Source organism: Tamandua tetradactyla, chromosome 7, assembly GCF_023851605.1.
Source record: "Tamandua tetradactyla isolate mTamTet1 chromosome 7, mTamTet1.pri, whole genome shotgun sequence".
Lineage (NCBI taxonomy): Eukaryota > Metazoa > Chordata > Mammalia > Pilosa > Myrmecophagidae > Tamandua > Tamandua tetradactyla.
The window spans coordinates 46,115,808-46,259,227 of record NC_135333.1 but is presented as its reverse complement, the minus strand read 5'-3'; the positions used below and the strand labels follow the sequence as shown (position 1 = coordinate 46,259,227).

The 143,420-nt window shown below is 43.5% G+C and overlaps 4 protein-coding genes, 1 long non-coding RNA gene and 4 pseudogenes across 11 annotated transcripts; 4 read left to right on the top strand and 5 right to left on the bottom strand.

The window, feature by feature from the left end:
• Positions 1-22,578: 22,578 nt before the first annotated feature.
• On the bottom strand, positions 22,579-23,567 carry LOC143691186 (uncharacterized). 2 transcript variants are annotated; one of them, XR_013179388.1, is made up of 2 exons: positions 23,268-23,567; positions 22,579-23,092 (listed from the first exon to the last, which is right to left on the bottom strand). It is a non-coding gene; the product is annotated as an uncharacterized LOC143691186 (long non-coding RNA). The 2 variants fall into 2 exon arrangements; XR_013179389.1 differs by having other exon boundaries at positions 23,396-23,463.
• A 125-nt stretch (positions 23,568-23,692) lies between these two features.
• Positions 23,693-34,224, top strand: CHKB (choline kinase beta). 2 transcript variants are annotated; one of them, XM_077169308.1, is made up of 11 exons: positions 23,693-24,039; positions 24,256-24,364; positions 24,511-24,624; positions 24,756-24,889; positions 25,163-25,258; positions 25,367-25,425; positions 31,848-31,929; positions 32,046-32,154; positions 32,297-32,400; positions 32,666-32,747; positions 34,184-34,224. In XM_077169308.1, the coding sequence occupies exons 1-11, from the start codon at positions 23,816-23,818 to the stop codon at positions 34,199-34,201; spliced, it is 1,131 nt and encodes a 376-aa protein (XP_077025423.1). In that variant the 5' UTR covers positions 23,693-23,815; the 3' UTR covers positions 34,202-34,224. The 2 variants fall into 2 exon arrangements, with proteins under 2 accessions (XP_077025423.1, XP_077025422.1); XM_077169307.1 differs by lacking the exon at positions 34,184-34,224 and adding an exon at positions 32,938-33,191 and having other exon boundaries at positions 23,696-24,039.
• Positions 34,062-40,737, top strand: CPT1B (carnitine palmitoyltransferase 1B). Of its 5 annotated transcripts, none has more exons than XM_077169302.1 (18): positions 34,062-34,343; positions 34,654-34,793; positions 34,882-35,077; positions 35,267-35,368; positions 35,564-35,701; positions 35,797-35,874; positions 36,442-36,549; positions 36,623-36,707; positions 37,054-37,249; positions 37,431-37,616; positions 37,748-37,853; positions 37,930-38,046; positions 38,545-38,709; positions 38,785-38,919; positions 39,017-39,169; positions 39,600-39,713; positions 40,207-40,299; positions 40,403-40,737. In XM_077169302.1, exons 1-18 carry the CDS (start codon positions 34,203-34,205, stop codon positions 40,484-40,486), a joined length of 2,337 nt encoding a protein of 778 aa, XP_077025417.1. In that variant the 5' UTR covers positions 34,062-34,202; the 3' UTR covers positions 40,487-40,737. The 5 variants fall into 5 exon arrangements, with proteins under 5 accessions (XP_077025417.1, XP_077025418.1, XP_077025420.1 ...); XM_077169303.1 differs by having other exon boundaries at positions 34,203-34,343; positions 34,900-35,077; XM_077169305.1 differs by lacking the exon at positions 40,403-40,737 and adding an exon at positions 39,968-40,038 and having other exon boundaries at positions 34,203-34,343.
• Positions 40,738-51,637: 10,900 nt separating this feature from the next.
• On the bottom strand, positions 51,638-52,189 carry LOC143691182 (small integral membrane protein 14 pseudogene; annotated as a pseudogene).
• Positions 52,190-54,802: 2,613 nt separating this feature from the next.
• SYCE3 (synaptonemal complex central element protein 3) lies at positions 54,803-124,293 on the top strand. Its single transcript, XM_077169301.1, has 3 exons — positions 54,803-54,927; positions 80,227-80,335; positions 123,980-124,293. The coding sequence occupies exons 2-3, from the start codon at positions 80,227-80,229 to the stop codon at positions 124,132-124,134; spliced, it is 264 nt and encodes an 87-aa protein (XP_077025416.1). The 5' UTR covers positions 54,803-54,927; the 3' UTR covers positions 124,135-124,293.
• Positions 61,175-62,153, top strand: LOC143689639 (serine/threonine-protein phosphatase PP1-gamma catalytic subunit B pseudogene; annotated as a pseudogene).
• Positions 65,659-66,089, bottom strand: LOC143690436 (large ribosomal subunit protein uL14 pseudogene; annotated as a pseudogene).
• LOC143689630 (synaptosomal-associated protein 23 pseudogene) lies at positions 117,878-123,873 on the bottom strand (annotated as a pseudogene).
• A 1,408-nt stretch (positions 124,294-125,701) lies between the features above and the next one.
• On the bottom strand, positions 125,702-129,391 carry KLHDC7B (kelch domain containing 7B). Its single transcript, XM_077168195.1, has one exon. The coding sequence runs from the start codon at positions 129,389-129,391 to the stop codon at positions 125,702-125,704; it is 3,690 nt and encodes a 1,229-aa protein (XP_077024310.1).
• Positions 129,392-143,420: the final 14,029 nt, after the last annotated feature.

Below are 143,420 nucleotides of genomic sequence, written 5' to 3'. Positions count from 1 at the left end.
CATGTATGAGTTTTTTCTTTTTTATTTCTTTTTCTGGAGTGATGCAGAAAGATGATCATGGTGATGAATACACAACTATGTGATGATATTGTGATCATGTATGGAATGTTTATGTCAAGAATGTTTGTAAGTTTGTTTATTAAGGTTGATAATAAAAAATTTAAAAAAATAGAAGGGCATGCAGGCGCTCTCTCAAGAGAAGAGAGGTAGGAGGCTTGCAACGTAGGACAATCTGTTAATAGATTGTTAATCTACGTTAACAACCTGCTTTTATTGCTAGCTTCACTTAGTCCCCCTACCCCCTCCTCATTCAGGGCTCTTCCTCTTATTTTGGGCAGGTGGGTGGCCTCAGGCAGGTGTCTGTCCAGGACAGGCCCTCCTGACCTTGATTAACTGTCCTTGTTCAAGGGCTTCTTCACATATCCCTCTTCCCTCTCAGATCCCTGCTGTAGCCTCAGCAGCACTCTCCTGAGCGACAGGGACTAAGGCCGGCCCCTTCACCCTCTGGTGCAGACAGCCTGTCCCATCAAGTGCTGGGAAAGACCCGCCCTTTCCACACACGTAGGTGGACCCACTCTCTTGGCCTGAGTAGGTCTATTCATTTCAGATTTTGAAGTTGTGCCCTTGAAGTCATCTTCCTTCTTCTCACTCCTTCTCTGTCTCTTTCAATCCATGCTGGCAGTGGTTCTGCTCTTAAATTTTGCAAAAACCTTATTTGCTGTGCATTCAGTTCACAGGGTTTCAGACCATCAGACAGGAGGATTTTCTACAGATCCTTCCGTGACAGCTATATTTCTGATCCTGATTTCCAGTGAAGTGGCTGACTGGATGCATATTCAGCTGTGCCTTTTTAGGCAAAGGGCTGTTCAGTTAAACCTCACACGTGTCCTGTCCTCTCAGGACTCACCTTCCAAAAGCTCAGTGAGGTCCCTGATAAAACCACCTCTGGATCTGTCCCAGAACACAACACCCAGGTGGCTGAGAATTTCCTAACCATCAATTTCTGGTTTCTTTGTGCTTATAAATTCAGTTCGCAGCTTATTTCTTTCCACTCATGTTTTACTATAAGCTGCAAGGAGAAGCAAGGCTGCATCTTTCATACTTAACTTGCAAGTCTTAGATAAATATCCAAGTTCATATCAATTAAAAATTCCCCTTTTAATCCAACATCAGAACACAGTGTTGCCAAGTGCTCAGCCACTTTAATTAAGGCTCACCTTTCCTCCAGTTTCCAATAGCACATTCATTATTTCCTTCAATGCCCATATTGCTATCAACAGTCTCTTCAAACCAATCTAGACTTTTCCTAGCAAGCGCCTCACAATTCTTCCAGATTCTACTCATTACCCAATTCCAAAGCCATTTCCACATTTTTAGGTATTTGCAATAGCAACACCCCACTTTCCAGTTCCAAAAACTGTTCAGTTTCCTAGATGCTAAAAGAAATACCATATACTGTGTTGGCCTAACAACAGGAATTTATTTGGTTTTGAGGCTAAGACAAGTGCAAAGTCCAGTCATCAGAAAGGTATTCAACCTTCAACACCTTGAAGAGTGTTCTGGGAGTGGTTGCCAGCAATTCTTGAGTCTTTGCCTTTTCCCCTCACATGGCAGTGCACATGGCGACATCTCCTTTCTTGTCTGGGTTCTGTTGACTTCCTGCTTCTTTTTCATGGCTTTTTCCTTGTGGCCATCTCTGTAAGGCTTCCAAGAACTTGGTTACTATCCAGCCTGATTCCAATGGCCCTGCATCAACTAAAAATAACATCTTCAAAAGGTCTTATTTATAATGAGTTTACCCCCATAGGAATGAATTAAGATTAAAAATATGTTTTTGGGTCCAAGATGGCGGCTTAGCAAGGTGTGGAATTTAGTTCATTCTTCAGAGCAGCTAGTAAATAGCCAAGAACAGGACAGAAAACTGCTAGGGCCTCATCAGTGACCAGAAACACAGCGTACACCAGTCTGGACAAGCTGGACCAGCTGTGATCCCACCCAGACCAAGAGTCCCCCAAACTGTGGAGGCTGGTGCCCCTCCCCCACAGGCCGGTTCCCAGAGGGGAAAGGAAAGAGACTTTACTAGCAGCAAGGGGCTGAGCTCAATGAAACTCCAATTGTGGAATTAACTAACAAATTCTGACTACTAAAAATAGGCCCCCAGCTCAGCTGAACCTGGAGTCAAAGCTGAGGTTACTGATTTTTGCCCCAGTGCAGAGAGGGCAGGGCTGATGGAAAAAGAAAAATAAAAGAATAGGTTTTTTTTTTTTTTTTTTTATTGAACAGCACAAAATACTTGAAAGGGTCTGGACCCTGAAGGAAAGGAGGCAGCACATAGGACCTGGAGATACACAGAGCAATGTACCAACTTAAGCTCTTGATTGGAAAAACTGAGGAAAGAGGGTCCCACTCTGAAAAGGATTTTTTTTCTTTTCTTTTTTGTGGCTGTATTTCTGTGGCTTGATTGCCCTTTGGCTACAACTGCAAGGCTTCTCAGGCTCCAACTGCCCCAAGCAAGGGTGGAATTAAGCTTGTCTGAGAGCTTGTCTGGAGGCAATGCCTTCCCCAGGAGAGGGCTGTGGCCCAGCTCAGGTGGAATCCCTCTCTCAAGGAATTCAGACCCCAGGATCTGGAAAACTGAAGCAATTAAAGCCAGCCTACAACCTCTCCACTGTCTTAACCACATCCCCATCAGGGAGAGTCTGCTGAAGTTAAGGCACCACAACACCTTATGCTGATGGGACCTGCAGGCAGACAAGCACCACATACCGGGCAGGATAGGAAAAACACAGATTCTAGAGGCTTCATAGGAAAGTCTTTCAACATGCTGGGTCTCACCCTCAGGAAAAACTGAAGCAGGTGACTCTTTCCTCCTGACAGGAGGCCAGTTTGGTCTGGGAAAATCTGGGTGGGGTCTATAATACCTAAGTACACCCTCCTAAGAGGGGGGGAAAAGGCACCATACAGCAGGGCAAGCCAAGAAACAAGAACAGAAAAATTCTGACCCATTAAACAAAACCTATGCTAGAGGTCTAGAATAAGCTGAACTGAATGTCAAAGACAGATAGACAACAAAGTCATCCAGCAAGAAAATCCTAGGTAAAAAAAGTGAAAACAATCTCCAGAATAAATTAATTAAGGAAATTAAATGTCTAGACACCAGCAAAAAAATAACAAAGCATATGAGGAAAATTGAAGACATGGTCCAGTCAAAGAAACAAACCAACAATTCAAATGAGATACAGGAGATGAAACAATTAATTCAGGATGTTTGAACAGACATAGAAAACCTCATCAAAAATCAAATCAATGAATTGAGAGGCAATAAAAAGAAGTCAAGGGATGAACAAAAAGGAGAAATCAAAATTCTGGAAAAACAATCACAGAACTTATGGTTATGAAAGGCACAGTAGAAGATATGAAAAAAACAATGAAAACCTACAATGTTAGATTTCAAGAGGCAGAAGAGAGGATTAGTGAACTGGAGGTCAGAACATCTGAAACCCGATGAGTGAAAGAAAATATACCTAAAAGGACGGGAAAATATGAGCAGGAACTCAGGAAATTGAATGACAACATGAAGCACATGAATATACATGTTGTAGGTGTCTCAGAAGAAGAAGAGAAGGGAAAAGCAGGAGAAAAACCAATGGAGGAAATTATCACTGAAAATTTCCCAACTCGTATGGGAGACTTAAAATTATAGATCCAAGAAGGGCAGCATACCCCAAACAGAATAGATCCAAACAGATGTACTCCAAGACACTTACTAATCAGAATGTCATGTCAAAGAGAAAGAAAATTTTGAAAACAGCAAGAAAAAAGCAATCCATCACATACATGGGAGGCCCAATAAGACTATGCACAGATTTCTCAGCAGAAATCATGGAGGCAAGAAGACAGTGGTATGACATATTTAAGATTCTAAAAGAGAAAACTGCCAACAAAGAATTCTATATGCAGCAAAACTGTCCTTCAAAAATGAGGGGGAAATTAAAACATTTTCAGACAAACAATCACTGAGAGAATTTGTGATCAAAAGACCAGCTCTGCAAGAAATACTAAAGGGAGCACTAGAGACAGATAGGAGAATACAGCAGAGAGAGGTGTGGAGAAGAGTGTAGAAATGAAGACTATTAGTAAAGGTAAAAAGAAGAAAAATTAGATGTGACATATAAAATCCAAAAAGCAAAATGGTAGAAGAAAATACTGCCCTTTCAGTAATAACACTAAATATTAATGGAATAAACTCCCCTATCAAAAGACATAGATTGGCAGAATGGATTAAAAAACAGGACTCCTCGGGTGCATGGGTAGTTTAGTGGTTAGAATGCCTGTGTTTCATGCAGGATACCTGGGTTTGATTCCTGGACCATGCACCCAAAAACAAAAACAAAACAAAACAGGGCCCATCTATATGCTGTCTACAGGAGACATATTTTAGACCCAAGGATAAATGTAGTTTGAAAGTGAAAGGTTGGGAGAAAAGATATTTCATGCAAACAACAATCAGAAAAGAGCAGGAGTAGCTATATTAATATTCAAAAAATTAGACTTCAAATGTAAAACAATTAAAAGAGACAAAGAAGGACATTATGTATTAATAAAAGGAACAATTCAACAAGAAGACATAACAATCATAAATATTTATGCACCAGGCCAGAGTGCTCCAAAATACATGAGGCAAAAAACTGCAGAGAAATAGACACATCTACAATAATAGTTGGAGACTTCGATTCCCCGTGCTCATCAGTGGACAGAACATCTAGACAGAGGATCAATAAAGAAACAGAGAATTTGAATAATACAATAAATGAACTAGACTTAACAGACATTTACAGAACATTACACCCCACAACAGCAGGATACACCTTTTTCTCAAGTGCTCATGGATCATTCTCAAGGATACACCATATTCTGGGTCACAAAGCAAGTCTCAATAAATTTAAAAGGATTGAAATAATACAAAACATTTTTTCAGATCATAAAGGAATGAAGTTGGAAATCAATAATAGGCAGAGGGCCAGAAAATTCACAGATATATGGAAGCTCAACAGCACAGTGGATCAAGGAAGAAATTATAAGAGAAATCAATAAATATCTAGAGGCAAATTAAAATGAAAACAGAACATATCAAAATTTATGGGATGCAACTTATTAAAAATACTTGAAAAGAATGATCAATAAACAGGTTTTCTAGGATTTTTTAAATACTTCTGCACACATTTATTGACAAATAGGAAAGGAATTCTGTTCAAAATTGTAAAGCTCTTTAGTCACTCTATATGTAATAATGCCCAGTTTTACAAATACCTTAAATCTTAAAATGTCTGCTTTTTAACTCATTGGTTCTCCCAAATGCTTCTAAAAGAGACGTCATACAGTAAAAGTTATTCATTTGAGTTAGGGTTATTAATCTAATCACCTGCTAGTCTGACATCTTACTAGGAAAGGCCATGATTTTTTATAATAATAGATACAAACTTGTGCTGGTGTTTTGGATCTTATGATGCTGAGCATGTTCTGCACTGGTGCTAATGTCTAATATAATTTTTTTGTATTCAAATACATACCTGCTCCCCAGATTCAAGTATTAATTTAGTCCAAATGGACTATTGGCCCCCTCTTGAGATTGTAACATACTCCTAAATCAGTGTGTTTTGACTTTCAAGTATCCAAGCCACTTTTGAATATCTGGCATGTTATAAACCTCTGGAGTGCTAGCAACATATTATAGAAACACCTGCTATATAAAAACACGTCACAAGTTCTACTCACTGTTTTAGCCATTGCTGGCATTCTGTCACTAGAGAATACATAGCAATATCTGGTATGTTGTAAGCTTTCAAGAGAGCCTGAATTTTTAAAAGTTGGTCCATTAGTTGCAGATGATAAATGTAAATTTGCCTCCTAGCTCACTTTGTGTCAAAAGCTAAAACTGTGAACCTTAACTTTCTCTTGCTGGTGGGTAATAACTGAAAATAAATAAAGATTTATTTTAAAAAATTTATCGGATGCTGCAAAGGCAGTGCTAGGAGGCAAATTTATTGTCTTAAATGCCTATATCAAAAAAGAAGAAAGAGCAAAAATCAAGGAATTAACTGTTCACCTGGAAGAACTAGAGCAAGAACAGCAAACTAACCCCAAAGCAAACAAAATGAAAGAAATAATGAAGATTAGAGCCCAAATAAATGAAACTGAGAACATGAAAAAAATCAAGAAAATCAACATAACCAGAACCTGGTTCTATGAGAAAATCAATATGATTGATGGACTCTTAGCAAGGTTGACAAAAAGAAGGAAAGAGAGGATGCAAATAAATAAAATCAGAACAGAAGAGGAGACATAACCACTGACCCTGCAGAAATAAAGGAGGTTATGAGAGGATACTATGAACAACTTTATGCTAATAAACTCGACAACATAGATGAAATGCACAACTTCCTAGAAAGGCATGAACAACCAACATTGACAGGAGAAGAAATAGACGACCTCAGCAAACCAATCACAAGCAAAGAAATTGAATTAGCCATTAAGAAGTTCCCTAAAAAGAAAAGTCCAGGACCAGATGGCTTCACATGAGAATTCTACCAAATATTCAAGAAAGAATTAGTACCAATCCTGCTCAAACCCTTCAAAAAAATTGAAGAAGAGAGAAGGCTACCTAACTCATTCTATGAAGCCAACATCACCCTCACACCAAAGCCAGACAAAGATAGCACAAGAAAAGAAAATTACAGACCAATCTCTCTAATGAATATAGATGTAAAAATCCTCAACAAAATTCTTGCAAATCAAATTCAGCAGCACATTAAAAGAACTATATACCAAGACCAAGTAGGATTCATCTCAAGTATGCAAGGATGGGGTTCAACATAAGAAAATCAATTAATATAATACACCATATCAACAAATCAAAGCAGCAAAGCCACATGATCATCTCGATTGCTGCAGAAAAGCATTTGACAAATTTCAAATCCTTTCTTGTTGAAAACACTTCAAAGGATAGTAATCGAAGGGAATGTCTTCAACATGATAATGGGAATATATGAAAAACCTACAGCTAACACCATCCCCAATGGGGAAAAATGGAAAACTTTCCCCCTAAGATCACAAACAAGACAAGGATGTCCGCTATCACCATTGTTATTCAACATTGTGTTGGAAGTTCTAGCCAGAGCACTTAGACAAGAAAAAGAAATACAAGGCACCAAAAACGGAAAGGAAGAAGTATAACCCTCACTGTTTGCAGATGATATGATACAATATGTCAAAAATCCCAGAAAATCCACAGCAAAACTACTAGGGCTAATAAATGAGTACAGCAAAGTGGCAGGTTACAAGATCAACACTCAAAAATTGGTAGTGTTTCTATACACTAGTAATGAGCAATCTGAGGGGGAAATCAAGAAAAAAATTCTATTTACAATTGCAGCCAAAAGAATAAAATATTTAGGAATAAATTTAACTAAAGAGACTAAAGGCCCATACAAAGAAAACTACAAGAAATTGTTAAAAGAAATCACAGAAAACCTAAATAAATGGAAGGGTATACTGTGTTGATGGAATGGAAGACTAAATATAGTTAAGTTATCAATTCTACCTAAATTGATTTATAGATTCAATGCAATATCAATTAAAATCCCCAAAACTTACTTTTCAGAAATAGGAAAACCAATAACCAAATTTATCTGGAAGGGTGGGGAGCCCCAAATAGCTAAAAATATACTGAGAAAGAAAAATGAAGTCTGAGGTCTCACACTATCTGACTTTAAGGAGTATTATGAAGTTACCATGGTCAAAAAAGCATGGTACAGGCATAAAGATAGATATACAGACCAATGGAATCGAATAAAGTGTTCAGATATAGACCCTCTCATCTATGGACAATTGATCTCTGATAAGGCAGTCAAGCCAAGCCACCTGGGTCAGAACAGTCTCTTCAACAAATGGTGCTTGGAGAAGTGGATATCCACATGCAAAAGAATGAAAGAGAATCCATATCTCACACTCTATACAAAAATTAACTCAAAATGGGTTGTCATGGTTAGGGACAGGTGTCAACTTGGCCAAGTTGTGGTACCTGTTCATCTGATTGGGCAAGTGCTGGCCTGTCTGTTGCAATGAGGACATTTCATAGGATTAGGTCATGATCACATCAGCTACATCCACAGCTGATTCCATTTGTAATCAGCCAAAGGGGAGTGTCTTCTGCAATTAGTGATGCTAAATCCAATCATGGGAAGCCTTTTAAGGAGGACTCAGAGGAGACAGGTCCCATTCCTGCTTTGGCTGGTGAGCCTCTCCTGTGGAGTTCATCCAGGCCATCCATTGGAGTCGTCGGCTACGCAGCCTGCCCTGTGGATTTTGGACTCTGCATTCCTATGGTCACGTGAGACACTTTCATAAATTTTATATTTGCAAGTGTTCCCTGTTGATTCTGTTTCTCTAGAGAACCCTAACTAATACATCTTGGTACCGGGAGTGGTTCTTAAGGAACAGAATCTTAAAAATGGGTTTTTATGAATGGTTTTCTACTCTGACTGGGCTCAGAGACACTAAGGACTCTGATTCCCGTAATCAGAATGACACTCCCAATCCATGGACTGAGTTGGCAAAGGAGATAGTCAAAATATCATCATTTGATTCTCCTAATGCTTCGCTTGTACGAAGCCAGACTCTGGGGGATAATGTTTTTGACACCTTTACAGAGTTTTGTAGAAATAAGAGTTATAGAGATGTTGGTTGGTTGTTGTTAGATACACTGTCTACATTAAAGGGTGAAAGGGATGGGCTTAAGGCTTCAAACAAGAAGCTTAAGTGCCGTCTGAAAGATGTAGAGGTTTCTATGAGTATCCTGAAGGAAAATTTTATTTCCTGTAGCCGTAGACTTGAGATCTCTGAAAATCAGACTCAGAATCTTATTGTTAGAGTAGCAACTTTACAACGTAAACTGAAATCTCAGTCTTGCATGGTGTCTGCCGTTAAAGTGAGGGCATTGATTGGAAAGGAGTGGGACCCTGAAAAATGGGATGGTGACATATGGATTGATAATGATGTTGGGGGTGAGGTTGAAACCTAGACCATGCTGAGCCTTCTTTAGATAACCCTGTAATAGTCTGCCCTGAGGACATAGCCGCCCCACCTCCAGCCTGCCTTGAGGAATTGGCCACCCAACCTCCTCTTGAAGGGATTAGCCCTAGAGTTATTAATCCTGTTTCACCAGATGAAACTGCAAATGAAAGCCCTGAAGCAAATGGCTTGGAAGATATTTCTAATTCTTTTCATGACCCACCCCCACCACCCCTCATTTCTTCTAGACCTATAACTAGACTAAAGTCCCAACAGGCCCCTAAAGGTGAGGTACAAAGTATCACACATGAGGAGGTACGTTATACTCCAAAAGAACTGTGTGAGTTTTCCAATTTATATAGACAGAAATCAGGGGAATATGTGTGGCAATGGATTTTAAGAGTGTGGGATAATGGTGGGAGGAATATAAGGCTGGATCAGGCTGAATTTATTGATATGGGCCCACTAAGCAGAGATTCTGCATTCAATGTTATAGCTCGAGCAGTTAGAAAAGGTGTTAACAGCTTGTTTGGGTGGTTGGTTGAAACATGGATCAAAAGGTGGCCAACATTACCTGAGGTTGAAATGCCAGAACTGCCCTGGTATAATGTAGATGAGGGGATCCAGAGGCTTAGAGAGATTGGGATGTTAGAGTGGATTTATCATGCAAAGCCTGCTCTTACACCCCAGGAATGTCCAGAGGATGCACCTTTTACCAGAACAGTGAGAAATAAATTTGTGAGACTAGCACCATCATCCCTCAAGAGCTCTGTGGTTGCACTTCTCTGTAGGTCAGATATTACTGTAGGAACTGCTGTCACTGAGCTGGAATCCTTAAACACAATGGGGATGACAGGATCCCGAGTTGGCAGAAGCCAGGTGGCAGCACTTAATCACCAAAGACAGGGTAGACGTGGGTATTATAATAGACAACGAACTCAAAGGAGGCATCAAAATTATATGACACGCAGAGATTTGTGGCATTGGCTAGTAAATCATGGGGTACCTAGAAATACAATAGAAGGGCAGTCTACTAAATTCTTGTTGGAGCTGTATAAACAAAAGAGTTCTAGGTCAAGGGAACAGAAGTCTAACCTGAATTACAAAAACACAGAGTCACGGCCCCTTAACCAATTTCCAGACTTGAAACAGTTTACAGACCCTGAGCCCCTTGAATGAAGGGGAGGCCAGGTCCCTATGGGGGAGAAACCTGTTACACTGCCACAAATTTATACTGTTAACATTCCTCTAAGTCTTCCCCAAGGAGACCGACGGCCTTTTACCAGGGTAACTGTGCATTGGGGAAAAGGAAATGATCAGATATTTTGGGGATTATTAGACACTGGTTCAGAAGTGTCATTAATTCCAGGGGACCCAAAACGTCACTCTGGACCACCAGTCAGAGTGGGGGCTTATGGAGGCCAGGTGATCAATGGAGTTTTAGCTCAGGTCTGTCTCACAGTGGGTCCAGTGGGCCCCCGGACCCATCCTGTAGTTATTTCCCCAGTTCCAGAATGTATAATTGGCATAGACATACTGAGCAACTGGAAGAATCCCCACGTTGGTTCTCTAACTCATGCAGTGAGGGCTATTATGGTGGGAAAGGCCAAGTGGAAGCCACTAGAACTGCCCCTACCAAGCAAAATAGTAAATCAAAAGCAATACCGTATTCCTGGAGGGATTGCAGAGATTACTGCCACTCTTAAGGACTTGAAAGATGCAGGGGTGGTGATTCCCACCACATCCCCGTTCAACTCTCCTATTTGGCCTGTGCAGAAAACAGATGGGTCTTGGAGAATGACAGTGGATTATCGTAAACTCAACCAGGTGGTAACTCCAATTGCAGCTGCTGTTCCAGAAGTAGTATCATTGCTTGAGCAAATCAATACATCCCCTGGTACCTGGTATGCAGCTATTGATCTGGCAAATGCTTTTTTCTCAATAGCTATTAGTAAGGACCACCAGAAGCAGTTTGCTTTCAGCTGGCAAGGTCAGCAATATACTTTCACTGTCCTACCTCAGGGGTATATCAACTCTCCAGCCCTATGTCACAATCTTGTTCGCAGAGACCTTGATCGTTTCTCCCTCCCACAAGACATCACACTGGTTCATTATATTGATGATATCATGTTGATTGGACCTAGTGAGCAAGAAGTAGCAACTACTCTAGATTTACTGGTAAGGCATTTGCGTGTCAGAGGATGGGAGATAAATCCAACAAAAATACAGGGGCCTTCCACCTCAGTAAAATTTTTAAGTGTCCAGTGGTGTGGGGCATGTCGAGATATCCCTTCTAAGGTGAAGGATAAATTGCTGCATCTGGCCCCTCCCACATCCAAAAAAGAGGCACAACGCCTAGTTGGCCTTTTTGGATTTTGGCGACAACATATTCCTCATTTGGGTGTGCTACTCCGGCCCATTTATCGAGTGACCAGAAAAGCTGCTAATTTTGAGTGGGGACCTGAACAAGAGGAGGCTCTGCGACAGGTCCAGGCTGCTGTGCAAGCTGCTCTGCCACTTGGGCCATATGATCCAGCAGATCCAATGGTGCTGGAAGTGTCAGTGGCAAATAGAGATGCTGTCTGGAGCCTTTGGCAGGCCCCTATAGGAGAATCACAACGCAGACCCTTAGGATTTTGGAGCAAAGCCTTACCATCTGCTGCAGATAACTACTCTCCTTTTGAGAAACAGCTTTTGGCCTGCTACTGGGCCTTAGTAGAGACTGAACGCTTAACCATGGGCCACCATGAGTTAAGTTACCATGAGACCTGAGTTGCCTATCATGAGTTGGGTGTTGTCTGACCCACCAAGCCATAAAGTTGGGCGTGCACAGCAGCACTCTATTGTAAAGTGGAAATGGTATATACGAGATAGAGCCAGAGCAGGTCCTGAAGGCACAAGTAAGTTACATGAAGAAGTGGAACAAATGCCTATGGTTTCCACTCCTGCTGCCACATTACCTTCTCTTTCCCAGACCAGAGCTATGGCCTCTTGGGGTGTTCCTTACAGTGAATTGACTGAGGAAGAGAAAACTCGGGCCTGGTTTACAGATGGTTCAGCACGATATGCAGGTACCACCTGAAAGTGGACAGCTGCAGCATTACAACCCCTTTCTGGGGTGTCCTTGAAGGACAGTGGTGAGGGGAAATCCTCCCAGTGGGCAGAACTTCGAGCAGTGCACCTGGTTGTTCATTTTGCTTGGAAGGAAAACTGGCCAGAGGTGCGTTTGTATACTGACTCATGGGCTGTTGCTAATGGTTTGGCTGGATGGTCAGGGACTTGGAAAGACCATAATTGGAAAATTGGTGACAAAGAGGTCTGGGGAAGAAGTATGTGGATAGACCTTTCTGAGTGGGCTAAAAACATGAAGATATTTGTGTCCCATGTGAATGCACACCAGAGAGTGACTTCAGCAGAGGAAGATTTTAATAATCAAGTGGATAAAATGACCTGTTCTATGGATACCAGTCAGCCTCTTTCCCCAGCAACTCCTGTTATTGCCCAATGCGCTCATGAACAAAGTGGTCATGGTGGTAGGGATGGAGGTTATGCATGGGCTCAGCAACATGGGCTTCCACTCACCAAGGCTGACTTGGCTACAGCCTGCTGAGTGCCCAATCTGCCAGCAGCAGAGACCCACACTCAGACCCCGATATGGCACCATTCCCCGAGGTGACCAGCCAGCTACATGGTGGCAGGTTGATTACATTGGACCACTCCCTTCATGGAAAGGGCAGTGATTTGTTCTAACTGGAATAGACACATACTCTGGATATGGGTTTGCTTTCCCTGCACGCAATGCTTCTGCCAAAACTACTATCCGTGGGCTTACAGAATGCCTTATCCATCATCATGGTATTCCACATAGCATTGCTTCGGATCAAGGAACACACTTCACAGCAAATGAAGTGCGGGAATGGGCACATGCTCATGGAATTCTCTGGTCTTACCATGTTCCCCATCATCCAGAAGCAGCTGGATTGATAGAACGGTGGAATGGCCTTTTGAAAACTCAATTACGGTGCCAACTAGGTGGCAAAAACTTGAAAGGCTGGGGTAATGTTCTCCAGGAAGCTGTGTATGCTCTGAATCAGCGTCCGCTGTATGGTGCTGTTTCTCCCATAGCCAGGATCCATGGGTCCAGGAACCAAGGGGTGGAAATGGGTGTGGTGCCACTCACTATTACTCCTAGTGATCCACTAGGAAAATTTTTGCTTCCTGTCCCTGCTACCCTGAGTTCTGCTGGTCTACAGGTTTTAGTTCCAAAACAGGGTGTGCTTTCTCCAGGAGAAACAACAGTGATACCACTGAACTGGAAGTTAAGATTGCCCTCTGGCCACTTTGGGCTACTTATGCCTCTGGATCAACACACCAAGAAGGGGATTACATTATTGTCTGGGGTAATTGACCCTGACTATCAGAAGGAAGTAGGACTACAACTACATAATGGAGGTAAAGAAGAGTTTTCTTGGAATATAGGAGATCCCCTGGGGCGTCTATTAGTACTGCCATGCCCTGTGATTAAAATCAATGGAAAACTGCAACAACACAATCCAGGCAGGACCACTAATGGCTCTGAGACTTCAGGAATGAAGGTTTGGGTCACCCCACCAGGCAAAGAACCACGGCCAGCTGAAGTGCTTGCTGAGGGGAAAGGGAACATGGAATGGGTAGTGGAAGAAGGTAGTGATAAATATGAACTTCGACCACGTGATTAGTTATAGAAACGAGGACTGTAATGCTGGTTCGTTTGTGTTATACTATTTAAGTTGTAAGATATCAAGTTTAAGAATGAATGTTGCCCAAGGATTTGCACCCTATTCTGGAGAGATTTAATGTGTTTCCAGTTATATGCTGGACAGTTGAGTATTGTCAGGTAAAAGAAAAAATGTGTGCTTATTTGTTTTCATTTGGAAATTAAGTATGGTCTAAGGTGATATATATATATATATATATATATATATATATGCCAAGTTGACAAGGGGTGGACTGTCATGGTTAGGGACAGGTGTCAACTTGGCCAAGTTGTGGTACCTGTTCATCTGATTGGGCAAGCGCTGGCCTGTCTGTTGCAATGAGGACATTTCATAGGATTAGGTCATGATCACGTCAGCTACATCCACAGCTGATTCCATTTGTAATCAGCCAAAGGGGAGTGTCTTCTGCAATTAGTGATGCTAAATCCAATCATGGGAAGCCTTTTAAGGAGGACTCAGAGGAGACAGGTTGCATTCCTGCTTTGGCTGGTGAGCCTCTCCTGTGGAGTTCATCCAGGCCATCCATTGGAGTCGTCGGCTTCGCAGCCTGCCCTGTGGATTTTGGACTCTGCATTCCTACAGTCACGTGAGACACTTTCATAAATTTTATATTTGCAAGTGTTCCCTGTTGATTCTGTTTCTCTAGAGAACCCTAACTAATACATGGGTCAAAGACCTAAACATTAAATCTAAGACCATAAAACTTTTAGAAGAAAGTGTAGGGAAATATCTTATAAATCTTATAATAGGAGTCGGTTTCCTAGATCTTACACCGAAAGCAAGAGTATTGAGGAAAGAAATAGATAAGTGGGAACTCCTCAAAATTAAACACTTTTGTGCATCAAAGAACTTTGTCAAGAAAGTAAAAAGACAGCCTACATAATGGGAGACAATATTTGGAAACAATATATCAGATAAATGTCTAGTATTTGGAATATATAAAGAGATTGTTCAACTCAACAACAAATAAGACAGACAACCCAATTACAAAATGGACAAAAGAAATGAACAGACACTTCTCAGAAGAGGAAATATACATGGCTAAAAAGCACATGAGAGGATGCTCTTTCTGACTATTAGGGAAATGCAAATCAAAACCACGATGAGCTATCATCTCACACCCACCAGAATGGCCATTATCAATAAAATAGAAAACAACAAGGGCTGGACAGGATGTGGAGAAAAAGGCACACTTATCCACTGTTGGTGGGAATGTAAAATGGTACAACCACTGTGGAACACAATTTGGCGGTTCCTCAGGAAGCTAAGTTTTGCCATAGAATTGCCATATGACTCAGCAGTACCATTGCTACGTATCTACTCAGAAGACATGAGGGCAAGGACACAAACAGACATTTGCACACCAATGCTTATAGCAGCATTATTTACAATTGCCAAGAGATGGAAATAGCCAAAATGTCCATCAACAGATGAGTGGCTAAACAACCTGTGGTATATACATATGATGGAATATTATGCAGCTGTAAGACAGACTAAAGTTATGAATTATATGACAACATGGATGGACCTTGAGGACATTATGCTGAATGAGATTAGCCAGAAACAAAAGGACAAATACTGTATGGTCTCACTGATATAAACTAACATTAATGAGTGAACTTAGAGAATTTCAGTTCATAACAGAGACCATCAGGAGATAGAAATAGGGTAGATATTGGGTAATTGGAGCTGAATGGATATATATTGTACAGCAGGACTGATTGTAAAAATTCAGAAACGGATAGCATAAAACTACCTAACTGTAGTACAATAATGTTAGTACACCGAATGAAGTTGAATGTGAGAATGATAGAGGGAGGAGGGCTGGAGGCACAAATGAAATCAGAAGGAAAGATAGACGATAAAGACTAAGATGCTATAATCTAGGCATGCCTGGAGTGTACAATGACAGTGACTAAATGTACAAATTTAAAAATGTTTTTGCACAAGGAAGAACAAAGGAATTTCAATATTGCAGGGTGTTGAAAATAGATGGTCATTCATATTTTAAAACTTTTATGTGTGAGACTAAAGCAAAAAATGTTTTTTGGTACAAAATTTATATTTTGACTAGTGCATCTCCTAATATAACTTATATGGACAGTTTAATTGAATACCATAAGTACATGGAACCCTGAGTAGGGCATGAGATTTTGTAGGTTTGTCCAGAGTGATGCCCCGATAAACCCCAGAGTGATTTGAACAGTGAATAAAAATGTATTTGCAGCGGGCCACCGTGGCTCAGCAGGCAGAGTTCTCACATGCCATGACAGAGACCTGGGTTCATTTCCCGATGCCTGCCTATAAAAAAAATTTTAAAAAAGAGTATTTGCAAAGTCCCCTTGGGGGAATGGTGAGAAAGGGGGAAAATTCAACTTCCCCATTTGGAGACCTGATATTCTTGCAAGCAGTGAGGACAACAAAATCAACAGATTGACCCCTCAATTTTGGGGGTTGTTCATATGAAACTTATCCCCACAAAGGATAGGCTAAGCCTACTTAAAATTAGGCCTAGGAGTCACCCCCAGAGAGCCTCTTTTGTTGCTCAGATGTGTTCTATCTCTCAGCCTACATGGCAAGCAAACGCACTGCCCTCCCCCTCTCTATGTGGGACATGACTCCCAGGAGTATAAACCTCCCTGGCAACATGGGACAGAAATCCTAGAATAAACTGGGACTCAGCATCAAGGGATTGAGAAAATCTTCTCACCTGAAAGGGCAAAGAGAGAAATGAGACAAGATAAAGTGTCAGTGGCTGAGAGATTTCAAATAGAGTCAAGAGGTTATCCTGGAGTTTATTCTTATGCATTATATAGATATCCCCTTTTTAGTTTAAGATGTATTAGAGAGGCTAGAGGGAAGTCCCTGAAATTGTAGAGCTGTGTTCCAGAAGCCGTGTTTCTTTAAGATGATTGTATAATGATATAACTTTCGCAAAGTGACTGTGTGATTGTGAAACCTTGTGTCTGATGCTCCTTTTATCTACAGTGTGGAAAGATGAGTCAAAATTAAAAATTAAAAATTATAGGGGGAATAAATGTTAAAATAAATAGGGTAAAGGGAAATACCAGTGGTCAATGAGAGGGAGGGGTAAGGGGTATGGTATGTTTGAGTTTTTTCTTTTTTCTTTCTATTCCTTTTTCTGGAGTGATCTAAATGTCCTGAGAAATGATCATGGTGATGAATATACAATTATATGATGATATTGTGAGCCATTGATTGCACACCAAGTATGGAATGTTCATTCGTTAAGAATGTTCATGTTTTGAGCTGAGAATTAACATCAAGGGATTGAAAGAACCTTCTCGACCAAAAGGGGGAAGAGTAAAATGAGACAAAGTGTCAATGGCTGAGAGATTCCAAACAGAGTCGAGAGGTTATCCTGGAGGTTATTCTTACGCATTAAGTAGATATCACCTTGTTGTTCAAGATGTAGTGGGGAGGCTGGAGGGAATTGCCTGAAAATGTAGTGCTGTGTTCCAGTAGCCATGTTTCTTGATGATGATTGAACAATGATATAGCTTTCACAATGAGACTCTGTGAATGTGAAAACCTTGTGTCTGATGCTCCTTTTAGCTACTATAGCAACAGAAGAATAGAACATATGGAATAAAAATAAATAATAGGGGGAACAAATGTTAAAATAAATTCAGTTTGAAATAGCGGTAAATGAAAGCGAGGGGTAAGGGGTATGGTACGTATAGTTTTTTTTTCTCTATTATCATTTTATTTCTTTTTCTGTTGTCTTTTTATTTCTTTTTCTAAATCGATGCAAATGTACTAAGAAATGATGAATATGCAACTATGTGATATTAAGAATTACTGATTGTATATGTAGAATGGAATGATATTTAAATGTTTTGTTTGTTAATTTTTTTAATTAATAAAAAAAGTTGAAAAAAAGAATGTTCATGTTTGTATGTTGATTGGTTTATTAATAAAAATTTTTAAAAAAACATAAAACACACACACACAAAAGAATTTGTTTTTCTAGGGCACATAATTCCAAGCCACCACATTCTGTCACTGCCTCTTTCTTTGGTATTTTGTTGCTTTTTATTGCATACCATTTTGATTCCCTTCTCCTTTTCTTTCCTCTGTATTGTTTAGTTATTTTCTTAGTGGTTATCTTGTAATTACCATTAATATCTTAAATTGTGCCAACCTAGTTTCAGTAGTATACAAACTCTGTACTCCCATATAGCTCCATCTTGCCACCTTTATATTGTTATTGCCTCACATTTTTATAATTGTGTGCCAATTAACATAGATTTTAAATGTTATTTTACACATTTGCCTGTTAAGACACATGGGTGAAAAAAAATGAAGTTATAAACCAAAAGTACAGAAGTACAGAATTTTATATTTCCCTATGTAGTTATCTTTACCAATGTTCTCTATTTCTCTTATTGAAAGGGATCAGGAGCTCAACCGCAGCTGAGTGGAAAATCTCCCCATGCCCATGAACACCTGGTAGGGCGGGTTCTTAGCAGGTAGGGTTCTTACTTGCCATGCCGGAGACCCGGGTTCGATTCCGGTGCCTGCCCATGCAAAAAAAAGAACACCCGGTAATGGGGCCAGGATGTGGGAATTATACATCCATGTTTGTGCAAAAGCTAATAGCACTTTTTTGCTTCTGTAGATAAGCTTGCTTGCTTGCTTGCTTGCTTGCTTGCTTGCTTACAGCTGCAAAACCAGGATGTGGGTCTGTGAAACCAGCACCACTTCTCTGCTTCTGTGAATAAGCTTGCGGTTTCAGCCTTTATAAGCCCATTCTGCAAGCCCCACAGGGCTGCTCTCTGAATTTTCCTTCTTGAGGGTTTCTGAGGAAATCGCCGGCCGGCTAATAAAGACTCCAAATTGGCTTGCAGTTTTGGAATTTGTGGTCTCTCTTTCGGTGCACCCCACAACATTATGGTTTTGAATTACTGTACTTTGTAGCTCCAATTTTATAATTCCTATCTCTTTATTGCATTCAGATGCATTTCCTAATTTACTTTAGTTTTTTGTCTATGGATTACTTTAGCTCATTGAACATATTTAAGACAGTTGATTGCTAATCTTTGACTGATAGTTCCAATGTATGATCTTCCTCAGGAATGTTTTCTGGCTAGTATTTTTTCCTGTGAATGGGACATAATTTTCTGTTCCTTTTTGTGCTTTGTAATTTTTTCTTGAGAATTGGACCTACCAAGAACTATACTGTTATAACTCTGGAAATCTAGTTCTCCCACCTCTCTGGAATTGCTTGTTTTTGTTGTTATTGTGTTTGAGGGCAGGAGGCCTTGTTATGACTTTTCCAAATTAATTTTTCTCGCAAACAGTGAATGGAAAAAGAAAAGAAAGGGGGAGAAAAAGGCCCTGCCTCTTTAGGCCTCTTCTGCCACTTTTCCCTGAGGGGGCTTGGAGCAATGGCCACACTCAGAGCTGCCCCCTTCTCTCCAGTGATCTAAAGCAGCTGGTCCAAAGCAATGACTGGCCATCAGACCACTCATCCCTGGCTTCTGGAGCCCTTATGACCCACCCATGCACCAGCAAGCTATACGAGAAGCCGAGACTGAAGACCCCCCCACTGCCTGTCATGGAGTCGGGGGATTACAGTCAATACAGGAAGCACAGAATTAACTGATATTTTCTAAAATACCAGCCTCTTCCCTCAACCCTTCCCTGGATGCTGTACAGTGACTTGGACAGTTCCTGCCAATCCAGTAGTTAGATTCCTAGCACTTCCTACTTCCTCCTTCTTCCCACAGTCCTCTCCTCATTTCCATCCTTTAGCCTCCCACCCCCCACCCCACTAAATGGGGAGCACAGCAATTTATTTTCAGTTCACAGCAACACATCAAGTTGACCCATCGTGAACAAGACCAGAAGTGTGTTTTCCTCTATGTGCTAACAGAGAGGAATCAGTGCCACAAGGGAGAAGACAGGAGGTCTCAGCCACCGCTCACTGTGGCCCCTGGACAGGCATAGGGCCACTGCCATGTGAACCATTCTCATTGCATGATTGCTACAAAGCCTGCCTGACCTATTGGCTTGAAGGATCTGACAGTATTACCTCAGGACAGGAAGAGTTAGTGACATAGACACTTGATGTCTCCTACACAGGCACCTGTCTTAATCTGGCAGTATGCCAGAAACTGCTTTCAACTGGTGAGTGGTTCTCTGCTGCAGAAGGCATGGTCTTGCTCCAGAACCCCAGAAGTCTGTACCACTCTCCTGTTAGGACCTGGCAGAGGTATTGCCCATCGTCATTACGTACTACCCATAAGCCCAGCCCTAACCTACTGGTTCTCCTGGGTTATGCATGACAGAGAAGCCTGTCCCCCAATCCATATTTTCAGCAGAAAGCCCCCTTTGCTCTGGCCCCACTCAAAACTGGCCGTCTTCCAAGTCACCTGCTACAAGGGTCAGGACAGTATCCCCAGTGGCATATGCAGACTCCAAAATCTAAAGAGGCCCATCACGTGTTGAGTGATAGGGGATGCAAAATGCCATAAGTTTCCTGGCATACCCTAGAATGCTGCACCCCTACAAACATCACTGATGGGGCAGACCCCAGAACTTTTGAGGGTTTCTCTCTCACCCTCTGACATGCATTGTGCTACCAAGGCATCCAGAGCACATCACTTCCTTTTCGCCATGTCCCATTAGCATGATGTCATCAATATTCTGTGGTATGTCTGGATGATTAAGGTCCCTAATTTTCTGCAACAGAGAGATCATATTGTGACAGAGAGTGGGGGAGTTATAACAAACTTGAAGCAAGATCACGAATGTGTATGGCTGTCCTTCCCCAACTAACAAAATGCTTTTGTCCCTTTTTTCTACTGAGAATTGGAAGGAATGTCACCACGTTAAAAATTGCATTATCAAGTGCCAGAGCTGCATTAATTTGTTCCAGTAAAGACTCCAAACTGTCACAGCTGCTGTTAGTGGGGTTACTACTGGCTGTTTGCAGAGACCCCTGATCATTTTCTTTAACTCACCTGAGTTTTGCAGTGGCCATGCAAGTAAATGGAAAGAGATGTGATGGGGACACACTTTGAGGGTTTGCACAATCTCTGAATTCCAACGGAAAGGCAGTATTGTTTCTGATTCCTACTGCCTCCTCATAGGGATAGGGGGAGTGAAGAGTATTGAGCTGTCATAGTAAAGGTTGTCAATTAGGACAATAAACCAAACTGGAGGTAACCATCAAGCCTTTATTCACTCACTGCAACAGTGTAGGCAAGAGGTAAAAGACAAAGCCCCAGACTCCTCAGTGTTCTATTTTTCCCCCAAAGAACAACATCCAGTTCAGGTCAGATGACATGCAATGCAGATGCGGGACTCCACTGCAAAGAAGCCTGTTCTAGTTTGCTAGCTTCTGGAATGCAATATACCAGAAATGGAATGGCTTTTAAAAGGGGCAATTTAATGAGTTGTTAGTTTGCAGTTCTAAGGCCGAGAAAATGTTCCAATTAAAACAAGTCTATTGAAACGTCCAATCTAAGGCATTCATCCAGGGAAAGATACCTTGGTTCAAGAAGGCCAATGAAGTTCAGGGTTTCTCTCTCAAGTGGTAGGGCACATGGCAAACACAAGTCAGGGCTTCTCTCTCAGCTGGAAGGGGATGTGGTGAACACGGCATCATCTGCTAGCTTTCTCTCCTGACTTCCGGTTTCATGAAGCTCCCCAGGAGGCGTCTTCCTTCTTCATCTCCAAAGGTCACTGGCTAGTGGACTCTGCTTTGTGGTGCTGTGCATTCTCTGCTCTCTCTGAATCTCTCCTTCTCCAAAACGTTTCCTCTTTCATAGGACTCCAATAAATCAATCAAGACCCACCCAAATGGGTGAAGACATGTTGTCACCTAATCCAGTTTAACAACCACTCGACTAAATTACATCATCCAGGGAGATGATCTTATTAGTTTCAAACATATAGTATTGAATAGGGATTATTCTACCTTTATGAAATGGGATTTATATTAAAACATGGCTTTTCTAGGGGGCATACTTTCTTTCAAACCAGCACAAAGCCCAAACAAAAGGCTCTTGCCCTTCCCTGGACTGGCAGGGTGTGGTGCTGCATATGCAGTAGAGGTGTCTGGGCTGGGGGTGTAGCTATTCATGAACACGGCTGCCTGGGGCACAGCTAAACTGAGTCTCTGAATGCAACTCCCTCCAGAAGACTGCAGGGCCCCGGCCAGGCATCAGGCCTGGGGCTGGAGGGGTAAGCTTCCTTCCCTGAGGCCTGCCAGGAGAGGTCCTATAATTGCTGGCAGTCGGGCCCAGAAGACCACATAGGATTCTGGCCTGGAAACAGACTTCTCAGAGAGTTTCAGGGGCTTCCACTTCACCCTTCCTATCATAATGGTGCTTACTCCACAGGTCAGAGATCAATTATCAGTGGTAGGCTCTGCCAGCTGCCTGATGTAACCATCCCAAGTCTGCACTGGGGATCAAAAAAGGAACCATAGGACTTGGACCAGGGCTTTGTCATCTGACTTCCATAAGCCCTTGCTCTACTGCTCTACCCACAGACCCTGATATTTCAGGTACTCTGCTATGAGTGTCAGCTCAGACCCTGTATCTAACAGTCCTTGGGAGATGTGGAAATTCCTTTCCCCCCAATTTATAGTTACCTTGTTAAGTGTCTCTAGGTCCCTTTCAGTAAGGACCCGGATTTTTTGTGTATATACTTGTGGTGGCATTGTAGACTCCTTCCTCAAATAGGTCAGGCCTCCCTGTCAATCAATGGCCTCTGGATCTGAGAATTTTAAATTCAGGTTTAATTTAAATTGCGTAAAAGAGACCATGTTTTCCCACAGTAGTAACTGACAAGTCTTTTGCACACCATTTATGGACTTTTTTCTAGTTAAACAAGTCAAACAAAACCCTAGCCAGTTGTCCATCTATTTCACCCTTAAAAGCACTACATCTGATGGGCACTGCCACAGATCCCTGTGGGTCAAATCAGGCTGGTTGCCACAGCAGCTCAGGGTCGAATGCAGAAATACACAAGGCATGCATTTCGGTGGGAAGCAGTCCATGTGAAGTGAGTCTGAGCACCCACAAAACAGCAGATGTGGCAGAGGGCACTGACACAGTCCCAAGAGGCACCTTGGTGCCTCAGGCTGATCCGGTGTTTCAGCCTTCTCCTCCTGGCTTTGTGCTTGCTGGAATTTTACTCTGGTTTTAGGCGTGGAAGCACGAAGACAACTGGAAACTTCTTAACCTAAGACGGTTACCCCAACGTTTCACGCACCATTCAGAGCGGCATTTCTACGGAAAAAGGAGGCTAAGCAGTGACTCGGATTTATGGTAGCTGGAGTCAGTGGAATTTGTTCCAGGTGTATCCGTCCCATCTTAGAGTCCCAATCTTTCATACGCTCATTGGAACAAATGTTTACTGAGCCCCTTCGATGCGTCCTCACTCCCCCCCAGAAATGTCACTCACGCTTTCTCGTTCATGTGTCACACACTCAAGCCTCGGTCACACCCACTCAACCGCTCTTCTCCTGGCCCAAAAGCCCCTGAGGCCAAACTCGCCGACCCCCGACCCTGGGGAAAGTATAAGCTGCTCACTCTCCGGCGCCCACGGCCAGGCCAGCCAGTTCCGCACTGGCAGATGACGCAAACCTACCCACTTGCCTCGCCCATCTGACGCGATGCGCGCCCAACGGCTCACGAGAGTCCTGATTGGCCCACGCCGTTTGCTCAGTCCGGACCATGGTCCAAACAGCGGCCTGTTTTTCAAGCGGCCACGCCCCGGGGGAGGGGCACAGCAAAAGCGCGTGGCGCACGGCCTTTGAAAAGAGTACCCGGACTAGGGTCACGGAGAGAGCCGAGTTGTGCCGGAGAGAGCCGAAAGTGCCGAAGAGACCCGAGAATGACCCGAGAATCTCAGGGCGGCCGGAAGCAGAGCCCAGCGCTGCCGGAAGAAGCCGAGCTCTCGCGTAGAGGGGCCGAGTGCGGCTGGCGTTGGGGCCGGGCCGTTCCCGCGCAATGGCGGCGGAAGGGGCAGCTGTGGCTGGAGGTGGGGCAGTCGGAGGCCGCCCGGCCAGTGACCTCTTGGGATCGTCCAAGTGCCCGGACGCGACCTCGAACCGGCGGCGCATCTCCGGGCTGTCGCGTGACGCCGAGCGCCGAGCCTTCCAGTGGTGCCGGGAGCACCTGGGCGGGGCTTGGCGCCAAGTGCGACCTGAGGAGCTGAGGGTTAACCCCGTGAGGTGGGAGGTCAAGGGTCAGCCCCCCCCTGAGCGGGACCAGGGTCTGGGGTCAGACTTGGGCCTGACATTTATGCAGACACCGAGCGCCCAAACCAGGGTGGGTGTGGGGCTCTGGGCAGGTGGGTTTGGGACCTGGCTGTCGCGGACGCGGGGACGGGGATCCGGGGGCAGCGTCCCTCACACGGTGCCGGCTGAGCGCGCCCTGTGGGTCCGCAGCGGGGGCCTCAGTAACCTGCTCTTCCGCTGCTCGCTCCCGGAGCACCTTCCCAGCGTCGGCGAGGAGCCCCGCGAGGTGCTGCTTCGTCTGTATGGGGCCATCCTGCAGGTGAGCTAGGGGCGAGGCCGCCGCGCCCACCCTCAGGGCTGACGACTGGAAGCTGAAGTTCCGGGCTACCACCTGCTGACCAGAAGGCCCGGCGGTGGTGGAGGACAGACCAGAACCCCGCCCCTTTGCCGTCCCTCTTCCTCCAGGGCGTGGACTCCTTGGTCCTTGAAAGTGTGATGTTTGCCATCCTTGCCGAGCGGTCCCTGGGGCCCCAGCTCTACGGAATCTTCCCAGAGGGTCGGCTGGAACAGTACATCCCAGTACGAGCCCAGCCTTGTACTGCCCGAGGCACCTCCTCCCCCAGACCCTGACACCCCCACCTTCCCATCCCCCTGCCCCAGCCCCCTCCCGCCCCAGCCCCCTCACCACCCTGATAGGTTCCTGGGTGCAGAGCCGGTCCCTGAAAACTCAAGAGCTGCGTGAGCCAGGGTTGTCAGCAGCCATTGCCACGAAGATGGCCCAGTTCCACGGCATGGAGATGCCTTTCACCAAAGAGCCCCATTGGCTGTTTGGGACCATGGAACGGTGAGTCGGGGCCTCCTGAGGGCTCCTGCGTTCCTTGGGTGAGCCTCCTGCTGACCCTGCCACCCAGGGATGTGACCACATGCATCTATGATTCTGCCCAGTCTCCAGCCAAGTAGGTCAGGTACTCCATTGTCTGCCTGGGCTCCCACAGGACAGATTGCCACAGGTTGTCAGACATGTCAAACAGTGACAGAATGGTTGGAGCGGGTCTGAAGGGTCAATGGGAGGGGGTGGGTAATGGATTACAGAGTGTGTCCTTCTCTTTGGGCTCAGGTACCTCAAGCAGATCCAGGACCTGCCCCCCAGTGGCCTACCCCAGGTGAACCTGCTGGAGATGTACAGCCTAAAGGAAGAGATGGGCAACCTCAGGTGAGGGCAGGAAGGTGAGGGTGCAGCAGGGCACTGGAGAAGGCATCTGGTGCCTGGCCAGTCTGAGCCGCCTCCAGTCGCACTTGGTCAGGACCCTGTTCCCTGCAGGAAGTTGCTAGACTCTACCTCGTCACCAGTGGTCTTCTGCCACAATGACATCCAGGAAGGTAAGAGAAGGCATCTAAGTCTCCTTGACCCTGTTGGGGAGACCAGAGGCCCACCCTGACCCAGGGTGGGGGGACCATACCCCTGGAATCATTAGAGCCCCAACCTGTCCACCTGACCCAAGGCTGGGGGGAGCAGAGACCCACTCTGACCCGAGGTGGAGTGTGTTACGTCTCACTGAACCAGCAGGATTCTCTGCAAAAGAAGAAATGGGGAGACCAGAACTGCCCCACACCACCCTACATCTCCCTGTTGCGATTCCAAGGAAAGAATCCCCGAACACCAGGGCAATGAGTCCTTAGGTGTTTATTAGGGGATTGACTTACAGAGAGACAGCAGGAGGTTTGCACAAGTATGTCTGTAGATGACAGAGGGCTGGGGGACAAAGGAGGCTGAGTGCCAGAGGCTTGGTGCAAGTCTTGGGTAAACATCCAGGTATATGCTCTTTTTTTTAAATCAGTATGCCTCAGGGCAGGCAGCACTCAAGGCTATGGCAGTTACAGCTCCGCGTGCTTCTGGGGAGGTACAGGAGGGAGGCAGGAAGCGGGTGCCCTGTGTGTCATATGCTCCATCCCCATCAGCTTTTATAATTTCAACACCCCCTCTTCTGCAGGAGTCACTGGGCCATGAGCAGTGTGGGGGAATAGTTTCCAGGGCTATTTGCCCTGTTTTTAAGGAGCATTAGTGATAGAACCCATAGCAATAATGTATATAAGCACATGGAATAAATTCAGTTGCCCCAATTCCTGGAAGGTTTATTGGTGGTGTTTTCATTCAGCTACTTTACCCATCATTTGATACCACCATGAGTCATCGCTCACTTGAGTTATGATTTGTATTTGATTTTGCAAGTGAGCAAAGGACTTACTGACTTCCACCTTTTTTTATCTGGAATGTACTTAGACACAGTATTTAGGTTTTAATAAGGTGTGTGTTTTCCCTTGGGCTGTGTGAGACTTCATGGCAATGCAGTTTTGTAGCACCCCCTTGAGAACAGCCACTATTTCTTGATTTAGTGTGAAGAGTTTGTGCTCAGTAAAAACCTTTTGGAAGTTTTTTATCTTGAGCATGCCAATATTACCTCCTTGGGGCACAAAACAGAGATTAAAGAAACCCACCAAGATTTTATAGACCTTCTCCACCTCTTCTCCAGATGGCTCATCTAAGGGCACTGGGATTGCATCTGCTATCCTGGAGTGTGCCAGGGGAAGCCAAGCGTGCACATGCCCCCAGAGGCAGATTGGGATAGTAATCCTGTAGTGGGAATTAGCCAAGAGCCCATCCCACAGTTGGGTGTAGGACCCCCTCTGACAGAAGGTTGTATTCTTTGTAGTATTTCATGCCTCCTAATGGCTTCTTTTTCTGAAAGTTTGCTGGGAAATGTCAGGTTGTGTCCTAGGGTGGTTAGCTTCTCCTGCATGCATTCATGGTGTCACTGATGTCGGTGATGTCAAGCAGAGTTGACCAATTGTGTGGGCCTGCCCTGTGGAGGGCCCAGTCTAAAGACACGTTTTCAGGGTGCTCTGAGTGTTAGGAACACAGATTGGGGAGTTTCTCCCTCCACTGATGGGAAACCAGTGTTGGTTCCTCCTCCAGTGATGACCTCTGCCACAGCACAGCACACTTTGGTCCCACCATGGGTGTCTACCCCTCTGCTGACAGTGTTCACAGTAGTCCAGTGTGTGGTCCCACAGCATGCCCTTGCCACCATGTCTCTACAGGTCCTCTCTCTTCCAGGGATGTCGGGGTTGGTTCTCGCATATCGGGGGCCTCCTGCCTTAGCGTCAAGAGGATCCTGATCCATCCCCAGGCGCTGCCCATCCGAGACCCCAAGGTCTAGGTACCTGGGGTGAAGGAAGAGGAGTTGGTAGTGTTACCCCATCTCATGGCACTTAGCTCTGGGCTCCAGGCTTTCTTTGTCCATTTCCATGTTTGCATGGCTTGTTTAAAGGCCGGCGCTGCTAGGAGGCTGACTTAGTTCCCTAGGTGGGTCCTTCATTAAGGTATCTGGGGGCCTCTGGTCAGACTACTGACCATCCTTTTAAAGACATTCGCCCAGGGGGAGTTTGATCTTTCTTTTTAGTAGGCCATCTTTTCTTTATGTCAGGCCAACCCCTTTAGAGTTATAAGGCGAATGGAACTGCTATTTTATCCTTTCCCTTTGTGCCCAGCCTTGTATTGGAGTGCCAGTGATACACTAGTAGAAGTGGTGCTGGGCATGTCGTACATCATTGGTAGACACTGTAGCCCTTCAATAGCAGATATTTGGTTGGCTCGTCTGCAGGAGACCCCCATAGCATCTACACAGGTCATCTCCCAGTGACTCCATTGGCACCCCAGGAGACGCCCATAGCATCCACCTGCCAGCTGTGTGGTGCCCTAATACCCCATGTTATAAGTTACGACCCCCTGACAGATCCGAGTTGTGCTTGGCTGCAAGTGGGGTAGTCCTAGGGGGACTTTCTGGATGTCCTCTTTGGAGATGGCAGACTGGCCATTTGTGCTGGCCACCACTTTTATTCTGTGTGCACACCCGTGCCCCCCTCTCTTGTGTATCCAGTGGGCCACGTCAGTCTCATCAGTCCTTCCCACTTGGTGGGTCTTTGCTTTGATACTTGTTTCTGTGTTGCCAGGAGGGAAGTCAGCTGAGGGGCAGCCACTGGGAAGACCATAGCCTCAGTCCCTACAAGGCACACCTGTTTATTAGCCACTTATTGGCTCCCCTTTGGGCAGTCCTGGCATTAACCCTTTCATAACTGCCCATGAATAAGTGCAAATGGTGACTGGGTGTGGCTCCTTCACAGGAACTGATCAGACGGCTCTTAACTTGGCCCAAGGACCCTCCCGCCATCTCCATCTCCACCATAGGCTGCTGATCATGTGGCATGAGCCCTCTGTGCACCAAGAAGTCTATGGGAGTGATCCTTTCTCCCTTTACCCATTGGGACTTTTCTAGGGGCAGCTCTGGGGCCTCTTCTGATTTCTGTAGTATATGCTGCGGGCCTCAGAAGTACTTCTCAGTCTGGCAAGATGGGGTTAGGCTCCAAGTGTCCCCTCTGTGGATGTGTGCCCCACAGGGTGCCCTCCTGGATTGACAGCAGAAGCAGGTCTTGCTTCTGTCTGCGGCATGGGAGTTTTATTTCCACTGCCACGTACCCTGTGGTTGCCTCTGTTTGTAGAGAAGCTGGGTGCACAGCTAGGAATTGCTTCTCCAGCATGCTATAAAGTTACTCAGCTCATCTGAAGAAACGAGACCAAAAGACCAAAATCCTACGGCATCTTCCCATCCGTTTGCCATAAGGCAACTCCAGTCTGTCTCTGTGTCAGAGACATATAGTTTCAAATGGTCATCTGAAATTAGGTTTGCAGGGCTTAAACTTGGGCAGTTGCAATGTGTGTTTTGGCAAAGACCTTCTCTTCTTGCACCCCCAGTGCCATCGTGCTCCCTTTTATTAGCCTACAAAAAGGAGATATAGGCATTGTTGCAAATGAGGCATGAAGGTTCTCTAGTGGTCCACAGAACTCTGCACCTCTGTTGTTTATGGGCCGGGTAAGCTTGGATTTTATTTATTATGGTAGATGGTAAAATATGAGTCTTACCTGATCAAACCACTCTATGGGAACTTGACAGTTTCCTGATCCTTGTATTTTCTGGGGGATGATCACCCATTTTCTTTTCTGGAGGTGCTGCTAACCCTCTCCATGGCTTTCTCTAAAAGATTTGAGTCTATAGAGGTTAGCAGAATATTGTCCACAGTGTTCTATATGTCCTTCTGGAAGTAGACCCAAGGCAGCAGGTCCTCAGCTGCTAATCCATGACAGCTAAAGGGGCTCTGTAGGTGTCCTTGGGAAAGAACTGGAAGGTCCACTGCCATCCCTGCCATATGAAGGAAGACATGTTCTGTGATTATTGATTGGCATGCGTCACGGCCGCATTACAGGTCCTTGGACAGGTTGTTACTTTCTGACGTTTGGACTACATCAGATGTGGCAGCATGGATGATGGGAGTCCCCCTTAATCTGTAGTCTTTCATGTTCCATTGGCATCTACACAGCCAGATGGGCTATTGAAAGGACTGTGTGGATGGGTGATTTACACCTTTTTAAATTCCAAAACAGTTGCGGATATTTCTTTATGCTCCCCAGGCAGGCAGTATAGGTTAATAGGCACCATTCTTGGTCTCGGTGGGAGGGTGGAGTACCACCTAGCGTGCCCATGTAGCCCAGCCTTCAGGACCCTTACCCAGTTGGAATTTTCCCATGATGTGTCCAGGGCAGCCCCTAGGAAAACGTCTGCTCCAGTGTGCTTTCAGGTGGGGATAGGCACGCCCAACTGTGGGAGGCCGGAGCCCGGCCTGTTTGAGGGAGTATGGATATGCCCCCACACCCCTCGGGATGTCAGTGTCCCCAAGAACCAGTGGGGATGCCCACGCATGAGGGTGTATTCTGCCCGTGTCTACCAGGGCCATCACCTTTTATTCTGTGGGGCCAATATATAGTGGCTTTCACGTGGGTTGTGTGGCCCCTGGCGTGGCCCCTTATCTCTGAGAACCTTGGCCTTCTCATGGGAGGGGTGTGACTGGCCATTCTCACTCTGTTTCCTCCTTAGAGGGATGGGGGGCAGTTAGTTCCAGCCCTGGTCCACAAGGCCCTCTAGTGTACTGTTCTGGCCTCAGTCCCTCCAGGATTTCAGTGGAACGGTGTTGGTTTATTTTCTCCTGCTCCAGCAGGCCCTGCCACATCCAGTTACAGGAAACTCTCTTTATTCCAGATTTGGGGGAGGCAGCTTTCTTTTTCCCTGAATCTCCCTCTTCCATTTGGTGCTTGGGGACTCTGGATGTCCCAATACATGCCTCTGTCTCCCCTAAGCCAGCTTGTCCTCCATCACACACAGGGACACTGGTGAGCAGGCTTGGAAGATGGGGTGTCCCCTTCTACCAGGAGACATGCTTTTCATCATTTATTCCTCATGCCTGCTGTAAAAATGATGGTGTTGGGGTACTGCGAGAGGAGGCGTAAATGGCTGTGCACGTCCCTTACTCAGCAGAGTTTGTGCTGTTTCAGTGGTGGTGGCAGGGTCTCCTGGCATTTCCTCCTCTGATGGCCATTGCGATCCAGTCAGTTAAGCTGTGGGCATCCCATGTCAGTGTGGCAGACTAGGGTGACATTCCCTTTTCAGCCTCACTACCTGACAAGACACCCCATCAGTTCTGCTATTCCCCAGTGTCACCAGCCGTACCTATGAGTCCTCGTAGGGTTCTGGTGGAAACCACTTGCGCTGTCAATCAGCAAGGCTGGGGTATATTCCTGGGTGGAATGTTTTATCCTCTGGCATATGGGGTCCTTGAGCTCTGGCTGATCTACTGTGTTTTACTTTATTCTGTATAAGAGGACATACAGGCAGAAAATCTAACCCCTCAGTCGTCCTTCAAGCTGATTATCTCAACAGACTCAAAAGGCTCACTCTCACTTTCTAAGGGTTCCAGGTCTTTGCATCCTAGCCGGGACTCAATCACTGTAGTTTGCAACTTCGCTTTTAGGGAGCCTTGTCCCACCCATAGCAGGCCGCTGTGTTCGGCCTCAACTCCCCTCCTTCCACCTTCCCCACATATCAGTTACGAGCAGAGCTGGCAGGTGTCCGTCTCACTCCAACTGCAATGCTTCCTCCAACTTCGAACTCTGGCCTCAGCTGCTAACTATGCTTCAGTAGCTCTTCATGCTGCCTGCAGCAGGGGTCACCCTTCTCCAGTCACCAGCTGCTGGCTCTGGGCAAGTTTACTCCTTCCAGCAGGCAAGTGAGGCCTGCAGAGTTTTTGGAGCATCAGGGTACTCCCAGGGTGGCTTACAGATGTCTTAGGAACATGCTATGAGCCCCACATTGATCCCTGAGGCCAGCCCGGGATTGCCCTTGTGGGTTCCTCTTCTCAGCCAATTTCTTTGGAATCCTGCCAACTATGACAAAACCGCAAAAGAATTGGGGGAGACCAGACTGCCCGACACTGCCCCACAACAGAGCCTATTGAGATTCCAGGGAAAGAGGCCCTGAATGATGGGGTGATAAGTCCTTAAGCATGTACTGGGGGACTGACTTACAGAGAGCTGTACCTACCTTGGGATGGACAGTGAGACAGTAGGAGGTTCACTGTTTATGTCTGTGCCTGAGGCCATCACTCTAGATGATAGAGGACTGGGGGGCAAAGGAGATTGAGAGCCAGAGGCTTGCACGTAAGGCCTAGGTAAACATCTCAGTACGTGCTGTTTTCTTAAAACGACACACTCAGGGCAGGCAGCACTCAAGGTTCTGGCAGTTACAGCTTGGCATGCTTCTGGGGAAGTAGTGGAGGGATGTAGGGAGGAGGTACTCTGTGTCATACAGGAGGCCAGAGACCCTGAAGTGACCACAACCCCACCCCATCCCCCCCAGGGAACATCTTGCTGCTCTCTGAGCGAGGAAATGCTGACAGTCTCATGCTAGTTGACTTCGAGTACAGCGGTTATAACTACAGGTGAGGGTGGCCTATTCTCTTTGGACCCGTTTACAGTGCTAGAAACATGGCAGCCCCTCGTCTCAGCCTGGCAGCTTAAAAGTCTTTGGGGGCTGAATGTTTACCTTTTCCCCCAGGGGCTTTGACATTGGGAACCATTTTTGTGAGTGGGTTTATGATTATACTCATGAGGAGTGGCCTTTCTACAAGGCACGGCCAGCAGACTACCCCACCAGGGGACAGCAGGTATGTGGCTGGAGGCTGGGGAGCAGGAGGAGGTCTGTGAGGGAGAGGGAGGTTAAGTCTGGGCAGCAGTAGTGAGAAAGGGGGTTTATAGGGTCATGCTCCACAGTCTTCTCGATCCCTGACTCTTATTCATTGATCTCAGCTCCATTTTATTCGGCATTACCTGGCAGAGGTAAAGAAAAGTGAGCCTCCTTCCCAAGAGGAGCAGAGGAAGCTGGAAGAGGACTTGCTGGCAGAGGCCAATTGGTGAGGGATGAGGACCTGGGGCAAGGGAGAAAGGGCTGGGTGCAGATGGGCAGACTGAGAAAGGGGCAGTCAAACCGACTGGTAGCAGGTGAGGTGTCAGCACATGGGGACCAGGAGATTGAGGACTGCAGCCAGCAGCAGGGCTGGAGGGCCAGAAGAGAGGGGGCGGGGAGTTAGAGCTGCCGGGGCTTGGCCAGCTTGGGGGCTTCCAGGCAATGCCACCTGAGCTCCTGAACCCCTACTTTTCCTGCCCTCACCCTGCCAGGTATGCTCTGGCATCGCATTTCTTCTGGGGTCTGTGGTCCATCCTCCAGGCGTCCATGTCCACCATTGAATTTGGTTATCTGGTAAATAATCCGAAAGATGGGGGTGTTGAGGGGGGGGCACGGGGGGAGCAGCAGGGGACAGCCCTGTCCTGGGAAGTCAAAGGCAGAGGCCTTGAGTCCTTCAGAGGAACTAGTGTGGACCCTGGTGGCCAGGGGTCAGGCCTGGCCGGGTGCTGGCGCCTTTTCATGGCCATGTGGGGTCTGCTCTCAGGAGTATGCCCAGTCTCGCTTCCAGTTCTACTTCCAGCAGAAGGGGCAGCTGACACACTTCTACCCTTTGTCCTGACTCACCCCACTCCTCGGATCTCCTTGAGCCTCCAGGCTGGACCTTGGAGGGAAGGGGCAAAGAAGCCCTGGGGAGGGCTGAGCCCCCACATAAGATGAGTCTGAGGAAACTGCCTGCAGTCCATGTGGGCAGGGAGCCCCCACCTGTGTACCTGCAGACAATAAAGAGCTTCTTTCCTGCCACCTGGTCCTGACCCTGCTCCGTAGCAGCAGAAAGGCATTTCACAGACTGATACACTACCTGCTGCCCTGAGCCTCAGTTTCTTCTGGAAAGCAGGGCTGGACAGTACCTGGGCTTGAAAGTGGTTGTGATGGTCACTGCCAACTGGGGCTCTGTCCACTCTCTCCTCCCCTGTCTCCAGATTAGGGTGACACATACCACAACGACTGAAGTGGGGGTGGGGATGGGGGAGTGATGGGACAGGAGAGGGCCTGGGGGTGGGGCTGTCCAGCCTTGAGCTGGAGAACGGGACACAGCTGACACATTGCTGACCTTTTTCCTACATGTGGCTATTTTTAGCTCTAATACCACCACCCTCACGTGAAACCCTTTACTGCCTTCGCCAGGCTCCCAGGCCTTTGCAAAACCTGGCCCCTACTTCTGATTCCTGCTCCGGGGAGCAGGGGGTGCTGGTCCCGCCCCGCATCTGTTTTCCCAAACCAATTTGGGAATGGGTGTCAGGTTCCCAGTGAGGGCGGAGCAGGGGCAGCCAGACTTGAAGGACGTGGGGACACGGGCCAGAGCGGCCAGCCCCACCGACAGGAGCAAAGCGATCTCAGCCGTGAGTAGGGGGCAGCTCAGCCTTGCCCCGCTTCAAATCCCCAGCCCGGCGCGGGGCCCGAGGACAGCGATGCGGTTCCGCGTGGCATAGGCTGGGGGCGGGATCCCGCCTCGCGCCAGGCCGCTCTACTCCACGGTGGCTTCACTCCCCGCCTCGAGGTTCCCCTTCGCTTGTCTTGAGGCGCCTCGAGCTCTCAAGCCGCCCATTCCGGCCCTTCCACTCTTTTAAGGCGCCCCGGAACGCTGGGCGCGAGAGCTTAGCGGCCGTTGGCCGGACCGCGGTGGCAGAAGTTGGCTCGGGCTGGAAGAGGCGTGGGGCCCCGGCACCTGCGGGCAGGCTCGGCTGTGGCGGGGGCGGGGCTTGCTGAGCCGCCCGCACCCCCCCGCCCAGGTCCCGGCGGAGCCATAGGATGGCGGAAGCGCACCAGGCTGTGGCCTTCCAGTTCACCGTGACCCCAGACGGGGTCGACTTCCGGCTCAGTCGGGAGGCCCTGAAGCATATCTACCTGTCGGGGATCAACTCCTGGAAGAAACGCCTGATTCGCATCAAGGTGGGCACGGGCGGTTCTCCGCCCGGCCCCGGGTCCTGGCAGGTGCAGCGCGGAGCCTTGGGAAGAGGCGGCCGCCAGCGGGGCGCCCCACGCCGGGCCCCCAGCAGCCTTAGACCCTGTTCAGGGGACAGGCTCCAGCAGTACAGAAACCAGGGAGGGTTCCCAGGAGGGGGCGGGGACCCGGTAGGGCCTAGGGGCCCGTAAGTGTGAGGGTGGAGTGGGGAGCCTGCAGAGGACGCGCCAGGGGTATAGGAGCCCTGGTTGGCTCCCGCGAGGGGCCTGGGCAAGCTGGGCGTCTCTGCCCTAACAGAACGGTGTGCTGAGAGGCGTGTACCCCGGCAGCCCCACCAGCTGGCTGGTCGTCGTCATGGCAACGGTGGGGTCTTCCTACTGCAGCGTGGACCTCTCCATGGGGCTGGTCAGTTGGATCCAGAGATGCATTCCTGATAGGTAAGCCTGGAGGGGTGTGGCAGCTCCGGGGGGGCTGGCAGTGGTCACCCCAGGATGGGTGTGCCGAGGCAGTCAGGCAGCCCTGCAGCCTTCACATTCTCCCCAGGTGGGGCACCCACCAGAGCCCGCAGGCCCGGGTACTCGTCAGCATGGTGGTCTTCTCCACTGGGGTCTGGGCCGCCGGCATTTTCTTCTTCCGTCAGACCCTGAAGCTCCTGCTCTCCTACCACGGTTGGATGTTTGAGATGCATGGCAAGGCCAGCCACTCCACCAGGATCTGGGCTGTGAGCAGAACCGCACGGGCCCCCAGGCGGGCTCCCAACCCAAGGGAAGAGGGCATCCCTGGCCTGGGTGTGCATATGGCCGGGAGGAGCCAGGATGTCCTGGTTTGGGGGCCCAGCTCTCATGTGTTTGCTGTCTTGTTTCTTCTACCTCCTGGTTCCCACCCCATCCCGGCCCGCCTGCAAACCCAGATCTGTGTTCGGCTTCTGTCCAGCCGGCGGCCCATGCTCTACAGCTTTCAGACATCTCTGCCCAAGCTCCCCGTGCCCAGTGTGCCTGCCACTGTCCAGCGGGTGAGGGGCCCACGTGGGCTTCAGGGCAGGGGAGGCCAGATATAGAGGCATGCCTAAACTTAAAGGCTGAGTGCCCTGGAAGAGCTGCCTGAGTGGTGGGGTGGTCTGGGCAGAGGCGAGGAGGAGGGAAGGAGAAGGTCAGGGCAGGCGATCCTGGCTGCCTGGCTTCTGCCCTGACACTCTCCTGGGGGACAGTACCTGGAGTCAGTGCGGCCTTTGTTGGATGATGAGGAATATTACCGCATGGAGACACTTGCTAAAGAATTCCAGGACAAGACTGCCCCAAGGCTGCAGAAGTACCTGGTCCTCAAATCTTGGTGGGCAACCAACTACGTGAGTTCCCCTTTGGGACCACTCCCTCTCACGCGCTCCAGTCCCTGCACTGCACCCCCCGCTGTGCAACCCCCTGACCCTGCCTCCAACTGCAGGTGAGTGACTGGTGGGAAGAGTACGTGTACCTTCGAGGCAGGAGCCCCCTCATGGTGAACAGCAACTACTACGTCATGGTACGCTTGCTGAGGAAAAGGGGACAGGGTGGGGGGAGGGGGACTGGGACGGAACAGGAGGGCAGTTCCAAGCAGCTTAAGGCAGGTGGGGATGCAGAGGCTCTGAAGAGCACAGCAGAGCCGTACCTGTCACCCCTTCTCTGAGTCCCAGGCTCATGGCCCTGCCTCCGTGGCCCTCCCTTCTCACGCCCTCCCAGGTGGGCTCCTAATGTGCCTTTGTGGCACTCCTGGGCCCAGAAGCACAAAGTCCACACTTCTTTTCACAAGCTGAGGCTTTGAGGGTCCTGCTGGAACCCTTCTCCACACACATCCCTTCCCTAAACTCACGTACAGCTTGTCCTGGCTAGGTGTTTTCAGCTGTTTGTTTAAAGCATGCAACCCCTCTCTCAAGGCAAACTCCACTTGCAAACGTAAACCAGTGCCGTAGCTTCCAGAGAAGGGCAGCAGCTCGGGGCAGGGGTAAGCAGTGGCCATGGCCCTGCCAGGGCATGCAGGGCAGCTTGGGGAAAGGCGGCTGGCACGTCAGGCTCCTGGACGGACCGGTCCTCGGCCCTGCTCACGCTCCAGGACTTTGTGCTCGTCAAGACCACAGAGGTGCAGGCTGCCCGCTTGGGAAATATCATCCATGCCATGATCATGTATCGCCGCAAGCTGGACCGAGAGGAGATCAAGCCCGTGAGTGACTGCTAGGGTGGAGCAGGCAGGATCGGCAGGTGTGCACTCATGTCATGCTGGGCTGTCCTCACAGGTGATGGCCCTGGGCATTGTGCCCATGTGCTCTGCCCAGATGGAGCGAATGTTCAACACCACTCGGATTCCAGGCAAGGATACAGGTACCGGATCTCACGCCCTTCCTGAGCCCTCCCCCAGAGAGAGCCCCACCCCCAGGTCTGCAAGCGCAGGAAGGCCAGTTGGCACAGGAAGCGTGGTGCGTGGCCTCTGCAGGGAATTGCACTGGTGGAGGCCAAAACTGGGACTATAGGGGCAGCGCACTCTCACGCTGTATGGCCTGGGGCGTGGGGCCTGGGAGCTGGCCTTTCTTCCTTAGGAAGGCTCTGAAGTTGCCACTGGCCCTAAGAAAGGAGATGGGAGGCCTAGGCATGGGCAGTGCATCTGCTGCAGGGGACGTCCCGGACGGCTGGGCAGGATGGGCCCTCAGCCTCTGGCCTTTCGTCACAGATGTCCTGCAGCACCTTGTGGACAGCAGGCACGTGGCCGTCTACCACAGGGGCCGCTTCTTCAAGGTGTGGCTCTACGAGGGCTCCCGCCTGCTCAGGCCCCGGGACTTGGAGCTGCAGATTCAGAGGATTCTGGATGACCCCTCACCGCCACAGCCAGGGGAGGAGCGATTGGCAGCCCTCACCGCTGGTGGAAGGTACCAGGCTGCAGCCCGGGGCAGAGGACCCCACCCCTGCTGGCCCTTCCTACCTGCTGTGGGGTCCCTGACCTCCCCCAAAAGCAGGTGGCTATGGGGGGGTCGAGTTCAGGCCTGTCCTGAATGAAGTGGCCATGAGGGCTCAGAGGCCTTCTGGCCCAGCACTGTCCTACGCCCCCAGGGTGGAGTGGGCAGAGGCACGCCGGGCTTTCTTCAGCTGTGGCAAGAACAGGGCGGCGCTTGACGCCATCGAGCGGGCGGCCTTCTTCGTGGCTCTGGATGAAGAGTCGCACGGCTACGATCCTGATGACGAGGCCAGCCTCAGCCTCTATGGCAAGGCCCTGCTGCATGGCAGCTGCTACAATAGGTAGACCCTGCCGCACCCTCAGCTGGCACCCCTCCTGGCCCCACCCTGCAGCCTGGAGCCCCTGCCGCTCTACCTCCCCCAGCCCCCTACGGCCCTGCCTCTTCAGCACCTCTGCCCTTCTGCCCTTGCAGGTGGTTCGACAAGTCTTTCACGCTCATCGCCTTCAAAAACGGCCGCTTGGGCCTCAACACGGAACACGCATGGGCAGATGCTCCCATCATAGGGCACCTGTGGGAGGTGAGGCAGGAGCTGCCCCTGGGGTCAAGCTTGGGGCTGTACAGCGTCAGCCTTTCAACAAGATCCCTGTCTCCAGTTTGTGCTGGCCACCGATACCTTCCACCTGGGGTACACAGAGAACGGGCACTGCCTGGGCAGCCCAAACCTCTCATTGCCACCTCCTCAGCGACTGCAGTGGGACATCCCCACGGAGGTAGGTCAGGCAAGGAGGGCAGGTGGCACATCCCAGAGAGAAGGGTCCGGGGCACAGAAGGAAGATGGGATGATCCTGAGAGGAGGGTGATGGGCACAGGGGACAGGTAGGACGTCCCCAAGGGAAGGATCAGGGGTGCAGGGTAGGTGCATGGACCTAGCAGGGCAGGGACACAGGCATGGGAGAGTGATAGTTCCTGGAGAATTCTCCCTCCTGCTTTGTCCTCCTTCCCCTCCTCACCCCTGCCTTAGGCCGAGGGTGTGGGAGGCCTCTCACGGTGCACTGCATGGAGGGTAGAGGCCCCAAGCTCCTGGGTGTGAGGACAAGGCTCCCACAGGACACACCTGGTGCCCCTCAGATGTCCTTGGTCACCTCTTCCAAGGTGACAAGAGGCACACTGACCCTGAACCCAGCCTTTCCTTCTGTGCGTCCCTCCCAGAAACGACCCCGAGTCCGTTGGGGACACTGTGCCCACCTTCCCCTCTGGTTTCTTGGCAGTGCCAGGCAGTCATCGAGAGCTCCTACCAGGTGGCCAGGGCCCTGGCAGAGGATGTGGAGTTGTACTGCTTCCAGTTCCTGCCCTTCGGCAAAGGCCTCATCAAGAAGTGCCGGACCAGCCCTGATGCCTTCGTGCAGATTGCCCTGCAGCTGGCCCACTTCCGGGTACAGGGTCTGCCGTGGGGTGGGGTGGGCAGCCGGGCTTGGGTCCACCTGCCAGAACCACCCCTCTGCTCTCAGGACAGGGGCAGGTTCTGTCTGACCTACGAGGCCTCAATGACCAGGATGTTCCGGGAGGGGCGGACCGAGACCGTGCGGTCCTGCACCAGTGAGTCTGCAGCCTTTGTGCAGGCCATGATGAAAGCCCACTCGATGGTGAGGCTGCTTTGCCTGCCACCTGGGCCGGGGACAGGTGAATTCTCCCCACCTGCTGGTCCCAGGGCCATGGTCTCCTTCCCGCTTCTGCCCCCAGAAAGCAGACCTCCAGGAGCTCTTTCGGAAGGCATCTGAGAAGCATCAGAACATGTACCGCCTGGCCATGACTGGGGCTGGCATTGATAGGCACCTCTTCTGCCTCTACGTTGTCTCCAAGTATCTGGGTGTCTCGTCTCCTTTCCTGGCTGAGGTCAGAGTTGTGGGTGACTGGGTCCCTCCTTTCTCCTCTCCTCTCAGGCCAGGGCCCAGCTTCTCAGCTTTATTCCCGTGTAACCAGCTGTCCTATGTGGTCCTGGAGGTTCGGGGCCCACTTTCCAGCCCATGCCTCCCCTGCCTCCCAGTGCAGGTGCTGAGCAGAAACTGGGCCTCCCGAAGGAGGGCGGGCAGGGCTGGGCTCGCAGGTGGTATTGCCGTCAGCAAGCACAGAAGAGCAGAGAGACCCATGCCCCATACCCTAGCATTCCAGCAGAGATGTGGAGAATGTGAAGGAGCACCCCAGGCAGGGACCCTAGGCTTGAGGAGCGTGGGACAGGGCCCCAGGCAGGGGTCGGGCCATCAGGAGGCCACAGTGGGGGCGAGGGGCAGGGGTGGCCTCTGAGCAACTTCTCTCTCCTCTGCAGGTGCTCGCAGAACCCTGGCGCCTCTCCACCAGCCAGATAGCGCAATTCCAGATCCGCATGTTTGACCCCAACCAGTACCCTAATCACCTAGGCGCCGGAGGTGGCTTTGGCCCTGTGAGTGCCCTGAGGGGAGTTGGGGAGGACAGGGGGTTTCCATGGAGAGCGGCACTGCCTTGAGGGGAGGCCAGGACGTGGACACAGGGCAGAGCTGGGCCCTTGGGGCAGTACCTTACAGGGACCAGCACCCTGAGGGGCCAGCACCCCACAGGGGCCAACACCCTGAGGGGCCAGCACCCCACACGGGCCAATACCCGCAGGGGCCAACACCCCGACTGCTCTCTTTGGCCACTCTGGACCTTGCTTATCAGAGTCAGGCCCTTCCTGCTGACATATTATTGCCGGCCGGCTCATCAGGCCGGAGACCGCCTCGGAGAAGCAGGTAAGCTTCCACGCTGAGGGGCCGACCTCAAATTTGGGCCTCTGAGGAAACATGAGTCCCTCCTGAGGCTGCCCCACCCTCATCTCACAGGAGGATTCGTGTTGGGACAGGTCCTCACGCTCAGAGCCAAGTCCTCACCTCCCCTCCACTGCCTCCCCTTGCCCTCAGGTAGCAGATGATGGCTACGGTGTTTCCTACATGATCGCGGGTGAGAACACAATCTTCTTCCATGTCTCCAGCAAGTTCTCAAGCTCTGAAACGGTGAGCCTCCCCATTCCCCCTCAGGCCCAAGGAGGGCCCCGCTGGGGGTCTGACATGAGGAGGGGGCTGACCTGCGGGCGGGCTTGACCACTCTGCCCCACAGAATGCCCAGCGCTTTGGCAACCACATCCGCCAGGCCCTATTGGACATCGCCGATCTCTTCCAAGTTTCCAAGGCTGACAGCTGAGGGTGGGGACAATGGCCAGCTGCCCTTTCACCCTATGTTGTGGAGGGAGGGGCCTGTGTCTAGCAGCAGGCCTGTGTGGGCCCTGCACAGGTTACAGGCTCTGCAGGCCAGCCCGGGCAGCAGGGCCTTCCCTGACCACATGCTGCTTCCCAAGGACCGAAGAGCTGGAGGTGGTATTGGAGCCGGGGTGGCATTTTAATTTTTTTTCTAGTTAGATCTTAATAAAAACAAGCCTATCTAATTCTCTCTTAGCCCTCTGGTACCTGTGTTTAGTTTGGGAACTAGGACAACCTTCTGCCCCTGCTCAGCTGAGAGGAGTGGCAAGGGAAGTACTGGCGCTGGGAGACTGTTATGAGGGGCTTGTGCCCTGCCTTGAACTGGGCTTTGCTGGGCAGTGTGGTCTTCTGAGATCAATGTTCAGACCCACATGTACCCTTGGGATAAATTCTTGCCTCAGAACCTGCACCCAGCCCTGGGGCCACTGGATGGTGGTGCCACCTGCCTGCTGTGTGCCTGGGTGTGGCCTCTGCACCTCTTTGCATTTGTGCACAGCCCTGCAGAGGTTCCTGCTCTCCTCCTGGATATGGGCAGCTGCTGCAGGCTAGCCAGAGGCCAGGAGTTGTGGCCATGTCTACTCAAGGACAGGCAGGACAAGCTGGAGCAGCATGTGCTCCTGCACTCATTCAGCCTTTCTATTAAATCAACATTAAGAGGAATGAGAACTGTGAGTAGGCACCTGGTATTTGCTGTAGGCCAGAATAGACATAGATCCCAGCACTTAACAATGGTGACTCAGGTCAGCCTGAGCCTTTTTGTGAGTGCTCAGCAGAGGGGTCAGAGGACAGAGAGACTGGCAGGAAAATCAGAAAGGAGGGTGTTTAGATTCCAGGCTGTTAAAAGCAGATGCCATGAAAGGGGTTGGCGTAAACAATGGGAATTTATTAGCTTACAGTTTTGAGGGCTAGAAAAATGTCCAAATCAAGACATCAAGGCAATGTTTTCTTCCAGAAGACTGGCTGCTGGCCATCCTTGGTTACTCTGCCATGTGGCCAGGCACATGATGGTATCTGCCTGTCTCTTCTGGGTTTCATTGGTTTCAGCTTTTAGTTTTTCTGTCTCTGTCTGAATTCATCCCCTTTACAGAGGACTCTAATCAGAGGATTAAGACCCATCCTGAATGAGGTGGGACACACCTTAAGTAAACTTATCAAAGAGTTCTACTTACAATGGGTTTACACCCAGAAATGGATTAGATTTAAGAGCATGTTTTCCTGGGGTACACATACCTCCAAACCACCAGAGGGTTCCAGAATAATTCACAAGCATTTATTGAGTGCCTACTGTGTGCTGGTGCTGCAGATACAGCAGTTAACATAACTGCTGTGGGTCTCAGAGCACAGTAAGAGAAGACGGAAATCGGAGATGTGACAACAGAGTCCATACAAAATGTGCCAAGTGGTGACAAGTGCTAAGGAGAAAGTCCAGAAGGGCAGAGAGACTGGAGAGGGTAGCTGCAGTTTCAGACAGGGCAGCTAAAGAAGGCCTCTGTGAGTGGAGACATTCAACTGCAGGGACAGTGGAGGGTGAGGTGGGGGAGGGAGTATATGGTTGGAGTGGAGTCAGGATAGGACTGGTGTATTAGTTAGGGTTCTCTAGAGAAACAGAATCAACAGGGAACACTGACAGATATAAAATTTATGAAAGTGTCTCACCGTGACTGTGGGAATGCAGAGTACAAAGTCCACAGGGTAGGCTTTGAAGCCAACGATTCCAATGGAGTGTCTGCATGAACTCCACAGGAGAGACTCACCAGCCGAATCAGGAAGAGAGACTATCTCTTCTGAATCCTCCTTAAAAGGGCTTTCAGTGATTGGATTATGCATCACTCATTGCAGAAGACACTCCCCTTTGGCTGATTACAAATGGAATCAGCTGTGGATGCAGCTGACATGATCATAGTTTAATTCTATGAAATGTCCTCATCACAACAGACAGGACGGCACTTGCCCAACCAGCCAAACAGGTACCACCACCTGGCCAAGTTGACACATGAACCTGACCATGACAGTCCACCCCTTGCCAACTTGGTAGCTATACATACCACCTTAAAACATACCAAATTTCTAAATAAAAAACAATAAAACATTTTTTCTTTCACCTAACAATACTCAATTGTCCTGCATATAACTGGAAACACATTAAATCTCTCCAGAATAGAGTGCAAATCCTTGGGTAATATTCATTCTTAAACTTGATATCTTACAACGTAAATAGTATGACATGAACAAAACAGCATTACAGTCCTCACTTCTGTAACTGATCATGTGGTCGAAGTTCATATTTATCACTACCTGCTTCCGCTACCCATTCCATGTTTCCTTTACCCTCAGCAAGCACCTCAGCTGGCCATGGTTCTTTGCCTGGTGGGGTGACCCAAACCTTCATTCCTGAAGTTTCAGACCCATTGGTAGTCCTGCCTGGATTGGGTTGTTGCAGTTTTCCATTTATTTTAATCACAGGGCATGGTAGTACTAAAAGACGCCCTAGGGGATCTCCTATATTCCAAGGAAACTCTTCTTTACCTCCATTGTGCAGTGGCAGTCCTATTTCCCCCTGATAGTCAGGGTCAGTCACCCCAGAGAATAATGCAATCCCCTTCTTGGCTTGTTGATCCAGGGGCATGAGTAGCCCCAAGTGACCAGGTGGCAGTCTTAGATTCTAGTTCAATGGAATTGTTTCTCCTGGTGGAAGCACTCCCCCTTTTGGAATTAAAATCTGCAGACCAGCAGAGCTCAGGGTCGGAGGGACAGGAAGCAAAAATTTTCCTAGTGGATCACTAGGGGTAATAGTAAGTGGTGCCACTCCCATTTCCACCCCTTGGTTCCTGGACCCATGGATCCTGGCTAGGGGAGAAACAGCACCATACAGCCGACGCTGATTCAGAGCATATATAGCTTCCTGGAGAACATTATCCCAGCCTTTCAAGGTATTACCACCTAGTTGGCACCATAACTGAGTTTTCAAAAGGCCATTCCACCGTTGTATCAATCCAGCTGCTTCTGGATGATGGGGAACATGGTAAGACCAGAGAATTCCATGAGCCTGCACCCATTCCCGCACTTCATTTGCTGTGAAGTGTGTTCCTTGATCCGAAGCAATGCTATGTGGAATACCATGACGATGGATAAGGCATCCTGTAAGCCCACAGATGGTAGTTTTGGCAGAAGCATTGCATGCAGGGAAAGCAAACCCATATCCAGAGTATGTGTCTATTCCAGTTAGAACAAATTGATGCCCCTTCCATGAAGGGAGTGGTCCAATGTAATCAACCTGTCACCATGTAGCTGGCCGGTCACCTCAGGGAATGGTGCCATAGTGGGAGCTGAGTGTAGGTCTCTGCTGCTGGCATATTGAGCACTCAGCAGTGGCTGTAGCCAAGTCAGCCTTGTTGAGTGGAAGTTCATGTTGCTGAGCCCATGCATAACCTCCATCCCTACCACCATGACCACTTTGTTCATGAGCCCATTGGGCAATGAAAGGAGTTGCTGGGGAAAGAGGCTGACTGGTATCCACAGAATGGGTCATCTTATCCACTTTATTATTAAAACCTCCCTCTGCTGAAGTCACCCTCTGGTGTGCATTCACATGGGACACAAATATGTTCATGTTTTTAGCTGACTCAGGTCTATCCACATACTTCTTCCCCAGACCTTTTTGTCACCAATTTTCCAATTATGGTCTTTCCAACTCCCTGACCATCCAGCCAAACCATTAGCAATAGCCCATGAGTCAGTATACAAACACACCTCTGGCCAGTTTTCCTTCCAAGTGAAATGAACACCCAGGTGCACTGCTCGAAGTTCTGTCCTCTGGGAGGATTTCCCCTCACCACTGTCCTTCAAGGACACCCCAGAAAGGGGTGGTACCTGCATATCATACTGAATCATCTGTAAACCAGGCCTGAGTTTTCTCTTCCTCAGTTAATTCACTGTAAGGATCTCCCCAAGAGGCCATAGCTCCGGTCTGGGAAAGAGAAGGTAATGTGGCAGGAGTGGAGACCATAGCATTTGGGCCACGTCTTCATGTAACTTACTTATGCCTTCAGGACCTGCTCTGGCCCTATCTTGTATATACCATTTCCATTTTATAATAGAGTGTTGCTGCACACACCCAACTTTATGGCTTGGTGGGTCAAACAACACCCAGCTCATGATAGGCAACTCAGGTCTCATGGTAATTTGGTGGCCCAAGGTTAAGTGTTCGGTCTCTACTAAGGCCCAGTAGCAGGTGAAAAGCTGTTTCTCAAAAGGAGAGTAGTTATCTGCAGCAGATGGTAAGGCTTTGCTCCAAAATCCTAAGGATCTGCATTGTGATTCTCCTATAGGGGCCTTCCAAAGATGCCAGACAGCATCTCTATTTGCCACTGACACTTCCAGCACCATTGGATCTACTGGGTCAGACGGCCCAAGTGGCAGAGCAGCTTGTACAGCAGACTGGACCTGTTGCAGAGCCTCCACTTGTTCAGGTCCTCACTCAAAATAAGCAGCTTTTCTGGTCGCTCAATAAATGGTTCAGAGTAGCACACGCAAATGAGGAATATGCTGTCACCAAAATCCAAAGAGACCAAGTAGGCATTGTGCCTCGTTTTTGGTCATAGGAGGGGCCAGATGCAGCAACTTCTCCTTCACCTTAGAAGGGATATCTCAACATGCCCCACACTACTGGCCCACCTAGAAATTTCACTGATGTGGAAGACCTCGGTATTTTTGTTGGATTTATCTCCTATTCTCTGACACGCACATGCCTTACCAGTAAGTCTAGAGTAGTTGCTACTTCTTGCTCATTAAGTCCAATCAACATATTATCATCAATATAATGGACCAGTGTGATGTCTTGTGGGAGGGAGAAATGATCAAGTTACCTGCGGACAAGATTATGACATAGGGCCAGAGAGTTGATATGCAATAGTTGCATACCATGTACCAGGGGATGTATTGATTTGCTCAAGCAGTGATACCACTTCTGGAACAGTAGTTGCAATTGGAATTACCACCTGGTTGAGCTTATGATAATCTACTGTCATCCTCCAAGACCCATCTGTTTTCTGCACAGGCCAAATAGGAGAGTTGAATGGGGATGTGGTGGGAATCACCACCCTGCATCCTTCAAATCCTTAAGAGTGGCAGTAATCTCTGCAATCCCTCCAGAAATCCAGTATTGCTTCTGATTTACTATCTTGCTCAGTAACGGCAGTTATCATGGCTTCCACTTGGCTTTTCACACCATAATAGTCCTGACTGCATGAGTTAGAGGGCCAATGTGGAGATTCTGCCAGTTCCTCAGTATGTCTATACCAATTATACATTCCAGAACTGGGGAAATAACTACAGAATGGGTCTGGGGGCCCACTGAACCCACTGTGAGACGAACCTGAGCTAAAACTCCATTGATCATCTGGCCTCCATAAGCCCCCACTCTGACTGGTGGACCAGAGTGACATTTTGGGCCCTCTGGAATTAATGTCACTTCTGAACCAGTGTCTTATAATCCCCAAAATATCTGATCATTTCCTTTTCCCCAATGCACAGTTACCCTGGTAAAAGGCCATTGGTCTCCTTGGGGAAGGCTTGGAGGAAGATTGACAGTATAAATTTGTGGCAGTGTAACAGGGTTCTCCCCCAAAGGGACCTGGCATCCCCTTCATTCAAGGGGCTCTGGATCTGTAAACTGTTTCAAGTCTGGAAATTGATTATTGGGCCGTGACTCTGTGTTTTTGTAATTCAGGTTAGACTTCTGTTCACTTGACCTAGAACTCTTTTGTTTATACAGCTCAAACAAGAATTTAGTAGACTGCCCTTCTATTGTATTTCTAGGTACCCCATGACTTACTAGCCAATGCCACAAATCTCTGTGAGTCATATAATTTTGACGCCTGCTTTGAGTTTGCTGTCTATTATAATAGCCACGTCTACCCTGTCTTTGGCGATTAAGCGCTGCCACCTGGCTTCTGCCAACTCGGGATCCCGTCATCCCCATTGTATTTAAGGATTCCAGCTCAGTGACAGTAGTTCCTACAGTAATATCTGACCTACAGAGAAGTGCAACCACAGAGCTCTTCAGGGATGATGGTGCCAGTCTCACAAATTTATTTCTCACTGTTCTAGTAAAAGGTACATCCTCTGGACATTACTGGGGTGTAACAGCAGGCTTTGCATGATAAATACACTCTAACATTCCAATCTCTCTAAGCCTCTGAATCCCCTCATCTACATTATACCAGGGCAGTTCTGGCATTTCAACCTCAGGTAATGTCGGCCACCTTTTGATCTTTCAACCTCAGGTAATGTCAGCCACCATTTGATCCATGTTTCAACCAACCAACCAAAAAACTGTTAATGCCTTTTCTAACCCCTCGAGCTATAACATTGAATGCAGAATCTCTGCTTAGTGGGCCCATATCAATAAATTCAGCCTGATCCAGCCTTATATTCCTCCCACCATTATCTCACACCCTTAAAATCCATTGCCACACATATTCCCCTGATTTCTGTCTATATAAATTGGAAAACTCACACAGTTCTTTTGGAGTATAAGGTACCTCCTCATGTGTGATGCTTTGTACCTCACCTTTAGGGGCCTGTTGGGATTTTAGTCTAGTTATAGGTCTGGAAGAAACGAGGGGTGGTGGGGTTTGGTCATAAAAAGAATTAGAAATATCTTCCAAGGCATTTACTTCAGGGCCTTCATTTACAGTTTCATCTGGTGAAACAAGATTAATCACTCTAGGGCTAATCCCATCAGGAAGAGGTTGGGTGGCCAACTCCTCAAGGCAGGCTGGAGGGGGGACGCTTATGTCCTCAGGGCAAACTATTACAGGGTTATCTAGAGAAGATTCAGCATGACCTAGGATTTCAACCTCACCCCCAACATCATTAACAATCCATATGTCACCATCCCATTTTTCAGGGTCCCACTCCTTTCCAATCAATGCCCTCACTTTAATGGCAGACACCATGCAACATTGAGATTTCAGTTAACGTTGTAAAGTTGCTACTCTAACAATAAGATTCTGAGTGTGATTTTCAGAGATCTCAAGTCTACGGATACAGGAAATAAGATTTTCCTTCAGGATACTCGTAGAAACTTCTACATCTGTCAGACGGTACTTAAGCTTCTTGTTTGAAGCCTTAAGCCCATCTCTTTCACTCCTTAATGTAGCCAGTGTATCTAACAACAACCAGCCAACATCTCTATACCTCTTATTTTCACAAAACTCTTAAAGGTGTCAAAAACATTATCCCCCATGGCTTAGTAGAAGCAAAACATTAGGAGAATTGAATGGTGATATTTTGACTATCTTTTTTGCCAGCTCACACCATGGATTGGGAGTGTCATTCTGATTATGGGAATCAGAGTCCTTAGTGCCTTTGAGTCCAGTCAGAATAGAAAACCATTCATAAAAACCAATTTTTAAGATTCTGTTTCGTAAGAACCACTCCTGGTACCAAGATGCATTAGTTAGGGTTCTCTAGAGAAAAAGAATCAACAGGGAACACTCGCAAATATAAAATTTATGAAAGTGTCTCACGTGACTGTGGGAATGCAGAGTACAAAATCCGCAGGACAGGCTGTGAAGCCAATGATTCTGATAGAGGGTCTGCACGAACTCCACAGGAGAGGCTCACCAGCCGAAACAGGAAGAGAGACTGTCTCTTCTGAATCCTCCTTAAAAGGGTTTCCAGTGATTGGATTATGCATCACTCATTGCAGAAGACACTCCCCTTTGGCTGATTACAAATGGAATCAGCTGTGGATGCAGCTGACATGATCATGGTTTAATTCTATGAAATGTCCTCATCACAACAGACAGGCCAGCACTTGCCCAACCAGCCAGACAGGTACCACCACCTGGCTAAGTTGACACATGAACCTGACCATGACAACCAGGGAGGAGACTTCATGTTAGGAAACTGTAGGTCAGGGTCAAGACTGGCTTGTCTGAATGATCAGAGAAACCATTGGGGTTTTGAGTAGAGGGTGACATGATCTTAATTTTAATGGGTCACTCTGGCCACCAGGTTGATACTAGAACAAGTTGGGGGGTGGGCACAGGATGGCAGAAACAAGGACACCTGTTGGGGTGTGGGGAGGATCAGGGAGCTGCAGATATCAAAGATAGAACTGACAGACCTGAGAAGGGGCACCAAAGACCAGGCACATTCTCTATTTTGGATAATTAGATGGATAATACCATTAAGTGAGATTTTGTTGTTGGTGTTTTCTATTTATTTCATTAATAAAAAGTGCATAGTACACGCCCTTTATCCCAATCCAAGTACTCAATAAAAGATTAACAATAAACCCTGGATGGCATAGACATGATTTGTTTGGCATGATTAACTAAATGTTAATTAACAGCAAATAACATTTAGTACATCATTTGACCGCTTTTGCTTTTAACAAAGTAATCATCAGACATGGTAACAAATAATGTATGATTTTCATTTAGAAATAATGTTAAGACTAAACCTATTGCAACCACAAAAATTTAATCCATTAACTATAAACTCTTCATTTTTCCTTCTTCAAGTTACTATGTTGTGTCTTAAGCTGAGCTAGTCAAATTTTAGTATAAAATTCATTTAGAGTGTCAGGCTTCCATTTAGATTGATAGAATTCCACAGCTCCTTTGAAAATGTAAGAGATCTGTAATTCCATAAACACTATCATATCACAAACTACAGAGACTACAAAAGTAACATGGAATAGGTATACTCAAAAATATGACTAGACCATGGATCATGGTTGGATTGATAACATGAGAAAATCTTTACTATAAACATTTCTAACGTTAACTTTTTTCATATGGAAAGCAAAAAATTACTTTGCCTGAAAGGACACTGAATGACTCAAAAGCAAAATAAACTCTTAATGGCATTTGTGGACTGTTTAAGAGCCAGAGGTGATTTTGAAATGTGGTGCTTTATCTGTCTTTTTCCAAGTTATTTTAAAAGGATTTTAGTCACAGTTGAGTGAATGTTTACGAAGCCAAGTAATGATTTAATAGTGTTCTCAAAAAAAAGCTACATGTAGAAAGTAAGAATTAGAATAATATAAATTACTAGTTACGCTAACAAGAATACTTTATGTGCAGTACACTATCTTTTCAGGAATGCAGAGAAATTTTGCAAGCAAAAACAAGACTTAATTATGGTAAGAACTTTTATTACTAATTAGGCAGGTGGTTCATAAAAGAAATGGCTAAAATCCTAGAAATAATATTAAGTGTATGTGACAGAAATGAAAGACTAGAGATAAAAATCCAGATTTCCAGGTATCTAGCTAACACTAGACATTCTGTTTCCAAGTAACAGCTATTTCTGAAACCAAAACCAATTCTCAATTATTTGTGAGCCATAGTAAGCATATACATCAGTTTCTTTGCCAGGGAATGGCTCTCAGGTAGCTTAGAGAACAGATTATTATGATTTAAGGGCAAGCCTTCAAAATTCAGTGGGCAAAGGCAGAAAAAATGAAATGCTACTGGATTTTTCTCCATCTTAAGCTGTCCCTGCCCTTTCTGCCCTAAATATTTTACCAGTCTGGAGCTGGGAAGTTTTCCAGAAGGTTGCAGGGAGAGGAAAAAACCTTTCATTTGTGGTGCTCAGTTCATTTATCCAGAATCTGACTTACCTGTGTTGCCATTCTATTAGCACAAGTAATTACGAGTAAGTTATATTACTTCGAGAAGTTGAACAAAAAGCCAAGATGTGCATAAGGAGGAATGCAAGCAGTTAATATTGCATTATGTGGTGAAATGACGCCCTTAATGTTAGTGGCTTAGAATGTAATAATAGTGAAAGGAAAAAAAAACTCCATGAATGCTACAGAACTGTATCAGAGGCTCTATTAAATAGTAGAATGATACAGAGAGAGCTTTATCAATTCATGTAAGTAATTTTTCAAATCTACACAATGAAAATGTAGACTGATCTAGGGGAAAAAGTCCTTACGTTGATAGCAAAATACCTTCTAGCCCCGTAAATAACCTACAATCACTTGGTAGGAAAAAATTTCACAGTCACATAGGTCATGTAGGCATTTTTTATAGTAATTATATTAAATTTTTCTCAAAGTGAGCAAAACAATGCAACTTTTACTTTTTTTTATATTTCAAAACTATTAATTCTCCTTTCTATCCCAATCCATCCTGTTACCAAGACAGGAATGAAAAGGGGTAAAAAAAAGGAAAAAAAAAAGATGCTTGATTATTTCTCATTTTCCTCCTTCTGCCTTGGAGTAAACTAAGAATTCATTTTAAAAAATTTAAAGTAAGAAGGATAACAAGAGACTCAAACATTTTTTTTTTCAAAATAAAAAGAGTAGATAAGTAAATGGGCATTTAGATGTCAATAAACAAGCAAGTTGCCAGTACAGCTTTAAGATAATTTCATTTTAACAGAGAAGTGTTTGAATAGAAAAGAAGCTTCCTGAGACACACTCATTTTAATAATAAATTATAGCTTAAATTATTATTGTATCAATTATACCCAACAAAGTCAGAGTTAATTTTTTCTTCCTTTCATGGATCCTTGTAAGGCTAAAGTACAGTGGCTTATAAATGTCATATAATGGACTAGTAAACATCCTCCATGTTGATTAATCATGTTTACTTAAAATTTTCCTAACATTATATAGTTTTAATGGTGTAAAAAACTTAGTAAACAACCATTTCGTTTGTTTTACTATCCTAGTTACATAAGCCATTTAAAATATATAACAGATTTCAGCTGTAATTTATAGAATATTCAAGAGCTGCCACAGTCCAAAGAACAAAAGAAAACTTATACCCACAGATAAACTATCAAGATAAACGTAAATACAGTGTGGTTCTAATTTTTGTTCCTTTAATCTTCAGACAAGTCCAAATAACTTTATAAATACTTTATGCAAAAAAGCAATTTTAAACCTATCAAAACTATTAGAAATATTTAAATGCAGAGACCTCAAATTTCCTTCAAGCAGGCTAGAAATCATCCCAAAAATTATGATCACAGTTACAAATAGAATGAATGGAATGTTTACATTTAGGACAACCAAAAAAAAGTCCCATGTAACTTTTTAAAATATCATTTACTCAAATACATTGAAAATAGGAACGGTGGTAACACAGGAAGCAAAAATAAGCTTGCAAGTGAAATTTCTAGAAGTTCCATGAAAACAATACCATCCCATATTGTAGCTGCAAAAGGAAAAACAGTTATAATGGGGTTTAGAGTACTCTGGTCGTCTTCATTCATTAGTCGTGCAAGGTGTTGACTATTTTCACTTGCTATATCACAAAGTTAGTCCACAAGAGGGGCTGGTAAATCTTGTCCATTATGAGGACTCTTTGGCTTTCCAGGTAGGTTGGATCCTGTTAGATTAGGAGGTCTCAGTAAAACAAGATCGCTGCAATAACCATCCAGGCCATCAAGATCGTAGTAATACTGATGCCATTATCACCAGAAGGTCCTGGTAATTCCTGGAGACATTCTGTGTCTGTACAGTAGGACTGGGACTGCCTCAACAGATTGATCAGCCTTCTCATCGCATGTTCATGAGAACAAATGCATTCACAGGGATCGAATCCACCTTCTACCATGATTACTCAGCTTGATTTAACTTGACTATTTTAATTTGCCCAGACAACAACCGACGGGGCGGGGAGGTTGGGGATCTGAGTCAAGGCTCGGCAGAAAGACTGCTTGGAGCCTCCGGAACGCTACAAACATTCTGGACACCACGGCCGTGGCCGTGGCTGCTGCTGCAGCTGCTGCTGCTTCTGCGCGCCGCCGGCTTTCTCCCCTCCTCTGTTTTGATGCGATTGACCAGGTCACTCTGCTCGCATGGGCAGCAGCGCAACAGAAAGTAGTGGCTCGAAAACCATGTGGCCCTTCTCTAAGGGAGCTTTTTAATGTCGAGTTTAAAGTGTCTATAAAAAATTTCATGAAACTATCTCAGGCTCTTGAAAATATAAATTGGAAGCTAAGGAGAGATCTAGGCTCTGATATCTTTTAAGGTTGTTAAAACCATGAGAATGGGTGACAGCATTCCCAGGGCAGGCCTTCTAACCTCTTAAGCAAAAGACCCCTATGAGATGCTTATAAGAGAATACTCGTACTCAGAAAGTGTTACATCCCACAGCAAAGGTTTCTGAAGCTTCCGAAAATTTCATCATCCTCTACTTTCACCACTGTAGAACAGGGAAAATACCTGGGTCTTATGCACCAGCCAGCCCAGCCCTGGGGTGGCAGTGAGCAGATGATGTCCAACAGCTGACTTTTAATTAACACAGACATTCAAGTTATCAGATTTCTTTCATGTGATTTGCTCTAGGTTAAAAACAAATGAATAGAAACCATGTTAACCATGGTTAAACAGAGTTGTGACCTTCTGGGGACCAGTCATCAGACCCAGATATGCTGTCCTGTGCCCTTTGGGCTTAGGTAGCTGCATAGTTAACAGAGAAGTCCTGGTGTCTTGGTGGTTCAATCCAATAAGAACTTAGTTCTTGCTCAAGTTAAATCCAGTGGGCTGTGAATGGGATTCTGCTCCATACCATTATCCGTGGTCCTGCACTTAAAGAGGCCCCCTTTCAGCAATGGCCCCAAGGTTGCCTCGGGCATCAAGATCCAGCAGATAGATGAGGGAAGAGAGAGAGTGCCACTCATGGGAAGCTTTTATGGGCCTGATTTAGAGTGAGATGGAGCACTCCATCCACATTCTGTTGGTCAGGATTCATACTTACAAAGGGAGGTTGGGAAGTATGGTCTAGCTATGTGCCCAGCACATAAAGGAAATATTTACTGAACAGAGGCACAACATACGGACTTCTGGGTTCCCAGAAAACCTGTACCTTTGTGGTCCAGACTCCTGTTTGAGATAGCTGTCTTTGTCTTCTGGGCAGGACATTCAAGACCCTTCACGGTCCAGCCCCAAATATCTTCCTAGAGAAACTCCTCTGGCCCTGCCCAAGAATCCTCCACTCCACCTATTCTCTCTATTCCTCAAACAAGGCAGGCTCATCCACACCTTGGCCTCTGCACTTGCTGGATCTTCTACCTGGAATTCTGCATCCTTTCTCAGCCCACTGAACTACTCTTCCCCAAGGCTGCCTTCATAATCCCATCAGGTCACTCATGATTCATGTTTTTCTGGGTGCTACATCAGAAATCAACTCTGGGCAACTGAAGCAAATGGAGGCATGACTGGAAGTATGCAGGGTAGTTCACTAGAACGGAAAGGGACAAAAGACCAGGGTGGGAAGGGGGTGGAGCCTGGCAGTGGGGCAGAGGCTATGTTCATATAGCTGTCTCCTCAATAGGCAGATGGGTGCTTGCTCTGCCCAGAACTGTCTGGCTTAGCTCCAGCTCTTATTCTATTCTCCTCAGTCCACTAGGGGTCCACCAAGTGTCAAAACCCTGAGTGTCAAGAATGTCACACACAAGGTGTTCAGAATTGAATTTATACCGACCTTCCTAACTGGCTTCTCCCCATCTCAGCCAGTGGTAACCACTAGCCCATTCCTTCCTTCTCCTCACCTCCCCCAGTTCCAAGCCCGTCAATCTACCTTCCAAATGACCTTTGACTTTGCGAACTTCCCTCCACCAGGAAAACCATAATGTTTTATTTTGTTTTTCCTATTGAACTCCAGTGGGGAAAATACAAAAATTTTTGGTTACCAGATAGAGTAATGGATTTATTTTCTCACCAAAGCTGTGTAGATTTTTGAGACACTATTCAACTCCATCTCCATCTCCATCTCCATCCTCTGCCCAGAAGCCAGAGAGACCTTTTAAAAACACAGATGTGACCATATCACTCCCTTGCTGACCATCCTGCTGCCCTCTGACCACCCCAGTGCCTCTGACTACAGACAGAACTAGAAAGGCTGGTGATCTGGTAGACTTCTTCTTCGGGCAAGCCCCTCTAAGGACGAGCAGTCTCCCTTCCCTGCTAGGTGGTTGTGCCTCCACTGCCCAGAGGCCTGGAGCTTCAGCACTGCCAGCTGTAAGCCCTTGGCCACTGGCCTCAGCCTGGCTTCCTCAGCATGATGGTTTGAAGATCCAGGCGGCGTCCTAGACACAGCAGACAGGACCTGCGTCCGTGAGCTTCACTCAAGAGGTAGTCCGAGCGCCCGACGCCCCTCGTAGCAAGGGTCTTCTCGCCAAACCCGGACCCCAGCCTCAAGCCCAGAGCTCAGGCCTGCGAGTGTAGCCTCACGCTCCTGACCCCGCCCTTTCTGCTCCCAAGACGAGCCAATGAGGGCGCGAGTCCGGCTGCAGGGGCGGGTCTGGTAACGGAAAGGGGCAGGACGGCGGCGCTCCCAGAAGTCCCTGCGGGACGGCTGGGTGGGCGCCTCTTGAGGAGCCAGACATCGCCGGAAGGTGGAGCGTGAGGTGAGAGGCTGCGGTGACCTTGCGGTGACATGGGCCGACCCGGGCCCTGGGCACCCCGCGAACCCGTGCCGCGGGACCCAGGGCCCTGGACACCCTACGACCCTGCATGTTGGGACCCCGGGCCCTGGACACCCCCGCGACCCTGCGCCGCGGGACTCTGGGCCCTGGACCCCCCCACACACACGACCTTACACCGTGGGACTCCAGGCCCTGGACCCCCCCGCGATCCCGTACCGCGGGACCCAGACCCACATCCCGCACTCCGACCTTCACCCCGCACCTCGCACCCCAGCCCTGCCATCATCCTAACATCCTCAACACTGGGGGTGCCATGGACTCGCATCCCACGGCCTTCTCCTTTGGCCACTGCCCAGACCTGCCCCTCTGAAATCCAGCCACGCTCTGCCACAGCTTTCATTCTAGCTGTCTTGTGCTTTATTCCCCCACACTCCTCTCCTCAACTCAAAGGGGCTCCATGACCTTTCCTCCCTCTGCCTCACCCCCACCTACCATCTCGCCTGACTCTTCTCCTCAAGCCCCTCTCCTGCTAGTGCTCTCAGTGTTCTGGCCTTGCCCTTACACCGCCCTGCACTCCGGCCTCCCGGGCCTGCTGCACCCCAGCCGTTTTGTCTGCACCACCCTCGGGCCCTGGGGACCTGCAGCTTCCTGACGCATCCTCTCCAGTTCCCCACACTGCCGCTGCTCCTGTTACAGGTCTCAGCACCTCTAGGTGCTTTATCCTTTCCAGGCCTTTATCATTCTCCCCAAACCAAAAGTGTCTGTTCCTGGATAAAAACCCTTTCATTACCATTCACGGAAAGTTAGAAGCCATCAAGTCTGAATCTCACCCCTTGCTGTCCCACTTGGATCTTTACCTACCTTTCCTGACCCCTGCTTCCTTCCTTTCAAGGGTGAGGTGACCTTTTTCCTGTCTAAGGCTAGTTCCTGCACCGCTGCTTTCTTCTCCTCCCAGTTCTTCAGCCTTTTCTGCTTGACCAGCTCTTCCTGTACAACTTAGAAACATGCACATCTCCCCCCTCATAAAGTTTACAAAAAACAAAAACCTCTCTATATCCCCTTTTAGCTGGTTGATTCTCATTGTTCCTGGTACTTATATTCTATAATCTAGTTACAGACCCATTGCTGCTAGGGGGAATACAGGGTCAGGCTCTGTGAGCCTCTCCTCACATCTTCATCAGCCAGTCAATGCATAGCTCTGTTTTGTGTATGTTTCTGTTTAAAGACAACTTACCTACTATAGATCGTTGATTCATTAAAATTGAACTCATGGTCAATAGCACTATAACTTATGCTTGAACAGCGCTTATCTCACGCCAGTATTTTCTCTGAATGACACAACACGGCATTCTTGTGCTTAGGAACACTAGACAGCACTCCACTATGCTTGGAACCATTTTAAACAGTTAAGTAGCCAACAAAAGGTACAAAAATGTGAAAAATATCTTATCAGATATATCATGAAAAGGGCATTTGTTTACGCTATGACAACTGAAAACAAAAAGCATAACATCACCTTGCTCGCACTCAGCTGGGAATGTGCATGTCAGGCAACTCAATTTTTTGGCCACTCTGCACATGCCTATGTATGATCTTGAAAGTGCCACAGTAGTGATTTTGGTGTTACAAATAAACTATAGCAAGTAGGTAAACTCACAGATATGGAATCTGAATAATGAGGATCATCTGTATCTTCCATTTTCCCTGCCCTCCTCATCTAAATCTGCATGCCTTACCTACTTTGTCTAATGTTCCATTAATTCTTTGAATTGTAGAAATTTTTTTCCTGTTTTTACTGCTCCCCTAAAATAGATCTCATCAAGGTGACTCAAATCACATGTCCCAAATTTGATGAGACTTTTGTAATATTGAACACTGGTGTAATAGTGCCCATCTTAAGACAAAAGAGACCTGTGACTCCATGCTACATTCCAGCTACTGGCCAATTTCTCTGCTCCTTTTTGAAGCAAAACTTAAGTGATTCTACTTAAGGCTTTTGTCCCTGCACAGTCCATGAAAATAGCTCTTGTAGGATGGTCAGTGACCTCTAGGTTGTTAATTCTCATGATCATTTCTTATCCTTGAACTACTTGACATGAGACACAATTGATCATTTCATTTACCTTCTTCACTTGACATTCAAGTCTCTCCTGGTTTTCCTCCTCCCTCACTGGCTGCTGCTTTTCAGTCTTTTTTGCTGGTTCTTTATCAACTTCCCAAACTAAACACTTGAGAACCTGGGTAATCACAACTAATCCCATGACTTTAAATAGCATCTGTACTCTGATTTTCATCATACCTCAGATTCATATTTCCACTTGGATGTCAGCAAATACTGATATTTTCAATACATATCCAGTCACTTTTCAATACCTCCACCTCTCATATCCTAGTCTAAGTCCCCGTTGTCTCTTACCTGGAATTTTGCAGCAGCCTCCTATCTGGTCTCCCTAAAAACTAATAAATACCCCTCATACCCCAGTGTATTCTTGGCCTAGCAACCATAGTAATCCTTTTATAAATCAGAATTCAAATCATGTCACATCAGGTCAAATCCCTCCAATATCTCATCTCACTGAGAATAAACATTAGAGTTCTCCATAAACTACAACATCCTCTCCAAACTCTGCCTCATCTTTTAATATCCTACCCTCCTTCACGCCACCCCAGCTTTGCTAGCCTTCTTGCTCTTCCTCAATCACACCCAAGCACACTTAGCCTCAGGGTCTTTCTTTTTGCTTTCCCTCTGCACAGAACTCTTCCCCAAGATATCCATAGGGCTCATGTGATTATTTTCTGTGTCTATTTTCATGTGTCATCATATCAGAGACACATCTGTTGACGTATACGGAATTGTTACCCCCACTTCATTACTCTTTATCTCCCCTACCCTGCTTTATTTTCTCCAAAGCACTTACTACCATATTACCTGACAGTTTATATACTTTTTTTTTTTCTCTCTCCCCCAATGAGGGTGGGGATTTTTGTCTGGTTTATTCACTGATACACTCCTAGCACCTAAAATAGTACCTAGATTCATTAAATATTTGTTGAATAAATTAATGAATTGGCCACTGCTGTCTCACTTTTCCACTGGCTTCAAGTATCCACTTCCAGTTTCTCTACGTTTTTGACTACTCATCAGTGTCTTTTATGGGTTTTTTTCCTTCTGCTCTTTGAACGCTGATGCTCTCCAGGACTCCTTTTTATCTATTTTCTATTCTCCCTTTAAACGTTCACTGTGAGTGATTTCATCTCCTCCTATAATTTAAACTACTAACACATCTTTATTTTCAGCTGATCTCTTTCCAGGCCTCTAATCTTGTATTTCAACTGCTTGTTAAATGTCTCTGCCTAGATAGCCAGTCCATGGACACCACACACTCAGACTGCCCCAAATTGAACTCAGTCTTCCCCTCCCAATCCCCCACCCCCCATTATTTTTCCACCTTTGCCCCATACATCCTGGCAGACTCAGAAACCACCACACTATTGTCACAGGCAATTGTGAGAAAATAGTGCTAAAGAACCTCAGTTTTAGAATCAGTAAATCTGGATTTGCATCCAGCCCTACCTCTGTTTAGCTATGTGACTTTGCTTAACTTCTGTAATCTTCCATTTCCTCATCTCAACAGTGGGGAGAGTAATAGCAAATATTTCATGTTGTTGTTGGGAGAATGAAATTGGACAATTTTTGAGAATTTATATAGTTCTTTGCCCATATTAAACACTAACTAAATGTTAGCTTTTGTTATTATTATTGAATTATCTCTTTTGCACTTTCTAATTATAGTAAAATTTTTTCTAGTAACCACTCTATACATGGTGTTTCACATAAAGTTTCTTTAGCTCTTCATGACAGCCTAGAAAGAAGTATCATTTTCATTTTACATAAGAGGACGCTGTCTTAAAGAGATTGAATGACTTTCTAGGGTCACACAGCCAGTAAGTGGCAGGGCTGGGATTCCAGCCTGGGCCCACACAGTATCACAGTGCCCTTCTCTGGGTGCTCAGTCCATTAATGTCAGTTCTGGTCACTAATGTATTCACCATGAATTTATTGAATGCCAGTAGCTTAATGTCTGAGGCACAGATTGGACCCAGACTGTCTGGACTCAGTTCTCAGCTCTGCGTGCATTTCTGTCTGACCATGCGCAACTTTGCTAACTTCTCTGGGTCTTATTTTTCTTATCTGTAAGTTGGGGTAATAACATTACTTACCTTATAGGGTTGTTATAACGATTAGAAGTCCTAGAATAGTGTCTAGCTGTAAGTAGGTACAGAAGCTATAAGAATGCAAAAGAGCTGAAGACTGACCTTAGGAATTGGCTGATAGGAAATGTAAAGGAAAAGTATCCCTTAAACTGAGTCTTGAAAAGTAAGGGGGGTGGGGGGAAGAGAAGAGCATTATAGACAGAGGAAAAAAAGGCATAGAGGCAACAGAGATCATGGTGCTTTCAGAATTCTCTCAATGCAGTAGAAGGGCCATTTTACGTGAGAAGACTTTGGTTTGAAACTGAGCAAGGACATTTGAATTAGTGGTTGTTCCCCTTCAAAGCTTTTGCTTTACAGCAAGTTTCTTTTAACCGGACCAATTTCCTTAAGGACAAAAACCGTGCACTTATTTATTTTTAATTTTTTTATCGATGGTAAAAATATATTATATAAAATATACCATTTTAACCACTTTAAGGGTACAATTCATTGGCATTAACTATATTCACAATATTGTGTAACCATCACTACTATTTCCAGAACTTTTTCATTATCCAAAATAGTTACCCTGTATCCATTAAGCAATAACTCCTCCTCCCTGGTCCCCCAAGCCCTGGTAACCTCTATTCTGCTTTCTGCTTCTATGAATTTATTCTAGATACCTCATATAAGTGTAATCATACAATGTTTGACTATTTATGTCTGGATTATTTTACTAATCCTAATGTTTTCAAGGTATGTCCATGTTGTAACATGTATCAAAACTTTTATGGGTCAGTAATATTCCTTTGCTGTATCATATTTTGTTTATCCATTCATCTGTTGGTGGACACTTGAGTTGTATCGACCTTTTGGTTGTGACTAACGTTGTGATGAGCATTGGTATACCAAGACCTGAGTCCCTGCTATCAGTTCTTCGGGTATATTCTTAGAAGTGGAGTTGCAGGGTCATTGGTAATTCTATGTTTAATTTTATGAGAAACTGCCAAACTATTTTTTTACAGTGGTTAAACCATTTTACGTCCCTTCCAGTAATGGGCGAGGGTTCCAGTTTCTCCACATCCTCATTAACACTTGTTATTTGCCATTTGTAAACTTGTAGTTGTACTAGTGGGAGTGACGTGGAATCTCACTGTGGTTTTGATTTGCATCTCCCCAATGCTAATAATGATCTGTATCTTTTCATATACTTATTAGCCATTTGAAGATCTTCTTTGGGGAAATGTCTGTTTCTCCCTTTGCTGTTTTAAATTGGGTTATTTGTCTTTTTGTTGTTCAGTGGTAGAAGTTCTTTACATATTCTGAATAATAAACCCTAATCAGATATATGATTTGCAGATATTTTCTCCCAATCTTTAGGTTGTCTTTTAATTCTCTTGTTAATGTACTTTGACGCACAAAAGTTTTTTATATCAATAAAGTCCCATTGATCTGTTTTTTTCTTTTGTTTTCTGTGCGTTTGGTGTCATATTTAAGAAACCGTTGCTAAATCCTAGGTAATGAAGATTGTCCCCTGTGTTTTCTCCTGGTTCTCTGATCCATTTTCAGTTAACATTTGTGTACCGTGTAAGGTACAGGCCTAGCTTCGTCCTCTTACATGTACATACCCAGTTTTCTCTGCACCATTTTTTGGAGGCACTGTTCTTTCCCCATTGGACCGACTTCACACCCTTGTCAAAATCAAATGTCCACTCATGGCTCCGGTGGGGAGAGGAGGAGGAAAGGGAACCCACTGCAGCTGCTACTCCCGCTGCCCCTGTGCTCAAAGTGGGAAAGGAGGTGTGGGTCCCGCAGTCAGCAGGTGCTGTGGGAGGGTGGGCGGTAGGAAGCAGTGGCAGATATATATGACAGCTGCTGGAAGTGACAGGGTCCAGGCCTGCTAAGAATGTCCATCTACAGGATAATGAAACCAGAGGACTATGCCTAAAGTTCTCTTGAGATCTTCCTCAGTCACCTAGCCTACCAGCACTTGAACACCACTTAAAATATGTGGTGAAAAAAAAATTTTTTAATTAAAAAAAATATATATGGTGATAACCATGGGCAGTACTACAATTTGCTTCGACTTTTTGAGTATGGTGGTTTCCCACTGGAAAGCAGCCATCTGTTTCTTGAGGACTATGTGGACAGAGGGAAGCAGTCACTGGAGATTATCTGCCTCTTATTGGCCTACAAAAATCAGATATCCCCAGAATTTTTTTTTCTCTGAGGAAACCACAGATAATGCCAACATCAGTAGAATTTATGGATTTTATAATGAATTTTAAAATAAAATACACCATTAAACTATGGGAAAACTTTCATAGACTGCTTTCACTGTTTACTGATAGCAGCCATCATGAATGAGAAATATTCTGCTATCATGGAGGTTTATCACCAGATCTTCAGTCTTTGGAGCAAATTTGGTGAATTATGTGACCAACTGATGTACCAGATCAAGGTCTTCTTTGTGATCTTATGTGTCCTGTCCCTGATAAAGATGTCTTAGGCTGGCATGAAAATGACAGAGGAATGTCCTTCATATTTGATGCAGAGGTGGTTGCAAAATTTCCCCATAAGCATGATATGGATTTTATATGTAGAGCCCATCAGGTGGTTGGAGATGGATATGAATTTTTCGCCAAGAGACAGTTGGTCTCTCTGTTTTCTGTACCCGAATACTGTGCATTGTTTGACAGTGCAGGTGCCATGCAGGTACCATGTTGAATGTGGATGAAATGCTAGTGTGTTCTTTTCACATTATAAAGCCTGCAGAGAAAAAGTAGCTGAATGCCAATAGACCCATAACACCACCAGAGAGTATGATAACAAAGCAAGAGGTCATTTTCATACTGCCTGGTAGGGACTTGTAACATAACTTTATTTTAAAAATGGTAATGTGTATTTGTCAGGTTGCTCAAATAGATCTGTGTTTGTGGGGCACCACCCTTGCCAATTTTGATTTAATGAATGGCATTTGCTGGTTATAATAGCAAATGAAAGACTTTTCCATTCCTGAAAATAGTATTTTGTTTTTAATTCTCTGTTCCTTTTTTTTTGTCTGTCTGTTTGTCTTTTTTTTGTACTATTATTATTATTTTTATTTTTTTCTCTATATTAACATTCTATATCTTTTTCTGTTGTTTTGCTAGTTCTTCTAAATTGATGCAAATGTTCTAAGAAATGATGATCATGCATCTATGTGATGATGTTAAGAATTACTCTATTCCTTTTTTAAAAAAGCATTTTTATTAAGAAATCTTCACACACATACAGTCCATAGACGGTATACAATTAGTGCCTCACAATATCATCACATAGTTGTGTATTCATCACCATGATCATCTTTAGAACATTTGCATCACTCCAGAAAAAGAAATAAAAAGAGAAAACTCATACATCCCATTCTCTGTTCCATTTGCAAACAACTTCAATGATAGTGTTAAAACTGTATACCCCAGGACAATTTAACCTAAGGGTTAAGTGCACCATTGATCTCTCTTTAATTTAGTTCAACTCATGAATAGTGTAAATATTTGTTTTCTTTAGGACATAAAGAGAGCTCTGGGTGCTCTGAATCTGAATATGTTATTGCATAAAATGCATACTGTTGAAACAAAATACTGTGAATATATTTTTTTATTTGTTTCAAAGGAATTGTGTATTTTCTCTCATTGTCTCATCAAACTAGTTTTTATAGCTATCAACGTTAGGTGCATCACTGATATGCATGTTTCATTTAAGTACACATTTCCCTTACCATTTACGTGAAATGATGATTAAAGCCATTTTTTAAATGTCTGTGACTCTGTCCTAAAGCAAGAGTTTCTGTTGAGATCCGTATTGACACTAGGTGGCATGGTTATGTACAGAAGCCTCTTCTAGGGGATTCAAAACAGGTTTTTTTTATTTCAAATAGCAGTAATATAGTGCTGTTTAAGCTGTTAATGAGTAAAGTTAATTACATTTTGTTCAATTTCCATTTATTGTCTGTTCATTTAGTAATCTTTGTACAGCTGTGTCAGGCCTGAACCCAGCCATTCAGAGAGCTTCAATTATAGAAACAATGCTGTTCTATATGATATGCTTTCTTTGGCCTACATTCTTTATTCTACTGTGAAGTTGAGGCTTATAAGTCAAAAGAAAGGAATTAACTTATTGTCCACCAGTTTATACAAAACTCATAGTGTCTATGACTTTTTAAAATTGAGATCTTTTAAAAAAAGAAATGTTTCAACAGATGACAGTGTGCAATACCATGTGGTGAAAATGAATTGAAACTTATTAAATGAAGAACTTGTTAAATCCTCTCGGTGTCTGTTTATCAACACAAAACACAAAGGAGAACTGTTGATGGCATATTGAATACAATTTAATGAATAAATAAAATAAAATAACAATTGGTTATCTATGTGAAGGCTTATTTCTAGGCTTTCTATTCTATTCCATTGGTCTATATATCTATCCTTATGTGCCAGTACTGTACTGTTTTGATTACTGTAGCTTTTGAAATCAGAAGTGTGAATCCTACAACTTTGTGCTTCTTTCTCAGGGTTTTGGCTAATCAGCATCCCCTGCAATTCTGTATGAATGTTAAGATAAGTTTTTGTGTCTCTGCCAAAAAAAAGAAAAATGCCACTGAGATTTGATAGAAATTGTATTGAACCTGTAGATTGCTTTGGGTGGTATTGACATCTTAAGCTTATCTTCCAATCCATGAACATGGAAAGTCTTCCATTTATTTAGGTCATCTTTGATTTCCTTCAACAATATTTTCTAGTTTTTAATTCTATATAAATATTGCACCTTCTTGGTTAACTTTACAGGCATACCTCATTTTATTGCACTTTGCTTTATTGTGATTTGCAGATATTGCATTTTTACAAATTAAAGGTTTGAGGCAACCCTGCGTCAAGCAAGTCTGCTGTTTTTCCAACAGCATGATCTCACTTTGTGTCTCTGTGTGTTGGTTTGAAAGGATATATGCCCCCTAAGAAAAGCCATGATTTGATATGAATCCCATTTCTTAAAGGTAGAATAATCCTTATTCAATACTGTATATTTGAAACTGTTATGAGATCATCTCCCTGGTTGATGTGATTTAGTCAAGAATGGTTGTTAAACTGGATTAGGGGATGACATGTCTCCACCCTTTTGAGTGGGTCTTGATTAGTTTCCGAAGTCCTATAAAAGAGGAAATATTTTGGAGAATGAGAGATTCAGAGAGAGCAACACTACAAAGCAGAGAGTCCATCAGCCAGCGACCTTTGGAGATGAAGAAGGAAGATGCCTCCCGGGGAGCTTCATGAAATAGGAAGCCAGGAGAGAAAGCTAGCAGATGATGCTGTGTTCGCCATGTGCCCTTCCAGCTGAGAGAGAAACCCTGAACTTCATCAGCCTTCTTGAACCAAGATATCTTTCCCTTGATGCCTTTGATTGGACATTTCTTTAGACTTGTTTTAATTGGGACATTTTCTCAGCCTTAGAACTGTAAACTAGCAACTCATTAAATTCCCCTTGTTAAAAGCCATTCTGTTTCTGGTATATTGCATTCCAGCAGCTAGCAAACCAGAACACTCTGTGTCACATTTTTGGTAATTTTCATAATATTTCAAAATTTTCCATTATTATTAGTTTATCTGTTATGGTGTCATATGATCAGTGACCTTTGATGCTACAAATATAATTGTTTGGGGGCTCCATGAACTGCCCCCATATGAGATGGTGAACTTAATTGACACATGTTGCGTATGTTCTGACTGCTCCATCAACTGGCTGTTCCCCCATCTCTCTCCCTTTCCTTCAGCCTTACTATTCCTTGAGACACAACAATATTGAAATTAGGTCAGTTGATAACCCTATAATGGCCTCTAAGTTTCAAGTGAAAGGAAGAGTTGTACCTTTATCACTTTAAATTAAAAACTAAAAATGATGAAGCTTAGTGAAGAAGACACATCAAAAGCTGAGATAGGCTGAAAGTTAGGCCTATTGCATTAAATAGTTAGCCAAGTTGTAAATGCAAAGGAAAAGTTCTTGAAGAAAATTAAAAGTGCTACTCCAGTGAGCACATGAATGATAAAGTGAAACAGCCTTATTACTGATATGGAAAGTTTTACTGGTGTGAATAGAAGATCAAAATGGGCACACCATTCCCTCAAACCAAAGCCTAAACCAGAGCAAGGCCCTAACTCTCTTCAATTCTCTGAAGGCTTAGAGAGGCTGTAGCCTCAAGTTAGCAGAGGTTATTTCATGAGGTTTAAGGAAAGACGCCATCTCCATAACTTCAGATGCAAAGTGAAGTAGCAAGTGCTGATGAAGAACCTGCAGCAAGTTACCCAGAAAATCTAACTAAGATAATTGATGATGGTGGCTACATGAAACAACAGATTTCCAATATAGAGGAAAAAGCCTTATAATCGAAGAAGATGCCATGTAGAATTTTCATGGCTTAAAGAGAAGTCAATGTCTGGCTTCAAAGCTTCAAAGGACAGGCTGACTCTTTAGATATATATATATATTTTAATGGCTTTTATTATATATTTTTACAAATACACTGGAGAGTCCAGCAGTGCTGCTAGCATTGGATGCAATCCTGGGCCACAAGTCTGCATACTCCTTTTCAACTTGTCCTGTGATGGCAGAACTTTTCATCTCTCCTTTAATGTTTACCATGACCTCTGTGTTATCTTCAAAATAAAGGAAGATACCATCTTTTCTCCAGTATCACTTTCATTGTCAAGTTACCACAGCTGAATGGACCTGCTTTCTGATTTCTGATTTGCCCTTCTTGACTATGGCCATTACCATGTCGCCCACACCACCAGCAGGAAGCCTATTCAGCCGACCCTTGATCCCCTGTTTGTCAGCACAGTTGATCATGGCTCTTCCAGGAATCCCAGGGAAATCCAGAATTTGGCACCAGATGACCCACCATGGCCTCTCTTTGACATCTTGAGTTCTGGAAAAGGACCCAGGCTGACTCTTGTTAGGGGTTAATGCAGTCAGTGCTCATTTACCATTTCTAGTATTCTAGGGCCCTTAAGAATTATGCTGAATCTACTCTGCCTTTGCTCTGTAAATGGAACAACAAAGCCTGGATGACAGCATGTCTCTTTACAACATGGTTTACTGAATATTTTAATCCCCCTGTTGAGACCTGCTCAGAAACAAAGATTCCCTTCAAAATATGACTGCTCATTGACAATGCACCTGAACACCCAAGAGCTCTGATGGAGATGTTCAATGAAATTACTGTTGTTTTCATGCCTGCTAACAACATCCAGTCTGCAGCCCATGTGTTAAGAAGTCGTTTTGATGTTCAGATCTTATTAAGAAATCTATTTCATAAGGCTGTAGCTGCTATATATGGTGATTCCTTTGATAGATCTGGGCAAAGTAAGCTGAAAATCTTTTGGAAGGGATTCATCATTCTAAATGTCATTAGGAACATTCATGATTCATGGGAGGAAGTCAAACTATCAACATTAACAGGAGTTTGGAAGAAGTTGACTAACCCTCATGGATGTCTTTTAGAGGTTCAAGACTTCAGTGGAAGATGTGTTGAAAATAGAAAACTAGAATTAAAAGTGAACTCTGAAGATGTGACTCAGTTGCTACAATAAAACTTTAATGGATGAGGAGTTGCTTCATGAATGAGCAAAGAAAGTGGTTTCTTGATAGGGAATCTACTTCTGGTGAAGATGCTGTGAACATTGTTGAAATGACAACAGAGTTTCAAGTATTACATCAACTTATTTGATAAAGTGGCAGTAAGGTTTGAGAGGATTGACTCAGTTTTGAAGTTCTGTGGGTAAAATGCTATCAAACAGCATCACATGCTACAGAGGAATCTTTCATGAAAAGAAGGGTCAATTGATGCAGCAAATTTCATTGCTTTCTAATTGTAAGAAACTGCCACAGCCACCCCAACCTTCAGCAAACACCAGTCTGATCAGTCATGCATTCACTAATATTGAGGCAAGATCCTCAACAAGCAAAGATCACAATTCACTGAAGTCTCAGATGACGGTTAGCACTTTTTGGCAGTGTTATTTTTAGCTAAAGTATGTGCATTGTTTCATTTTGTTTTTTAACAATACTATTGCACACTTAATAGACTACAGTACAGTGTAAGCATAACTTATTATTATTATTATTATTTTCACATGGGCATGCTCCGGGAATCGAACCTAGGTCTCTGGCATGGCAGGCGAGAATTCTGCCACTGAGCCACCATCACACTGCCCAAGCATAACTTATATATGCATTGGAAAACCAAAAAAAAAAAAAAATTTATGTGGCTAACTTTACTGCAATGTTAGCTTTATTGTGGTGATCTGGAAATCACCCCATGATATTTTTTAGGTATGCCTGTTTTCCTAAGTATTTTATTCTTTTTGATGCCATTAGAAATGAAATGTTATCTATAAGTTCCTTTTTAGATTGTTCTATGCTAATAACATGCAACTGATTTTTGTTGTTGATTTTATATCCTACAACTTTGCTGAATTCATTTATTATCTCTAACTTTTTTTGTAGCTTCTTTAGTTTTTTCTACATATAAAATCAAGTAATCTGTGAACAGAGATCATTTTACTTCTTCCTTTCCAATTTGAAAGTCTTTTATTTCTTTTTCTTCCCTAATTGTTCTGTCTAGAACTATGTATTTTGTTGACTAGAAGTGGCAAAAGTGGGCATCCTTGTCTTATTCCTATAAGGGGAGAAGCTTTCAGTCTTACATATTGAATATCATAGTGTCTGTGAATTTTTCATTTATCATTTTAAGAAATTTGTTTCCTAGCTTTCTAATGAATTATACCCCAAAAGTGTGTTGGACATGGTGAAATTATTATTATTTTTTTGCATCAAGTGAGATGATCATGGTTTTTTTTCCTTCATTTTATTAATGTGGTGCTTTATTATTCAGGGTTCTCCAGGGAAACAGAACCAACAGGCTATACATGTAGATATATATATATATACACACATATATAGTAGATATTATGAGTTTTTTTTTTTTTTAAATAGGAGTTGGTTCCCACAACTGTGGGGATGGGTAAGTCTGAATTCCATAGGACAGGCCACAAAGCTGGGAACTCCAATGAAAGTTTTTGATGAATTCCTCAGGAGAAGTGGCTGACTGAAGTAGAGATGGGAATTTTCCCTTCTGACTGATAAAATCATCATTTTTCCTTTTAAGGCCTTTAACTGATTAGATGAGACTTCTCTCATTGTTGAAGGCAATCTCCTTAGTTGATTGTGGATGTAATCAGCCATAGATTCAATCAATTGACTGATGATTTAAATCTATGAAATATATTCACAGTGACAATCACGCCAGCACTTTCTTGATCAAACAACTGGACACCATAACCTGACCAAGTTGACACATGAACTTAACCATCACAGGAGTATAACACTGATTTTCTTATCTTGAACCACCCTTTTACTCATGGGTGTAGTGGTTTGAAGCTGTATGTACCCCTGAAAAACATGTTCTTAAATCTAATCCATTTCTATGGGTGTAACCCCATGTAAATAGGACCTTTTGATGCGGTTACTTTAGTTAAGTTGTGTCCCACCTTAAACAGGACGTGTCTTAATCCTATTACTGGAGTCCTTTATAAGAATTAAATTCAGAGAGCAAGAGAAAAAAAAAACATGAAGGTAAGAAGCTGAACTCAGCAAAACCCAGAAGTGAAGGGAGAGACCAGCAGTTGCCACTGTGGGCCTTGTTATGTTACAGAGGAGCCAAGAATCACCAGCAGGTGGTCTTTGGAAAGAAAGCATCACCTTGATAATGCCTTGATTTGGACATTGTGCTGGTCTGAATCTGTGGTGGACCGCAGAAAAGCCACACCCTTTGATCCTCATTCAATATTGTTGAGTGGGAGCATTTTGATTGTTTCCATAAAGATGTGACCCACCCAATTGTGGGTGGTAACTTTTGATTAGATGATTTCCATGGAGGTGTGTCTCCACCCACTGAAGGTGGAGTTGCTTGCAGGAATCCTTTAAAAGAGGAAAAATTTTGGAGAGAGTCCCTTTTTGGTAGAGCCATATGAAAGCCAGCAGACGCTGCCATGTTCGCCATGTGCCCTTCCAGTTGAGAGTGAAACATTGAACATCCTTGGCCTTCTTGAACCAAGGTATCATTCCCCGGATGCCTTAAATTGAACATGTCTATGGACTTGTTTTAATTGGGACATTTTCTCAGCCTTGGAACTGTAAACTAGCAACTTATTAAATTCCCTTTGTTAAAAGCCATTCCGTTTCTGGTATATTGCATTCTGGCAGCTAGCAAACTAGAACAGACATTTTTCCAGCCTCAAAACCTTGGGCAGGGCCATGGTGACTCAGCAGGCAAGAATGCTTGCCTGCCATGCCAGAGGACCTGGGTTCGATTCCCGGTGCCTGCCCATATTAAAAAAAAAAAAAGAAAGAAAAAAAACCTTGGGCAAATAAATTCCCAATGTTTAAACCCAACCCATTTCATGATATGTGCTTTGAGTAGCCTAGGAAATTAAAACACTGGGATAAATCCCACTTGATCATGGTGTGTAGTCCTTTTAATATGCTGCTGAATTTGGTTTGTTAGTATTTTGTTGAGAATTTTGGCAATCTAAGTTTATAAGAAATATTGGTCTGAGTTTTCTTTTCTTGTAGTGTTTTTGTTTGACTTGATATCGTGGTGATGCTGGCTTCATTGAATGAGTTAGGAAGTGTCCTGTCCACTTCAATTATTTGGAAGAATTTAAAGAGGATTGTTGTTAATTTTTGTTTAAATATTTGATAGGATTCATCAATGAAGCCATCTGGTGCTCAGATTTTCATTGTAGGTAGGTTTCTGATTACTGACTCAATCTCTTTACTTGTTACAAGTGTTCTCAGATTTTCTATTTCTTCTTGAAGCAGTTTTGGTAGTTTGCATGTTTCTTGGAATTTTCCATTTCATCTAGATTACCCAATTTGTTGGTATACAGTTGTTCATTGTAGTCTCATAATCTTTTTTAGTTTTGTAATTAGAAAAGATACTTTGTGGTTTTAGTATTTTAAATTTATTATGACTTGTTCTGTAGCCAACATTTGGTCTATCCTGGCGACTGTTTCATGTATGCTTGAGAAGAATATATATTCTGCTCTTTGGGGGGCAGAGTGTTCTATTATGTCTATTAGGTCTAATTGGCTTATAGTGATGCTTAAGACCTCTGTGTTCTTGTTAATTTTCTATTCAGTTCTATCCGTTATCAAATGTGGAGTATTGAAGTCTCCAGTGATTATTGTAGAACTCTGTTTTCCTTTCAATTCTCTCTTCAATTCAAGTCCATTTTTGCTTTATATATTTTGAGATTCTATTGTTAAGTGCATGTATGCTTATAATTGTTATACCTTCTTGTTGAATTGAACCTTTTATCAATGTGTAATGTCCTTCTTTGTCTCTTATAACATTTTTTTTTACTTAAAGTCTTTTTCTGACAAGAACATAGCCACTTGGCTCTTTTTTGGTTACTATTTTCATGGAATATCTTTTTCCATCCTCTACTTTTAACCTCTTTGTGTCTTTGTATCTAAGAAAGTCTATTGTTGACAACATATGATGGAGCATATTTTAAAATCCAGTCTGTATACTTTGACTTTTTTTTTTAACTTTTTTTGTATAATATAACATCTACAAAGCAAAGAAAGAAAAAGCAATAATTTTCAAGTACTCTACTTTGACTTTCAATGGGACAACTTAATCCACTTATATTCAAAGTAATTACTGATAAGGAAAGAGTTATTTGTGCCGTTTAGCTGATTGTTTTCAGTATATGTTATATATTCTTTGTTCCTCAGTTCCTCCAACTAAATGCCCCTTTTTGGCATTTAGTTGATGTTTTGTGGTATAACATTTTGATTCCCTTATTTCCTTTTTGTATATTTTTAGTTATTCTTGTGTTCTAGTTTGCTAGCTGCCAGATGCAATGTACCAGAAATGGAATGGCTTTTAAAAAGGGGAATTTAATAAGCTGCTAGTTTACAGTTCTAAGGCCAAGATAATGTCCCAATTAGAGCAAGTCTATAGAAGTGTCCAATCAAAAGCATCCAGGTAAAGATATCTTAGTTCAAGAAGGCCAATGAAGTTCAGGGTCTCTCTCTCAAGTGTGAAGGCACATGGTGAACAGGGTCAGGGTTTCTCTCTCATCTGGAAAGGCATGTGGCGAACACAGCATCATCTGCTAGCTTTCTCTCCTGGCTTCCCTTCATGAAGCTCCCCGGGAGATGTTTTCCTTCTTCATTTGCAAAGGTCACTGCCTGATGGACTTTGCTTCTTATGGCTATGTCATTCTGCTCTCTCCAAATTTCCTGCTTTCTCCAAAATGTTTCCTGTTTTATAGGATTCCAGTAAACTAATCAAGACCCACCCAAATGGGTGGAGACACGCCACCACTTAATCCAGCTTAACAACCACTCTTGATTAAATCACGTCTCCAGGGAGATGACCTAATTTTCAAACATACAATATTGAATAGGGATTAGAAGAAACAGCTGCCTTTACAAAATGGAATTAGGATTAAAACATGGCTTTTCTAGGGTACATATATACTTACAAACCAGCACATTTTGTAACGGTTATCTTGGGGGTTATAATTAACATCTTAAACTTATAACAGCCTGGTTTGAAAACTGCCAATTTCCTTTCAGTAGTATACAAACAATCTGTTCCTATGCCTCGCACCGCTCCCCCTTTATATTGTTATTCTCTCAGATTATATCTTTATGCACTGTGTGCCAATTAACATTGATTTATAATTATTGTTTTATGTGTTTGTCTTTTAAATATGTTTTAAAAAAAAAAGAGGAGTTAACAAACCTGAAGTACAAATAATACTGGCTTTAATTTACCTTAAGTAGCCCCTTTATCAGTATTCTTTATTTCTTCTTATGGTTTTGAGTTACTGTCTAGTATCCTTTCATTTTAGCCTGAAAGACTCCCTTTAGCATTTCTTGGATGGCAAGTGAGCAGGTGCTGAGCTCTCTCAGCTTGTGTGTACCTGAGAATGTTTTATTTCTCATTCGTTCTTGAAGGATAGTTTGTTGGATATAGTTTCACAAGGTCTTTTTCCACAGGACTTTAAAGATGTCATTCTACTGCCTTCTGACCTCCATGGGTTCCAATGAGGACTCAGCTGTTAATATTATTGAAGATCTCTTCTACGCGATGAATCGATTCTTTCTTGCTGCTTTTAAAACTTCTCTCTTTGGCTTTGTGTTTTGAGAGTCTGACTGTGTCATATCATGGACCTCTTTGAGTTTATCTCATTAAGGGTTCGATGAACTTCTTAAATGTATATATTCATGGGTTTTATCAGATTTGGAAAGTTTGGGGCCATAATTTCTTCAAATATTTTTCTACCACTTTCTATTTCTTCTTCTGATATACGCCTATCATGTGTATGTTATATGATTGGTTATGTCCCACCAAATCAGGCTCTCTTCATTTTTCTTCTTTTTTTTTTCTTTCTGCTGCTCACACTGGATAATTTTAATTGCCCTTTTTCTGCCTGTTCAAATCTGTTGAGCCCTTTGGTGAATTTTTCATTTCAGCTATTGTACTTTTTCGCTCCAGAATTTGTTTGGTTCCTTTGTGTGTGTGTGTGTTTATGCTATATGGTGGGGTCACATTTCATTCTTTCTCCATATGAGAATCTCATTATTGCAGTACCATTTGTTGGATTTTTTTTGTTTACTTGCTTGTGTGTTTGTTTACTTGCTTGTGTGTTTGTTTTGGGAAGTGCATGGGCCAGGAATCAAACCCGAGTCTCCCACATGGCAGGTGAGAATTCTACCACTGAACTACCCTTGCATCCTCTGTTTGGTTCCTTTTTATAATTTCTGTATCTTTATTGATATTTTCATTTTGTTTATTTATCATTTTCCTGATTTCTTTTAGCTTTTGTCCAGGTCTTCCTTTAGTTCTTTGAATATTTTTAAAAGAGTTGTTTTAAAGTCTTGTCTAGTAATCCCAGTGACTGGGTTTCCTCAGGTATGGTTTCTACCAAATTCTTTTTTTCCTGTGAATGGACCATACTTTCTGGATTTTTTGCATGTTTTGTAATTTTTGGTTGAGAACTGCACATTCTGGGTATTATAATATGGTAACTCTGGAAATCAGATTCTCCCCCTCCTTAGGGATTGCTAACTTTTGCTTGTTGAGGACTGGAGCCTTCCATTCATGACTTTTCCACATGTTTTTTGTAAAGACTGTATTCCTTGTGGTGTGTAGTCACTGATGTTTCTGTTCTGTTATTGTTGCAGAGTGACCTGACAAAGATTTCCTTTAATGTCTGGCTCCAGAAAGGGAAAAGAAAACAAAGTGTTCTGTCTATTTTATTATTCTAATTGAGGACACAGGGGGGCACCACCATAGCCCAGAAGGCCAAAACCAAGGCATGTGTCTACACCAGTCCTTTGGAGTACAGCCAGACCAACCACAATGCACAACCCCAAATATTTGGAGGACAAACATTTGCTCTCTCCTACCCACCCTCGCATCAGCCAGCCACTCTAGGAACATGGGCCACTATCCCCATAGTTGCAGCAGGGATGAGGTTGGGAGATAGCCTCTGGTTCTTGCATGCTACTCCTTATGAAAGATTAGCAGTTTTTCCTCTGCTGATTGTTAAGTATCTGATCAGGCTCCAGAGTTGCAAAATGGTTGATGCAAGTTGCTCTTTCTAGCTCAGTGGTTGCTTTGGTGGAGGGACTAGCCCCCTAGAGCTTCCTATTCCATCACTGTTTGTGAAGTCCTTCCCAGGTGACCTTTTATCAAGCACAGAAAGGCCATCTGTGCAGCCAGTCCTGATACTGCATCTTAGCTGCAGTGAGCTCTCCATGTCCAGCCAGGCCAGGGCCACACACTCCAGGGCACATAGGGCCTGTGGAGAGGGAAAACATGGGGTGGGGGCAGGGAGGTCAGGTGCTGGTGTGTGCAGCATATAGAGCTGGGGCCCATATTTTTTAATCCCCAGTTTCTGTAATACTGCATATAGGAGGTACCTAAATTTACCACATTAAATGGTTGATATGATTGACAATATGTAGATATGACTAGAGATTGATGAATATGGGCTTTGGTGCCTTTGAAGGTATTTTTAAGTCAGAAAAAAGTTCATTCAAATGTTGTCTTTGATTTTAAAAATTAACATTCATTTAATTAAAATTTCTACTTTAAAAACCCAGTTCTTTCTTAAGTATTTAAGTTTAATTTATAAATCTTATTTTATTTCTACATCTGGCAAATTTTAATAGTAATTTTAAAGAAGATTTAATTTATTTTTTATCCCATTTGTAACTTAGCTAACCTTAATCTAATTGTAAGTTTACTATATTCAGTTTATTTTTAAATATCTCAGTTGTCTAAATAACAAAAGCTTTCCAGTTTCTTAAATAATTCTCATAAATATCCTAAATCAAACTTACATGTTTGGTGAACCTTAAGTTCTCTTTAATGTTTTAAAACTATGTATAAACTTAGTAAGATCTTGGCTTAGAAATACAACCTTTACTTAATTACACTTTTTAAGCTAGGATCAGAAAACTGTATTGTCACTTTAATAGGCCAAATTCTCTTAAACATACAAATTATAAAATGCCAAATATTCATAGTAATTCTAGTTTTTTTATTCTCTTAAAAGTTTCCTCTGTCTTCCTAGGGTTGTGAGATGCTTACCCATTAAGGAAGCACTTGTTATTATGCCATACAATTTTTGGAGTTTCCCCCTCTTGTAATTTTTAGAGTTGTCTTCTCAGCTTGCTGAGGTTTCATAATGATCAGAGGATATTGGCTGTGACACACCAGACCCTTGTCTTTGACCTCTTATTCACTCGACTTCCAGAACATGACTCTCTTATTCTCCTTCTATCTCTCTGATTCCTCCTCCTCAATCTCTTCGGCTGATTCCTTCGTGTCTTCCCCCATCTCTAGATATTGGACCTCTTCTCCATCTGTACTTTATCCCTTGGCGATGTTATCCGTTATTATGCCTTTAAATGTTAACTATTTGTTAATGATTTCCATTTTCTATTTCCAGCCCATTCTCTCCTCTGAATTCATTTATCCAGCTGCCTTCTCATCCCCACTTGGATGTCTAACAGGCATCTTAAACTTAATATGTTCAAGACTGAGCTCTTGATTTGAGCCTACAACCCACCTTCTTTCAGTCTTCCCTTATCTCAGTAAATGGCATCTCTTATTTCTTTTTTTTTTTTTTTTCACGTGGGCAGGCACCAGAAATCAAACCCGGGTCCTCAGGCATGGCAGGCAAGCATTCTTACCTGCTGAGCCACCGTGGCCCGCCCGGCATCTCTTATTTCTTAATTGCCTGGCCTGAAGCCTTGGAGCCATTCCTGATTCCTGACTCCTCTCTTTCTCTCATACCTCACATCTGACTCATCAGCAAATCCTGAATCCTGAATCTGCCAACTTATTATTTCTACTGCTCTGCTGGTTCAAACTCTGTTATTTCTCACTTGCATTTTTCCAGTGGCCTCCTAGCTAGTCTCCCTGCCTCTGACCTTCTATACTAGCTATTCTCAACCTAATGACTTATTAAAACGTAAATGAAATTAACACCCTCCAGACTCCCATCTTGCTCAGAGGGAATGCCAATCCTTTCAGTGGCTGTGAGGCCCTCTGCAGTCGCAGCCCATGTTTCCCCTCATCTCCTCCTCCTCTCCCCTTCACTCCCTCTACACCATCCAATCTGGTGCCATTGCTTCTCCAACTCATGCCCTGGCACCTACCGCAGGGCCCTTGGTCTTACAGTTCCCAGGTATGCATGGCTCATCCCCTCCTTTCCTCCATTCAGTCAAAATTAACTCATGAGGCTTTCCTTGCACATTAGAAAAATTGCAATCCCCTTACATTCCCACTCCATCTCTCAACTTTCTTCCTTAGCACCTATCACATTCTTATATTGATTTTACTTACTTATCTTGCTTATTGTTTGCTCCCCCCACTTGAATATAAGTTACATGAGGTCAAGGATTTTAATGTTTTATTCATTGCTATATCCCTAGACTCTAGAATAGAGCTCCATATGTATGTGTCATATGAATGGATAAAAGACTATGACCAGAACTTCCTAACTTAATGAAGTAGGCAAGTAACCACATGGTTTATATTTAATAGTGTCACACAGATTTTGTAACCACTACCAAGAAGGCAGAATAATTTTATTGCATTTTGCATTTCTTTGGCTCTTGTGTAAGAAAGTTGAAAAGATTTTAAAATTTTACAGTTCCTTTTTATGGCTCTCTTTTCATCTTTTCTTTTGGAAATGTTCAACTCTTGCAAATTTTAATTAATAACTAATTTAATTCTGGATCTCTCAAGACTTTGGTCAATTATTGGTAATGACTCAGAACTGAATGAAATGGGGGATGGTCAGGAGCTAGATTATAAAGGGCCTTGCATCTATAGTAACAAGATTGTATTTTATCCCAAAAGAAATTTGGAGCGGTTGAACAGTATTAGACAGAGTGATGTGGTAAGATTTGCATGTCAGCAAACATCATTCTGGGGTGAACTGGGGAATGGATGGGGCAAAACGAAACTATAAGCAGGATGACCAATTAGCTATGGCAGAGATCCAGGTAAAAGATAGAGTCTGTATCATTAATCCCAAATCTTATATTGTTAGCCCCAACATCTCTCTTTAAACATATTCAGCTGCCTACTCCAATCTTCACTTGGAGGCCTAATAGTCATCTCATATTACCATGCTAAAAACAGAGCTCTTAGTTTCCTTCTAATTCTGCCCCTCCCCCAATCATCCCATTTCAGTTGAGAATGTCAGGGTGCGCTCACCAAAAATTGAGTCATCTTTTATTTCTTACTTTAAATCACTTGCTCCTGCAGACTTATACACATCAAATCCTATACCAAGTTCTGTTGGCACATTTTCCAAAATATATCCAAATTCTTCCACTTCTTAGTATTTATATAATTTTTACCCTCATCCAAGACACGTCATCACTAGACCCCTGTAATAGTCTCCTAACTAGCTAGTCCTCCCTCTCTTGCCTCCATTCAACCTTCTGCAACAGTCCATTTTCCAAATAGCAGTCAAAATCAACTTTTAAAACATAGATTATATAATTTCCTTACTCTCAACTTCTAGTAGCTTTCCTTAGTCTCGAAGTCAAAATCCTTGGCTCCTTAGCTGACCTCATCTCATATCACCCTTCTCAGTCCCAGTCTGCACTTTCTTTCCATTCCTCAAAGCATACCTAGGCACTCCCACCTTGTGATCTTTCTTTAGCCATTTCCTCATGTCTAGACATTTAGGTGGCCACCCCCTCCTTGTCATTCAGGTGTCAGTAAATGTCATTTCCTTAGAGGGGACTTCCCTGACTTTCCAATCTAAACTGCCCCTTTCCTCTGAAATAACTCTTTATTACACTATTCTGTTTTATTTTCCTTGTAGTAGTTATCACAAGCAAACTGAAGGTATCTTCTTTATATATTTGTTCACTTGTTCATTATCTGTCTCTTCTCCACTGAAATGGAAGCTCCACAAGAGCATAGACTTCATCTAAGTTGCTGTACTATCTGTAGAGTCATAGTAGCTGTCTACACATAGGCGGTGCTCAGTGAATCCACAGGGAGTCATGGTGAAGGCCTGGATCTTTATCAAATCAGGAACCATGTGGAGAGGAAGAAGGGGACTGCCCAGGTTCGTTAAGAAAAAAATTGGCAGACTTTAAGGCATATTATGAAGCCACAGTGGTCAAAACAGCATGGTATTGGCATAAAGATAGATATATCGACCAATGGAATCGAATAGAGTGCTCAGATATAGACCCTCTCATCTATGGACATTTGATCTTTGATAAGGCAGTCAAGCCAACTTACCTGGGACAGAACAGTCTCTTCAATAAATGGTGCCTAGAGAACTGGATATCCATATGCAAAAGAATGAAAGAGGACCCATATCTCACACCCTATACAAAAGTTAACTCAAAATGGATTAAAGATCTAAACATTAGGTCTAAGACCATAAAACAGTTAGAGGAAAATGTTGGGAGATATCTTATGAAACTTACAATTGGAAGTGGTTTTATGGACCTTAAACCTAAAGCAAGAGCACTGAAGAAGGAAATAAATAAATTGGAGCTCCTCAAAATTAAACACTTTTGTGCATCAAAGAACTTCATCAAGAAAGTAGATAGACAGCCTACACAATGGGAGACAATATTTGGAAATGACATATCAGATAAAGGTCTAGTGTCCAGAATTTATAAAGAGATTGTCCAACTCAACAACAAAAAGACAGCCAACCCAATTACAAAATGGGAAAAAGACTTGAACAGACACCTCTCAGAAGAGGAAATACAAATGGCCAAAAGGCACATGAAGAGATGCTCAATGTCCCTGGCCATTAGAGAAATGCAAATCAAAACCACAATGAGATATCATCTCACACCCACCAGAATGGCCATTATCAACAAAACAGAAAATGACAAGTGCTGGAAAGGATGCGGAGAAAGAGGCACACTTATCCACTGTTGGTGGGAATGTCAAAGGGTGCAACCACTGTGGAAGGCAGTTTGGCGGTTCCTCAAAAAGCTGAATATAGAATTGCCATACGACCCAGCAATACCATTGCTGGGAATCTACTCAAAGGACTTAAGGGCAAAGACACAAACGGTCATTTGCACACCAATGTTTATAGCAGCGTTATTTACAATTGCAAAGAGATGGAAACAGCCAAAATGTCCATCAACAGATGAGTGGCTAAACAAACTGTGGTATATACATACGATGGAATATTATGCAGCTTTAAGACAGGATAAACTTATGAAGCATGTAATAACATGGATGGACCTAGAGAACATTATGCTGAGTGAGTCTAGCCAAAAACTAAAAGACAAATACTGTATGGTCCCAATGATGTGAATCGACATTCGAGAATAAACTTGGAATATGTCATTGGTAACAGAGTCCAGCAGGAGTTAGAAACAGGGTAAGATAATGGGTAATTGGAGCTGAAGGGATACAGACTGTGCAGCAGGACTAGATACAAAAACTCTAAAATGGACAACACAATAATACCTAATTATAAAGTAATCATGTTAAAACACTGAATGAAGCTGCATCTGAGCTATAGGGTTTTTGTTGTTGTTGTTGTTGTTGTTTTGTTTTTTGTTTGTTTTTGTCTGTCTGGTTGTTTTTGTTTTTTTTTTTACTATTATTATTACTTTTATTTTTTTCTCTATATTAACATTCTATATCTTTTTCTGTTGTGTTGCTAGTTCTTCTAAACCGATGCAAATGTACTAAGAAACGATGATCATGCATCTATGTGATGATGTTAAGAATTACTGATTGCATATGTAGAATGGTATGATTTCTAAATGTTGGGTTAATTTCTTTTTTTTCTTTTTTCCGTTAATTAATAAAAAAAAATTACATTGTCAAAAAAATAAATTGGCAAATTTGTGAATGATTTGTATTTTAAAATTTAATTTACCTTCCTCAAGGCTCCCATTCATATCTGTATTTTTTATAATAACTACTATTTATGTATCTTCTATGATATTTGTCATTCTGATTTGTCTTATGGTTATGTCTTATGGTATATGACCTACTCCCATCTTACACTATAAATTCCTTCAGTACAAGGATTATATCTTTTCATAATGTGTCAGCACAATAGCATGCATTTAGTGGATAATCAATGCATTTTTTGCCAAAATCAACTCCATTCTTGTATCACCATCTTCATGGCAAAAACTTTTCCTTTGTGACCAAAAAAAAAATGTCTTCCACTTTAATTGTTCCAGCCCTAAGCTATGTCGAAAAAAAGTATTTCTATGGCAAGGAAAGAAGAAGGAGGAGGGGCATCAATATGTGCCAAATATTGTGTTGGGCTCTTTAATACATTCTCTTATTTAATAACCCTTGTGGCCTGTGGAGTAAGGTATCGTCCAAATTTAAGAGATGGGGAGCAAATCCTGTAGAGGGCTTCCTGAGCTGTGGGTGGTAGAGCCAGGACTGCATCAGGATCTGTCCCTTTCTGACTTCTCTCTGTGTACTGCTAGATGGCTGGTTCTGACCCAGGGGAGAGAAGCTATGACAACATGCTGAAGATGCTATCAGACCTGAACAAGGACTTGGAAAAGCTGTTAGAAGAGATGGAGAAAATCTCAGGTAGGATGTTCACCAGGCCGTGCACCTTTCTGCTTCTTTCCAGTAGCCTTATGTGCCCTACATTTCTAAGCTCACATCCAGCACCTTCCTAACAACCCCATGGCATGTAGCTACTGTGCCACAAATCTGACACTTATAAGACAATGTTGCCTTGAGTTGTTTTCTGATTATTTTATGTGTCTGCATCTTATTTCTACAACTGGACAGTTACCTCTGGCAGCAGAAGTAATGACTTTCTTTTGTAACCATCACAGTACTAGACACATCTTTGTCAGCAGGTAGCACTTGATGTTTTATGACACCTGTAAGTGGAATTGGAACATTCCTTTCTGTGAATTATTTAAACAAAAAATGTCCAGGGTAATAGTGCTAATGATTGGTTAGGCACTGAAATAGAGATAAAGCTCAGTGGGATAAAGCAGCAATAGATTTTAAAGAATTTCTCCATTTTGGGAAAGACATATTGATTAGTTATTTTATTCAATGTGTTTCCACTAAGTGGTATCCAACAGTGGTAGCAATGCCATTAAAATTTCTTTAATTTGTTCTTCACTAATCCAGAATATGTATAATACTTGTAATTTGTGAGCATAAGTTTTGTTAGATAATGTAAAACAGACTTTAGAAAGCGTGAGTACTCTACTCAAATAAAAACAAGCTCTTTTTAAGGATAATATTAGTTTGCAAATAATATTCATTCATTATAGCAGGCATTAGAGACTTGCTGCATAGAAAGTTTTACAATTAATTTGCCTATGTACTTGAAAGTTTTTATATTTCTTAAAACTTCCTTTAAAGAAAGTTCCATAGTTTTCCTCCATAAACCCTATAATTCCTTCAATTTAATTATACTCTTCTTTTTCACAGCATTTTTAAAAATACCTGCTCTGTGTGCCATTCTAAGAATACAAAGTTAAATGGAGATGCTCCTTTACTAGAAGAGATGGCTAGAGGCTAAGAACAGTCATCAACACAACCAATTATAATTTAAATATATAAAATTATAATATGGTAGATACTAGTAATTGTGGGCACGGAGCACTTGAGAGGGAGTAGAGGAGAAGAGGCTGGCTGCCTAAGGAGACCAGTGACTTCGAATGGAGAACCAAGGAAGGAATGGGGATTGGACAGGGGAGGTGGCAGGTCCTGGGGGTGGAGAGGAAGGACACCGCAGCAGACAAGATAGCTGAGGCAGTGGGTAGAGATGAGAAGGCCTGGCATAACCAAGGAGCCAAGTTCGTGCCCAGGGTTCCAGAGTGGCATGCCAAAGGGAGAAGAAGGTTCTGAAGAGCTTTACTTTTCTTTCTCTAAGTGATTGGGAGCTGTGTTCATTGGAGGCTGTTATGTACCTCAGAAAAGCCATGTTCTTCTAATCCATTCTTGTTGGGGCAGACCTTTTGCTGGGTGGAACCTTTAAATTAGATTGTTTACATGGAGATGTGACCCTGCCCATTCAAGGTGGGTCTTAGTCCTTTTACTGGAGTCCTGTTTGCTAGAGTCCTGTGTAGTGGAGAATAAAAGGCAGAAAACAGAGAGTTCAGAACCAACACAGAGAGCAGAGAAATGAAACCAAGACATAGATGTTTGGAGATGCAGAAAGAAAATGCCCAAGGGGATGCCAAAAAAGACCCACAGGAATTGAGAGAGCCATTTTGAAATCAACTGTCCTGCCCACAGGGGCCTTTCCAGCTGAGAGACTACAAAAAGCACTAGGCACAGGCTAAGACCTGAACCTTTGTTATAGAAATTTACTTACGGGAGTGAAAGGAGGCAATCAATCAGGGAATCCAGCTGCTCTGACAGCAGTCGGCACAAAGAGCTCAGTGTGGAAGTGTTCCGCAATTAGGTGGTAATCAGCGGGGCCAGTTATGGGCCCAAAACAAAGACAGCAGAGGGATCTTGGGAAAAAGACTATAGGTTAACGGTAAACATGACTCCAGGAAGGGGAATAGGGTATAGATTCACATCTTGCAGAGAGAGAGGTCTGGTTTCTTGCATATATTGATCATCTGTGCATTCCTCCTTTGTAAAGAAGTTGGCTGAAACTTTTAACTGACCTAGGTCATGTGAGCGATTGTGCGCTTTAGCATTTCACAAAGACTCAGGGAACGGCTCGGCCCCTGGACTCCTGCTGGCCCCCCAGGCAGCAGCTGGCATTGGCAATAGGACAGATGTTGCATCCACAGCATCAGCAGCAGTATTATAGGCAACAAAGTACAAACAAGCTGGCGCATGCAGAAAATAATCCAGCTACCAAGTGACGGTGTGGCAGGTTAGGGAATTGACCACTGTGCAGGGGAGCATCTGATAGATACTCAACATTTTGTATGTAACCTTGCATGTGATTTAAAACTTGTGTAACATTTTGTGAGTTAGCAGGTATATAGACACAGCATTGGATATTTATTAAAGCACAGGTGCCACCTTGTCGATCCTGACAGTCTCAGCAGTGAGCCATTGAACCCATCAAGTACTGAATACTAAGTATACATTGGGATTTGTTGACTTGTTCCCAGACCAGACAGTATATATAGGAATAAGAGTCAGCCTTAGGAGGCAAAGTTTCTGGTGATGAGGAAAAAGAGAAGAATTTTTCCCACATTCACCACCAGTGGGTATTCTGTCACGTCAGCATGGTATTCCACATGGTTTGATTGGCAGGAGCGATGGTCCACGGTAGGTCAGTGGCACTGGACAATGGCAGCTCAGTGCACACTGGGCCCTGAGACCTGCCATGTACAGCAGAAGCCCACTGCAGACATGTATTTCCCACAGTACTGTGGGCAAAAAGAAAGATATTTATGGGGAACTATAAAGGGCAGATCTGGGTAGTATGACAGTATGAATGCCAAATTTCTGTTGGTCGATAAAGGGGTCCCTGGAGAAGGTGTGTTATGGGGGCATCTCAAATACTGTATTTTTCCCCTGAGGCAATGCAACGCATGGTCCCAGGGTGGTGTCCACAGTCAGCTTGGGTATAATGGGAATCCTTAATGTCGTACCTATAGTGCCTTGTGGCATGGGGGCCCGGGGTTAACAATATAAACCGTTTTTGGCATTTTGTGAAGGAACTGTGTCCTAACACTTAAATTCTGAGCAATCCCAATCTCCCACAGACTTAGGATCCCCAACCAGTGGGGCTGCATAGGCCAGGACCAGGGCCAATTGACCTTATTCTCCCCATTTTCTGTTGCTTGTGGCAAAGACAAAGCAGGTTGTTATCACGACCTGTGTGTGGCTGTGATACCACTGGCCCCTTTACCTGTATCCGCAGGGCCTGCATGGGTCCAGCTGTCACCATCTTGATGGGTACAGTGGCAGCTTCCCTGGGTCTAGAGTTGATGTTGGTCAAGGCAGGGGACAGCCATTGAGTCCACTGCTGCAGGGACCTTCTGTCATCCTTTAATTGTTCTTTTTAAGAGGCCGTTCATCCTCTCAACCAATCCTGCTGCAGTTGGATTACAGGGTAAGTGAAAAGTCCACAAAACATCCTGCTCTGCTGCTGAGGCTTGAGACAATTGTCCAGTGAATGGGGTCCACCTATTACTGTCCACATGCATGGGGACCCCAAAAAAGACACTTATTTATTACAGGTTTTGTACTGTAGCTCTTTGGTTAGGCTTTCCTACTGGGAAGGCCAGCAGCAGTCGTGTAGCTCTGTTCACAGCCGTGAAGGTGTACTTTGCATCTTCAGACAGTGGAAGAGGTCTTATATAGTCTACCTGCCTCCAGGTGACCAGGAGCTCCACACAGCCAATGTGGCCAAGTTGATGTGGAAGCATCCTGGGCCGTGTAAAGGAGTGTACCACTTCCTTTAGCTGCTGTTATGTTATAGGCAGCTGAAATTGCTGTGCCAGTTGCTACAAGGTTCAGTATCCTTAGTGCCCTGTTTTTGGTGCAGTCACTTGGCAGCCTCATGTGCTAGGCTATGGATCTTCACCAAAGCATCCACTTAGACATTGCCTGGTAACGAATCAGCATTATGTGTGGAAACATGGAAAAGAGCTACCTTGCGTTTATGGCAAGCAGTCCAGATGTCTTCCCATATCTCTTTTCCCCATAGAATGACCGACTACTGTCCACTGCTCTTGTTTCTATGTAGCCATCCACACAGTCAGGCCTTGGTACATGGCCCAGTTGTCAGTACAAATGGTCAGCGCATCTCTGGGTTCATGAACGATGACCATCACACCGCTCTTAGTTCAGCTCTCTGCCTACTTTGCATAGTTCTAGTCTCCCACCAGATGGTGTGAGTGCTAGTCTGGACAGCCACAGCTGCCTGTGCTGACCCATTGGTGTACCAAGTGGAGCCAGCTAGGCTCCTATGCCCATCAACCATTTGGACTTTTCAAAGGCAGCCTGCTAGGGGACATCCCATTCCCAAGCTTTCCTTTTTTGAACAATATGTACAAAGGTTTTAGGATATGTGCTAAGTGCCGTATGAATGGTCTCCAATATCTTAACAAACTCAAGAATGCCATTAAAATTGGAGCTGAAGGGATATAGACTGTGCAACAGGACTGGATACAAAAACTCAGAAATGGACAGCACAATACTACCTAACTGTAATATAATTATGGTAAAGTACTGAATGAAGCTGCATGTGAGAATGATAGAAGGAGGAGGGCTGGGGACATATTGAAATCAGAAAGAAAGATAGATGTTAAAGATTGAGATGATATAATCTAGGAATGCCTAGAGTGTATAATAATAGTGAAATGTACAAGGTACAATTTTAAAAATGTTTTTGCATGAGGAAGAACAAAGGAATGTCATTATTGCAAGGTACTGAAAATAGATGGTAATTAATATTTTAAAATGTCACCTTCTGTGTGAGACAAAAGCAAAAAATGTTTATTTGGTAGAAAATTAATATTTTGACTAGTGCATTTCCTAATATAACTTATGTAGATAGTTTGATTGAATGCCATAAGTACTTGGAATCTCAGGTAGGACATGAAATTTTGTTGGTTTGTCCAGAGTGATGCCCCAATGAATCCCAGAGTGATTCGATCAGTGAGTGGAAAAGTATCTGCAAAGCCCCCTTTGGGGAGTGGTGAGAACGGGGAGAAATTCAACTTCCCCAAGTTGAAATCTTGATATTCTCACAAACAATGTGGACAACCAAAGCTATAGGCAGAGCCCCCAGTCTTGGGGTATGTTCATATGAAACTTAACCCCACAAAGGATAGGTCAAGTCTACTTAAAATTTAGGCCTAAGAGTCACCCCCAAGAGAGCCTCTTTTGTTGCTCAGATGTGGCCCCTCTCTCCAGCCAACACAACGAGCAGTCTCACCACCCTACTCCTCTCTACGTGGAACATGACTCCCAGGGGTGTGGACCTTCCTGGCAACGTGGGACAGAGATCTTGGAATGAGCAGAGACTCAGCATCAAGGGATTGAGAAAAACCCTGGAATGAGCTGAGATTTAGCATCAAGGGATTGAGAAAACCTTCTGGACCAAAAGAGGGAAGAGGGAAATGAGACAAAGTGTCAATGGTTGAGAGATTCCAAACAGAGTCGAGAGGTTATCCTGGAGGTTATTCTTAGGCATCAAGTAGATATCATCTTGTTATTCAAGATGTAATGGAGAGCCTGGAGGGAACTGCCTGAAAATGTAGAGCTGTGTTACAGTAGCCATGTTTCTTGAGGATGATTGAATAATGATACAGCTGTCACGTGACTGTGTGATTGTGAAAACCTTGTGTCTGATGCTCCTTTTATCTACCTTGTCAACAGACGAGTTGAACATATGGAATAAAAATAAATAATAGGGGGAAGAAATGTTAAAATAAATTTAGTCTGAAATGCTAGTGATCAATGAAGGCAAGGGGTAAGGGGTATGATAGGTATAATCTTTTTTTTTTTCTTTCCTGTGTTCATTTCATTTCTTTTTCTATTGTCTTTTTGTTTCTTTTTCTGAATTAATGCAAATGTTCTAAGAAATGATGAATATCCAACAAGGTGATGATATTGTGAATTACTGATTGTGTATGTTTTATTTTGTTTCTTATTTTTTTAATTAATAAATAAATTTTTTAAAAAAGAATGCCATTAATTGTTTGGGCACATAGGGGTGGGATAATTTTGTACTTTGTCAACAGCAGAAGGAATAGTTTTAGTCTTACCCAACCAGACAACATCTAAAACTTCACAGAGTATTCAGGCCCCTGTATTTGTCTCAATTTACTACCTGTTCCTGGCTTTCAAGGTGGGTCACCCCTGTGCTAGCAACTGTTCCTAGTTCTGGAAGAGAGTTACTGGTTAGCATGACATCATCAATGTAATGAAACAGAGTCACATTTTCAGAGGGTTTCCACGCTTTTAGGTCTTGTGCCACCAGCCCATGACAAATAGTGGGACTGGAAGGTACCCCTGGGGTAGCACAGAAAATGTCCATTGTTGTCCTCCCCATGTGAATGGGAGTGCAGGCTAGCTGGAGGGAGCTAAAGAAATACTGAAGAAAGCATTAGCAAGCTCTCATACAAAATGGAATTGACCTAAGTAAGTACTTAAGTCTTGTAATAAAGTAGCAATGTTTGGCACAGCTGCAAACAAAGGAGAAGTTGCTTTGTTCAGCCATCTGTAGTTAATTTGCATCTGCCAAGTTTCATCAGGTTACTTTTCTTGCTGTGAGTTAGGATAATAATGCCTAACATATATTCTGGGATAGAGATATATACACTGTAGAAGTTTGGGGGTGGGAAACAAACTGATCCTCATTGACAGCTGACATTGCATGGCTTTAATTCCCTGGCCCCCATATCCTGCTGTAGTTAATGTGGGACTTATGGTCCATGGCTGTTTTCCATATATTAAGGTACATTCTACTCTGGTGTCCACTAATGCTAAAACCCTATGTTCATTGATTAGGGATCAAAAGATGGTTAGTTTTATATGTGGCCTCCAATCCCCAATGTCCCCCAAAACTGCTCTTACTTGACCTGCACCCTAATCAAGGGGGAACAGGGCTTCCCAGACAGACCTCTTTAGCTGGGGGAGGAGAGGGCTCCATCTAGGACATCGGCTAAGCCTTCTGGCTGACATTATCATCCTCCTCTAGTGCCCTGGTCTGAAGTTTAGTGAAGCTTTGTTCCTCAGGCAGCTTACTCCATAATTTGACTAGTCCTGCATTTAGCTGCCCATCAATATCCTCAGTCTTAATTTCTGTTTAGCTGGCCAGCCATATCATACACAACAACGAATGCAACATAGTAAAATAAGTGGGCAGCCCCAAACCACTCAGGTTTACCCCCACAGAGTCTCCCTTCCCCATGTTGGATATCTTACAGGAGAAATCATTGCAATCCACCCTGGGGCTCCCCCACAGATCCTAACTGTCCCGTGGCCTGCAGGAGGGCTATTAGTGCAGCCAGGGCGTTATGGGCATATTCTCTTGGCAGAGCCCATTCTACCAGAAGGGGAGCCTCCCTTCCCCACAGAGAGGTTACAGGCCACCCCGGTATCCCACCCGGGGAATCTCCCTTTCCCGGGTTCATGCTGTCAAAACCGGGTGCTTCTTTGGCTCCCTGGCTGGCTCCTGAATTGTTCTGGCCCACAGGGGCCTTTCAAGGCAAGAGACCAAAGGAAGCACTAGGTATGGACTGAGATGTAAACCTTTATTATAGGAATTTGCTTACAGGGGTGAAAGAAGGAATCAAGCTGCTCTGACAGTGGCTGGTACAGTGCTCAGTGTAAAAGTGTTCCGCAACTTGTGACAGGGTGAAGGATGGTGTAAACAGGAAAGACTGGGGGCAGAAAGAGCAGTTGAAAAGCTTTTGTAGAACTAAGAGATAAAAAGGAGCTAGTCTTGGCTAAGGCTTGGCTCTGAGAACAAGAAGGGAGAGTAGATTTCTGTGTAGAATCTCTTTAGTAGTTACATCTGTAAAGTCTTCACATATTTTATTGTGGTAGCGTGCAAACCACATAAAATTTTCCATTTTAACCACTTTCAAGCACGCAACTCAGTGGCACTTAGTACATTTGCAGTGTTGTGCTATCCTCACCACCACTCAATACCAAAACTTTCCACCTCCCCACACAGAAACTCTGTACCCATAAACATTAACTCCCAGTCCTCCTCCCCCACCCCTGCAACCTGTAGTCTATTTTCTGTCTAAATTTGCATATTCTGGTTGAAGTAAGTGAAATCATCCAATATCTGTCCTTTTGTGTCTAGCTTATTTCTTTTAACATATTTTCAAGGTTCACCCATGTTGTCACATGTATCAGAATTTTATTACTTTTTATGACTAAATAATATTCTATTGTGTGTGTGTGTGTATATATATATATATATACACATACATATATATATATACACACACACACACACACACACACATATATATATACATATTTTGTTTATCCATTCATAAGTTAATGAACACTTGGGTTGTGTTCTTTGGCAACAACTGTGAATAATCCTGCAATGAATGTTTCTGTATAATTATTTATTCAAGCCCCTGCTTTTGGTTCTTTGGGGTAGATCCCTAGAAGTGGGATTCCTGGTGACTCCTATTTCAGGTCTTTCTCTATGTAAAAGTAGTATGATGAACCAATAGACGAAAGCAGGAGGGATCAATTTTTTGAAAAATAAAATTTTTTAAAATACAAATGCTGTTTTTAAAATGAGTACTACATTTAATTTTACTTAAGAATTTAATCTGAAGTGAAACTGAAGTAATTTTTCACTTAAACTAAATATTTCTTCACCATAAAAAAAGTATTAGCTCTGTTTTAGTTTCCTGGCTGCTTGGATTGGTGTAAACAATGGGAATTTTTTGGCTCACAGTTTTGCAACCCAGAGTCCAAATTTGAGATGTCGAGGCGCTGCTTTCTCCCAGAAGACAGTGGTGAAGGCTGTCCACGCTTCTTGCTGCTCCGTGTGTTGGGTTTCAGTGTGCTTATAAAGGATGCAGTAGGGGCCCCTTTACTCCTCTGATCCCCTGTGCTTCCTCCTGCTCCGTGTGCTGGGTTTCACTGTGCTTATAAAGGACACAGTAGGGATCCCTTTGTTCCTCTGCCCCCTTGTGATTCCTCCTGTGCTGTGTGCTGAATTCAGTGTGCTTATACAGGACGCAGTAGGGGTCCCTTCGCTCCTCTGCACCTGCTCCCCTGTGCTTCCTCCAGCTCCATGTACTGGTTTTCAGTGTGCTTATAAAGGACGTAGTAGGGGTCCCTTCACTCCTCTGCACCTGCTCCCCTGTGCTTCCTCCTGCTCTGTGTGCTGGGTCTCAGTGTGCTTATAAAGGACATAGTAGGGGTCCCTTCACCCCTCTGCTCCCCTGTGCTTCCTTCTGCTCCGTGTGCTGGGTTTCAATGTGCTTATAAAGGACACAGTAGGGGTCCCTTTGCTCCCCTGCTCCCCTGTGCTTCCTTCTGCTCCATGTGCTGGGTTTCAGTGTGCTTATAAAGGACACAGTAGGGGTTCCTTCGCTCCTCTGCTCCCCAGTGCTTTCTCCTGCTCTGTGTGCTGGGTTCAGTGTGCTTATATAGGACACAGTAGGGGGTCCCTTCGCTCCTCTGCACCTATCCCCTGTGCTTCCTCCTGCTCCATGTGCTGGGTCTCAGTGTGCTTATACAGGACGCAGTGTGCTTATACAGGTCCCTTCACTCCTCTCTACCTGTTCTCTTGTGCTTCCTCCTGCTCCATGTGCTGGGTTTCAGTGTGCTTATAAAGGACGTGGTAGCAGGGTGAAGACCTGCCCTGACTCACGTGGACCACTCTTTAACTAAAGAAGCCTCAGCAAAAGGTCCTATTTACAACTTGAGTGGATCCAGTTTAAGGACACCTTTTTCTGGAGTAAACAGCTCCATCACCTGAAGGTCCTAAAGATTGCTGCAAAATTGAGAAAGTTTATAGAGAATCATTAAGGAAAATAGCATTATTTCTTTAATTGCATCCTTTATCTTTTTTAGTATCTATTAATAATCATCAGTTTCATTTATTCAGTACTTACTAACATTAGATGATCTTAGTTCATTTAGTCCTATAATAATTTTATATGGTATTGGGACTCTTATTGTCCCCATTTTATAGATGAAGAAACTGAGCACAGAGAAAGGAATGCCTACCATGGGTCCCACAGGTAGTTACTGGTGAAACCAGGGCTAATCCTCTTTCTGCTGTTAAAGATGAGGAGATTTAGCATTCTTACCTTTTTCTCACCTTCTCTCCTCTGCTTCCCACTTGATAACTATACTATTATTTGTACGTTATCAAGGTGTACAGCATTTGCACTCTGCTGTAATCATAATCCTCCAGTTGGTGAGTCCTAGTTCTGTGTTCAGATGGGTCAAGTATTTACACACAGTAGCTATAGCTGGGCCAATCCTGTGCTCTTTATTTGAAGAAAGGCTTATAGATTTTGTGTTTTTGAATTCAGTAAATGCTCAAAAACTTAGAACTGGAAGGTGATTTGATTAGGTATGTGATTATTTTCTTCATAATGTAAAAGAAGTCTTCAGAATTTACTGGCTCTGTGTGGTATGAGGCCTACCCTCGTTTCCTCTTCTAAGTGGCTTACTTTTTCTACCTGTAAGGTTCTTTATTCTTGAAATTTTATAACTTCACCAGCATATGCCTTGGAATTAATACTCTGAAACACTTTTTTTGTGAAACAGTCAGCCTTTAGAGCAGTGGTATTTTTTGTAGGAAACTTTTCATTTATCATATTATTGGATTTTTAATACTATTTCTTTCTTCTTCAAAAATTCAAATTATCCATATTGTGTGCCTTTTTTGTCTGTCTCCCTTATTTATCATCACCTCTATAACATTTTTTTCTTTGGGGTTTTTTTTTTCATTTTATTTTGTGTGTGTGGTTTCCTCAAGACTGTCCCCTATTCCCCAGTTGTTCCATTGTCTAAATTTTTGTTTGTTTTCTTGTTTATTTTCTACCTTAGGGAACTGATTTTATCATACTCCTCAATTCATGGCACATCACAGTCATTGGTCCTGCAGGGTTCCTCTCATTTTATTTTATTTTTTTTATCCCCTTAAATGGCATAGTCCATTCCCTTTCCTCTCTCTACCCATACATAGCCATTCTAATTGTACTTGTATGAAATATCTTTTCCCAACCTTTCACTTTCAATGTATGTTTATCCTTGGGTCTAAGATGCATTTCCGATAGACAGCATATAAGTGGGTCCTGTTTTTTAATCCATTCTGCCAGCCTATGTCTTATGATTGGGGATTTAATCCATTAACATTTAGTGTTATTACTGTATGGGCAGTACTTTCTTCTACCATTTTGACTTTTGGATTTTATGTCATATCTAATTTTTCTTCTCTTTACCTTTACTGATAGTTTTCATTTCTACACTCTTCTCCGCACCTCTCTCTCCTGTCTTTTCATATCTATCTCTAGTTCTCCCATTAGTATTTCTTGCAGAGCTGGTCTCTTGGTCACAAATTCTCTCAGTAGTGTTTTGTCTGAAAATGTTTTAATTTCCCCCTCATTTTTGAAGGACAATTTTGCTGAATATAGAATTCTTGGTTGGTAGTTTTTCTCTTTTAGTAACTGAAATATATCATCCCACTATCTTCTCGCCTCCATGGTTTCTGCTGAGAAATCTATGCATAGTCTTATTGGGCTTCCCTTGTATGTGATGGATTGCTTTTCTCTTGCTGCTTTCAAGATTCTCTCTTTCTCTTTGACATCTGACATTTTGATTAGTAAGTATCTTGGAGTATGTCTATTTGTGTCTGTTCGGTTTGGGGTATGCTGCACTTCTTGGATCTGTAATTTTTGGGTGTGTGTGTGATTTTTAAATTAATTTTTAAATATCTTTAAAACATAACAAACAAACACAAACATTCTTACCATATGATAATTCCATTCTACATATATAATCAGTAATTCACAATATCATCGCATACTTGTATATTCATCATCATGATCATTTCTTAGAACATTTGCATCAATTGTTGTGGTTTAGGGCCAGACCCTTCAAGTATTATGTGCTATCTGATCAAAAAAACCTGTTTCTTTTTTTCTTTTTCTTTTTTATTTTTCCATCAGTCCTGCCCCCTCTGCACTGGGGCAAAAACCAGTAAAGTAAACTCAGCTTTGACTCCAGGTTATCTGAGCTCGGGGCCTATTTTTAGTAGTCAGAATTTGTTAATTAATTCCACAGTTAGAGCTTGGTTGCGTTCAGCCCCTGCTGCTGGTAAAGTCTCTTTCCTTTCCCCTCTGGGAAGCAGCCTGTTGGGGAGGGATGCCAGCTGCTGTGGTTTAGGGAACTCATGGTTCTGGGTGGGCTTGCAGCCAGTCCAGCTGGTCCAGACTGGGATACGCTGTGTGTCCTGTCAATGACTTGGCCCCAGACAGCCATTCTAATGTGGTTAATATGTTTTTTGTGTGTGCCTGTTCTTGTGAAGTATATATTGCTGTTTTATATGCATATATTTTAAATTTAAGTGGTATTAAACATACTGTTTCTTATTTTTTTACTCATAACTGTGTACCTCTTTCCAAGGTGCTCTGTCCAAATCTGATGCACTGCATTTACATACTGCAGAGCATGCTGAGGTGTACATCCCCAGCCAGTATAGGCTGGGCACAAGGCTCTTAATAATATGGGGGTCAGGCCCAGCCCATCCACAGGACCTGTGGGTGGTGGCACATGCTCAGAGACAGGTAACTGGCCAGACAGGGGCCTCAGTGTGCATCTGTTTTTCCATATTCTAATTTGTTCAGATTTCTGTTTTTATCTTTGTTGTCTTTCCCAACTTTCTTCCCTAATTTTTTGTTGTGGTTTATTAAACCTTTGAGTTGAATGCTTTGTTCATTTGTGTTTATTCTTTTAAAATTATGAAAACATATGAGGCTTTGTATTTATCTCTAAGTATATCTTTTACTGCATCCCATAAGTATTGGTATATAGCATTCTTGTTTTATATTGTTTTTAAATCAACTTTATTGATATATAATTTATATACAATAAAATAAACATTTTAAGCATACAGTTCACTGAGTTTTGACAAATGTACATGCCAGTGTAACTAACACTACTTTCAAAATATAAACTATTTCTGTCACCCCAGAAGTTTCCTTGTGTCCCTCCCCAATCAAGCCACACCCCTCCTTTCCCAGTACCAGGGAACAACTGATCTGCTTTCCTAGAATTTCATATAAATTAAATTATAGAGTCTGTACTCTTTTGGGTCTAGCTTCTTCTGCTCATTGGTTCTGATCAGCATAATATCATCAATGTATTGGACAACCTGGTGTCCTATGGTAGGAAAAGGTGATTAAAGTCCCTGTGGACTAAATTATGACATCAAAGTTGAAGAGTTGATATACCTGAAGTAGAACAGTAAAGCTTTATTGTTGGCCTTGCCAGCCAAAAGCAAACTGTTTCTGATGGTCTTTACCAGATATAGACACACACACAAAAGAGCATTTTCTAACTCAATACCTGAATACCAAGTATCAAGGGATGTGTTAATTTGCTCAGCAAAGCCACATCTGGAATAGCAGCTGTAATTAGAGTAAACACGTGATTGAGTTTATGATAATCTGCTGTCATCCTCCAAGATACAGCTATCTTCTGCACAGGCCAAGTAGGTAACCTGAATTGGGAAGTGGTGGGAGTCACCAATCCTGCATCTTTCAAGTCCTCAACGGTGGCACTAATCTCTGCAATCTCTCCAGGAATGCAGTTTTGTTTTTGGTTCACTATCTTCATAGGTAGAGGCAGTTCTGGTGGTTTCCATTTGGCCTTTCCTACCACAAAAATCTGTTTTCCATGGATTGGGGAACAAATATAAAGATGGTTCTAATTTCTGTGTATGTCCATTCCATTTAAGCAGGGAAATGACATGATAGATATGTGGCTTTAGAAAGATTATGTAGTAATGTAGAGAATGTTAAGAGATGAAAGGCATGGGAGTGATGCAACTTTCCAGGAAAGATAGTATGAAGGGTCTAAATTAATATATTAGCAGTAGGGATGGAGAGTAGAGATTAGACAGGAAAATCAGCAGGGCTTATAAAAATTGAGCATGGAAGGTGAGGGGAGAGAGAATAATTCCTGGGTTTTGCCATAAGCAAGTAGTCAGGATGGAGCTATTCAACCAGACTGAGTTATATGAAGAGCATATATCACAGGTTTAGCTTTAAATGTGTGCCAGCCACCAAAGAGAAGCCAAGGGAGAGGCATGAAAAGGATTCTCCCCTCTAAGAGGAGGCATGGCCCTGCTGTCAGGAAACTTGGTCCTAAATAATGAGGCCCACCTAATCCAACATCAGACAGAGAAATAATTCTTTCTGCTTTGTTGAGAAGGTGAGTTTATTGAAAATGTATCATCAGGGAATGGGAAGGAAAGCAATCTTTCCAAGACCAGACTTTCCAACTGAAAAGAGAAAGGACAATCCTAGTCCTCCAGTAAAAATTCCCAGGCAGCTGTCAGGCATGGAGCTAAGGGATCCAGGAGAACCCCCTGGCTGATGAGACGTGGATCAGGACTGCACTGAAAGCAATGGGATACTTCTGTGGTCGTCAAATTGTTATCATTAGGAAACATGGTCCTCATAGTCACACCTTCCTTATTCCATTTCAGAGAAACAAGTTTCTTTGTTTTGTTGAGAAGGTGAGTTTATTGAAAATGCATGAACAAGGAACTGGAGGAAAAAAGTCTTTCTAAGACCAGTTCAATGTGAGAAAGGAGATTTGAGCTTTTATAATCCAAACAAAAGAATGCAAAGGTCCAGAAGAAAGCAGTAAAAAAATTTTTTAACTAAATAAAAGTCACAGGATTCATTAAAATTGAGTAACAGTTACTTGCTTCATTTTGTTTGGTCAGGATATCCTGTTATCTGGTAGGCCCTTCTTTTGTTGTTGACCACTCAAGCCTTTAATCTTGTCCTTCAAAAGGGAGGAAGGTGCTGATATTACTTCATACGATGTTTCATTCCTGCAAGAAGAGCAAGGGAGGGTTTATAACAGTACCGGAAAAGGGATGGAGAGTAAATTTTTTAGATTAAATTAACAGCAAGCCATTTCAGCAACAGCTTTTAGTCTTACAATAACACAAGGCTGTGTTATTTTAACACATGCACTCCCCCCACACACAAAAATTTTCAGCAACTGATGCTGCAATAATGGGATACTTACATGGAAAAAGAATGAAATGTGACCCCCACCATACAGCATACAAAATAAATAAAGTAAGTAACTCAAGGCTGTTTGAGTGAAATGATAACGAAGACTATACTAAGCATTTTTTAGCTGAAGAATTATATTAAGTATTTTCTATTTATCCAGCTGTCATTGGCACCTCGAGTTTAGACTCTAGCCTCTGGACCATGAGACAAATTCCTGCTGTTTACATTAACTAGTCCGTGTAACTTTGTGACAGCAGCCCTGGAAAATTAAGACAACCCTAAAGGAGAAGGAAAAACCTTATTAGAAGTACAAAAGAACTGGAAAGAATAGTATAGTGCAAGACAGGGCAACAGAAAGTTTCAGGGAAGAATGAGGATCAGTGCATCCCTTGTGAGATCATTTGGTGGTTTGGAGAGAACTATTTGAGTGAGGACAAAGACGTGGATTGAGTAGAAATAAACTTTCATTTCTTCTTCTTCCTCCTCTTCCTCCTCTCCTCCTCCATCTCCTCCTCCTCCTCCACCTCCTCCCCCTCCCTTCCCCCTTCCCTCCTCTTCCTCCAACTACTACTACTACTAGCTGGGTACAGTCTTAAGGAACCAGATGCCCTAGAGTCTAAATTCCAGTGATAACATGTTAAAATATCAAAACTCCTCAAATTTCAAAAGGAGATTGCAAAACTACAAAGAAAAAGGAAGCAATGGACCAGGCAAAGGAGAAGGTTAAATCTGATCCATCAATGAAAGGATCAGGCTTGACTTTTAAAAAATGATCGTAAATATATTCAAAGAGCTAAAGAAAATATGGACAAGGAACTAAAGGAAATCATGAAAACTATATTTAAACATAAGGAGAATATCAATAGAGATGAAAATTATGGAAAGGAACCAAATAGAGCTGAAGACCACAGTAACAAAAATATAAAATTCCCTAGAAGGGTTCAACAGCAAACTGGGCTTTTCAGAAAAAGAGTCAATGCACTTGAAGATAAGACAATTGAAATAATTCAGTCTGGGAAGCAGAAAAAGGAAAGAATGAAAAAAAAGTAAACAGAGTTTGATGAAACTATGGGACCCTACGGTGGTTTGAAAAGGTTTATGTACCCTAGAAAAGCCATGTTTTAATCCTAATCAACCTTGTGGGAACAACAGTTTCTTCTAATCCCTATTCAGTACTGTATATTGGAATAATTAGCTTATCTCCATGGAGATGTGACTCAATCAAATGTGAGTATTAAACTTGATAATGTAGAGACATGTCTCCACCCATTCCAGGTGGGTCTTGATTGGTTTTACTGGAATCCTTTACTGGAATCCAGTGGGAAGATAAGCAGAAGCACTTTGGAAAAAGCTAGAGAATGACAAGAGAGAAAGCCATGAGATTCTGAGAGAGCAGAGAACACTACAGCACCACGAAGCGGAGAGTCCACCAGCCAGCAAATTTTGGAGATGAAGAAGGAAAATGCCTCCTGGGAAGCTGGAGAAGAAGCTAAGAGATGACACCATGTTCACCACGTGCACTTCCAGCCGAGAGAGAAATCCTGACCGTGTTCGCCACATGCCTTTCCACTTGAGAGAGAAGCTGTGAACTTCATTGGCCTCCTTGAATCAAGGTATCTTTCCTTGGATGCCTTAGATTGGACATTTTTATAGACTTGCTTCAATTGGGACATTTCCACAGCCTAAAAACTGTTAACTTGCAACTTATTAACTTCCCCTTTTTAAAAGCCATTCTGTTCCTGGTATATTGCATTCCAGAAGCTAGCAAACTAGAATAGACCCCATCAAACGAATCCATATACACATTGTGGGAGTCCCAGAAGGAGAAGAGAGAGACAGAGAAGGGGGAAAGAGCATATTCAAAGAAATAATGGCTAAAAACTTCCCAAATTTAATGAATGTAGGTTCAATGAATTTGGGACAGGATAAACTAAAATAGACCCTGTATTAATTTGTAACACTGCCAGACTGCAATATACTAGAAATGGGATGGCTTTTTAAATGGGAATTTAATAAGTTACAAGTTTACAGTTCTAAGGCCATGAAAATGTCCAAATTAGGGCACCAACAAGAGGTTACCTTCACTCAAGAGAGGCTGAAGCCATCCAGAATACCTCTGTCAGCTGGGAAGGCACCTGGCTGGCATCTCCTGGGCTCTGTTGTTTTTAGCCTCTGTTTTCTGTGGGGATTGCTCACTTGGTTTCTGTGGGCCTTCTTTTAGCTCTTCTGGGACACAACTCTGGATTCTGGCTTGCTTAGCATCTCATGGGAAGACACATGGCAATGTCTGCTGGGCTCTGCCCATGTCTAGATATCTGCTTTCTCTGTCAGCAGTCCAAACAACTCTAAACATACATGTCTCTGCTCTGAAGCAATTGTTCCCTAAAAGTCTATCTGAGGTTTCTCCAAAATGTTTCACCTTGAGGTCTCTTATAAACTAATACAGACTCACCTTGAATGGGTAGAGTCACATCTCCATCTAATGAAAAGGTCACACTCACAATTGGGCAGGCCACATCTCTGTGGAGATAATCTAATCAAAAGTTTTCACCCTAAAGTCTTGTATCAGGATTAAAAGAAATGGCTGCCCCTGCCAGATTGGATCAGGATTAAAACATGGCTTTTCTGGGGGTGCATAATAGTTTCAAACCATCACAGACCCACACTGCACCATGTTTTAATAAAACTATCAAATGCCAAAGATAAAGAATTATTTAAGTGCAAGAGAGAAACAGCATGTTATATATAAGGGAGTCTCAATAAGTTTAAATACCAATTTCTCATCAGAAATTTGAATGGAGGCAAGGAGGCAGTGGGAAGATAAGTGCTGGAAGCATAAAATCGCTACCCAAGAATTCTATACTGGCAGAACTGTCTTTCAGAACTGAGGGAGAGATTAAGACATTCACAGATAAACAAAAGCTAAGGGACTTCATCACCACTAGACTGACCCTACAATAAATGCTAAGAGAGAGTTCTGTAGATCATAAGGAAAGGACACCAGACAATAGATCCATGCTGCATGAAAAGACATACCACAGCATGAAAGAACCTTGAAACATTTGCTCAATGGAATAATAAGTTTTTAACCTAGATAACCAGCAATAGCAAATTCACAGAGACAAAAACAGACTAGAGGTCACCAGGAGTATGGGGAGGAGCAGGGAAGGGAGAGTATTTGCTTGTAAAAATTTAAAATAAAATAAGTAAATAAGTGTCTGTGATGGTTAAGTTTATGTGTCACCTCAGCCAGGTTGTGATGTCCAGTTGTTTCATCAGGCAAGCACTGCCCTGATCGTTACTGTGAAAACATTTCATGAACTTGAATCAGCAGTAAGCTAATTGCATATATGGCTGATTACATCTACAATCAGCTGAGGAGATGGCCTTCAGAAATGAGAGAGGTCTCATCCAATAAGTTAAAGGCTTTAAAAGGAGAAGGGATGGGTGGGCCAGGTGGCTCAGCAGGCAGAGTTCTCACCTGCCATGCTGAAGACCGGGTTTGATACCCAGTGCATGCTGAAGCAAAAAAAAAAAAGGGGAAGGGATGATTTCTGCAGTATGAAGGGAGAATTGAATTACTTCAGCTACCCAGCTTCTCCTGAGGAATTCACTGAAAACCTTCATCAGAGCTCCCAGCTTGCAGTGTGTCCTATTGCATTTGGACTTGTTGCATGAGACAGTTCTTATAAAAATCTCATAATATTTACAGAAATCTCCTGTTGGGTCTGTTTCCTTAGAGAACCCTAATACTAGTGTCATATAAATTTAAATAAATGGAGTCATAGCTATATTCACGAATAGGAGGACTTACTGTTTTCTCCAGAGTCCATTCAAGAGTTCAAAGTACTTCCAATCAAAATCACAATAGGATCTTCCATGGAACTTGACAGATTAATTCTAAAACATTTTTGAGAGACCTAAGGGCCAGAAAATAGCCAGGATACTTCTGAAGAAGACAAAGACAGAGTACTTACCCTACAATTAGCATTATTAATTGTAAAATTATATATAGTTTAAGTTATGTAATTGTCAGTGTGATATTAGGTTTGGAATAGACAAATTAAGCAACAGAATATGACAAGAGAGCCCAGAAGCAGATACACAGGGAATTTATATACATGACAGAGTTGGCATATAATGAGAGTGGAGGAAAGAAGGGGCTATTCCATCAATGAATCTAGATAAACTAGTTATCTATAGGAGTACAAATTAAAAGCGGACCCTCCCACTCCCCCAAATACATACAATTTTTAAACTTTGAGAAGAAAATAGAGTGTATCTTTGTGGCTTTGAGGTAGGATAGAATTTCCTAAACAAGAGACAAAAAGTGCTAAACACAAAATTCAGAAATTGAACTACATTATTGATAAGAACTGTTCATAAAAAGAAAATTTCAATGTTAACTTTTCAATGAAATCTTTCCTAAGCACCTTAAAATTGTAAATCCTCCTTTCCTGGCATTCCCTACCCACCTTCACTGTTTTATTTTTTTCTTTAGAACTTATTGCCTTCTAACATATTATATTAATTTGATTCTTTGTTATTTATTACATAATTTTGATAAAGGCAAGACTTTTCATCATTTTTGCTCACTGCTCTGTCCCCAGAGTCTAGACAGGTGCTGGCACATAATGGGTGCTTAATAAATATTTGTTAACTGAATGATTTTGTCTCTGCACCCTGCTTTTGTTATGCATCCCTTGAGAAACCTTATGTCTTCAGTGTCCTGGCAGCTCCCTTGTGCCACATGGAGCTAACAATGAACGTGGTGTTAGAATATGCTTGTTCCCTGCACACCCTTTTTTGTCTGGCACAGTGATAAGAGGGCAGCACATCTTCCATTTGTGAGAGATGATGGAATATGCTTTGTTCCTTTCCATTTTCCTTTGCTATAATTGGTCTTCATTCATAGTTTGCTAATTATTTGGCTTTGTTTGTTTCTCCTCAGGCAGAGAGGTTGAATTAATCATACTTCTCAGTTCATCCTTGGTCCATTTAACAAGCCTTCCTTTTTGTTTCTTTGTTTATGCCCTTTTATTTCCACTGCTTTTTGTAAATATGTGTTCTTGTAAAATATGTACTTAAAGAAAATAAACACTCACCCTTTCCTGTCTTCCCTCATCCTCGCCCCCATAACCTCTAATCTGCTTTCTAGCTCTGCAAATTTCCTATTTCTAGTTACCTCTTTTAAGTGATATCATGCAATTTTTGTCTTTATGTGCCTTGATTATTTCACTGAGCATAATATTTTCAAGGTTATTCCATGTTGCAGTATGTCTCACAACTAGATCCTTTCTTATGGTCAAATAATATTCTGTTGTGTATGTACCCGCCTTGTGTTTATCTAGTCATTTGTTGCTGGGCATTTGGGTTGTTTCTACCTTTTGGCTATTGTGAATAATGCTGCTATAAACACTGATGTACAAGTCTGTGTTTGTGACCTTGTTTCCACTCTCCTTGGGTGTATGCCTAGAAATGGAATTGCCAGATGGTATGGTAACTCTGGGTTTAGCTTTTTTGAGGAACTGCCATATTGCTTTCCACAGTGGCTGCACCATTTTTTGTTACCACCAACAATGGAGTTCTTATTTCTCTTAGCACTTGTTACTTTTCATTTTTAAAATAACAGCCATCCTTGTGGGTGTGAAGTGGTATCTCACTGTGGTTTTGATTTGCATTTCACTAATGGCTAATGATGTTGGACATCTTTTCATGTGTTCATTGGCCATTTGTGTATCTTCCTTGGAAAAATGTCTCTTCAAGTTCTTTTCTCATTCTTTAATTGGGTTCTTTGTCTTTCTGTCACTGAGTTACAGAAATTCTGAATATATTCAGGATATTAAGCCATTATCCAATATATGATTTCCAACAATTTTCTCCCATTTTGTAGGTTGTCTTTTTATTTTCTTGATAATTTTTTTGATGCACAAAAGTTTCCAAATTTTGATTGAATCAAATTTATCTATTGTTTCTTTTGTTGCTTATGCTTTTGATGTCTTATCTAGAATCCATTCCAAATTGTAGGTTGTGAAGATTTTCCCCCATATTATCACCTAACAGTTTTATAGTTTTAGCTCTTATTTTAGGTCTTTGACCATTTGAAGTTGATTTTTGTATATGATGTAAAGAAAAATCTAACTTCTGTCTTTTGCATATGGATTTCTAGTTGTCCCCACCATTTGTTAAAGAGACTATCCTTTTCCCCACTGCGGACACTTAGGACCTTTGTCAGTAAGTGATTGGCTGTAGATGTGTGGGTCTATTTCTGGACTTTCAATTTATCATCTACCTTTATGCCCAGTGCCACACTGTTTTGGTTATTTTAGCTTTGTAGTACTATTAAAAATCAGAAAGTGTGAATCCTCCAACTTTGTTCTTCTATTCAAAATTGTTTTGGCTGTTGGGGCCCTAGCAGTTCCATATGAATTTGAGGATCAGCATTTCCATTTCTGAAAAAAAAAAAAAAAGGCTGGTGGAAGTTTAATAGAGATTACCTTGAATTTGTTGATCACATTAGGCAGTATTGACAGTTTAGTAATTCTAAGTCTTCCAGTCCATGAACACAAGATGTCTTTCCATTTATTAAGATCTTTAATTTCTTTCAGCAGTTTTGTAGCTTTCAGTATACACATCTTTCACATTGTTTATTAAATTTAGTCCTAGATATTGTATTTCTATATGCTATTATAAATGAATATTTTAAGTTAATTTTATATTCAGGTTGTTCATTGCTAGTGTATAGAAACACAATTGGTTTTTGTGTTTTGGTCTTGTACCCTGCCACTTTACTGAACTCATTTATTAGCTGTAGTAGTTTTCTCGTGGATTCCTTCAGATTTTCTATATATAAAATTATCTCATCTGTAATAGGGATAGTTTTAGCTCTTTCTTTCCAATTTGGATACCTTCTAAAACTACGCATTTTTGTTTTGTATGCATATATCTTTAAGTTATATAAATTAAGTTCTGTTATATTTCCAAGCTATCTCTCACTTTTTTTTTGAAAGTGGAGGAATCACACAGAACTGCTAGAATACCCGACACATTGTATATGAATGGTTCCTCCTGAGTAGTGCAGCCCTAGGTCTCCTAATGGTCTATTTCAGATCTTGGGAGATAATTCTGTGGAGAAAAGGGGAAATATTAGGCCAAGACCTGGCCCAGCTGTCAGAAGATGCTTCTCTGCATGTAGATGACTGTTCTTTGTATCTTACTTTTTAAACTCAAGACTGTGTTATAAAGATCCGTTGACATGGCCATGAGCACACATTTAACCTTTTACTGCACTGTAATATTCCATGGTGATCTACTTTTTGATCTTTACTCTTCCCAGTAATGGACAGCCAAATTGCCTCTAACTCTTCATTACCACAAGCAATGCTGCAATGAGCATCTTAATACATCTACCCTCATGGACCTGTGTAATAATTTTTTTTTTTTTTGGTGGAGAGGGTGTTTTGGTTTGCTAAAGCTACTGGAGTGTAATATACCAGAAATGGGTTGACTTTTTCAATAGGGATTTATTGAGTTACAAATTTATAGTTCTAAGGTCATGCAGATGTCCAAATTAAGGCATCAAGAGGAAGAAACCTTGGTTAGTGCAAGGATAGCTCAATGGTAGAGCTCTTGCCTGCCTTACCAGAGACCAGGGTTCAATTCCCGGAATCTACACATGCCAAAAAAAAAAAAAAAGGAAGAAACCTTCTCTGAGAAAAGGTTACACCCGGGGTTCCACTGTCACATAGGAAGGTCCAAGGTGATGTCTGCTGTCCTTCTTTCCTGGGTCTGGTTTCTAAATAGCTCTCCCAGCAACTGTGGGTCCTTCTTGCTTCTCCCAGGGCATTTTCTCTCTAAGCTCTCTGGGCTTTTTTCTGTCTTTTATCCTCTTCACAAAGGACTCCAGTGAAGGATTAAGACTCGTCTTGAAATGACTGGGTCACATCTCAATTGAAATAGCCTAATCAAAAGGGCTCACCCACCATAGGTCTGCCCCACTAGAATGGATTAAAAGAGCATGGCTTTTCTGGGGTACGTAACAGATTCAAACCAGCACAAGGAGTTACTACCAGACTGTTTCAGAGTGGCTGAAGCAACTACACTCCCAACAGGTTCTTAGGTCCCATAATCACACCATACTTGACATTATCCAACTTTCTAATTTTTGCCAGTCTAATAGGTTTGAAGTTATATCTGACTGTTTTAATTTATATTTCACTAATGAGTTTGCAACTCTCTTCCTATGCTTGCTAGTCCTTAAGGTTTCCTCTTTAGGACATTAGAGGCAGTGTAATGCAGCGGTCAAAACCATACACCTGGTACTTGATTACCTGGTCAGATCCAAGGTCCTGCCGCTAACTAGCTGTGTGACTTTGGCAGGCTACTTCCTAACCTCCCAGATTATCAAAGCAAACCCACTTACTGGACCCCAAGCCAGCCCTCTCTTCTTCTTCCAGCATTGCCTGTCTTTTACTGAACCCTGAATCTAGGTTATGTCAAACATGTTTTCTTAATTTCTATGAGAGGACCATGACCCTGCCCAGTGGGTTATCAAAATGCGTTGTATGAGCCCTAATTAGTCTCTCAGAATACCCACTTTTCATACCTGTGCCAGAGTTAAAACTTTGGCTTTGCTACTACTCAGTCTTTACCAAAATTCTTCAGAGCAGGCCTTCCCTACCATCCTATCTAAAATAAGGCACTGACCACCCATTCCTCTGTCAGAACATATTCTATTTATTTCTTTACAGCATTTACCACAATCTACCACAATCAATTGTCTTGCACATTTATTACCCACCTCCTCCCTCTACAGAGTATAGAAACTTCAGGAGTCAGGACAGTGTCTAGCACTGTATTGCCAAGGCAGCTGTAGCAAAATGCCAGCACAAAGTGGATTTTACAGATATTGAATGAATGAAAGAAAAACTCAGGAGTTAGATATTTCTGGTAGATTTTCTGATAACCATAAGTCTTTCCAATTCTGTGTATTCTAATTTTTTTCCTTGCTTCACAACATTAGAGTGCTCTGCACTTGGTACCATGTCTTGGTATCTCATAGAAGTGCCTTTCCTGAACTGTGGCCTGGCACTGTGCTGTCCACTTTCCCCTGGGAACTGCATTTAAAGTAGGGTGCTGTTGAGCTGCTTCTAACCCCATCACTTGCTTCTCATAAAGAAGACCTTAAGAAAATTCTCCCTTAGGAAAAAGGTGCTTTCAACAATGTTTTGTTTGTTTGTTTTAAAATTTTTAATTAGAGAAGTTGTAGGCTTACAGAAACATCATAGAAAAAAATACAGTATTCCTATATACCCTCCCATTATTAACACTTTGCTTTAGGTACCTTTATTACAGTTGATGAAAGAATATTATAATTGCACTATTTACTATAGCCCTTATATGGGGTGTATTTCTTCTCCAAATACATGCTCTTATTAATACTACCTTGCATAAGTGTGATACATTTCTTATGATACATGAAAGAACATTTTTGTAATTGTATCATTAACTACAATCTATCGTTCACTGTGTTGTACAGTCCTATGTTTTATCTTTTAATTTTTATTCTAGTTACATATATAGAACCTAAAATTTCCCCTTTTAAAAACATTCATATATATAATTCAGTGCTGTTCACAAGGTTGTACTAAATCAACACCACCCATTTCAAATGCTTTACAAACACCCCAAATAGAAATAGTGTACAAATTAAGCATTAACTCCCTATTCCCTACCCCTAAACAGCCCCTGGTAATCTATATTCTAGAGCCTAACTCTATGAGTTTGCTTATTCTAATTTTTTCATATCAGTGAGATCATACAGTATTTGTCCTTTTGTATATGGCTAATTCCATTCAACATGATGTCTTCAAGGTTCATCCATGTTGTCACAAGACAATCCATGAACACGGTATCCCCTTCCATTTATTTAGGTCTTCCATGATTTCTCCTAGCAATTTCTTGTAGTTTTCTGTGTATAAGTCTTTTGTATCCTTAGTTAAATTTTTTCCTAAATATTTGATTCTTTTGGTTGCTACTGTAAATGGAATTTTTTTCTTCCTCCTCAGATTGCTCATCACTAGTATAGAGAAACACTACTGATTTTTGGGTGTTAATCTTGTATCCTGCTACTTTGCTGTATTCATTTATTAGCTCTATCTAGTAGCTTTGCTGTAGATTTTTCAGGATTTTTGACATATAGTATCATGTCATCTGTAAACAGTGAGAGTTTTACTTCTTCCTTTCCAATTTGGATGCCTTTTATTTCTTTTTCTTGTCTAATTGCTCTGGCCAGAACTTCCAGCACAATATTGAATAGCAATAACAATGGTGGGCATCCTTGTTTTGCTCCTGATCTTAAAGGAAAAGCTTTCAGTCTTTCTCCATTGAGAATGATGTTAGCTGTGGGTTTTTCATATATTCCCTTTACCATGTTGAGGAAGTTCCCTTCTATTCCTATCCTTTTCATCAAGAAAGGATGTTAAATTTTGTCAAATGCCTTTCCTACATTAATTAATATGATATGTAGTTTTTCTGCTTTGACATATTAATACAGTGTATGTTCTAGTTTGCTAGCTGCCAGAATGCTATACACCAGAGATGGAATGGCTTTCAATAGGGGGAATTTATTAAGTTGCTAGTTTACAGTTCTAAAGCCATGAAAATGTCCCAATTAAAGTAGGTCTATAAAAATGTCCAAATTAAGGCACCCACAAAAAGTTAACCTTCACTCAAGAAAGGAAAATGAAGTTCAGGGTTTTTCTCTTAACTGTAAGGGCACATGGTGAACATGGCAATGTCTGCTAGCTTTCTCTCATGGCTTCTTGTGTCATGAAGCTTCCCCAGGGGCATTTTCCTTCTTCATCTCCAAAGGTCTCTGGCTGTGTGGGCTCTCCTTGTGGTTCTCATCATACCAAAAGGAGTCTCCAAAATGTTTCTCTTTTAAAGGATTCCAGTAAACTAATCAGCCCCCCCCCCCCGAATGAGTAGAATCACATCTCCCTCTAATGAAAGGTTAATACCCACAATTAGGAGAGTCACGTCTCCATGGAGATAACCTAATCAAGTTTCCAACATACATTACTAAACAGGAATTAAAAGAAAAGGCTCCCTCCACAAATGGATCAGGATTAAAACATGGCTTTTCTAGGGTACATGATACTTTCAAACCAGCACAGTGTATTACATTAATTGATGTTCTTGTGTTAAACCAGCCTTGCATACCTGGAATAAATCCCACTTGGTTATGGTGTATAATTCCTTTATTGTGCTGCAGGATTCGATTTGCAAGTATTTTGTTGAGGATTTTCGCATCTATAGTCATTAAAGAGATTAGTTTGTAATTTTCTGTTCTTGTAATATCTTTGTCTGGCTTTGGTATGAGGGTAATGCTGGCTTCACAGAATGAGTTAGGTAGCCTTCTCTCCCCTTCAATTTTTTTAAAGAGTTTGAACAGGATTGGTATTAATTCTTTCTTGAATGCTTGGTAGAATTTACATGTGAAGCCATCTGGGCCTGGACTTTCTTTTTTGAGAGCTTCTTGATGACTGTTTCAATCTCTTTACTTGTGATTGGTTTGCTAAGGTCATCTATTTCTTTTCAGTCAGTGTCAGTTGTTCATGCCTTTTTAGGAAGTTGTCCATTTCATCTATGTTGTCTAGTTTATTAGCATATAGTTGCTCATGGTATCCTCTCATTATCTCCTTTATTTCAGCAGGGTCAGTGGTTATGTCCCTTCTTCCATTTATTTGCATCTACTCTCTCTCCTTTTTTTTCTTTTTATCTTTTTGTTAGCCTAGCTGAGGGTCCCTCAATTTTATTGATTCTCTCAAAGAACAAACTTCTGGTTTTGTTGATTTTCTCTGTTTTCATATTCTCAATCTCATTTATTTCTACTTTATTCTTTGCAATTTCTTTCCTTTAGTCTGCCTTGGGGTTATTCCTGTTCTTTCTCTATTTCTTCAAAGTGAACAGTTAATTCCTTGATTTTTGCTCTTCTTTTTTGATATAGGCATTTAAGGCAATAACTTTCCCTCTCAGCACTGCCTCTGCTGCATCCCATAAATTTGTTTGTTTGTTTTTTGTTTTTGGAGAAGTGCATGGGCTGGGAATTGAACCCAGGTCTCCCACATGGCGGTGAGAATTCTACCACTGAACTACCCTTGCACCCCCAAATGCTGCCCTTGCACCCCCTGCATTCCATAAATTTTTATATATTGTATTTTCATTTTCATTTACTTGACATATTTACTGATTTCTCTTGTAATTTCTTCCTTGACCCACTGGTCGTTTAAGAGTATGTTGTTTAGCCTCCATATATTTGCAAATTTTCTGGCCCTCTGCCTGTTATTGATTTCCAGCTCCTTTCATTTATGATCCGAGAAAGTGTTTTGTATGATTTCAAACTTTTTAAATGTATTGAGACTTGTTTTGTGACCCAGCATATGGTCTATCCTTGAGAATGATCCATGAGCACTTGAGAAAAAAGTGTATCCTGCTGTTGTGTAATGTTCTCTAAATGTCTTTTTAGTCTAGTTCATTTATTGTATTATTAAAATTCTTTGTTTCTTTATTGATCCTCTGTCTAGATGTTCTGTCCATTGATGAGAGTGGGGAATTGAAGCCTACAACTATTATGGTAGAGATGAGTACTTCTCTCTTCAGTGTTGTCAGTGTTTGCCTCATGTATTTTGGAGCATTCTGGCTTTGTGCATACATATTTATGATTGTTATGTCTTCTTCTTGAATTGTTCCTTTTATTAATACATAGTGTCTTTCTTTGTCACTTTTAGTTGTTTTACATTTGAGTTCGAATTTGTCAGATATTAGTATAGCTACCCCTGCTCTTTTCTGGTTGTTGTTTGCATGAAATACCTTTTCCCAGCCTTTTATTTTCAACCTATGTTTATCACTGGGTCTAAAGTATGTCTCCTGTAGACAGCATATAGATGGGGCTTGTATTTTAATCCATTCTGCCATTCTATATATTTTGATTGGGGAGTTTAATCCATTAACATTTAATGTTATTACTGTAAAGCTAGTACTTTCTTCTACCATTTTGTCTTTTGGATTTTATATGTCATATCTAATTTTTTTTCTCTTTTTACTTTTACTGATAGTCTTCATTTCTACACTCTTCTGCAGACATCTCTCTCCTGCCTTTTCCTGTCTGCTTATAGTGCCCCCTTTAGTATTTCTTGTAGAACTGGTCTCTTAGTCCCAAATTCTTGCAGTGATTATTTGTCTGAAAATATTTTAGTCTCTCCCTTTTTTTTTCTTTTTTTTTTGCATGGACAGGCACCAGGAATTGAACCCAGGTCTCCAGCTCCCCTTCATTTTTAAGGACAGTTTTTTCTGGGTATACAATTCTTGGTTGGCAGTTTTTCTCTTTCAAACTCTTAAATATATCATACTACTGCCTTCTCACCTCCATGATTTCTGCTGAGATATCCACAATCTTCTCGAGTTTCCCTTGTATCTGATGGATTGCTTTTCTCTTGCTGCTTTCAGAATCCTCTCCTTGTCTTTGACATTTGACATTGTGATTAGTAAGCATCTTAGAGTAGTCCTATTTGGAACTATTGTATTGGGGTACACTGCATTTCTTGGATCTCTAATTTTATGCCTTTCATAAGAGACGGGAAATTTTCAGTGATTATTTCATCCATTGGTATTTCGCCTCCTTTTCCCTTCTCTTCTCCCTCTGGGACACCCACAACACATATATTTGTGCACTTCATGTTGTCATTGAATTCCCTGAGACCCTGCTCATATTTTTTCCATTCTTTCCCCTGTATTTTCTTTTATGTGTTGGATTTCAGATGCCCGGTCCTCTAGTTTACTAATCCTTTCTTCTACCTCTTCAAATCTATGTTATAGCTTTCTATTGTTTTTTTTTTCTATCTCTTCTATTGTGCCTTTCATTCCCATAAGTTCTGCTATTTGTTTTTTCAAACTTTTAATTTCTTCTTTTTGTTTGCCCAGTATCTTCTTTATATCTTTGTTTGCCCAGTATCTTCTCAACTCATTGATTTTATTTTTTATGAGATTTTGTATGGCTGTTCGAACATCCTCAATTAGTTGTTTCAACTCCTGTATCTCATTTAAAGTATTGGTTTGTTCCTTTGGGCCATATCTTTGATTTTCCTAGTATGACTCATTATTTCTAGCTGGTGTCTAGGCAGTTGATTTCCTTAATTAGTTTATTCTGAAGGCTATTTTCACTATTTTACCTAGGGTTTTCTTGCTGGATGGCTTTGTTCTCTATCTGTTCTTTGATATTCAGTTCAGCTTATTGTAGACCTCTAGCATAGGTTCTGTTTAATTGATCAGAAATTTTCAGTTCTTGTTTTTCTGTTTCTTGCCCTGCCTACATGGAACCTTCTTTTTTCTTTTAGGAGGTTCTCCTCAGATATTATAGACCCCAGTTAGATTTTACTAGGCCAGACAGCCCACGTCCCAGGAAAGAGTAGCCAGCATCTGTTTTCCCTGAGGGTGAGACCTAGGAGGTTGTCAGACTTTCTGTGAAGCCTTTAAACTCTCTGCTTTTCCTGTCCTGTCCAGCATGTGGTGCTTGTCTGCTTATGGCTTCCCACCTGTGTAAAGTGATACAGTGCCTTTAACTTCAGCAGACTCTCCCCACTGAGGGCATGGTTGAGACAGAGGGGAGATAGTAGGATGGCTTTGATTCCTTCAGTTTTCCAGTTCCTGGGGCCTGAATTCCTTGAAGGAGGGATTCCACTTGAGCTGAGCCCTGCCCCCTTTTTCTTGGGGGAAGAGTCACCCTTTAGGGAATTAATTGCTTTCACCTGCCTAGTAACTTTGTCTCTCAGATGTGCTTAATTCCATCCTTACCTGGGGCAGTGCTGGAGCCTGAGAACGCTTCCAGTTCTACCTAATGAGCTGTTTAAGAAGTAAAAAAAAAAAAAAGCAGAAAACCTTTTCAGAACCATACCCTATTCCTCAGGTTTGCCAATCAAGAGTTTAAATTGGTATGTGGCTCTATGTATCTCCAGGCTCTGTGTGCCCCCTTTTCTTGGGGTCCAGCCCTTTTCCAGTATTTTGTGCCATCCAACTAAAAAATCCTCTGTTTTTTTTTTTTTTTTTAATCAATTCTGCCCTCTTTCTGCCAGGCCAAAGACTCCTAGTTCCTTTAGTGCTTATTCCAGGTTTATCTGTGCTAGAGGCCTCTTTTCAAGTGTCAGAATTTGTTAATTTTTCAATTGGAGCTTGGTTGAGTTAAGCCCTTGCTACTAATTAACTCTGTTTCCTTTCCCCTTGGGGAACTAGCCAGGGGGGAGGGGCACCAGCCTCTTGAGCTTGGGGGACTTACAGTTCTTTATGGGCTTTCAGCCATTCCACCTGGTCCAGACTGGTGTACACTGTGTGTCCAGTCACTGATGTTCCCCCAGCAGTTGTTCTGTACTTTTCCTGGCTATTTCTTGGCTCCTCTGGAGAACAAACTAAATTCCACACCTCACTAAGCTACCATCTTCCAGATTTCTTTTTAATGCTGAATTATATGCCATTTATATATCACTTTTTTTTTATCCTTCCATCAGTTGATGGACACTTGGGTTGCTTCCATTCTTTGACAATTGTGAATAATGCCCCTGTGAACATTACTGTGCAACTATGTGTTTGAGTCCCTGATTTCAGTTCTTTGGAATACTTAATAGAGGGATTGCCTGGTCATATGGTAGTTCTGTACTTAGCTTTCTGAGGAGCTCCCAAACTGTCTTCCATAGCTCCTGCATCATTTTATATTCCTACCAGCAATAAATGAGTTTTCTCAATTTTCCGCATCCTCTCCAACACTTGTAATTTTCTGTGTTTTTTTTTTTAATAATAGGCATTCTAGTGGGTGTGAAATGTTGAGTATCTTTTCATGTGCTTTTTAGCCATTTGTATAGCCTCTTTGGAGAAATGTCTATTTAAGTATTTTCCCATTTTTAAATTGGGTTGTTTGTCTTTTTATTGTTGATTTGTAGAATTTCTTTATATATTCTGGATATTAAACCCTTATCAGATATCTAGTTCCCAAATATTTTCTCCCATTGAGTAGGTTGTCTTCTCAATTTCACGGTAAAGTCCTTTGATGCACAAAAGTTTTTCATTTTGATGAGGTCCCATTTATCTGTTTATCCCATTTACCAATTTATTGCCTATACTTTGGGTGTAAAGTTTAAGAAACCATTGCCTAACATAAGATCCTGAAGATGTTTCCCCACATTTTCTTCTAGGTGTCTTATAGACCTGGTTCTTATATTTAGGTCTTTGATCCATTTTTAGTTTGTTTTTGTGAGTTGTGTGAGATGGGTGTCCTCTTTCATACTTTTGCCTATGGATATCAAGTTCTCCAAGCACCATTTGTTGAAATAACATTTCTTTCCCCATTGAGCAGACTTGGCAGCCTTGTCAAAAATCAATTGGCCAAAGATTTGAGATTCTATTTCTGAACTCTCAATTTTATTCCATTGGCCTTTATTATCTATCCTTGACCTAGTGCCATACCTTTTTGACCACTAAAGCTTTGTAATAAGTTATAAACTCAGGAAATGTGAGTCCTCCAACTTCATTCTTCTTTTTAAAGATGATTTTGGCTATTTGGGGCTCCTTACACTTCCAAATAAATTTAATAATTGGCATTTCTATTTCTGCAAAGTAGGCTTATTGGAATTTTGATTGGGAATCTGCAAATCATTTTGGGTAAGAATGGACATCTTAACAATATTTAGTCTTCTAATCCATAAGCATTGACTGCCCTTCCATTTATTTAGATTGTCTGATTTATTTTAGCACAGCTTTCTGTGTATAAATTGTTTACATCCTTGGGAAAATTTATTCCTAGATATTTGACTATTTTTTTCCTATTATAAACGGAATTTTTTCTTGATTTCCTCCTCAGATTTATCCTTACTACTGTATAGAAACAATACTGATGTTTGCATGTTGCTCTTGTACCCTGCCACCTTGCTGAATCTGTTCTTTAGCTATTAATAGTTTGGGGACTCTATTGTAGATTTTTTTGGACTTTCTCCATGTAGGATCATGTCATCTGCAAATAGTAAAAGCTTTACTTCTTTCATTCTAATTTGGATGCCTTTGATTTCTTTTTCTTGCCTAACTGCTCTGGCAAGAAAGTCATGTACAATGTTGAATAACAGTGGTGACAGTGAGCATCCTTATGTTGTTTCTAATTGTAGAAGGAAAGCTCTCAGTCTTTCTCCATTAAGTAGGATGTTAGCAGTGGGCTTTTCATATATGTACTTTATTATGTTGAGGAAGTTTCCTTCTAGTTCTAGCTTTCAAAGTGTTTTTATCAAGAAAGGATGCTGGATTTTGTCAAATGCCTTTCTGCACCAGTGGAATTGATCATGTGTTTTTTTTTTTTTTTTTTTTTTTAATTTTTTTATTAATCAAAAAAAAGAAAAGAAATTAACACAACATTTAGAAATCATTCCATTCTACAAATGCACTCAGTAATTCTTAGTATCATCACATAGATGTATGATCATCATTTCTTAGTACATTTGCATCGATTTAGGAAAAGAACTAGCAAAACAGCAGAAAAAAAATATAGAATGTTAATATAGAGAAGAGAATTAAAATAATAATACTAATAATATATATATATATATAAAGGAAAAAGAAAAAAACAAAAACAAAAGATACAAACACACAAACAAACAAACAAAAAACCATATTTCAGGTGCAGCTTCATTCAGTGTTCCAACCTAGTTACATTACACTTAGGTATTATTGTGCTGTCCATTTTTGAGTTTTTGTATCTAGTCCTGTTGCACAGTCTGTATCCCTTCAGCTCCAATTACCCATTATCTTACCCTGTTTCTAACTCCTGCTGGTCTCTGTTACCAATGATATATTCCAAGCTGATTCTCAAATGTCGGTTCACATCAGTGGGACCATACAGTATTTGTCCTTTAGTTTTGGGCTAGACTCACTCAGCATAATGTTCTCTAGGTCCATCCATGTTATTACATGCTTCATAAGTTTATTCTGTCTTAAAGCTGCATAATATTCCATCGTAGGTATACGCCACAGTTTGTTTAGCCACTCGTCTGTTGATGAACATTTTGGCTGTTTCCATCTCTTTGCAATTGTAGATAATGCTGCTATAAACACTGGTGTGCAAATGTCCGTCTGTGTCTTTGCCCTTAAGTCCCTTGAGTAGATACTTAGCAGTGGTATTGCTGGGTCGTAATCCATTCTGCCATTCTATGTCTTTTGATTGGGAAATTCAGTTCATTAACTTTTAGTATTATTACTGTTTGGATAATATTTTCCTCTACCATTTTGGCTTTTGTATTATATATATCATATCTGATTTTCCTTCTTTCTACACTTTACTCCATACCTCTCTCTTCTGTCTTTTCGTATCTGACTCTAGTGCTCCCTTTAGTATTTCTTGCAGAGCTGGTCTCTTGGTCACAAATTCTCTCAGTGACTTTTTGTCTATAAATGTTTTAATTTCTCCTTCATTTTTGAAGGACAATTTTGCTGGATATAGGAGTCTTGGTTGGCAGTTTTTCTCTTTTAGTATTTTAAATATATCATCCCACTGTCTTCTAGCTTCCATGGTTTCTGCTGAGAAATCTACACATAGTCTTATTGGGTTTCCCTTGTATGTGACAGATTGTTTTTCTCTTGCTGCTTTCAAGATCCTCTCTTTCTCTTTGACCTCTGACATTCTAACTAGTAAGTGTCTTGGAGAACGTCTATTTGGGTCTATTCTCTTTGGGGTGCGCTGCACTTCTTGGATCTGTAAATTTAGGTCTTTCATAAGAGTTGGGAAATTTTCAGTGATAATTTCTTCCATTAGTTTTTCTCCTCCTTTTCCCTTCTCTTCTCCTTCTGGGACACCCACAACACGTATATTTGTGCGCTTCATATTGTCATTCAGTTCCCTGATCCCCTGCTCAAGTTTTTCCATTCTTTTCCCTATAGTTTCTGTTTCTTTTTGGAATTCAGATGTTCCATCCTCCAGTTCACTAATTGTAGCTTCTGCCTCTTTAGATCTACCATTATAGGTATCCATTGTTTTTTCCATTTTTTCTTCTTTGTCCTTCACTCCCACAAGTTCTGTGATTTGTTTTTTCAGATTTTCTATTTCTTCTTTTTGTTCAGCCCATATCTTCTTCATGTCCTCCCTCAATTTATTGATTTGGTTTTTGAAGAATTTTTCCATTTCTGTTCGTATATTCAGCATTAGTTGTCTCAGCTCCTGTATCTCATTTGAACTATTGGTTTGTTCCTTTGACTGGGCCATATCTTCAATTTTCCGAGCGTCATCCATTATTTTCTGCTGGTGTCTGGGCATTTGATCAGATTTCCCTGGGTGTGTTACGCAGTTGAAAGCTTTTTCTGTGAAATCTCTGGGCTCTGTTTTTCTTTTCCTGCCTAGTAGGTGGCGCTCGTGGCGCTCGTCTGTCTGCACTGCAGTCGGCCCGGGAAACCGCGCGTGGAGACGGGGGTCGCTGGCCGCCGCGGCTTGGGAGAGTGCCGGTCCTAATTGCCCAGCTGGCCCGAAACGCCAAGCGTGACAGGAGGGCCCCGCTATCCAAAGTTCCCAGTCAGGCCGGTGAGCCACGTGCGTGGAGGGGACCCCAGTCGCCAGCCGCCCCGGCCGGGAAAACGCGCGCCCCTCGGGTAGCTCACCGCAGCAGATTCTCCCTGCCCGTTCAGCTGCTCCAGAATGGGGTACGCTGTCTTTTTGGTCTCTGTCGTGACTCCGGGAGCTGTTTCGTATTGTTTCTGTTTCTTTAGTTGCTTTTCTGGAGGAGGAACTAAGACCCGCGCGTCTTACTAAGCCGCCATCTTCTCCGGAAGTCCGATCATGTGTTTTTATCCCTTTGTTTTGTTAGTATGGTGTTTTACACTAATTGATTTTCTTATGTTGAACCACCCTTGCATACCTTGGATAAAGCCCACTTGCTCATGATGTATAATTCTTTTAATGTGCTGTTTAATGTGAGTTGCAGATATTTTTGTTGAGAATTTTTGCATTTACATTCTTAAAAGAAACTGGTCTGTAATTTTCTTTTCTTGTATTATCTTTATCTGGCTTTGGTATTAGGGTGACATTGACTTCATAGAATGAGGTAGGTAGTATTCCCTCCTGTTCAATTTTTTAGAATAATCTGAGTAGGATTGGTATTAATTCTTCTTGAAATGATTAGTAGAATTCATCTGCAAAGCCATCTGGTCCAGGTATTTTCTTCTGGGGAAGGTTTTTGATGATTTGCTATTGGTTTGAGATCTTCTTTGTCTTTTAGAGTCAGTGTAGGTTGTTTGTGTGTTTTCAGGAATTTGTCCATTCATCTAGATTGTCTAATTTTAGGCATATAGTTGTCCATAATATCCTATTATGATTCTTTTTATTTCTGTGGGGTCATTCCTGATTTTATTCATGTCTTTTCTTTTTCTTTGTCAGTCTAGCTAAGGTTTGTCAAATTTATTGATCTGTTCAAAGAACCAACTTTTGGTTTTGTTAATGCTCACTTTGTTTTTTAATTCTCTATTTCATTTATTTCTGCTCTAATCTTTTTTTTTTTTTGTATGCTCTATGACAGGGTCATACTTCATTATTTTTCCATGTGAGTATCCCGTTATTGCTGCACCATTGATTGAATTTTTTGTTGATTTGTTTTTGCTTGTTTTTCTTATTTGTTTTTTGGGAAGTGCATGGATCGGGAATCAAACCTGGGTCTCCTGCATGGCAGGCGAGAATTCTACCATTGAACTATCCTTGCTCCCCCATTATTTCTGCTCTAATCTTTGTTATTTCTTTCCTTCTGCTTGCTTTGGGATTAATTTGCTGTCCTTTTTCTAGTTCTCCAGGTGTGAAGTTAGGTCTTTGATTTTAGGTCTTTCTTTTTTATTATAGGCATTTAGGGCTATAGATTCCCCTCTTAGCACTGCCTTCACTGCATCCCACAAATTTTTATATGTCGTGTTCTCATTTTCATTTGTCTCAACATATTTACTTATTTCCCTTGTAATTTCTTCTTTGACCCACTGATTGTTTAAGAGTATGTTATTTAACTTCCATATATTTGTGGATTTTCCAGTTTTCTGCTTATGATTGATTTCCAGCTTTATTCCATTATGGTCAGAGAAGATACTTTTTTTTTAATTACAAAATTTAATTGTAAGGATCAAGCAGAGTTATTGGTCAAACCACTTCACACAAATAGCCATGAAATGTGTGGATGCTGATTTCTAAATAAAGGCGAAATACAGATCAGATTCCCATACCATTGTTCAGGATCTAAATAAATGTGATCAGGACATGATTCAATACATAAAGCTCAGAGAATTACAGTGCAATCATCAATAGTTAAACCAAAGGCATACTTTTCCAAATCACTTTTAAACACTGAAGTCTAGCTTAAAAAAAAATCTAAAGATATATAAAGTTTAAAGCAATCTAACTATTTTTCTACCTGAGATAAAATTAAGTTTCTTTTTTTCTATCTAAACATAATTCTTTATTTAGAAACATTGAGGTAAATCTGAATTCACTTGATATAATTTGTAAAACTTTGCCAAAAATTTTTAAGCCCTACTCGAGAGAATCTCTCATGATATATGTATATATTTACATGTTTTTCTTCAAAGACTAATGACAAATTTATGAGGTTGTAGACCTGTAATGGGAACATAATACTACTAATAATATGAAAATAAAAAGCCATTCATCTATACAAAGTGTTTCTGAATGAAATATGAAATGGGATCAAAGAATCTGTGTATATACATTAATCACTAAGACTTTGGAAATTAAGCTCACTTTAAGAAAACTCATTCTTTCCCTCATTTTGGAGCAGAGGTTGCAAAGTTGTGATGCATATAAAAATATTTTTAAAAATGCATATAAAGCTCCAAAACCAAACAGGAGCCTAAATTGGGAATAACTGCAACTTGAATTAAAAATTAAGCCCATTTAAACCTTTCTTGTGACTCTGCAAATTTGCTTCCACGCCTGGAAGCAAAAGTTTTTTACTGCGGTAACAGCCCCTTAGCTCTGCATGTCTTTATCGCCATTGCCCCCGAACCCCCACCAAAAAAAAAAGACTTCCTTTTTAACGACTGTCTTTGGCCACACTTCCAAATCCTGAAAGCAAGAGAGCCTTCTAAAGTAAATTAGGATGAAAAATAACACTATGGGTATGCATGAAAATCAATCTAAGAAGTTGAACTGAGAAAGAACATACCAGAAAAAAGCAGTACAGTCTACCCTCAAGAGAAAAGAGAAACTAAAAAAGTAGGGGGGCTGTTTTGGTTCTTCCTCCACATTATCTCCTGATTGTAAGAATGTGGGACCAAAATCTCAAACTGAAAAGGTAGTACTTTGAAGGAGGAGCTAGGGAAAATGAATAAATGATAAAGAAGTTCAGCAGTAGCTTTAGCTGTCAATGAGTTTCTTTGCTCTGGCATTGGCAACGTCAGTACAATCTTTGCTGGTGTCAGCCTTTTCTGTGATCCCATGTATTTGTTGATTTTGAACCTCAATCTCAATTGCCCATGTCCAAGGCCATGTTTCTTAGATTTCCCAGAATATTGCCCACCTGAGTCAGGTTCTCCACCACTTCATCTTCCCTGGCATCATTAGTTACACATTTAATGTATCCACCCATGGCTGCTCCTGTGGCTGCTTGCTAAGGTTGAACATTTGTCACCTGGCCTGGCTGCTCAGATATTACATTTCTAGATGAGTTGTCTCCACCATCGTCCCATGTTGCCTTATAGGCCTGACTAGACTCAAAGTTCTTTGTCCTATTACATGAGCAGACATAAGGTCCACAGCATTTGTTGAGTCCCATTAAAGTCTTTTCTGCTTCTCTCATGTCTTTATTTATTTGATCCAAACCTTCTTCAATGCAATTTAGTTGTTCCCCTTGTTCATCCAGCATAGTGATAGTTTTATTAGAAGATACTTTTTATAATTTCAATTTTTGTAAATTTATTGAGACTTGTTTTTGTAACCCAATATGTGATCTATCCTGGGTAATGATCCATGTGCACTTGAGAAGAATGTAGATCCTGCTGTTTGGGGATGCAATGTTCTGTATACATCTGTTAAGTCTAGTTCATTCATCATATTATTAAAGTTCTTTGTTTCTTTATTGATCTTCTGTCTAGATGTTTGTCTGTTGATGAGAATGGTATATTGAAGTCTCCAACTGTTACTATAGAGGTGTCTGTATCTTCTTGCAGTTTTGCAAGCGTTTGCCTCATGTATTTGGGGGCACTGTGGTTAGGAACATAAATATTTATGATTGTTATGTCTTCTGGGCAGACTGCCCCTTTTAGAATTATTTAGTGCTCTTCTTTGTCTCTTGTAGCAGATTTTGACTTAAAATCTATTTTGTATGATATTAATATAGCTACCCCAGCTCTTTTTTGGTTAGTATTTACATGGAATCTCTTCGCCATCCTTTCACTTTCAACCTTGGGTCTAAGGTGAGTCTTTTGTAAACAACCTACAATTGGATCATACCTTTTTTTTTTTTAATCAATTCTGCCAAATCCATGTCTTAATTAGGGAGCTGAATTCATTAACATTCAGTGTTATTATTGTAAAGGCAGTGCTTACTTTAGCCATTTTGTCCTTCGGTTTTTATGTCATATCTTTTTTTCTCCTCTCTTTTCCTTTATTGCCACCTCCTTTTCTTTATAGTTGATCTTTTGTGATGTATCTATCTTATCCCTTTCTCATTTCACTTTCTGTATATTTTTAAAATACTTTCTTTGTAGTTACCCTGGGGTTTGGATTACTCAACCTACATATATAATCTACTAGTTTGAAAAAATACCTACTTAGCTTCAGTAGCATACACGTTCTCTTCTTCTATAATGCTGTTTCTCCTCTTTATGTAATTTTTGTCCCACATTACCCCTTTATATTTTGCCTGTCCATGGTCAGGGAAAATGCCCTTTTCCTATTCATTTGTATTCTGACTCTTATAGGAATTTCTCAAGAGAAATTGACTTAGTCTTATTCAGCTTCCCTTGTGTTCTAGTTTGCTAGCTGCCGGAATGCAACACACCAGAGACGGATTGGCTTTCAATAAAAGGGGATTTATTTAGTTAATGCATAGTTCTTCAGAGGAAAGGCAGCTAACTTTCAACTGAGGTTCTTTCTTACATGGGAAGGCACAGGGCAATCTTTGCTGGCCTTCTCTCCAGTCCTCTGGGTTCCAACAACTTTCCCTGGGGTGGTTCCTTTCTGCATCTCCAAAGGCCTGGGCTGAGCTGTGAGTGCTGAGATGAGGTAAGCTGAGCTGCTTGGGTTGTGGTATATTGAACTCTCTCATTTAAGCACCAGCCAGTTAAATCAAACATCATTCATTGCAGCAGGCACGCCTCCTAGCTGATTACATCTGTTGCAAATGTAATCAGCAACAGATGAGCTTCCCATGCCATTGGCTCATGTCCACAGCAACAAAGCTAGGCACTATCACCTCACCAAGTTGACACCTGAACCTAACTACCACACCTTGTATATAACAAATCATTTTTCTCTTGCTTTCAGAATTCTCTCTTTATCTTTGGCATTTGACATTCTGATTAGTATGTGTCTCAGAGTATTCTGTTTGGAATACTTTGCACTTCTTAGACATGTATATTTATGTCTTTCATAAGAGTTGGGAAATTTTTTACCATTTTTTCCTCAAATATTCTTTCTGTCCCTTTCCCCTTTTCTTCTCCTTCCAGGACATCCATGATGCATATGTTTGTATACTTCATGCTGTCACTCAGATCCCTGATACACTGCTCAGTTTTTTCTGTTCTTTGCTGTATCTCTTCTTCTGACTGTATGATTTGATTTTCCTGTCTTCTGGTTCACTGATGCTTTCTTCTGCCTGTTTAGATCTGCTGTTCTATGCCTCTGGTACATTTTAATGTCCATTAATTGTGCCTTTCATCCCCATAATTTCTTTATGTTTCTTTTTAAACTTTTGAATTCTTCTTTATGCTCATACATCATCCTCTTAATATCCTTTAGCTTGTGTTCCAATAACCTTGATTCTTGAAGAAGACTATTTAACTATATAGCTTTTACAATGACTGTATGTATGATTGTAAAAACCTTGTGTCTGTTGCTCTTTTGATCCAGGGTATGAACAGATGAGTAAAAAAAGAAAAAAAGGATAAAAAATAAATAAATAATAGGCATTAAAGGTTAAAAATTGAGTAGATTGAAATGAGAGGGAGGGGTAACAGGTAGGGGATGTATGAGTTCTTTTTTCTCTTTTTATTTCTTCTTCTGGAGTGATGCAAATGCTCTAAAAATGATCATGGTGAAGAATACACAGCTATATGATGATATTGTAAGCCATTGATGGTATAATATGGTTGGACTGTATGTGTAAGGATATTTCTCAATAAAAATTTTTTTTTAATATCCTTCAGCTCTGTATCTATATTTTCCTTCATCTCCTTGAATTGATTTAGGAGATTTGTTTGTTAGTTCATCTTGAGGGGAAGCTTTCCCAGGGGATGTCTTATGTCACTCAGTGGGCTTGTTTATATTTTATGGCCACTGAGCCTTATAACTGAGCCCCTTCCTCATCTCCTTTTTTTTTTTTTTTTTTTTTTTTTTTTTTTTTTTTTTTTTAAAGGAAAGACAGAGAGAAGGAAGGAAGGATAGAAGGAAGGAAGGAAGGAAGAAAGGGAAACATTTTTAAACATTTTCTTGTTTTTATTGTATTCTGTTTCTCCGTTTTTGTTACATGGGGTGGGGCCGGGAATCGAACCGAGGTCCTCCGGCATAGCAGGCAAGCACTTTGCCCGCTGAGCCACCGCGGCCCGCCCTTCCTCATCTCCTTTGACCCTGGGAAACTCAGAGCTAGAATTTCAGCTACTGTGTAGAGATTCGTATATGTATGAGATTCATACTGGGAGCTGTTTTCCCACTGAATTTTAATTTCTTACCTACCCTATTCTTGTGCCCTGAGTTTCCCATTTATTTACTTTTTAGATATTGATATTTAAGAAAGTGAACAATATACTTAGAACCACCAAAAAATGGATATCTTACTTAGCTTATTCATAGGCATATTTAAATAAAGTTTCCAAATAATCATTGTAAAACCTGTGTTTGCACAGTAAGTTTCATAAACCAATTTTTAACTATTTTATTTTTTAATATGAGTTTCTCCTTTTTGGGGGGTGGGCACCTGATATGGGGTAGACAATTTACATATTATTTAATCTTCTCAGCAAGCCACAGGGAAGGTACCTTATTTTTTTTAATTTATTAAACATACTAGCATACAAACACAAACATTCCTACCATATGATCTCACCATTCCACATATATAATCAGTAACTCACAATATCATCACATAGTTGTATATTCATCCTCATGATCATTTCTTAGAACATTTGCATCAATTCAGAAAAAGAAATAAGAAAACAGAGAAAAATTCATACATACCATACCCCTTACCCCACCCTTTCATAGATCACAAGCATTTCAATCTACTAAATTTATTTTAACATTTGTTCCCCCTATTATTTATTTATTTTTAATCCATATGTTTTACTCAATAGATAAAAGGAGCATCAGACACAAAGTTTTCACAATCACACAGTCACATTGTGAAAGCTTTATCATTATATAATCATCTTCAAGAAACATGGCTACTGGAACACAGCTCTACATTTTCAGGCAGTTCCCTCCAGCCTCTCCATCACACCTTAACTAAAAAGGTGATATCTATATTATGTGTAAGAATAACCTTCAGGATAACCTCTCAACTCTGTTTAGAATCTCTCAGCCATTGACACTTTATTTTGTCTCATTTCACTCTTCCCCCTTTTGGTTGAGAAGGTTTTCTTAATCCCTTGATGCTGAGTCCTAGTTCATTCTAGGATTTCTGTTCCACATTGCCAGGAAGGTCCACATCCCTGGGAGTCATGTCCCACATAGAGAGTGGGAGGGCAGTGAGTTTGCTTGTTGTGTTGACTGAGAGAGAGAGGCCACATCTGAGCAACAAAAGAGGTTCTCTTGGGGGTGACTCGTAGACCTAATTTTAAGTAGGCTTAGCCTATCCTTTGTGGGGTTAAGTTTCATATGAAAAAGCCCCAAGATTGGGGACTCAGCCTATTGCTTTGGTTGTCCCCACTAAGGAAGGTACTTTAGCCTCTATTTTACAGATGAAGAAACAGAGATTTGTAAGTTAAGTAACTTGTCCAGAGTCACACAGTTAGCAAATGAGAGCTGAATATACTTCTGCCTGCTGTACAGGTGGTCTGAGAGGTTGTCTGCAGACACGTGCACCAGAATCACCTGGGGCTTGTCAAGGTACCATTTGCATCTGCTTTAGCTTGCTAAGCTACTCAAAGCAGATACTGTGAAATGGATTGGCTTTAACTACAGGAATTTACTAGCTTACAAATTTACAGTTCTTAGGCTGTGAAAATGTCCAAATCAGGGCATCATCAAGGCAATGTTTTCTTCCTGAAGACTGGCTACCAGTAGTCCTGGACTCCTCTGTCACATGGCAAGCACATAGCAGCCTCTGCTGGTCTCCCCCTTCTCTTCCAGGTTCCATTGCTTTAAGTGTCTTGCTTCCCTGGCTCTCTCTCTCTCTCTGTTCATCTCATTTATAAAGGACTCCAGTAAGAGGATTAAGACCCACCCTGGGCCACATGTTAACTGAAGTAACCAATTCAAAAGGTCCTTCTTAGAATAGGTGTACACCTGCAGAAATGGATTAGCTTCAAGAACTTATTTTCTGGCGTACATACAATTCCAAACTACCACTGCATCCCACTTACCTCTGTGCAAGGGAGCAGGGACCTATATTTTCACAATTGTTCCAAGGAGTTTCCTGCTTACAACAGTTAAGAATCCCTGTACTGGTCCCTGGAGGCACTGTGCTTACCTTTTCTAACAACATTTCCCTAACTCAAGACTTTATTTTATAAACTTCAAGTCTGCCACACTGCCAGCAAAGAGAAGTTTTACCAAGGCATATTTCTGTCGTTAAATGTCTTGTAGAGGAGAGATTGCCTTTGTCCCTTGTGCTGTGTAGTTCTAGAGGGCAGGTTCTGCAGAGATGAATACAGTGGTTGGGTATCTGCATGCTTCCATTTTATCCTTATCAGAAGCACCTATTTGCCCACTGCTGTGTCACTGCACTTGACTCAGGGGTCCGCTGCCCCTGCCCTCCAGAAGGACCTAAGGGAAAGACAGGCAAGTCTGCAAAACAGTACAAAGGTGGGCGCCAGGGCCCACACCTTGTAGGGACAGCCCGAAGGGGTGTCACTGGGCCGGGCCTTATAGAAAGCAGAGGTCAGCTGGTTGTAGTGCAGGCCTCTCCTCCATGGCCTCTGATCCAGACCTTGACCTGTCCTGTCTGCTGGCTGCAGTGCAGGCCCGCCCTCCATGGCCTCTGACCCTGACCTTGACCTGCCCTGTCTGCTGGCTGCAGTGCAGGCCCGCCCTCCCTGGCCCCTGACCCTGACCTTCACCTGCCCTGTCTGCTGGTTGCAGTACAGGCCACCTGGATGGCCTATGACATGGTGGTGATGCGCACCAACCCCACGCTGGCTGAGTCCATGAGGCGGCTGGAGGATGCCTTCCTCAACTGCAAGGAGGAGATGGAAAAGAATTGGCAAGAGCTGCTCAACGAAACCAAGCACAAGTAGCAGCCCTGCTGCCCGCCCCTGAGCCTGCCCACCGCCACCTGCCTACACAGAAAAGCCACTCAGGGAGGGAGACTTCTCTGTACAGCAGGGAAGCAATGACCCAGATGGATGGCTGTGTGTATAACACTTGTTTCTCAATAAATGTATTTTCAAGCACAATGAGAGGATCCCTCTCCATGCTGCATATTAAACCTTGTGGACAGACCATAAGAAGTATAAGAGGCAGATCCTTTCATGGATTCAACTTTTATTTAGTGCCAGTAGTGCTAAGCATAGAATAAAAACAAAAAAGGACTGAAATAGGGACAACCCAGCTTGGAGATTAGGACAGGCAGCAGTGTTCAGTTTAAATTTATTTACCTCCCTAGAAGTGGGTTTCAAACAGGACGTAGGTAGAAACATCATTTATGGTGTGTCTGTGCTCAAGCCCTTGTTCTGGATGCCCATATGTGGGTCCCCTTGTTCTCTCACAGCTGCCCAAAGTGACCAGGACCCATTTTCTCCGTGCTGCAGATGAGGGGTAAGAGTTCAAGAGCCTTGTGCAAGCCCACACAGCTAGTAGGTGGCGGAACTAGGGTTAGACCAGGTCTTGGGTCCTGTGCCCTTACTTTATCACTACCAGGTCTCATTTATAAGTTGAGGGTGGAAAGTGGGGTGGGCGGAGGACCTCTGGAGGGGTTCAGTCGGCCTAGAACCATCCCATTTCCAGAGGCTCGATGCCCCCCGCCAGGAACAGGTAGTCTGTGCATTGTACAAAGCGGCAGGAGCTGTGCTGTCCTGGCTGAGGGTGTGTGGGCCCAGGGTGGGGCTTCAGTTTCACAGACCAGGACTCAGACCCAGAGGGTACTTAGCATAGTTGGCATCAGAAGAGCAGAGGGCTAGTGCCTGGGAATGCCCCAAGCCAGACCCTTAGCTGACCTTGGGATGGGCAGAAAGCCCTGGAGGACGTTTTCCCGGGGAGTAGAAGGGAAGTGCAAGTGCGTCTCCAACCATCTCCTCGGCATTACTGGCTCCTTGGTGACCAAGTCTGTGCCATTCGTGGGGAGCCCACCAGTGACTGGCTGTTGGTGTTTTTCGGGGTGGGGTCTGTCCCATAAACAGATTGTCCATACACAGAAGCAGCTGGGGCTCTGAGTCGCATGGCCCCTGGCCCGACAGGAGTCCAGAGAACTCCTCCTCGAGGTGCTGACACTTGAGCTGAGCTAACCAGGAGTCTAATCAGGTAAAGAATGAGTCAGGTGATGATCTTGATGTTGCAAACAGCAAAAGTCCTAAGAGCTGGAAGCAGCTGGGTGCAGTGGAAGGCCAGGAAAGGCTGTGGTAACAGGGAGCCGGGCTCTCCTGGGGCAAGCTGTGCTGTCTTCAGTATGGGGAGGGGAAGGCAGAAAAGGAGACGAGTATGAGGGTGGGGAAAGGAAACACACTCCAGAAATAATCCAGAACTTTTAAAATAGAGGTTTATCACAGGCACGGAAACCAATTCCAGAAACAAGAGTTCTGGATTCTAGCCCTGCTCCTGGATGCGGGTTTCCCCTGAGGTCTGGAGAGCAAAGTCCACGTGGGCAGCTCAGAGAGTAGTCTGCAGGGGCTCCACGGGGGGCAGAGTCAGGGTGAAGGGACAGAGGACCCCCTGTCCCCCCATGGGAAAGGGCTGCAGCTCATTGGCCTGGAACTGGGCAGTGTCCTCAGAGACGGTGAAGGTGGCGGTGACGTGGTGATTGAGGCAGTAGATGGTGCTGCCCAGCACCGCGCAGCGTAGGGGGGCGGGGGCAGTCAGGGGCAGCGGGGCCGCACGGCTCCAGGAACGGGTCACCGTATTGTAGCGCATCACCGCGGCGCCCACGCCCCGCAGCAGGTCGAAGCGGTAGAGGAAGCCCCCTAGGGCCACCATGTTACTGGAGCGCCGGTGGCTGGCACTGTAGGGACACTCGTCCCACGCGTCCTTCCTGGGACTGTACCTGAGCAGGCGGTAGAAGAAGTGGCCCCCCGTGACGTAGATGTCCCCACGGCAAGCCACAGCCTCGTGTGCCACAGGGAAGGTGCCCGCGGGGAGAGGCGCCCGCGAGGTCCAGGCGTCTGTGCGGGGGTCGTAGCACTCCATGCTGTAGAGGCACTCACCCCCGATGGCATACAGCAGCCCGTCCAAGGCCACCAGCTGGAGCTGGGCCCGGGCCTGCTGCATGGGCCGTACCTGGCTCCAGATGTTGGTCAAGGGGTTGTAGCAGAAGACCTCCTTGGAGCAGATGGCCGCATTCCCGGAGCCTCGGATGCCCCCTGCCAGGAACAGGTAGTTGTGCATCGTGCATAGGCCACAGCCCCTAAGAGGGGCCTCCTTGGGCACCTGGGTCAGGGGCCGCCAGGCATTCCCGAGCGGGTCAAACACGTGCAGGTTCATGTGCGGCAAGGGCGCGGGAGCCTCGTCACCGCCAGAGCCCCGCAGGGGTCGTGCCGGCCTCCCCTGGCAGGGCCCTGGCAGCTCCAGGGCGCCCAGCACCGCCTGGCCCCGGCCGGTGCGCAGCCACAGGATGCGCTCACGGTCAGCCCCGCTCAGCCGCCGGTAGAGGTGCGGATTTCCCAGGACGTGCAGCAGGTTGGCGCTCATCACTGCGTAGGCCTCCTGGGCCAGTCCCGGCTCCCTGCGCTGCCGCGCAAAGGCCAGCGCGTCCAGGCAGCTGCCCAGGTCCAGGCGCAGCGGCAGAGCCGTCGCCGTGGCCCGCAGTTGTGGGGGGCCCGAGCTGGGCTTCCGCGGCTCTCCCACCGCCCCCCAACTCCCAGGCCTCTGCAGAAAGACCACGAGTTTGCGGACCTCTTTCTGCTCAGTGAGTGTACCCCCACTGCCTGCAGGGATGGCACCCTGCCCATGCTCCTCTCCCGCGCGGCAGTCGGTGTACAGGGAGCTCCCGGCACTTTCGCACCCACTGCATCTCCTGCGCCGGGGCGCGGGCTGTGGGTCTCGTCTTGCAGCTGGGGAGGCAGGGTCAGGCTGAGGGTGTGCGGCAGGGCGTGAGGGGGCCATGAGCATCGGGGACCAAGACGAGTCCAGAGCTTTCTCCTCCCTTCCATCCCCTGTTGAGCCTGGGGGACTGACTGCTGTGGAGTTTCCAGGCTGTGGCACTACCAACCCCATGCCTGCTGTGTCCTTGCCCACTGAAGAGCCTTGCCTCTCCCCCAGGATGGGGGTGACCCCATCAGAGAGAGCACTAGACTGTCTGTTTGCAGAACTTTGGGAAGCGCAGGGATCTGCAAGGCTCTCAGGGACCGCCCTTGAGTCTCTCTCTTGTGGCCTCTCTAGCTTGGGGAGTGGATGACTTCTCAGAACCATTGCAATGAGGTTCCCCCAGCTGCTTGAGACCTGTCCCTCCTGACAGCATTTGGACAGAGCCACACTGGGCTCCTGGAATACAGCCCTTGACCCCCTTGGTGGGGCTAGGGAAGGGGCTGGGATGGGGGAAGGGGCTGAGGAAGGACCTGGGGCCAGGGCTAAGGAAAGGGCTGGAGTGGGGATAGGGGCTGGGGCAGGAACTGAGGAAGGGGCTGGGGTGAGGATAGGGGATAGGACGGGGGAAGGGGCTGGGGCTGGGACTGAGGAAGGGGCTGGGGCAGAGGCTGGGACAGGGGAAGGTACTGGGGTGGAGGCTGGATCTGAGGAACGGGCTGGGGCACGCGCAGGAGCTGAAACAGTGGAAGCGGCTGGGGCGGGGGCTGCTCTGAGATTCCCATCCTGGGGCAGAGAGCCTGCGTGTGAGTTTGGAAGAGCAGAGCCTGCACCTGGAGGACCCATGTGGGGACGCGATGTGGGTGAGGAAGCCGAGAGTGGGAGAGGCTTAGAGGGAGGATTTGTGGGAGTGGAGGCTAAAGGAGAGGGGGCACAGCGCAGTGTGCCTCTTGGTGTTCCTCTGTCTAGGGAATGCCCTGGCCCCAGGTCAGTGACCTGCTTGCCCACTGCCTGCCTGCTGCTGGGCTCCCCCTGCACTTGCGGGGACACTCTGCCTTCTTCATGGCTGCAGCTCCCTTGCTTTTCTGTCCTTCCAGGCCCCGAGCAGAGGAGGGAGCTGCTGTCTCCAGGGCCATTCGCCCCAGCCTTTCCGGCACTGCAGGGCTCTGTGGGTACCTGCCCTGGGGTGGAGTGTGGGTATCCCCAGGGCAGCCCCCTTGGCGATGGGCCCACGAAGCCTGGAGGCCGGCTGAAGCTTCTGGAGACAAGCACCTCCCTCCTTGCCCAGGGCCAGCCTTCCATGAAGGCACTGCCTGAGGCCCCCAGATCCTCCCCAAGGCACTGAGGACCAGTCTCCCTGCTCTCAAGCCCACCAACCTTGTCCCCAGAGCCTCCAGCTAGCACTGGGACTGGCTGGGGCCTGCTTCCCCCAGATCCCCTCTCTGAGCCATTAGTTAGGGGACCCATCTGCACGGTGTGGGCTGGAGGCAACTCCTGGAGGGCGGGTCTGTGAAGGCAAGGGGGCCCCTGGGAGCCGGCTGCCAGACCACAGGCCTGGGCATCCAGAGTGGCCGCATCCACAGCGTCCCATACACTCACCACCATGCCCAGGCGTAGGGCGGCTGGCTTTGGGGCATGCCAGGCACTGGCCTCTGTGCCGGTCTCCACCTGGCTCCACCGGCTGCCTTGGCTTCTCCGCAGTGAAGGAGGCGGACTGCCACCTGCCTGCCAAGTACCAGTATCCTGTTCTGCTGCCTGGCTGGGGCCCTGGGGCCCTGCCTCCACCTCCGCGTCCCTACCGGGACCCCGAGGGATAAAGTGTACCAGGATGGGGGCAGGTGGCCCTCGTGCTTTGCCTGGCCTGGGAGGCTCCCTTCTTTTTCCACGCTGCGGCCTGGTGGCCACATTGCCACTGGCCTCCTCAGCTGTCTTGCATGGAGGGCCTGTTGTGAGAGCTGCAGCAGGACCGCCCTGGCGGGACCCTGGAGGGTCCCGTCTTCCTTGCTCTGGCTCCTCAATGCCACTGCTGACCTTGAACTTAGGGCTTGGGGCCAGTTCAGTTCCCACAGCCTGAGGAGGCTGAGCCCGGCCGGTGGTGGACGCTGATCCTGTCGCGGATGCTGATCCTGTCGCGGATGCTGATCCTGTCGCGGATGCTGATCCTGTCGCCTCCTGGTCCTGCGCAGAGCCAAACCAGTGCCAGGCCAGTGCCGTGGCCGCCACCACAGCCAGTGCCAGCAGGGTCAGCATGGTGCCGTCCCAGTCATCATCCCCATCCCAGCTCCAGTGAGGGCCGCTGGACCCAGGAGTGCCCTGACCCATGGTGTAGGCTGCTGTGAGCCAACGCAGACACCATCTGCCCTACTCAGAGCGCGCCCAGCTAGGGTGGACGCAGGTGGGCGGGGCTTCCTGCGCTGAGGGGCTGGCCTGTTGGGCTGCGGTGGTGGTATTGGAGCAGCACAGGCTGCGAAAGGCCTCTGAACTTGGGCTCCCCCGCCCCCTACCCAGCTGCCGCTGTTCCCAAGGCAAGTGGCACACCCCAAGCACTGCACTAGCAGCCCACAGCCCCTCTGCCCCATGGGCCTTCACACCCCAAGCTCATCCAGCCTCCCCCGGTGCCCCTCCTCTGAGCCTTGGTGCAGCAGTGGGCCCTGGCAGGAAAGGGTACCCATGGGAGATGCTATCTCTTGCTCTAGCAATGTGATGCAGCCCTGATGAGGTTACCAGAAACCCGAGAGGCCGCTTCCACTGTGGGCCACGGGGGAGAGCAGGGCTGGGGGTGGGGACGGGGACTATGATGCCTGCCCACGCGTGACCCCCACTCCCTGGAACTGTGTGTACAGATGCACAGCTAATGCTATCATCTTCCAAAGCAGAGCGTGGCACAGGGACTGGGAGCCTGCTGACTAGGGGGCCCTGACTCTCCTAGCCCCTACCTTACTCCTTCTGGCAGCCTCTGGACTTTCCTTACCCTGAGTGCAGCAGAGATGGGATAGGGCTTTCAAAAGGAATTTTCTTAATTTGTCAAGAGAAAGAAAATGAGTATAAGTCCAAAAGTTGTAGTTCCTTCCTTAAGGGGCCAAGCTTATTGCAGCCTCCTGGACCCGTTCCCTCCCTGCCCCTTCCAGAGTGGCCCTGACATCGGCATGCCGCTCTCACCATGATTGGGGTGCCCCACCCCAGGCACCTGCAGCCCACACAGGCCCTCCCTAGCCCATGGGCCTTCACCAGCCTGGTGTGAGGGGTTCTGAGTCCAGCCTTCATCCTGAGTCCAACTTCCCATCTGCACTGAAATCTCATCCCTGGGACCACCCCCCACCCCACCCTACTCCTCTCCACCCAGCCTCTGGTGCTCCCATGGGACACCCCTGCCTCCCTCAGGTTTGGTTTCTTGGGGAGGAGCCATGTCTCCTCCATCTGCTTCTCCCTTAAGGGGCTTTCAGGAGTAAGTCTTGGGACAGATGCCAGGCAGTACCCTAGAGGCAAAACAGAGCTTGGGGTCCATGGATGAAGGCAGGACCCCCAGAACATGGCAATCCTTTTTCCTTCCTCTGGGACAGAATGTTGGGTGCGGATGAGACAGAGGTCACATGCTTGCTGCAGAGATATAGCGAAGCAGTCTCTGTGGAAATAGGCACCTGATGTCCTGAAAAGACTAAAGTGTTGCAAAGCTCCTTGAGTCTGGGGCAGAAGGAGGCCTGGGAAACCTGTAACTTTTTGACTCATCAGGTCACAGGGAAGCAGATGGTTCAGCTTGTGCTGCCTCCTCCTCCATTCTGTAGTTATATTTTTTACTTTCTTTACCTAACAGCCCTATAAAATATACCATGCTGAACCTCTTAGGGACTTTGAGTCTCCATCTGAGCTCAGAGTCCCACCTGGTCCCAGCTTTAACTATATCTTTATCTCTTGTGTTTCTTTCTCAATTTCCTGTCGCCTCCCTTCAGTCCTGACACTGAGCTGCGCTGGTCAGGGCAACAGAATGGCTCTGGGAATGTCTCCCTAACTCAGACAGGAGATGGCCACGGAGCATCCCTGGCACACAGCCTGGACTCTGATGAGCTTGGGCATCTCACCCCATCTGGCCTGTTCCCAGCTCCCTCTAGGGCCTATTAGATGGCAGAAAGTGGGCTGGACTCTCAGGCCTTAAAGGGGCCCTTAGTTTGAGGAAGGGGTTTCTAGGTCCTCCCCTTATTCTCCACCCCTGTCCCTGCACTGCATGCACACTTTCCTTCTTGCCCCCAAGTAACCTGTGCTATACATTCTTTGTTTCCTGTCAATATTTTATTAAAATATCGTTGTCCATTCATCACCGTAATCACTATTTAGAACACCTGCATTGCTCCAGAAAAAGAACAAAAAAAGAAAAAAGACATATATCCCATACCGCCCACACTGACCACTACCACTGTAATCCACCCTAATTTTTCTTTACCCCTTATCCCCCCCCCCATTATTTATTCTTTTTTTTTGTCCTTATTTTTCTACTCATCCGTCCATACCCTGGGCAAAGGGAGCACCAGCCACAAGACCTTCACAGTCACACGGTCACACTGCAAAAGCAAGAGTGACGCCACTGGAATACAGCTCAGCAGCCTAGGCACTTCCCTCCAGCCACTCCAGCATCATAAACTAAAAAGGGACATCCACACAATGCATAAAGAGCAACCTCCAGGACAGCCCCTCTACTCTGCCTGAAATCCTGCAGCCACGGAAACCCTACCCTGTCCCATGTCTCTCCCCCCCACCCTGGTCAAGTAGACCCTCTCAATCCCATAGTGCCGGGCCTCAGCTCATCCCCACGAGCCATGACTCATGTCATCAGGGAGACCCACACCCCTGGGAGTCATGTCCCAGGCAGGGGGGATAGCAGTGAGCCCACCCGTGAGAGAAAGGCCACACCCAAGCAACAAAAGAGGCTTTCTGGGGGTGACCTCCAGGCACACTCATAAGCAGGCCTACTCTCTACCCCCCTGGAACAAGCCCCAGGGCTTGTTTATACATACCCAATTTATGCATACCCAAGAACGAGGGCATGGCCCACAAACTGGCAGTCCCCGATACCTGCAAGAACACTGGGAACTCCCGGAGGTTGGGGGGAAGCCCAACATTTCCTCCCTTCTCCCAGTTCCCCAAAGAGACCACAAATATCCCTCTACTCTGCCCAAATCACTCTGGGATGCATCACACTAACCCATACAGACCAAGATCCCACTCCTCACTCAAGTCTCCATGCAACCATGGTTTTTTAGTAAACTGACCACACAAATTATGTAATATGCTACCAAAAATATAAATTTTGCATAACATAAAAATCTCTCCTTTTTGTCTCATACAGAAGTTGAAATTTTAAACTATGGACCAAATCATGCTTTACCCTGTATTCTGATTTGCCTTTGTCCTATCCACATCAGCTTCATTCGTATCTCTAGTCAGTCTGATCAGTTTTTCAGCTTTTTCAACAGTTACTATATGGGGTAGTACTAACTTCCATAGTTTCAGTGCTCTAACTCAGTTTCAGGTATCACACAAATACCTAAAGTTCCAGGGAATGACCAGGTTATACACTGTCATGGTCTGGTTTATGTGTCAACTTGGCCAGGTGGTGGTACCTGTTTGTCTGTTTAGGCAAGTGCTGGCCTGTCTTTTGCTATGAGGACATTTCATGGAATTAAACTATGATCAGGTCGGCTACATCCACAGCTGATTCCATTTGTAATCAGCCTAGGGGAGTGTCTTCTTTAATGAGTGATGCTTAATCTAATCACTGGAAGCCTTTTAAGGAGGATTCAGAAGAGACAGACTTTCCTCCTGCTTCAGCCAGCGAGCCTCTCTTGTGGAGTTCGTCCAGACCCTCCATTGGAATCATCAGCTCGACATCCTACCCTACAGATTTGGGATTCTACATTCCCATGGTTACGTGAGGAACTTCTATAATTTTTATTTTTACGAATATTTCCTGTTGATTCTGTTTCTCTAGGGAACCCTAACTAATACAACTTGGTACCAGGAGTGGTTCTTAAGAAACAGAATCTTAAAAATGGGTTGTTTTTTACATTTTTTTATTTTTTTAAATACCAAAAAAACACAAAGCAAATGCAAACATTCCTATTTTGATCATTCCATTCTACATATATAATCAGTAATTCACAATATCATCACATAGTTGCATATTCATCGTCATAATCATTTCTTGGAACATTTGCATCTATTCAGAAAAAGAAATAAAAAGACAACAGCAAAAAAAATTTTGCATACCATACTCCTTACCCCTCTCTTTCATTGATAACTAGCATTTCAAACTAAACTTATTTTAACATTTGTTCCCCCTATTATTTACTTTAATTCCATATTTTCTACTCGTCTGTTGACAAGGTAGATAAAAGGAGCATCAGACACAAGATTTTCACGATCACACAGTCACATTGTAAAAGCTATATCATTATTCAATCATCATCAAGAAACATGGCTACTGGAACACAGCTCTACATTTTCAGGCAGTTCCCTCCAGCCTCTCCATTTCATCTTGAATAACAAGGAGATATCTAATTAATGCATAGGAATAACCTCCATGATAACCTCTTGACTCTGGAATCTCTCAGCCATTGACACTTTGACTCATTTCACTCTTCCCACTTTTGGTCAAGAATGTTTTCTCAATCCCTTGATGCTGAGTCTCAGCTCATTCTAGGATTTCTGTCCCACGTTGCCAGGAAGGTCCACACCCCTGGGAGTCATGTCTCACATAGACAGGGAGAGGGTGGTGAGTTTGCCTGCTGTGTTGGCTGGAGAGAGAGGCCACATCTGAACAACAAAAGAGGCTCTCCTGGGGGTGACTCTTAGGCCTATTTGTAAGTAGGCTTGACCTATCCTTTGTGGGGTTAAATTTCATATGAACAAACCCCAAGACTGGGGGCTCAGCCTATAGCTTTGGTTGTGCCAACTGTTTGTGAGAATATCAAGAATTAAACTTGGAGAACTTGAATCTCTCCCCATTCTCACCATTCCCTGAAGGGGATTTTGCAAATACTTTTCCACTCACTGATCAAATCACTCTGGGATTCATCGGGGCATCACTCTGGACAAACCAACAAAATTTCATGTCCTACCCAAGGTTCCATGTACTTATGGTGTTCAGTTAAGCTGTCTACATAAGTTATATTAGGAAATGCACTAGTCAAAATATAAATTTTGTACCAAATAAACATTTTTTGCTTTAGTCTCACACATAAGGTGACATTTTAAAATATTAATTACCATCTATTTTCAGCACCCTGCAGTAGTGACATTCCTGTGTTCTTCTTTATGCAAAAACATTTTTACATTTGTACATTTAGTCACTATTATTTTACACTCTAGGCATTCCTAGATTATACCATCTCAATGTTTATCATCTATCTTTCTTTCTGATTTCATTTATGCCCCCAGCCCTCCTCCCTCTATCATTCTCATGTTCAGCTTCATTCAGTGTTTTAACGTAATTGTTCTACAGTTAAGTAGTATTGTGTTTCCATTTCTGAGTTTTTATATTCAGTCCTGTTGCACAATCTGTATCCCTTCAGCTCCAATTACCCAATATCCTACTCTATTTCTATCTCCTGATGGTCTCTGTTACCAACGAAATATTCCAAGTTTATTCACTAATGTCAGTTCATATCAGTGAGACCATGCAGTATTTGTCCTTTTGTTTTTGGCTAATCTGACTCAGCATGATGTTCTTAAGGTCCATCCATGTTGTTACATACTTCATCACTTTATTCTGTCTTACAGCTGCATAATATTCCATTGTATGTATATACCACAGCTTCTTTAGACACTTGTCTGTTGATGGACATTTGAGCTGTTTCCATCTCTTGGCCATTGTAAATAATGCTGCTATAAACATTGGTGTGCAAATGTCCATTTGTGTCCTTGCCCTCATGTCCTTTGAGGAGAGACAGCATATAGATGGGTCCTGTTTTTTAATCCATTCTGCCAGTCTATGTCTTTTGATTGGGGAGTTTAATCCATTAACATTTAGTGTTATTACTGCACGGATAGTACTTTCTTCTACCATTTTGCCTTTTGGATTTTATGTCATATCTAGTTTTTCTTCTTTTTACCCTTACTGATAGTCATCCTTTCTACACTCTTCTCCACACCTCTCTCTCTTCTGTCTTTTTGTATCTGTCTCTAGTGCTCCCTTTAGTATTTCTTGCAGAAATACTAAATTGGTCACAAATTCTCTCAGTGATTTTTTGTCTGAAAATGTTTTAATTTCTCCCTCATTTTTTTTTAACATGGGCAGGCACCAGGAATCGAACCCGGGTCCTCTAGCATGGCAGGCAAGCATTCTTGCCTGCTGAGCCACCGTGGCCCGCCCTCTCCCTCATTTTTGAAGGACAGTTTTGCTGGATATAGAATTCTTGGTTGGCAGTTTTTTCTCTTTTAGTACTTTAAATATAGCATCCCACCGTCTTCTTGCCTCCATGGTTTCTGCTGAGAAATCTATGCATAGTCTTATTGGGCTTCCCTTAAATGTGATGGATTGCTTTTCTCTTGCTGCTTTCAAGATTCTCTCTTTCTCTTTGACCTCTGACATTCTGATTAGTAAATATCTTGGAGTATGTCTAGTTGGACCTATTCTCTTTTGGGTACACTGCCACTTCTTGGATCTGTAATTTTAAGTCTTTCATAAGAGTTGGGAAATTTTCAGTGATAATTTCCTCCATTAGTTCTTCTCCTCCTTTTCCCTTCTCTTCTCCTTCTGGGACACCCACAACACGTATATTCGTGTGCTTCATATTGTCATTCAATTCCCTGAGTCCTTGCTCATATTTTTCCATTTTTTCCCCTATATTTTCTTTTTCTTCTTGGATTTCAGATGTTCCATCCTCCAGTTCACTAATCCTATCTTCTGCCTCTTGTAGTCTACCATTGTAGGTTTCCATTGTTTTTTTTCATATCTTCTACCATGCCTTTCATTCCCATAAGTTCTGTGATTTGTTTTTTCAGGCTTTTGATTTCTTCTTTTTGTTCATTCTTTGCCTTCTTTATATCCTCCCTCAATTCATTGATTTGGTTTTTGATGAGGTTTTCCATATCTGTTCGTATATTCTGAATTAATTGTTTCAGCTCCTGTATCTCATTTGAATGTTGGTTTGTTCCTTTGACTGGGCCATAGCTTCAATTTTCCTAGTGTGATTTGTTATTTTTTGCTGGCATCTAGTCATTTAATTACCTTAATTAGTTTATTTTGGAGATTGCTTTCACTTCTTTTACCTAGTGTTTTCTTGCTGAATGACTTTATTGTCTATCTGTTCTTTGACATTCAGTTCAGCTTTTTCTGGACTTCTAGCTTAGGTTTTGTTTAACAGAGGAGAATTTTTCAATTCTTGTTTTCTTTTTCTTGCCCTGCTTGTATGGTTCCTTTTCCCCCCCACCTTTAAGAGCATCTACTTAGGTATTATAGACCCCAGCTGGATTTTTCCAGACCAAACCGGCCTCCTATCAGGAGGTAAGAGTCACCTGCATCAGTTTTCCCTGAGGGTGAGACCCAGCAGGTTGAAAGACTTTCCTGTGAAGTCTCTGAGCTCTGTTTTTTTTTTTCATCCTGCCCAGTATGTGGTGCTTGTCTGCCTGCAGGTCCCACCAGCATAAGATGAGGCTTCAAATGACCAAGCCCTGGTGTCTGAATTCCTTGAGGGAGTGATTCCACCTAAGTTGGACTTCACCCCTTCCCTGGGGAAGGCACAGGCTCCAGACAAGCGCTCAAACAAGCTTGTTTCTGCCTATGTCTGGGGCACTTGCAGCCTGAGAAGCCCTGCTGCTGTATCCAAAGGCAGTCAAGCCTTTGTAGAAACACAGCCACAAAAACCTCTGTTTCCTTTTTTTTTTTTCTTTTTCTGTCAGCCCTGCCCCCTAGGCACTGGGCCAAAAGTGAGTGACCTCCGCTTTGACCAGGTTCACCTGAGCTGGGGGCCTATTTTTAGTAGTCAAAAATTTTAAATTAATTCCACAGTTGGCATTTGGTTGGGCTCAGCCCCTGCTGCTGGTAAAGTCTCTTTCCTTTCCCCTCTGGGAAGCAACCTGTGGGAGAGGCTGCACTGGCCACGGCAGCTTGGGGAACTCACAGTTCTGGGGGGGCTCGCAGCCAGTCCAGCTGGTCCAGACTGGGGTATGCTGTGTGTCTGGTCACTGACATGGCCCCAGGAGCTGTTCTGTACTGTTTCTGGTTATTTAGCAGTTGTTCTGGAGGACGAACTAAAACGCGCACATTGCTAAGATGCCATCTTGGCCCGGAAGTCAAAAATGGGTTTTTAATGAATGGTTTTCTAAACTGACTGGACTCAAAGGCACTAGGGACTCTGATTCCCTTAATAAGAATGACATTGCCAATCAATGGAGTGAGTTGGCAAAAGAGATAGTCAAACTATCACCATTTGAATCTATGTATTCGATTCACTTGTATGAAGCCAGGCTCTGGGGGATAATGTTTTTGAAACCTTTACAGACTTTTGTGGAAATAGTAAGTATAGGGATGTTGGCTGGTTGTTGTTAGATACACTGTATACATTAATGAGTGAAAGGGATGGACTTAAGGCTTCAAACAAGAAGCTTAAGCCGTCTGACAGATGTAGATGTTTCTGTGAGTGTCCTGAAGGAAAATCTTATTTCCTGTAGCCATAGACTTGAGATCTCTGAAAATCACACTCAGAATCTTATTATTAGAATAGCAACTTTACAACATAAACTGAAATCTCAATCTTGCATGGTGTCTGCCATTAAAGTGAGGGCATTGATTGGAAAGGAGTGGGACCCTGAAAAATGGGATGGCGACATATGGATTGATAATGGTGTTGGTGGAGAGGTTGAAACCCTAGTTTCATGCTGAGTCTTCTCTAAATAACCCTGTAATAGTCTGCCCTGAGGACATAGCCACCCCACCTCCAGTCTGCCTTGTGGAGTTGGCCACCCAACCTCCACCTGAAGGGATTAGCCCTAGAGTGATGAATCCTGTTTCACCAGATGAAACTGCAAATGAATGCCATGAAGCAAATGGTTTGGAAAATACTTCTACTTTTTTTCATGACACACCCCACCACCCCTCATTTCTTCCAGACCTATAACTAGACTAAAGTCCCAACAGGCCCCTAAAGGTGCAGTACAAAGTATCACACATGAGGAGGTACGTTATACTCCAAAAGAACTGTGTGAGTTTTCCAATTTATATAGACAGAAATCAGGAGAATATGTGTGGCAATGGCTTTTAAGGGTGTGGGATAATGGTGGAGGGAATATAATGCTGGATCAGGCTGAATCCCACTAAACAGAGATTCTGCATTTAATGTTATAGCTCGAGGGGTTAGAAAAGGCATTAACAGTTTTTTTGAATGGTTGGCTGAAATGGATCAAAAGGTGGCCGACATTACCTGAGGTTAAAATGCCAAAACTGCCCTGGTATAATGTAGATGAGGGGATCCAGAGGCTTAGAGAGATTGGAATGTTAGAGTGGATTTATCATGCAAAGCTTGCTCTTATACCCCAGGAATGCCCAGAGGATGCACCTTTTACCAGAACAGTAAGAAATAAATCTGTGAGAATAGCACCATCATCCCTGGAGAGCTCTGTGGTTGCACTTGTCTGTAGGTCAGATATTACTGTGGAAACTGCTGTCAGTTTCCTGAGCTGGAATCCTTAAACACAATGGAGATAACAGGATCCCAAGTGGCAGAAGCCAGGTGGCAGCACTTGATCACCAAAGACAGGGTATACGTGGCTACTATAATAGTCAGCAAACTCAAAGCAGGAGTCAAAATAATCTGACTTACAGAGATTTGTGGCATTGGCTAGTAAATCATGGGGTACCTAGAAATACAATACATGGTCAGTCTACTAAATTCTTGTTTGAGCTGTATAAACAAAAGAGTTCTAGGTCAAGTGAACAGAAGTCTAACCTGAATTACAAAAACACAGAGTCATGGCCCCTTAATCAATTTCCAGACTTGAGAGAATTTACAGACCCAGAATCCCTTGAATGAAGGGGAGGTCAGGCTCCTTTGGGGGAGAACCCTGTTGCACTGCCAGAAATTTATACTGTTAATCTTCCTCCAAGCCTTTCCCAAGGAGACCAATGGCATTTACCAGGGTAACTGTGCACTGGGGGAAAGGAAATGATCACATATTTCAGGGATTATTAGACACTGGTTCAGAAGTGACATTAATTCCAGAGGACCCAAAATGTCACTCTGGTCCAGCAGTGAGTGTAGGGGCTAATGGAGGTCAGGTGATCAATGGAGTTTTAGCTCAGGTCTGTTTCACAGTGGGTTCAGTGAAGCCCGGACCCATTCTGTAATTATTTCCCCAGTTCCAGAATGTATAATTGGAATAGACATACTGAGCAACTGGCAGAATCCCCACATTGGCTGTCTAACTTGTACAGGGAGGGCTATGAAAGCCAAATGGAAGCCACTAGAACTGCCCCTACCTAGCAAAATAATAAATCAGAAGCAATACTGGATTCCTAGAGGAACTGCAGAGATTACTGCCAACTCATAAGGACTTGAAGGATGCAGGGGTGGTGATTCCCACCACATCCCCATTTAGCTCTCCTAATTGGCCTGTGCAGAAAACAGATGGGTCTTGGAGGATGACAGTAGATTATCATAAGATCAACCAGGTGATAATTCCAACTGCAGCTGCTGTTCCAGATGTGGTATCATTGCTTGAGCAAATCAATACATCCCCTGGTACCTAGTATGCAGCTATTGATCTGGCAAGTGCTTTTTTCTCAATTGCTGTTAGTAAGGACCACCAGAAACAGTTTGTTTTCAGCTGGCAAGGTCAGCAATATACTTTCACCATCCTACCTCAGGTTTACATAAACTCTCTGGCCCTATGTCATAATCTTGTTATCAGGGACCTTGATCATTTCTCTCTCCCACAAGACATCACACTGGTCCATTATATTGATGATATCATGTTGATTGGACATAGTGAGCAAGAAATAGTGACTACTCTAGACTTACTGGTAAGACATTTGCATGTCAGAGGATGGGAGATAAACCCAACAAAAATACCGGGACCTTCCACCTCAGTGAAATTTCTAGGTGTCCTGTGGTGTGGGGCATGTTGAGATATACCTTCTAAGGTGAAAGAAGGCCCCTACAACCCTCCCCCTCCTACAACCAAAGAAGAGGCACAACACCTAGTTGGTCTCTTTGGATTTTGGTGACAACAAAGTCCTCATTTGGGTGTGCTACTCTGGCCCATTTATCAAGTGACCAGAAAAGCTGTTAATTTTGAGTGGGGACCTGAACAAAAGGAGGCCCTGCGACAGGTCCAGGCTGCTATACAAGCTGCTCCGCCTCTTGGACCATATGATCCAGCAGATCCAATGGTGCTGCAAGTGTCTGTCTGGAACCTTTGGCAGGCCCCTATAGGAGAATCACAATGCAGACCCTTAGGATTTTGGAGCAAAGCCTTACCATCTGCTGCAGATAGCTACTCTCCTTTTGAGAAACATCTTTTGGCCTGCTACTGGGCCTTAGTAGAGACTGAACGCTTAACCTTGGGCCACCAAGTTACCATGAGACCTGAGTTGCCTATCATGAGCTGGGTGTTGTCTGACCCACCAAGCCATAAAGTTGGGCATGTGCAGCAGCACTCCATCATAAAATGGAAATGATATATACAAGATAGGGCCAGAGCAGGTCCTGAAGACACAAATAAGTTGCATGAGGAAGTGGCCCAAATGCCCATGGTCTCCACTACTGCCACATTACCTTCTCTTTCCCAGACCAGAGCTATGGCCTCTTGAGGAGTTCCTTATAGTGAATTCACTGAGGAACAGAAAACTCAGGCCTTGTTTACAGATGGTTCAGCACAATATGCAGGTACCACCTGAAAGTGGACAGCTGCAGCACAACAACACCTTTCTGGGTGTCCTTGAAGAATGATGGTGAGGGGAAATCCTCCCAGTGGGCATTACTTCAAGCAGTGCACCTGGTTGTTCATTTTGCTTAGAAGGAGAACTGGCCAGAGGTGCGTTTGTATACTGACTCATGGGCTGTTGCTAATGGTTTGCCTGGATGGTCAGGGACTTGAAAAGAACATAATTGGAAAATTGGTGAGAAAGAGTTCTGGGGAAGAGGTATGTGGATAGACCTTTCTGAGTGGGCTAAAAACACGATGATATTTGTGTCCCATGTCAATGCGCACCAGAGGGTGACTTCAGCAGAGGAAGGTTTTAATAATCAAGTGGATAAGATGACCCATTCTCTAGATACCAGTCAGCCTTTCTCCCCAGCAACTCCTTTCATTGCCCAATGGGCTCATGAACAAAGCGGTCATGATGGTTGGGATGGAGGTTTTGTATGGGCTCAGCAACGTGGACTTCCACTCACAAGGCTGACCTGGCTATAGCCATGCTGAATGCCCAATCTGCCAGCAGTGAAGACTCACACTAAGCCCCAGAGGTGACCAGCTGCTGCATGGGGGCAGGTTGATTACATTGGACCACTCCCTTCATGGAAGGGGCATCAATTTGTTCTAATTGGAATAGACACATACTCTGGATATGGGTTTGCTTTCCCTGCACGCAATGCTTCTGCCAAAACTACCATCCATGGGCTTACAGAATGCCTTATCCATCATCATGGTATTCCACACAACATTGCTTCTGATCAGGCAACACACTTCACAGCAAATGACGTGCGGGGATGGGCACATACTCATGGAATTCTCTGGTTTTACCATGTTCTCCATCATCCGGAGGCAGCTGGATTGATAGAACGGTGGAATGGCCTTTTGAAAACTCAATTATGGTGCCAACTAGGTGGCAGTACCTTGAAGGACTGGGGTAATGTTCTCCAGGAAACTGTGTTTGCTCTGAATCAGCATCCGCTGTATGGTGCTGTTTCTCCCATAGCCATGATCCATGGATCCAGGAACCAAGGGGTGGAAATGGGAGTGGCACCATTTGCTATTACTCCTAGTGATCCACTAGGAAAATCTTTGCTCCCTGTCCCTGCGACCCTGAACTCTGCTGGTCTACAGGTTTTAGTTCCAAAAGGGGGAGTGCTTCCACCAGGAGAAACAACAATGATTCCATTGAACTGGAATCTAAGACTGCCACCTGGTCACTTGGGGCTACTCATGCCCGTGGATCAAAGCCAAGAAGGGAATTACACTACTGGCTGGGGTTATTAACCCTGACTATTAGGGGGAAATAGGACTGCAACTACACAATGGAGGTAAGGAAGAATTTTCCTGGAATATAGGAGATCCCCTGGGACATCTTTTAATACTACCATGCCCTGTGATTAAAATCAATGGAAAACTGCAACAACCCAATCCAGACAGGACTACCAACAGCTCTGAAACTTCAGGAATGAAGGTTTGGGTTACCCCACCAGGCAAAGAACCACGGCCACCTCAAGTTCTTTCTGAGGGTAAAGGGAACATGGAATGGGTAGTGGAAGAAGGTAGTGATAAATACGAAATACAGCCACATGATCGGTTACAGAAACAAGGACTGTAATGCTGTTTTGTTCATGTTATACTATTTAATTTGAAAGATATCAAGTTTAAGAATGAATATTACCCAAGGACTTGCAGCTTATTCTGGAGAGATTTAATCTGTTTCCAGTTATATGCAGGACAGTTGAGTATTGTTATGTGAGGAAAAAAAATGTGTCTTTTATTGTTTACTATTGAGAAATTAGGTATGGTTTAAAGTGATGAGTATTGCTGCCAAGTTCACAAGCGGTGGACTGGTTTATATGTCAGCTTGGCCAGGTGGTGGTACCTGTTTGTCTGGTTGGACTAGTGCTGGCTTGTCTTTTGCTATGAGGACACTTCATAGAATTAAATCATGATTATCTTGGCTACATCCGCTGCTGATTCCATTTGTAATCAGCCAAGGGGAGTGTCTTCTTTAATGAGTGATGCTTAATCTAATCACTGAAAGTCTTTTAAGGAGGATTCAGAAGAGACAGGCTCTCTTCCTGTTTCAGCCAGTGAGCCTCTCCTGTGGAGTTTGTCCAGACCCTCCATTGGAATCATTAGCTTCACACCCTGCCCTACAGATCTGGGATTATACGGTCTCAAGATTACGTGATACACTTTATAAATTTTACATTTACGAATATTTCCTGTTGATTCTGTTTCTCTAGAGAACCCTAACTAATACATACACAAATAGCTCAGTATCTCAGAATTTAGAAATAACAGTTACAACTCTGGAACAAATGTGACTGCTGTAAGAGCTTATAATCTAGGACTCTTTACAATAGGCCCCAGCCTGATAGCTCATGCTCTCAACTTCAGCTTTCCAAGTTTCAATATTATAGTTAATCCATATGAGTGAGGC

Bases quoted from the DNA above. Each gene is read 5' to 3' on its own strand.
- CHKB (XM_077169307.1), top strand. From the start codon at position 23,816: ATGGCGGCGGAAGGGGCAGCTGTGGCTGGAGGTGGGGCAGTCGGAGGC. The intron at 24,365-24,510 runs GTGAGCTAGGGG...CTCTTCCTCCAG, and splicing joins TGTATGGGGCCATCCTGCAG to GGCGTGGACTCCTTGGTCCT. The intron at 32,155-32,296 runs GTATGTGGCTGG...CATTGATCTCAG, and splicing joins ACCCCACCAGGGGACAGCAG to CTCCATTTTATTCGGCATTA.
- CPT1B (XM_077169302.1), top strand. From the start codon at position 34,203: ATGGCGGAAGCGCACCAGGCTGTGGCCTTCCAGTTCACCGTGACCCCA. The intron at 34,794-34,881 runs GTAAGCCTGGAG...GCAGCCCTGCAG, and splicing joins CAGAGATGCATTCCTGATAG to CCTTCACATTCTCCCCAGGT. The intron at 37,250-37,430 runs GTACCAGGCTGC...CTACGCCCCCAG, and splicing joins GCCCTCACCGCTGGTGGAAG to GGTGGAGTGGGCAGAGGCAC.
- SYCE3 (XM_077169301.1), top strand. From the start codon at position 80,227: ATGGCTGGTTCTGACCCAGGGGAGAGAAGCTATGACAACATGCTGAAG. The intron at 80,336-123,979 runs GTAGGATGTTCA...TGCTGGTTGCAG, and splicing joins AGAGATGGAGAAAATCTCAG to TACAGGCCACCTGGATGGCC.
- KLHDC7B (XM_077168195.1), bottom strand. From the start codon at position 129,391: ATGGGTCAGGGCACTCCTGGGTCCAGCGGCCCTCACTGGAGCTGGGAT.